At 39.9% G+C, this 121896-nt stretch overlaps 2 protein-coding genes across 9 annotated transcripts; both read right to left on the bottom strand.

The window, feature by feature from the left end:
- Window positions 1-308: 308 nt before the first annotated feature.
- On the bottom strand, window positions 309-67257 carry LOC128542770 (arf-GAP with coiled-coil, ANK repeat and PH domain-containing protein 2-like). Of its 8 annotated transcripts, XM_053512778.1 has the most exons (24): window positions 66865-67257; window positions 49633-49690; window positions 39463-39582; window positions 39248-39301; window positions 38394-38452; window positions 38114-38297; window positions 37558-37602; window positions 37324-37419; window positions 33858-33932; window positions 27024-27136; window positions 26257-26308; window positions 26066-26166; window positions 25288-25393; window positions 21231-21433; window positions 20617-20686; window positions 18827-18921; window positions 18486-18682; window positions 16512-16607; window positions 16225-16302; window positions 15763-15977; window positions 6820-6929; window positions 6588-6698; window positions 6357-6421; window positions 309-1965 (listed from the first exon to the last, which is right to left on the bottom strand). In XM_053512778.1, the coding sequence occupies exons 1-24, from the start codon at window positions 66915-66917 to the stop codon at window positions 1886-1888; spliced, it is 2436 nt and encodes an 811-aa protein (XP_053368753.1). In that variant the 5' UTR covers window positions 66918-67257; the 3' UTR covers window positions 309-1885. The 8 variants fall into 8 exon arrangements, with proteins under 8 accessions (XP_053368753.1, XP_053368752.1, XP_053368756.1 ...); XM_053512777.1 differs by lacking the exon at window positions 309-1965 and having other exon boundaries at window positions 3005-6421; window positions 15763-15974; XM_053512781.1 differs by lacking the exons at window positions 309-1965; window positions 66865-67257 and adding an exon at window positions 65846-66005 and having other exon boundaries at window positions 3005-6421.
- A 9149-nt stretch (window positions 67258-76406) lies between these two features.
- Window positions 76407-78592, bottom strand: nppc (natriuretic peptide C). Its single transcript, XM_053513499.1, has 3 exons — window positions 78414-78592; window positions 77496-77776; window positions 76407-76812 (listed from the first exon to the last, which is right to left on the bottom strand). Coding segments are annotated over exons 1-3 (375 nt in total). The 5' UTR covers window positions 78507-78592; the 3' UTR covers window positions 76407-76811.
- Between the last annotated feature and the right edge of the window lie 43304 nt (window positions 78593-121896).

Genomic DNA, 121896 nt, shown 5'->3' with positions numbered 1-121896 from the left:
AAACATTTTTGCAGACAGGAACAGCATCCTGATATTGTCTTGTTTGTTTGTGTATCATTCAGTTTTTGAGACATTAAACATAAACAGCTCCCTCTCAGCTCTGCCCCGAACAAGACTTGCATTTTTACAAATCTCAGTTGTTGGGACCTTGCTAGTCACTCAAATACCTAAAAAGCAATGCATTATTATGGACAGGAGAATAAAATGCTTAATATAAAAATCTAACAGAAATCATACAGCTTCTTCCATAATTGAACCCCAGCATCTGCAGAATTCTAATCATTACAATAATAAAAACCACAGAGCAGTTCATTTAAAGTACCGCCATTTCATTCTCAAACACAAAAAGCCCATGTATGTACAGAATTTACATGAGAGAAAAGCATGATGCACAGTTAAAACATTTGCACACATCCACACTCTACAATTCACTTTAATTCTAAAGTTGACCTAATCCACATAAAAAAAGAAATAAAAAGGAACAAAATAAAAGACCAAAGAAAGCAAAAGAGGGTAAAAAAAATAAAATAAAATGAAGCACAGCAAAAAGAACAAAAAAAAAAGAAAAACAAGAATGAGAAAGCAATAAAAAAAAGTTGCCCTTAAATATACTTTAAATAAATAGGGAGTTATTGAGCCACAATACTACACACTTCATGTGGATGTGACCATCAGCTCACCTGCTGGTTACAGATTAACTGTACCATTTATATGCAAACACTCAGCATCTCAGTCTGTAGGTCTTGATAAGAAGAGAATCTCAGCTGATGCACATTTAATCAAAAATATAATGCCTCTACCCCTTAATAATAAGGTATAATAAATGATATAAATCAGATATTACAAAGAAAGAAAAATATTGATTGAGGGTAAAAAAAGACTTGGATAAAATGTTACAGGAAAATGTATTTAAAAAAAGGAAAAGAAAAAAAGATCATATAAAATGATATAAAAGTGCAGTGAACAAAAAAAAAACAGCAAGAGATGCATCTCATCATTTAGTCATTTAGATGCATCTCATTTGCGATAAATGTATCTAATTATATTCAGAACACTGCTGATAAATTCCTTTAGTTCAGACTCCTGAGCCTAAAATATCAATCATTTACATTCAAAATTTGCCTCATGTTTTACCATGCAGAAAGCAACAATTCCCAAGCTTAAAAATTCATGGCAGAAATGTTATATATATATATAAATAAAAGTGCTAAAAGAGCTCCATGCTAATTATTTAAATGTATAATAACTAAAAAGAAACCAAACAAACAAAAACTATTTAGAACCTGTTGGTATGGTGACAAATGACCAATAAATCATTTAAAGTAACTGGACTGAAACTGAACACTGTGATATGATTGACAGGGGGGTACGTGGAGGGGTAGAGGAAGACATACAACACCACACAAAAAAAATAGAAAAATATAATCCAATATATGGCTTTAACATTGATATGAACATTATATAACCCATACAGAACAAACTGAAGCCCATACATGCTGAGTGATTCTCCCAAAAATGACACCAAACTTTAAACGTGATGAGGAGAAAAAAGAGAAAGACAAAGAAGAAAAAGAAGAAGACAACAGGACATATGAGGGAGTTGAGATGTAGAGTAAAATAAAGCAGAGCTCATTCAGTAATAATGTAAAAGACATAAAAATATAACCTGTATGACTCGCATCTGACCATTACATCATTCGTTATACCACCCACTTTCCTGTAACAATTTCTCGTGTGTTGCTGTAAAGTATTTCTGTATTTTGAGAAATGTAAAATACTTTAAACTGTTTCAAATTTTTTAGAAACCAAAATAAAATAAAATCACATTAAATAATTACCAACATTTTGCCGTATTATAAACACAACGAGCAAAGAACTCTCAATATCAGAAGCGATGAAGTTTATCTGGATCGTCCGATGCCATCTGAGAAAAATCCTGGAAAATGTCCTGGTATGTTTCGTCACCTGAAGAACAGAAAGCAAAAAACATATTAATGAACAAATAAATGCAAAAAGAGGGGACATGGGCTGAAATAAAGCAAAAGCTGGAAAAATGAGGAGGAAGATGGAAAAATGGAGAACAAGAAGTCATACTGTACCTGTGTTCTTAGAACTCATCAGGAGAGAGCGATAAAAAGAGCAAGAAAGAAAATAGGAAATAGAAGAAGTGTGTAGAAAAACAGAAAAGTTTATTGCATCTCATCTTAATATTAAAAGATTTGTTTGCGTCTCTAGTTTACAAAATAAGTGCAAGAGGAAACACTAGTAAAGAAATCTCACATAAAGTATGGGGTTAGCATCAATTTCACAAAATAAATGTGGATTTTAATAAATGCATGCACAAATACCAGTAGAATTTATATATAAAGAAAAAGAAGTATCACAGGCATGTAACGGTATGCGTATTTGTACTGTTTGGTAGAGGACTTTTATTTTAGTGGATGTTGTGATCTGAATAAATAGATTCAACTTTAAATAAGTATAAGATGATTTTCTCCACTATTTTTATTATTTTTAATTAATCGAACAGACAGCACACAACTGAGGACTGCTATACCAATATTCAAATATAAAATATAAAATATAAACAGATTTTAAAAGTTTATTTAGTCGTGATTCATAGAATTGCTTTATTTTAGAATTTGGTGCATTTAAAAAAGTTGAAAATAGGAAGCCTTCAAGATTTCTTAGCAACATGCTAAGGCACTAACTAGTGTGATTGATGTTTAGTTTTTTCTCTCAAACAGTTTATAATACATACGAGGGGTAGCATAGTGGTTAAGGCATTGGACTACGGTTTGGAAGATCCCAGGTTCAAACCCCACAACCACCAAGTTGCCACTGTTGGGCCCTTGAGCAAGGCCCTTAACCCTCAACTGCTCAGATGTGTAATGAAAAAAAAAAAAAAAAAAAAAAGTAAGTCGCTCTGGATAAAAGCGTCTGCCAAATGCCTATATGTAAATATAAGTTTTGGTACTGAATATATTACATAAAGGCCTACATAATATACATTCAACTGTTTTAAATATTCCTAAAAATAAACTAAATAATTTAGTTTTATATATACATTAATATTTCACGACAAAGTTTTCAAAGCTCACTTGGCATAAAAAAATAAATAAATAAATATATAAAATAATTAGGTTTCACAATCATTGCAGATATAATTAAACACTGTGTGGTGTGTCTTTCGTACTGATCAAACTGGAAAAGTAACAAAATAATAAAACTGCAGATTTACAGCTAAAATTCTACACACCAAATTTGAACGTACAGTATATAAAATACATATAAATCAAGATCTATAAATAGTTGCAGCTCTAAGTAAATCAACTTAGGAATGTTTTGACCAATATTACTGACTGTATTCATCAACTCGGTTTCCGATGTGTTTTCTCTTTACAGACTTTACAGCAACATAACAATCAGTCTAACTTCTTAACTAAATAAAGACAAGATATTTTGTCAGTTTATAATGAATTGAGGGCTATATAGCGCCATGTGAAAGGGGCTGTAAAACAAACTAGCATTGCGTCACATACTTATGCGCTGCACTAACACACTGAGGACTAAGTAGGAGTGGGTGATTAGACAAAAATACAATATTACAATAACGTTTTACAATATATAATGTGCCTGCAAACTGCCAGCAATACATCAGTGTTGCATTTACACAAACACTAGAGTGGAGTTCATAAGTCTCAGAGCACTACTGGAAACACGTCTGTTTTACATTCTTTTCAAATTTAATACTCAATTTTCATTACATATTATAATTTGCAATTACAAGCGTTCTTTGTAATTGTCCCCTTTGGTAATGCCAGTGTGCGCTTGAGCTGACACAGACTCCATTTTAGATCAAATTCATTCAACTTGTCTGAACACCTGCTTCAATGGTGGAGAGTTTTAGTTAAACTGAACAACTATTTTAATTATTAGAATTTGTTCTAAATTAAAGTGTGTTAGTTAAAGATTAAATTTTAAATGGGAACTAGTGTGTGTATACAAAACACTAAAAAAAAATACATTTCTTTTTTTTTCTTTTTCCATTTTTTGTATTGGACAAGCTAATTAGATTTTCTCCCTGTTGTGACTGCAAAGTGACCACCCCTGTCCTCATTATATTAAAAAAAAATTGTCATAGCTTTATCTCTTTATCTAGTGTCACAAAACTGACACTAGAGCCACCTTCACTGGGCTGTGTAAGTGAGCGAATATCCAGCACATAGTAACATCACGGATACAGTTTCAGTCCCCTTGTTATTATAAAGACAAATAAATGGCTAAAGAGGTGAAGATTAGAACAACGCGTTTTAGTATCTTCCATGTTTTTTCTGGTATTTTTCAAAGTTTCAAATTGAACTATTTTTCATTCACTTGAACTAGCCATAGAGCTATTTCTGGGAAAAGAAAAGAGTTACATTTGTACTAACTATACCTTTACTTTGAAAGATAACTCGATTTAGCTTAGCGAACTTGCAGAAGCTTCATACGAGTGAAGTTGGAATGCACTTTTGCTGTGAAAATGGCCCTGATTACTTGCATTGTACTCGCATTCAGTGTGACAAACTTTAAGACCTATTGTAATGCCAAATAACTAAATATAATTCAGTTCAAGTTTATTTATATAGCGCTTTTAACAATGGTCATTGTCTCAAAGCAGCTTCACAAAAATAAAAGAATTTGAATTTGTGTTCAATTGTATAATGTAGTTAATGCATATGCATCTTAATTTATATTTAAGGAAATCCCAAGATAACTTAAGATAAAATAAGGACAAAGAGATAAAATTTAAAAAGATTTTATCCTTTAACTCAACACTGGTAGGGAGCTTTGTTTATTACAAGTACTGTAGCTTATCTGATTCCTTGCAAACCTACTGTACACTCATCTCCTTATTATAATTTTGGAAAAATCAGTATAAACATGTAACAGTGTTCATGTCGATGATGGCGACTGCTGAAGGAACCAGCCCTCAGTGTCACCGGATGCCAGTGTCTGGAGTAGTTGCAAGCGCAGCAAACAGGTGGGCGTCTGTGCTAGGCTAAAGCAAACCAGCTCTCCCATCCATCCTGCTCTCTATGGCTACGTTTACACTGCAGGTCTCGATGCCCAATTCTGATTCGTTGCCTATATCTGATTTTTTGACGGTCTGTTTACACGTTCTTTCAACTATGACTCATATCCGATACATGTGTTTACACATGCCATGTCATCTGAAACATCGCGCAAACTTAAAGGAGGTTCTTGCGCTACACACTAGCCAAGATAGACGAAGGTGAAGTATGCGATATATGCAAAGTTTGCGAAACATCACCACGGTTTTAAAACGAGGAGGAGAAAAAGAACGGCATAATTGCAGCCTGTGCATATGCTTCATTCACCAAATACTGACTTCTTATTAGTCAGGGGAATTATATAAGGGGAATTGGGGGGCTGGATGCTTTTCCTTTTCCATGTCACCTGCGATGTTAATTCCACACGCGCTTCCACCAAACATTATGTCATTAAACTGCGAAGAAGTTGTAGTTTTAATGACACACAGAACACAATGACTCAGGAAATCCGATCTGTCTGTTTACACGACAATTACATTAGCACATATCTGATTTATATCTTATTTATTTCCACATATGAAGGAGGCCTGAAACCGATTTAAAAATATCGGAATGCATGCGTTTTTTTCCTGTTTACATGGACATAGAACATACCCGATATGTGTCACATATGAGCAAAAAAACGGAATTGGGTCACATTTAACTGACAGTGTAAACGTAGCCTATAAAACAAACTGAACTATATCCAAGTTCAGTGCAGCGAACTACTTAGTGTGAGTCTAGGGACTGCTCTGTCTTTGTTTTTACCAGGATGTGACTTAGTGACAAATTTATGAAAGACAGTTTTGCACCTAAAGAAACACAGGTCTGTTTGGTAAGGCTTGAGGTGGTGGCTTGTGTTTTTATATTAACTCAGAACGGTGCTAACTTTACGTCTAGTTACTGATTATCACTGATGGAGTTTGTTAATGCAATAAGTACAATGGATTTATTCATGTCTCCAAGTATAACTGGTGGCTTTCGCAATGAGTGTCTGTGAGTTGGAAGCAGGCACATTTGTTTGGCTTATGATATCAAACATTAACGTGTTTTCCAGAAAGGATTACAGCATTTGTAATATAAACCTGTGATTTAAAGCTGCACTACTGTGAGGACTGCTGAAAATTAATTACGAACTCAGAATGTCACTTGGGTGAAATGTATATTAACACTGTTAAGAGTCTCCAAGCTGTAAGAAAATAAATTCTTCAATACACTTCCTGTATTGAATCTCAGTGGGACTGTTAGAGGAATATTGACCTGTGAGCCCTGTGTATGGTCCCTCTGACTCTCGCATCTCTTCATTCATCTTGGCCAGTCTCAGTCTGAGGAGAAAAGTCAACACAGAGTCAGTAATCTATAATAATCCAATAGTAATACAAAAATATAAAAACTAAATGATAAATCAAAAAATTAAGTAAGAATAATTTTTTTAAAGGAAATTGAAGCCTAAACAAAATAATAAAAAAAAAAACGATGCAAGTGTCTCACAGCGTTACAATGTCTGCATTAGCTGCCTCCACTGCAATGGAGAGTGGTGTTTTGTCTTCAATATCTGTTGCATTCTGATTGGCTCCACGCTTCAGGAATAAACACACTTGGCTAAAGCAGAAGAGAAAAAAAGCTTTAAAATCACATTTAACCTTACATTATATTTACTACTGGACTGTACTGCCAAGTCTGTAAATGACTGTCTAAGTACTGTACGTGTTTGTCAACTGACCCAGTGTGTCCAAGTATGGTGGCGTGGTGTAGAGGTCCTCTGCCCTGACTGTCGCACTGATTCACACTGGCTGAATTCTGGAGCAGAAACTCACATGTGACCAGAGAGCCCTGAAAAAATGATCGGACGAGCACACACTCAGTACATTCCATGATCCTGTATTTCATCTCTCTTTCCATTGTCATGTGAGCTGAGTTGTACCAGAGTTTTCCTGCTTCCTGTTCTGGTACCTCATGCTTCTCAGAGATTGGTCTTACTATGATCACAGACTGTTCTTTTATGTGTTTCTATTATACTTACAGTAATTTCATTTTTATTTTTTTCAATAACCTACAAGAACAACATTATTGCCAATTACCAAATGAATGTTGCATTTCTGATCTGCAAGTCAATTAAACATCTGGGGTTATTTGCATAATCATGGTTCTCCGAATAGCATGAGAATAGTGGCTCACGCTGGGAATGCTATCGACGTGTCCACTGAAAATGCAAAAATTACACATTTATTCCTGACTACATATGAGCAAAGCAAGTGGTCTTGTGAGACACTCACTCATGCCACTCTGTGGTTATGCAAATGTCCCAAAGTTATATTTCATATCATTAGTGTCATGACTCACAATAGGAAATGCTAAATTCCAGATTGTTAGATGACCAGGGCTTTAATGAACACTACCGAGGTATAACCACAAGAAAGCACCACATGAGCTAGAGGATGCGCTATAACATCAAACTGGTAAAATATGGCAAAGGTAAGGGGTGAGGCCAACAAACTACAGCACAAATCTAATAGTGTGTGCAGACAATCTCCCTGGTGGCTGCTAGGATTTAAAGCTATAGGCCATAGGTGTTACAAGGGTTTTTTTTGACCAGGATACAAACGCTGGAAGTTTAGCTTGTAATTTTTTGATCTATTCAGATGTCCAAAACCTGGATTAGACACAGCGAATGTAACCACTGATGCTTATTTGATGAGAATGAAGGGGGGTAGAATGATGCAAGGTTATTCAGAGTACATACACCTTAGATATAAAGGCCAGGTTAGGTTATAAAAAGTTGCACTCCTTTTCTCAGGAGATAACTAAGTTGTGTTTAAAATAATAGCATTTCAACATCAGTAACCAGATCAATAATTGTTTTTGGGAGAAATGTTTCTTCATGGTAAATATTTTACTTGTAGTTGCAGTGAAGTAATAAAAAATAGAAAACCAACAGACCCAACAGTCATGACTTACATGAACCTGATTGTGTAATTGAATCATTAATTGAAAAGGGGCGTGTTTAAAATAATAGCAGTGTGTAGTTCAATGAGATGAGAGGTAAATGTGAAAAACAGGTGTCACGCAAGTGCCTCTTATTTAAGGATAAATGCAGAAAAGGTTGTCCTGTCCATTTCTCTCAGAAACTCAGAGTAAAATAGGTTGTTCCAGACATTATTCAGAACATTTACATTTACAGTACATTTAGGCATTTGGCAGCTCTTATCCAGAGCGACTTACAAAAAGCTTTAATGTTTACATCATTGGATACATACTTACACTGGGTTAACAAGGTTAATAACTAAGTGGCTTTAGTCCAACACAAATGTGTAGAGGTTGTGTTTTTTTTTTGGGGGGGGGGGGGGGGGTTAGTCCAAGTACTGGAGAAACAGAGTCGTCGTTTAAAGATAGTCAAAGTCTTTGCTGTACGGACATCTAGAGAAGGTTCATTCCACCACCTAGGTGCCAGAACAGAAAAGAGCCTGGATGAATGCCGCCCTCGATCCCTGAGAGATGGTGGGATGAGGCGAACAGTGCTGGAGGATCGGAGGGAACGTGGTGCAGTGCGTGGTGTAATTACATTTACATTTAGGCATTTGGCAGACGCTCTTATCCAGAGCGACTTACATTTTTATCTCATTATACTTCTGAGCAGATGAGGGTTTAGGGCCTTGCTCAAGGGCCCACCAGTGGCAACTTGGTGGTTGTGGGGTTCGAACCTGGGATCTTCCGAACCATAGTCCAATGCCTTAACCACTGAGCTACACCTGTCCCCCGGTGTAGTTATTAGCGCAGAGAGGTAAGTGGGTGCTGGGCCATTTTTAGCTTTGTAGGCAAGCATCAGTGTTTTGAATTTGATGCGGGCAGCTACAGGAAGCCAGTGCAGGGAGCGGAGGAGTGGGGTGGTGTGGGAGAACTTGGGAAGGTTAAAAATGAGACGTGCTGCTGCATTCTGGATCAGTTACAGAGGACGAATCGTGGACAGAGGCAGGCCTGCCAGGAGTGAGTTGCAGTAGTCCAGTCTTAAAATAACAAGGGACTGAACAAGCACCTGAGTAGCCTGTAAAGATAGAAATGGGCGAATTCTTTTAATATTGTAAAGAAGAAATCGACAAGAGCGAGTAAGGTTAGCGATGTGTGGTGAAAATGACAAATGATTGTCCACGGTTACCCCAAGATTGCGGGCGGTGGCTAAGGAAGTGATTTGGTTGTTGTCCAGGGATATCACAAGGTCTTGACCTGGGGATGAGTCACAAGGGATAAACAACAGTTCGGTTTTACTGAGATTGAGCTTCAGCTGATGAGCAGACATCCAGGATGAGATGTCTGCCAGACATGCTGAGATCCGGGTGGAAACCTAAGTGTCAGAAAGAGGAAAGGAGAGAACGAGTTGGGTGTCATCTGAATAACAATGGTTTGAAAATCCATACGATGATATGACCTTACCAAGCGACGGGGTATAGAGAGAGAACAGAAGAGGACCAAGTACTGAGCCCTGCGGGACACCAGTAGAGAGTCTACATGGGGCAGATGTAGATCCCCTCCATGTTACCTCATATGACCTATCTTCTAGGTAAGAAGCAAACCATTGCCACGCTGTTCCACAAATTCCAAGGCTTGTAAGAATAGATAATAGAATCTTGTGGTTCACCGTGTCAAATGCAGCTGACAGGTCCAGGAGGATGAGGACAGATGACAATTTAGCAGATCTAGCAGCATGGAGCTTCTCAGTGACTGACAGAAAGGCAGTCTCTGTGGAATGTGCCACTTTGAATCCAGATTGGTTGGGATCATTAAGGTTGTTCTTTATGAGATAAAGAGACATTTGGTTATACACAGCTCTTTCAAGAATTTTGGAAATAAAAGAGAGCAGTGATACCGGGCGATAGTTATTAACTTCTGATGGGTCCAGGCAGGGTTTCTTGAGGATGGGAATAACCCTCGCCTTCTTAAAAGCAGCAGGAACATGACCAAATGAGATGGAATGGTTAATGATGGCTGTGGTGAAGGGAAGGAGGTCTCGTGAAATGGCCTGGAGCATTGTGGAAGGGATTGGGTCTAATGAACAGGTGGTGGGGTTAGATGACGAGATTATCTGTTGAATCTCATCAGATGACAGGTTGGAGAATTCTGCTAAGGGAGGGAAGGGAAGGTCCTGAGGTTCTGCCGTACGAGTTTGGTTGAGAGCGAAGGACTGGCAGATTGCTGCAATCTTTCCATCGTAGAATGTGGCAAAATCGTCAGCAGGAGGAGTTGGTGGGTTGAGTAGTGAGGAAAAGATGTTGTGGAGTTTGCCAGGATCATGTGCAGAGGCTTCTAACTTTTGTCTGAAGAAGGTAGTTTTGGCAGAAGTCACGTCACATGAGAATTTGGAGAGAAGAGTCTGGTAAGAGATGAGATCTGCATCAAGTTGCGATTTCTTCCATTTTCTCTCTGCAATTCTCTCCTGTTGTTGCGCAGTACATTAGATAGCCAAGGAGCAGGACAAGACGTCTTCCTTGGTTTGGATGACAGCGGGCAAAGGAGATCTTACCAGTGGAGAAGAATCCAATTTAGAAAACTAAAGCACACTAGAACAACAGCGTACTTTGATTCAAAGGTTGATTAGAGATGAAAAAACATATAAAGTGCAGGAAATGAATAAAATGGAGACCAATACCAGAAAGATGTGAAAGAAAACAGAAAACTACCATCCGAATGGATCGAAGAATAATAAAATTGGCAAAGACTCAGCCAATGATCAGTTCCCGCATTTAAAGTTACCTGTAAGTACTGTTACTATTAGCAGACAGCTATGTGAAGCCAAGCAATTAGCAAGAAGCCCCCCGCAAAGTCCCATTGTTGAAAAAAAGACATGTGTCACAGGTAAAGAGAAACGGCACAATATTTTGTGGACTGATCAAAGCAAGATTGTCCTTTTTGGGTCTAGAGGCCACAGACTGTTTGTCAGGCGACCCCCAAACACTGAATTCAAGCCACAATACACCATGAAGACAGTAAAGCACGGAGGCACACGCATCATGATATGGGGGATGCTTCTCGTACTATGGTGTTGGGCCTATTTATTACATTTTAGGGATTATGAATCAATTTGAGTACATCAGAATACTTAAAGAGGTCACGTTGCCTTATGCCGAAGAAGAAATGCCCTTGAAATGGGTGTTTTAACAAAACAACGACCCCAAACACACCAGTGAGCGAGCAGCATCTTGGTTCCAGACCAACAAGATTAACGTTATGGAGTGGCCAGCCCAATCCCCAGACCCTAATTCAATAGAAAACTTGTGTTCTGACATTAAAAATGCTGTTTCTGATGCAAAACCAAGAAATGCAGAGGAATTGTGGCATGTAGTACAACTGTCTTGGGCTGGAATACCTGTTCAAAAGGTGCCAGAGGTTGGTTGACTCCAAATCAAAATTCAAATTTTATTTGTCACATACACAGTCATACACAGTACGAAATGTAGTGAAATGCTTATATGACTGCCATTAACCCTAAAAGAGAATTAAAGTTTACAAATAAGAAATAAATATGAATAAAAGAAATACGATAGAAAAATTAAATAGAAAAATTTAATTAAACTAGGAAAAATAGAACTAAAAAGAAAAATAGAAATATGCTATGAAAAATAGAACTAAAAATAAAAATAGAAATATGATGTACATAAAAATAGAAATATACTGTACAAATTGAAATATACTGTACTGAGAAATATACTGTACAAATTGAAATATACTGTACTGGGTGTGCAAATATGCATAGAACAAAGTGTCTTTGTGCAAAGGTTATTAAAGTGTCTTTGTGCACTGGTCCAGGATGTAAACGTAAACATGTAGTGTAGTTGTGAAGGTAGGTGTGCAAAGTTATTAAAGTGTCTTTGTGCAATGGTCCAGGATGTAAACGTAAACATGTAGTGTAGTTGTGAAGGTAGGTGTGCAAAGTTATTAAAGTGTCTTTGTGCAATGGTCCAGGATGTAAACGTACAACATGTAGTGTAGATATGAAGGAAGGTGTGCGGGTAATTGTCCATAGTGTCCATGGATGTAAAAAGATTGATTGATTTGATCAATTATGAAAAGATTGTTTTAGTTCTGCACAGTGGTGTGGTTGTGGTTAAGAGACCTTATTGCCTGCGGGAAGAAGCTCCTCCTCAGTCTCTCTGTGTTGGCCTTCAGGGAGCGAAATCGCTTCGTTGTTGGGGTGGCTGAGGTCCTTCATGATCTTCCTGGCCTTGGTCAAGCACCGCTTGCTGTAGATCGAGTGCAGGTCAGGGAGCTCGATGCGGATGATGCGCTCAGCTGATCGCACCACCCTCTGTAGAGCTCGTCTGTCCTGCATGGTGCTGTTCCCGAACCAGGTCGTGATATTTCCCGTCAGGATGCTCTCTATGGTGCAGGAGTAGAAATTCCTGAGCACCTTGGAGAACAGTCTAAAGTCTCTCAAGCGTCTGAGGTGGTAGAGACGCTGCCGGGCTATTTTTACCACGGTGTTGATGTGACAGGACCATGCCAGGTCCTGCATGATGTGAACACCGAGGTATCTGAAGCTGTCCACTCTCTCCACTGGACTCCTGTTGATGACGGGGGTCTGGTAGTTCCTCACCTGCTTTGTACTGAAGTCCACTATCAGCTCCTTTGTCTTACTGACGTTCAGGAGGAGATTGTTCCTCTGGCACCAGTTCTCCAGATTTCCAACCTCCTCCAGGTAGGCCGTCTCATCGTTGTTCGTGATCAGGCCCACCACAACATGTCGTCAGCAAACTTGATGATGGTGGTGGAGTTGGTAGTGGCCACGCAGTCGTGGATGTACAGAGAGTACAGCAGGGGGCTCAGAACACAACCCTGGGGGGCTCCAGTGCTGAGAGTGAGGAAGCCTGAGACATGTCCGCCCATCCTTACTGCCTGTGGTCTGCCAGTCAGAAAATTGGAGATCCACTGACACATTGGTGAGCTGAGTCCCAGGTGCTCCAGCTTGGTGGTAAGTGTGGAGAAAATTATGGTATTAAATGCAGAACTGTAGTCGATGAGGAGCATTTTCACATAATTTCCCCCCCTGAGTGTCCAGGTGAGTGAGAGATGTATGGAGGAGATGAGAGATTGCATCGTCCGTGGAACGGTTTGAACGATAAGCGAACTGTAGTGGGTCCAGTGTGTCTGGTAGTGAAGAGATGATGAAGTCTCTGACCAGGTGTTCAAAGCACTTCATCACTACTGAGGTGAGGGCTACAGGGCGATAGTCATTAAGGGAAGCAGGATGAGGTTTCTTTGGGACAGGAACAATGATGGACTCTTTGAAGCATGTGGGGATCACCGACTAATATAAAGAGATGTTGAATATCTCAGTGAACACAGGTGCTAGCTGGTCTGCGCAGGCTCTGAGAATACGGCCTGAGATGCCGTCTGGTCCTGCTGCCTTCCTGGTGTTCACTCTCTTAAAGGCTCTCCTCACGTCATGCTCGGTGATGATGAACGCGCTTCCGGTGCTGGCAGTGACTTTCTGTCTGTTAGCGCCGCTAGCATTAGCATCGCTAGCGTCTTTAGCTGCAGCCTCGAAGCGAGCATAGAAATTGTTCAGCTCGTCTGCTAGAGACACGTCTGTTCATCATACCGGATGTTGGTGCTTTATAATCCGTTATTGTTCTTAATCCCTGCCACAGGCTCCTAGAGTCACTCTGTTGGAGTTGTGATTTTAGTTTCCTTCCGTAGCGCTGCTTCGGCTGCTTTCCGACGCGAGTCCCTTGTTGTAGGCAGCGGTGCGAGATCTCAGAGCGTCGCGGATGGTTTTATCCACCCACGGCTTCTGGTTGGGAAACGTTTTAATAGTCTTTTTTTCCACGGTATCATCCGCTAGTTTCCCAATGTATCCCACAACCGCTTCCGTAAACACGCTGACGTCATACTGTTTCTGAACATGTCCCAGTCTGCGTCATCGAGTGCGTCCGTGCAGCGCGCGACCTCCCTCTGAACCGGAACTTCCTGTTTCAGCCTTTGTTTGTATTTTGGCATAAGGAAGATGGCAGCGTGGTCTGATTTACCAAATGGTGGACGAGATTGTGCCTTGTAGTCGTCCTTGACAGTTGTATAGCAGTGGTCCAGTGTCCTTTCGCCCCTGGTGGGGCAAGTGATATGCTGATAAAAGTTCGGCGCTGCGCGTTTGAGGTTGGCACTGTTAAAGTCCCCTGCCACAATAAGCGCAGCGTCTCGGTGTTGTGTTTGGTGCTGTGTGAGTGCCTCATGCAGTTCGCATAAGGCAGTGTCCGTGTCCGCTTGTGGTGGAATATAAACGGCGCTGATTATGACGATGTAAACTCCCGAGGTAGATAAAAAGGACGACACATGATGGACAGTAGTTCCAGATTTGGTGTGCAGGAGCGTGTGAGAAGAACAACGCTCGCGCTGTTGCACCAGCTGCTGTTCACCATTAACACACGCCGCCTCCCCTTGACTTCCCCGAGTCCCGCGTCCTGTCCATGCTGTGAACCGAGAAGAACTCGGCCGACTGGATGGCGTGGTCGGGCACCGCTGGGTTCAGCCATGTCTCGGTGAAGCAGAGGAGATTGCAGTCCCGAATGTCTCTCTGGAACTTTATCCTGGCCCTGAGGTCATCAAGCTTGTTTTCCAGTGACTGGACGTTGGCGAGCAGGATGCTAGGCAGAGGTGTGCGGTGTGCACGGGCTCTCAGCCTGTTCCTGACGCCGGCTCGTTTTCCTCGGGGCCGCCGCTTCGTGGCGTGTCCATTGTTGGATCTCACTCGGCCAGCTCGGATCCGGAGTTAAAAACGTCGAATTGTGAGTACATTGTACACCAATAGAAACAAGAGTGTCTCTATCATAACTAATGTACTCCATGGTGGTAATTTTGCCGGTTTTAAAACGCTGTAAATTAACTTAAAGAACAAAAACAAAGAAAAGGTGGTCGGAGCAGTCGTGACAGTAGGAGCTGTTTGTTTTGTTTAAACAAAATTTGGTAAATTCATCAAATGAATGATGACACTGCTATTTTTTTTAACAGACTAATATTTGTTTTTTTTTCACTTTGTATAAACTAATTATACATTTAGCACATTTTTCTTCATATTGTGATTCAGAATAGAACGTGCAGGGTGTCCAATGAATTGTGTGATTTCAATTAAAAGTTATTAAATGGATATGGAGCTTTACTCACTTTTTTCAACACACTGCTATTATTTTTAAAACAACTGTACAAACAAAATGGAATGAAAGGGCAAGGTTTTTTTATCATCTCTCTTCTTAGCTGAGGAGGGAGTAAGCAGTAATGCCGTCTTCAATGTCACCAGTCTTAAATCCACCTTTTCAATTGATTCAAAGGGGGGTGTGGGCGTGTGAATAGAAAACACATGAAGTGGCACCGCCCTCTTGTGGTATGGACATGCAGCACATTGGGTGGCTCACGTTATACATACACTGTGCATTAAAAGTGTCATCTATGCCAGAAAAGAGAGGTCAAACCCCTCTGGAGAATAAGCAACTGAATTGTTTTGCAATGCCACTGAGAAAATTTGGGAGAACTGCCTACTGAAGCTTCATTACTTTTACAGGTGGCCTTTTGTGGCAGGAAAAAATGCTATTAAAGAGCTTAGCATTCACTATGAGACTTGAACTCATAGTGCATATATGTGCAGTAAAATATAGTGTGTTTATTTGATTGTTGATCAATGACTTACTCCATGTACTGCCATTATTAGTGGCGATCTCTTCTCTTCCTCAGTGTTGATGAAGTTGACCTTTGCCCCATGTGCAAGAGCTTCAGCCATGTCAGGAAGACTGCGTGTAAATGAGGCCCAATACAGTTGTAAACTGGGACAGAACTGCTTTGGTTCGGAGAAAACCAGCTTCTCCTTACTGCTACATGTGGAGGCCTGAGACTCATCTACTTCTGCTGAACACACAAGAAAGAAACGTCACACACACACAAAAAAAACCTTCAACACCAACCCCTAAAAAAAAAAAAAAAAAAAAAAAACGGGTTTTAAATACTATTTTATTTAATGATACAGTGAGCTGTTATAGAAATTTTGCACTAACATAAACCTGTCGGTTGCATATGCTTTATTGTTATGGAAAGTTAACACAATTTGACTAATCAGAATCCATAATCAATCATAAATAAAATATGTGCATCAGACCTGCATGATTCTGGCTGGTGTTTAGGCCCGAAGGGCTTCCTTCAGCTTTGGTAGTGCTGCCAGTGTCAGCACTTTTCACTAATGAACACAAACACACACACCTTATTTACACATAATCCAAACCTTTGGCTTTAACACAAGTCTATGAACAATGAACCCCAAAAAAGGAACACCATAGCAACAGAATGGTTTTAAAGAAGCAAATGAAGAATCAGGATGTAAGAAAGCAGACAGAGAGGTGCTAGATGATGAAGCTCAGCTCATAGTAGGAGTTGTTCTGTACTTACTACTGCGCTTGCCAGATGCATCAAAGTACGAGAAGAGAGAATCTAATTCAGCAGGACAGAAGAGAGATTCACTGGAACCTTCAAGGCCACTCACAGCTACGCAAAGAGTCGAGTCACAGGGCAAAGGTCAGAAGTGGGGAAGTTAGTCAAGAAGCAGAAAAGAATGTGTCAAATAGGCGCGGTTAAACAAAAGCTGCAGAAAGGAAAAGCAAAAGGGGATGTGAAGTTATGGCGAATAGCATCACAATGGCTATGATCACATTACAAGCCACTCATTACGATCAATTTTTTTTTTGGTCAGATCATGTCATTATGGTTCACATTCATAATTCAGAGTTTTATTTGATTCTAAGATGGTGGAATGGTGTCTATTCTCTGAAATGCCACGCATGTGCACACACCATACTGTATAGGTTAAAACCTCATAAAATTGGGCAAGCACTTATTCATTGAAACAATGAAGGTGATTTTAAGGAAATATGCTTGGGGTTTTGCTCTGGAGAATGGCAAGCAGTTAGTTGGTTGAATTCCTTGACATCCTTAAGATGAAAGAAAGCCAGACATCTCACTGCTTTCCCAGCTATTGCTAGTGTTGCTATAAAATCCCCATGCTGCCAGTGCTGACTAAGGTTAGCGAGTGTCCCCCACAAGTTCTAATCTGCCCGTTCTCATCCAAGTTGCATGACTGTGGATAAGATTACGGTAAAATAAATAAATAATAAAAAATAAAAAAAATTATTATTATTTTAGTCACTTTACGTCACGACTTCATCGAGTCACTTCAGACTGAAATGTGAACATAGCCAATGATCATTCTTATTGCTAATTATGATTCTCATTCACCCCATGTTTGAAGTTACATTCTCTTTAGCCTGATCATGTTGCTGCTGCTGTTTTCAGTACAAGATACATAATCTAAAACCAAACCAGCTGATTTTAATCAGAGATTGTCAGTACTGATTAAAAAAATAAGTGTTTGCTATTTAAAAATTAACCATACTGCCTTAAGGTACAAGAGCCTTTGATAAGATAATTACCATTAATTACGTTTAATTGGTGTGATTAATATTTTTCAGCTGCCAACAACTCTTTTAATTCTAACTGATGCAGTGTGTAGCTTCTCATTTCTCACACAACACTGTCAGAAGACCTTTTCCATAGTCATGGAAACACAGGGATAAATTACTGGCCTACATTAAGCATAAGATAAGCAAGATAACAGCTAAAGATATTGCTCAAATGACTGGAACTAGCTTAAGAACTGCTCAATGCATTTTTTTTTTTACCTATAAGGATAGTGGTGAACTATCAACTTTATGGAAGAAATGTGGTCAGAAAAACTGATCGACACAAGTTGTAATGTAAAAATTTATAAAAATTAATAAAAGAGAAGGGAATAGAAATAAAAAAAAGAAGCTATGTTTTGTAGTTAAAATAAGAAGATTTCCACACAATGTGATGGAAGTTCACTGAAACATCAATCTTTAAACCCAAAAAACGTTGGAGCCAAAGAAAACATTTAGGAGCCGAAATTTTAACCATTGTAAAATGTAACTAAATGAAATCATGTAGTCATGCTGATTTAAACTAGTGCCGTTGGGGACAAGAAACTTTGCAAGCTGTACTTTGTTAGTATTATCTGATAATGAGGATTACTGAATAGAAAACTGTCCTTTGGTATGATGAGACCAAATTTTTTATTTTTGGTTCTAACAGCCATGTCTTTGTTAGATGCTGCAAGAATGAACAGGTGGTTCCTGAATGTGGTTTCCACTGTAAAGCATGGAGAAAGAGGTGTAATGGTGTGGGGTTGCTTTTTTTTTTTCTTTTGCATTTTGCAGATTTTTTACAATTGTATGTTGAATTATAAAGGTAAATGTAAAACTATGGTATTTGACATAATACCATACATTGCACAGCTAACTAATAAAATATAATATTTCTTGGCAATGTCCAATATAGTGTCCCACTGACCTAGAGCTCTGGAAGCTGGTTGCGTTTTCTGTAATTGTGTATGTTGTGTTTCTTGTGGTTGTGGTTCACAGGGGTCACTAAGTCGTTTCTGCTCTACACTTAAAGCCATGATCTTCAACTTCAACTCCTCATCTGATGGCATTCTGATGAATCGCCGATCAACATACTTGGCTCTGATGTACGACTCCACATCTTGCCTAAGAGACAAACAGAAATTAAAGAAACATATCTCAGACTAAAGACAAGAATTCTAGATGTACTAACAGTACAGAAGTGTCAAAACCATCTTAAACAGGCATCATTACATCGATGGAACTTCATTTACAATTCACAACATGTACCTTGAGTCTCCTGGTTGTGGTTTCCGTGCCCCAAGCTCTTCACGGCGAGCTTCATAAATCTGATTTATGACATGGTTTCCAAGCTCACACATCAACTGGAAAACATTTACATACAGGTTAGACACACATCAATTTATAGAAGACATATTGTACTTTGTTGGATTTGTAGTTAAAAATCACTGCATCAATTTACAGTTTGCAGTGAGTGTTTTTTTCTGCAGCAGTGAACGAACGAACTAAATGAAAGCTAATGAAATTAAAATAACTGTTTATTTTTAATAATTGTTTAATTATTATTATTAAATATAATGTCCACCAGTTGCATAGAAGTACATTGTAATGACTGGCAGGCCAAAAAACTTCTAACAGTCTAATCCACATCTCAGACGACCCAGTAAACCCAGGGATCGTCACTGTAATCGCCATGGTTACTAAAACATGTTTCTGCAAAAAAAATAAAAAAAGTTTTTATGCTGTAATTTCGCTTTACTATTTGCTATAAATATTTGTTTTTCCCAGTGACAGTGTGTATGTGGGAAAAAGTGACACAGACAAAGTGCGAGTTTAAGTGATACAGGACAATACCAGTCAAAAGTCTGGACACACATTCTTATTCAATCAGTTATCTTTATTTTTATTTTTGTATGGTATACTAATTATACGGTAAACATTATACGGTATATTGATACTGAAGACACTGAAATTATGACAGAACAAATAAAAAAAAATATGCAGTCATCAAAAATGTGTTGAACAACCGAGATAGTGTTTATTTCGATTGTTCATGGCCATCTTTGGCTTTGATGCCAGTTTTTCACACTCCTGGCATTCTCTTAGTAAACCCCATGAGGTAGTCACCAGAAATGTTTTTACAACAATATTGATGAAGTTCCCAGAGGTGTTGAGTACTTGGCTGTTGTTCCTTCACTCTATGTTATAACTCATCCCAAACCGTCTCAATTTGATTTAGTTCAGGCGATCATGGAGACCAGGTCATCTGATGCAGCACGCCCTCTCTCATTCTTGGACAAATAGCTCTTACATGACCTAGAGATGTCTTTGGGATCCTTGTCCCTTAAGAAAACAAATGAGGTCCCACTAAGTGCAAACCACAAGGTTGCAAATTTTGACCAAGTCATCAACAGTGTCACCAGCAAATCAACCTCACACCATCTCCTCTATGCTTCATGGTAGGAACCACACATTCAGCTACCACCTGTTCATCCTCTCTACGTCTTACAAAAAGACATGGCTGTTAGGACCAAAAATTTCATACAAAAGGACAGTTTTCCATTGATCTAATGTCCATTTCATATGTTAATTGCCCCAAACATGTCTTTTCTGCTTGTTGTCTGAAGTAATGATTTCTTTGTCATAATTTGACCCGGAGGGTCAGACTTACGCAGTCTCCTCTGAACAGCAAATGTTAAAATAAGTCTGCTGATTAAACTCCAAGAAGCATTTACTGTATTTACTGTATTTAGAGCATTTACATATGCATGCTCTTATATGAAGTGCAATAAATTAGTGGTTTCTGAGGCTGATTATTCCAACAAACTTACTATAAACTGATAAATAATTATCACTTTTTTTGTTGACTGCATAATTCCATACAAGCCCTTTCGTTGTTTGGATGTTTTTAGTATTAATGTACAATATTGAAAAAAAAATAATAATAAAGAAAAAAAAAACTGAGAAGGTGTGTTTACCAAATTTTTACTGGTAGTACTGTATGTCAGCACTGCCTGTATAACGCCTGTTGAACCATGTCTCACTCTCTCTCTTCTTACCTTCAGCAGTTCTGGCTCCCAGGTGTCCAGAGTCAGCGATCTCACCTTGGAGAAATGAACTCCTAAGCTCCTAATGAGAGAGAAAAAAAAATGCTTAACATCGGAAAGTAGTTTAATGTTCCTAAAGTACAGGGGTTATTTGTTCTTAATGATTTAAAACTGCTGATATAGATCCAAATTCCTGTTTGCTGTGTACCACAGGCTTATATTTATGCACTTGTTCTAAATACTAGTAGTATCTCATTCACAGGAAATTTCATGGTACCAAGAAACCACATGGAATCATTGATACTCCAAAGTTTTCTGTAGGGATGTGCTTCATTCAAATTTTGTGGAAGAAGTCTCCACATACTATCCTGTCATCCAGCACGATACTGTATAATGGCAGGACACAGAGATGAAGATTATATAGTTTAAGACAAATTCATCTTTTTACATTTAATAATAATAAAAATAAAAAAAAACAAGAAAATGTTGAATTGTGTGTTTATGGTGTTTTGTGGGGTTAAAAAAATGATTAGATAAATGTCAAGACAGAGGAGTGAGTTGCATAAAAACAATATGGAAAATATTAGACTGTGTGTGTGTGTGTGTGTGTGTGTGTGCTTCTGTACCTGTGGATGCCAGAACACTGAATGCACAGTGTGATCCCCAGGTTAATGCTGGCCCATTTGGGCTCAGGCTGGCCACAATCGCAACATGTGTTGTTTCCTGCAATGGCCATGACCTTCTGTAAAGCACCTTCTCCTTTTAGACTTTTCTCCCTGGGGTCTGACTCCAAACTTCCTGTGGACGGCGATGACTTCCTTTCCAATTTCTGTCAAACACATTGTATTGTGACTACACAAATCCTGTATGGCAGCGAGATTTTCATTGGGTCACAGTAACTATATTTTTATTTATTTTCGGATTTCCTGAAATATACATCGAAAATTTCTTCATTGTCCATTATAAAAGTTTTCCTAGCCTTTGTTTTTTTGGCTCAGCAGAAAAAAAGTAAGTGATCAACTTATTAATGCTAATCATGTTCTTTAAAAACTCTAATAAACAGGTTTAATCAAACATTTGGCTCTGAGGCACATGTAGCGCCTTCCTGATGGAAGTAGGGGAAATAGTCCATGATTTTGGCGTGAGGTAACTTTGATAATGCCTCAAAGCACTTTGCAGACAGTGTTTCAATAAAATGTCGTTCATGGTGGGTAGCTGAATGGTTTTCGGATGGTTTTCACCTTCCTCTGAAGGGCTTTACAGTCCGAAGCAGTGCAGTTGCTCTTTCACGCAAAGCCGCCGTTTGTTTGTGAGAATGCTCTTAAACGGTCCAGTGGTGAAAGATCACTATTATCCTAGAGGATAGATGGAACTTAAGTCAGGTACTTGTGTTGTGCCTTTGTAATTATGAAGAGTTCAGAGACCAGGTGAGGTCCTCTGAGATGTTGACTCCAAGAAATTTAAAGCTGGGTACACACTTAATGACAGCTCTATTGATATGAATAGCAGCATAAGTGTGATTGCCAGCACATTGGAATTCCACAATGACCTCCTTTGACTTCTTATTGTTGAGTTCCTGACACCATGCTATTACTGTAGGTGCCATGATACTAGGAAGCGCTGGTAGATGTGGGTTTATCATTAGCTTGGCCCAAAGTCCTCTGCATTTTCCTCGTCCTTCTTTACAGCCTCTAAGGCTCGCAGTGTTCACACGCCACCATCTTGTCTAAACTCTTAAGCCACAAGAATAAATGGTACGATGGAGGAATGAGGTCCAACACATATCATTTTGTATGAGATATCACACCCTCTCATGTCCTGGCTGAAAACACCTTTAATTAGGCCGTACAAGGCAGGCAAACCTATGGTAAACCATAGTTTAGACTCAAAAAATGTAATAGCCGCTCTTTCCCAAGCTGTGAGGCAGAGCAGCAATGTGTTGAACCTCGTTCCTTTTCCTCAGGGAACAGACGTTATAGCCATAACCATTTGTTCCTTTACAGTCGATTCAATCGGTAAAACACATTGTATGAGATATATGATAGTTACTGTAGTTCATTATGGACCCCTCAGAGAGGACAAAATGTGCAACCGTGGGGTTGTTATATCAAGACCAACCAAATATCGCCCATAGACATCCCTTTAAACAACGGCCATGATGCTGCCATAGCCATCATTGAATGTGCTTTCACCCTGAGGCAACAGGAAAACCTTGATGCTATGAGTTAATGAGATAGCTTCCACAATCCAGTGAGAAAAACGCGGTTTGGACTGCGCCTTACCCCCTACTGGACTGGCAAAAGCAAACAAACAATTGATTACATAAGCGCATATTATTTTTACTACAGGCCCAGTTGGCACAGCCTCTCAGTATTGGGCAATATCAGTTCTATTGGAGGAAAAGCATACAACAGAGCTGGGGTCCATGGGTGTAATAGTGCCCCACCCGGTGAGAGAGGCATCCGTTGATACTACAGTACCTTGTAAAACGACACCCTGCTTATCAGATAACCCTGACTCAACTATCTGGGTTCCCACTAGGACGGAAAACCCGACAGACAAGTGGGTGACGTCAGCCTCCTGTTAAGGTGGCGTAGCGGCACGGAACACGCAGGCAATAAGAGCAAATTCAGCATTGAAATGCTTGCATGTTCAACAGCCTGAGAGACCACAGCAAACAGACGCTGCCATCCCCATTAAGTGCAAAAACACTCAAACTGAAACCGAAACAGAGCAAAGCCGTGCTGAAACGCGACTATTCTGTTCTCCGAAAGATGCACTCGGCTGGTAAACAGGGCTAATAGTGGAAAAAATTCCTGAGCCTGAACTTTTTTCCTTGCCCCGGAGGTGAGTAGGGGTGAGGGTACTATGTATGCGACGCACTTTTACCACATAACTTGTTGGCCCTGGGCCAAATATATAAACAACCTATACAGATGTTATATGTATTAAAATTACAGTACGAATGTAGAATTTAAATTAAATTAAATCTTATTAGGATCGAAATTAAGCAAAGTAAACGTAACACAGTGATAACACTTTAGATTTATACACCCTAGATCATCATTATTGTCAAGTGGCTCTTTTTAGACATTTTCATATTTACATTATGCCCCCAGTATTATTCAAGAAAATACAGCATTTTCTTCTCAATATGTTCAGTGCCTAGATTGACATTATTAGCCCATCTTAGTACAATCACTGGAAGTAAATGCTACAGCCATACCAAGACAGTGGCAATAATAGTACTCCAAAGTACACAGGAATTGATTAACTAATTGATTATCCTCCGCTAATTTCTTACATAAAGTGACGAGTGGGTGGGTGATATTAAATGACAGATCAAGCTCAGCAATGAAGGAGCACAAGCGAATTTTTAAATCAGTCACACGATCAGTTATTAAGGGGGGGAATATTATGGCGTTATATTCCTGCCACAATACTTCTCGATTCTGTGCGCGCTCAACCCTGCCTGCATGCGCGTGCAACATTTATTTTCTGTGCGCGCTTGACTCTGCCTGTACGCTCGCTCAACTTTGTCCAGTGTTACAAAACTGCCCCAAAACTAGCCAATCACAGACATCCACACACTACTTCTGATTGGCTGTTCCTTCTCTATCACCTGCGCATCTCAGATCTAGAGAAATGACAGATCAATATCTGAGAACCTGTTAAAAAAAAATAAAGTCCCCCCACAGCCACAGTACGCCGGAAATCCAGCGTGGTGCTGGAACGATATCACCCCCGTGGTTAAGAAACACATGTCCAGACCTGAAAACAAAAACTGCTGACTTTGAGTCAGCAAACTTTTCTGCATGTTGTTTGAGAAACCCAGAGTCTGAATGCAAGACTGAACTAGCACTGCCTGTCTCTCCGCCCGCTCTCTGTAGCTTGCTATTAGCGGCCATTAGTCTAGATGGGCCAGTATGTGAACGCTTTTCTCCTAAATTGGAGACAGCGCCACCTCGATACACTTCGTGTATATGCGAAGAGATAGTAACCAAGCAAACAGCAGCACTGGTTACTCATAGGCCATGCCCTCAAATGCAAACCTCAGAAATTTTCTGTGCCCTGAAAAGATGTGTAAATGGTAAGCATCCGCGAGATTGATTGCAGTTAAGCAATTTACCCCAATACCAGACCAATTTCGAGCACATCATCCTGAAAAGCAGGCCCTTCAAAGCTATGCTGTTGGCTGAGAAACTCACGGCCCTCCAGACCCACCATGTAATCCATTTGGTCTGCTCAGATGAGAACAGGGACTTTCTCAGTCTGTAGGCTGTAGTCAGACTGTAGTCGCTAACACCAACAAAAACAGATAAACTGATTTTAATTCAAGTCCCAACAAATGAAGCTGTACAGTTAACCAACAGCAGCTAGCAAACTCAATGGAAAAAATGTTCCCTGTAAGGGGAACAGCGGAAAAAGTGTCAACAGTAGTTTATATGTATAGGCGGAGCTGCGCCTACATCACCACAGGTTTGCCTGCCTTTATGGCGTGAATAAACACATCTTAGCCAGGACACGAGAGGGCACTATGTCCCATACGATATGATGTGTGGTGTACCAAGTGAATCGACTGAAAGGGGAAAAGAACACATTTTCTTTGTAGTTGCTACCAGTTTCATAAGAATGTACATGATCTAATCATGTTAAACAGATGATTCTGTAAAATAAAGTCACCTCTGAGTCATCTGATCTGTCTCTGAAGGCCGTAGCAATGCTGTTCTGCATTGCTCTGATCCATGCCTGCTTAAGCTTTTCAGAATCAGCCTGCATCATACAGTTCCTGTACACATGCACACACAATTACTCATAATATTCATATTTTGCACCTACTTGATCAATTTAGTAAGCTTAATAATTAATAAGTCTTGCTCTTGGGGTTTAGTGCAGATTGTTATTGTCTTGTTTACAACTTAAAATGCTGCTGTCTTGGAGGTATTAACCCCAATGTTTTTTAAATACCTAGTTTACTCACTCACTCATCGTCTATAGCGTTTTATCCTGTATTCAGGGTTGCGGGGATCTGGAGACTTTTCCAGGAGGCTTAGAGCACGAAACAGGGTATACCCTGGACAGGGTGCCAATCCATCGCAAGGCGCACACACACATACACACTCAATCACACACTATGGGCAATTTGGAAACGCCAATTAGCCTAACCTGCATATCTTTGAACTGTGGGAGGAAACCCAGCAAGCACGGGGAGAACATGCAAACTCCATGCACACAGAGACAGGAATCGAGCCTGGCCGGGAATCGAACCCGGACTCTGGAAGTGCAAGGCGACAGTGCTAACCACTACACCACCGTGCCGTGCTGCCTTATCAAGTTTAATATGAGTTAATTATTTTATGTTTTATTATTATAAAACAACAATAATAAACAATTTTTTTTTTTAAGGTGTCCAACTTTTTCCCAATATTTCAGTACATAATTACTGTTGAGCCAAACTCACTTTGTGGGCGAAACCACCTCAAAGCAGAAGCGGCGTTCAATGTCCTCGCAGTGTTTAACTGTGCACAACCTCAGATCTTCCACCACCACTGTTGGGTTATCCTAGATTAAAATATAAATAAATAAATAATTAACACTAACACCATTATCTGTGTTTTATAAAGAAAAAAAAACAAAAACTTTGTGACTAACCTTAAACTTCTTCTGATACACTAGCTGATTGTTCTGGATTGAGAACCAGCGTCTACAAGAAGAAAAAAAACACAGATCAATCGTTCAATTCACACTATTTGTTACAACGAACATCTTTAGACTAGGAGGGAAACCAGTATGCTTAGTAAAAAAAAATAAAAAATTAAAAAGCATGAGGAGAATATGCAAACTCCACTCCAACTTCGAAGGCGTGAGGTGACGGTGATAAAATTTGTGAATACTGAAATACTATTAGATTGTTAAGTAGAATAATTAGGTTTAATAGGAGTGTTTGTTCAAGATGGAAAAAAAAATATTTTAATTTGCTAATTATTCTGTAATATTGTCAACGAACAGAAACCTATTTTTCTTTGCGCTGTAGCCAAAGAAATATTGTAGCTAACAATTAATCTATGATGTTGTAATTCCTTTTATTTTATTTTATTGTTCATCATGAACCCATTTCCAGACAGGATTAAGCTTAACTGGATACAATTCCTGAAGAAATGAAAAACCCAATTAAATTTAAATGAAGCAATTTTGGGGCCAAAAAGTTTTGAAAAGGGAAATCTATGGGCAAATGAATGGTCATGCACCTGTTCCTCTGCAAAACCTGTTTGGGGGCTAAAAAAAAGTGCAAAAAGTCCCTTTTAATTAAAGGGATTGATGGGATAACTTTGTATTTTAGTATTTTGTTTCTGACTGGTCATGCTCGTTCTCTTGATAAACAACACCAATTTAAACAGAGCTATTGTGCATGTTCCAACCTGTTCCATGTTTTGAAAGCGTTACTGGCCCTCTTGAACAGATAACCCTCCATAATGATCCCATTCTCAGCATCTACATTGTACTCCAGCTTGGTGTCATCATTCCAATAATCCTGAGGAAATTAAAATAATAATAGCAATAAAAAAAAAAAACTTTTACAATCCTTTACAAAATCCACCAAAAAGTCATTAAAAATTGTCCATAATTTTTGAAAAAGTGAAAATCTAATTATATGATAACAGAAAACCACTTCTTATATAAAATCCAAATCAGGAAACATGTTCGTCTACATTAAAACAACATCATCAATAATGCTGTGCTCACGTCAAGCAAAAACTAACAAATCTAAATGGCAAAAATGAAATTAGCAGTAGGTCACTGAAACCATTGTGCTTGTGGTGTGGTGCTGTACTCAGTGTGCTGTAAATGAATTCCTCTGGAGGAGGAAAGAGAATTACAGAAAGCAGATTTAATGGTGGTGATTATGTTACAGAGAAAAGACATAAGGTGAGAAGAGCTGCTGTCTACTTAAATTACATTTAGAGGACATTATACTGTATGTTATCTTTTTCAGTCCAGTCCGAGTCACCTATCAGGATGTGTTATTAAACTATACTGTAGGTCCTAAAATGTGTGTTTAATATAGACCTTTAAATAAAAGCAAAGTGTAATCAAGGCAATAACAGGAGAAGCCTAAAAAAAACTAGAATGTTACTAGGATGACAAAGTATTCCTGAGGTGAGAGAATGCTAGCCTATATGTTCAGTTTTATCATGATAATTAGGATTTACAACACCTACTCTACATCTACAGAGATGTTTTCGGGCATGTAGGACATAGGCTTAGTACATTTTATGCATTCACTTACACACTAAAAATATTGTATATAATTGTAAATATTGGTATCTGGTGCACTGCTACACGATGAGCTACTTCCAAGATTTGCTCTCATCAACGAATATCCGTGGATCCAAGTTGCGTTCGTATCGGTGGTAATTCGTAAATGTTTGTTAGTCTGGGACTCATTCTCTGGTATTCATTCATTACCCTGTCCAATCAGACTAATCAGCTTGATATCTGGGTAAAAAAGATGCAATAGTCCAAGACACCATACACATTCATAATATACTTAAGTGCTACAAATGCAATGGAAATGATTTTGAAACTGACAAGAGTGATTCACGAGTCAAATGATGTGGAGGAAATGACAGAGTCAGACATAATACACAGAGAGAGGAAGAGGAACTACAGAGTAAGGACTGTGAACTAAATCAACAACAGCTATATGTAAATGCCTCTGATGTCAATGTTAAGTCGGTTCTTTTGTTTCTTTTAACATAACAGAATATCTACAACAAAGTTACACATTACACAAACAAAGCATCCATAAGCCAATTCAAGCCAAGCATCACCTAGATTCCACCAATGTGTGAAACTTTTAGTTGTCAATTTCAAATTATTCATGCAAGCATGAAGCGGATTGGTGTTAGAAATTTTTCATGGCTAATGAAATACACAGAAAAGAAAATATGAAAAATCTTTTACTCACAGGACTGGACCACTCATAAACCACATCTAATAGAGAAGGCATGCAAGCTTTTAACCTCGAGGAGGAGGTTCTGTTTTCCCTCCACACTCACAGGTTTTGTGTCTGCAGTTAGTAGACTGAGGCCTGATTTAGAAAGCTACAAGTGTGAGACATTATAAGTAAAACTAACATGGCATCATCTTCACTTACAGTCATGTGCAAAAGATAACACCTCTCTTTATTGTGTTTTAGTTTAAAACATAAAACCATCTGATCAAAGTGGGCATCAGTATTAGGCAAATACAACCTCAGTCAAACACCACAACTTTTTTCACCATGCCATTGTTTATTTAACAAAAATAAGGGGGTGGGGGGGACATGTGGGTCATACTAAGTACCCCTTACTGCCTCCACAGGATTGCAGCCAGGTGCTGCTAATCATCAGCCCTTGATTAACCGAACATCAGCAGATGTGCAGACTCCAAATTGTTTGGAAACGGTTTTTTTTTTAATTTTTTTTTATAAGAGTTCAACATTCTACAGTCAAAGATTTTCAGGCAAAGGTTTTTTTTTTGGCTTTAATTTTGTTAAACAAATAATGGCAAAATGAAAAAAAAAAACTGATATTTTGTTTATCTGAGGTTGTATTTGCCTAATACTGAGATCTGCTATGATCAGATAATTTATGTTTTTTTACACAGACAAAAAAAAAAAAAAAAACATGGTTAAAATAGGAGGTACTAACTTTTGAACATGTACTGTATGTATACCACAGAGCACTTGAAATGTAGTATTTGATTGGCTAGAAGGTGTGCATCAGGTCTGTGTAACTGTTTGGCTACTCTGGCTATAACAAACAATTAGTTAAAATTAAATGAGCTTGTTTAAAGGGAGCCCGGTTAAGTTTAACTTAACCGGGCTAGTGCAACTCTAAAATTAAAAAAAACAACCCATACTGTGCTTCTATGTAGAATTTATTTATTTATTTGTATAACTGCTTTCTTACACAACACATAATACATGACCATACAAGTCTGAATGTAGAGAAAGTAATGATCCCATGACCACAAGTTACTAATGTCCCTGTGTTTAAGTGATAAAAACAAAGACAGAGAGAAAGAGAGCAATGATGCCTACCAAGCATTGCAGTGACGATCATACTGTGTATGGGTGAGTAAGCATCATCACTAGCTTTAGCAAGCAGGCTAGAATAACCAGGAAGAGCCCTGCTGCATTAGATTTGTATCCTGTGTGTGTATGTGTGTTGACCTTTTAAATGTAATAATGTAGAGAGTAAGGAGATTTGACAATAGAATGAAGAAAAAGGAGACAGACTCACCTGCTGAGCCGCCTTGGATAAAGTGCAAAGAGAAAGGAGAGGAGAAACATTAAAAATGCTGACACACACATGCAGTAGGTCTCCCCTACCACCTCCCTCTCGCTCTCCCTATACCACTAGTCCATCTCTCTCCTGATCATTCTCTTTTTTTTCTTACTCAATCTATTTCCTCTCTCCTGATCCCTTTTTTCTTTCCAAATCCCATCATTCCCCTTTCCTTTTCCCATTCCCTCTCTCATCCTCAGTCTCTCTCCTTTCCCCTCTTAATCCTTTTATTCCCCCTCTTTCTCCCCTACTCTTCTCTCCCCATTCCTCCATTCCCTCTCTTCCTCTCCCTATTCCCCTCTCTTACCAATTCTTATTTTCTCTTTTTATTCTTTCCCTTCCCCCTTTCAGCCTATCCCTTTATTCCCCCTCTTCATCTCCCTATCTTGCTTTTCTAGGCATGTTTCTCTTCGTATCACTCTAAACCTTCTCTCTCTCTCTGTCCCCCATACCAGCCACCATACAGCAGGCCTGTCTCACCCTCTCAATTCAATACCTATAATGCGAAACAAGTACTCACTAGCTTTAGCATGAGGATATTATGACATTACACAGAGGTGATAATATTCACATTTCACAGACGCCTACATGATGATCCAATGTACACACAGTCCAGGGAATCATAAGAATTCGGATTAAATTCATGTATATAGTATACATGCTATACATAGTATACTTTAGGGCGTTTATAAAAAAAAACTTCAATGCCAGTGGTGGCCATCATTTTATTTTGCTTTCGCAAATAATGCAAAGCTACACAAAATCTGTCCACCCCCATCAATGCAGTCAATAAGAGCAGTGCCAATTAGCATAGTAAAACATTTAATTAAATTGCAAAATTGTACACTTAAAAGTAGAGGTGACATCTGCTTCTCACAGCAGCTATAAACCAACACACAGGTCTAATTTTTCACCAGGGTCATAGTTCCAACACAAACAAAACAGAAAAGCTAATTCCGAGGAAGCATGGAATTTCCTTTCTTATCAATAAAGTAGTGCTGTTGCATTAAATATCATACTATTGTATGGAGTGCCAAAGATACAACACCTGTGCTGATATTCAGTACAACAGCAAACAAGTGCGATATTGCTTTTAAACTGTTTCACAAACACCATTTATCATCAAGAGTTAACGACCGACAGTTAGACTAATTAAGAGTGACAAAAGTAATTTTTAAATTCTTACCCAAACTATGTAGCCAAAAATTGAGTAGGAGTAACAATGGAGGTAGTGGACAGACCTGTAAATCTCAACAAGTTGCTATTTATATTTCTGCTTATTCTGCTTTAAAATATTACCTAACTTTTTGGTTCTGAGGGGGAATTCCTAATTCTGTAAAATGGAAAAGTAGTACGCTATGTGAGGTGCACAATCCCTTGTCCCACATAAGGTGCCGTTTAAGAAGTGCCACTGATCAGGAGTTTGGGATGGATTTGGGGTTGAGTTATGTGTTAGGAGCTTGTTAGCTAAGAACAAAACACAGATGTGTTTGAAAATGTTTAAGATGACAATATTAGCAAATGTGTTGTCTTACTGAAATTGCTTTAGTGACTTGAGTTTTAAATGTGGGTTTTAGATGGCAGCTGCTCTTCCCCTTTTTGCAAAGGTTTCTTTACCAAGAACACAATTTTTTAACAAGTGATTTCTTTTATTTGTAACTACAATTTTGGCATTACGGCAACGCCAATGTAGCGCTGTATCATAATGCACCAGGAAAGCCAAGAAGAGTGTCCTTTTGGCCTACTTAATAGTTGCACCCTGGTATTTTGTGGCTGTTCAACAGGTGAATGTTGTTTCCGCTGCATCTAAGCTCAGAAAGTTTTTGTAAAAAGGTTTTCCAAATTAACATTAAATATTAGTGCAATTATTTACACTTATAGAATCAGCCATTACTTTCCAAAAAGAGTTCACAGGGAAGAGAATCATAAATGCAGGTGAACCAGTTCAGGCATCATCTGATAGGAAGATGAAAAGTAATTATTTATCTTACGAATGTGGTTTGTGTGAATTTGGCTACGTTGACACTGCAGACAATATTGACCCATATCCATTTACTGACCAAAGCAAATATTTTCGTTTGGCTGTTCATATTATGATTTTAATATGACCCGGAACTGACATTAGTCAAACAGATCAGGCTCGTAATCTGACCTGCATGTCAAGGGAAAAACACGATAGGGGAAGGGATAGCTCAGTGGCTCTGGACTGGACTGGTATTGGACTTTGGATCAAAAGGTCATCAAAAACATATCACCGTTTGGCCAATGTATGATGACTTCAATAAAAGTTACTCTGGATAAGGGCATCGGCCAAATGCATTAAACATAAATGTAAATGATGTGTTCAAGTTCACCTTAAAAAAGGCAAGTTTTCCACAGCGTTAGTTTAATTTGGAGTAATGGTAGTTGTTTAAGTACCTGAGCTCAAACTGAAGCAGGAGGACACGCACAGACCCATAAGAACTACATAATACTTACCTATTGTTAGATCTCAAATAAAACTAAAGAATTTTTTGCTGCCTCATTTTTGTTAGTTAACATTAGCTACTGATGCAGCTTTGCTTTTAGGCTGAAATGTAACGTTGAATTCATCCAAATATCTCAAAGTTTATTCAACAATTTTGTTAGTTTTTATTGGCTTTCTTGCATGACATAAGCTTTACAAGGCTAATGTTTACTCTTCAGCTGATTACATGAATTTATATAAATCAATATCAAATTGTGTAACTAATATTTCTCTGTACTTAGAGAAAAGGGGCAGAAATCCTTCTTCACTACTCCACTAAAATCCTCCTTCATCATCATATCCATCAAACTATGATCTATTGTGTCATATTGATGTAGTCACGTAAATTCTGTTTAGACTCTTTATACCAAGGTCACACTGCAAAATCAGATCTGTATCTAACTTAGTAACACATATGGACGTGGTGCTAATCAGAATTGAAAATATTAGATTCCTGGTGGTTTGGGCTGGTCACGCTAGCATAGCGCGTAGCCTATGTAGCGTAGCAAAGTGCAAAACCACAATAAGTTGGAACACAATTAGTGTTGGAAAGCAGAGAAATCATTATATCAGTAGATGCTGGTTTAGCAACTGTGTGTTTGTGTTTGTCTGCACCAGTATAGCGGGACTGTTTACTTACAGACAAAAACACATTTAAACACTAGAGTTTTCTGGATAAAAGACACGATACCATTTACATTTCTCAGCCAATTTCAAGTGTAAATTTATTATGAGGTATAAAAACACTTTCTTTTTGTATTCAGCTGTTTATATTCACTTGTCTTTGTTATTACTTGTCCATGAATACCTGAAAGTTTTTTTGTGTGTAAAGCAAATATTCACCATCTGTTTTTGCAAAACGAAAAGTTACTCAGAGTGAACACTAGTGTTATACATAGTTATGCTTCTGTTATTTTAGACTTTGGGAGAATGTTGGCTCCATTTACTAGCTTCTGGTTTCACTTTGTAGAAAAAATCACCACTGACGACTTTTGTGGTCACAGAAAATCAAACAACATTTTTCTCTTATTTTGTTTAAGGAAATACAAATCACACTTAAAAAGAAAAGCATAATACACTGTAGGTATGATTTCTACTTAGTGTCAAAGTTTTGAGACAAGTTTAATAACTAGAACCACATACTTAATTTAAAAGTATAGGGGGGGAAAACACTATTTCCATCAATCAACCAACATAGAAAAAAAACCCCCCTCCAAAATCAGTCTACAGATGAGCCACAGACGGTAGAACAGGATCTTTAGCCATTTAACAAAACACATTTTGTTATTTGTTGTTAGGTTTTAATGTTAGTTTGGTTGATGACAGATGACCAAGTGAACAATGTGAACAAGTGACAGTCCAAGTAAAAGAAAGTGAAAAATTATAGAAGTCTTTTTTTGTTTAGTTTTTTTTACCTTTTGCCGAATAGTGGAGTGCTTAGTTACCATGTCCCTCTTATCCTTTGCTTCATCAATCATCAACTGCTCCAACTAAAACACACATGCCAAAAAAAAATAAAATCTCAGGGTTAAAAATATGTGTGTGAGTGAGTGAGTGTAAGAGAGAGAGAGAATAACCTTTCAAAGTAAGTTAGCCATATAGATTTTTCTCTTTTCTTCCATGTTTTGGCAAGGCAAGTCGACTTGTTCAGGAGAACTATTTAGTGAAATGAATCCTACATACAGAATCCCATGCTTGGGAAAGGCAAGGCCTATGCATGGGTATAAAGCAGTATAAAGTATAACAGAATAAAGTGAAACAAAGTATATAAATACACACATTTATACATTATGTAGGCCACACGATCTACATGGTCGTCCTTTGAAAAGTGTGTTCATTTACACACACACACACACACACACACGGGCGCACACACACACACATGGGCGCACACACACGGGCGCACACACACGGGCGCGCACACGCGCGCACACACACGCGCGCACACACGCGCACACACACACACAATACACCCACCTGTGGACAGCTTCTCCATGCCAGTCTACAAAGTTCCTGTACATTCTTCAGCTTCATGATGGTTCTCACTCTAACCCACAGAGCTCCTATAAAACACGCTCCTGATCGACACAACAGGTCTAACGTTTACTCCATCAGACTCTAAATTAGATTCAACTTACACTAACCTTTCCTTCTTTTTTTCCCCTGCCTCACCTTCTTCACCACTCACACACTCTCTGGGAATACCCAGACTGGGAATAACCAGTCATTCCTTCAACCTCTACTTCCTCTTTCCAGTGTCAGTTTCCTGTACATGGAATTCAAGCAAAAATAAAGCGAAGAAATACTAATGGACAAAATATCCCCATCCTCCATACTTGCAAAGACATGAACAAACTCAAACCTGGGTCTATAAGTTCAACAACAAGTCACACAGATGTAGAAAATATATCTAATCTTACAGACAGATTTATATGGACACACCCCACTGAGGGACAAGGGAAGCAAAAATACTCCAAAGTTAGACAAAAGCTAATTTAAATTTGTAAAGGATTCTAAAATAAGTACAAACAAAACACATAAAGATACAGGCCAAACTTGCTTTGTCAACCTTAAAGCTGCATACGCCATGTTTTTTTCCCCCACAGACATTTCAACAACATGTCTGACATGATAGTCATCATGATAATTGGAATTCCCAATACCTTTTTTCCCTTAATATCATGGGAAAATCCAAGCAACTCCACCCAGACCACAGAAATACTAACTGTAGACCTCCACACAAGTTCTTCCTAAAAAGTAATTTCCGAACAATAGAAGCTTCTACGAACAATCTGTAAAATCTTGGAAACTCCTAGATTTAAAACAAAACAACAAATTTGATTTGGAAACTTAATCCAACGCCACAACAACAACAACAAATCTGTGAATATGTGAATAATTTAGTGATAAAACATGAACAATCATGGCCGATCAAGTTGAAAACCAGGCAATTCTGGTGACTGGCTGATTGCCCTGTGCATTTATATAATAAATGTAAAATAAATTAAATAATAATTATAAAATAAATTAATAATAATAATCACCAACTGACTTGACACATATGTATGGTTAGATAAAACTTACTCAGCTAAATAAGCCAAGGTGTATGTTAACCTTTAGCCTCCTCTGTACATTAAATATTACCAATATTACCATATATGTCTCAAACACTGTAATCATATTTTTGTATATAAAAACAATCAAAGCTTTTAGAAAAGTCATGTAAATGAAGTACAATATGAAACATATATACAATAAACCTCTATTAACCTTAATTTATGATTCCTCTGGGCACCGGCTGCGTTAATTTCTTTTAACTGAAAGTGGCTCTCTTTTCTTCTTGCTACAATGTCCTTGCTAACTTTCTTAGGATCCACCCATAGTCCTATGTCATTACTAAATCTTTCACAAAACTGAAAAAAACACCTAAATATTTTAAACTGTCTTCACTTGGCTTCCCCCTCCACCCCAACACAAGTTTTGAATGGCTCCAGAACATACGCAAAATTCACTTGTATGCTGAAAATGCTTTGTATACCAGCAATTCTTGCAAAATTTTAGTTCTTAAAATGTAAATTCTCAAGGCAGGTGTATGCCAAGGTACCATTGTATGATGTGATGGAGGTTATGAGAAACATTCAATTAGCTATATCAGAAACTCAGGGAAAAATGCAAAATTATGCTGAATGACACCAAAAGGCAATTTAGCATCGACCAACCCACATACTGGCTAGATCATTCAGATCCTGTAACGAAATACTGAAATTTAATCTGGAAAAAAAAAATTAGGAATGGAACCCATCTGATTTTATTTAAATAAATTATTTGGACTGCGCTCCAAGATGCTTAGGAACTTTTACTCCTGCACCACAGAGAGCATCCTGACAGGAAACATCACAACCTGGTTTGCTATGTCCCTGGCTTGGTACCCCTAAGCCAGGGATATAGCACAGTAGTGGCCAAGATAAATCATAAGTTAACCTTAATCAAGGAGGTCTATTTACTTTAAATTTTACTTCACTTTCACGTCTTTTCTAAATAATTTGTGTTATTTAAAATAAAAATATGATTATGGTATTGGAAATTGGTAATACTGGTAATATTTCGGGTGGCTGGAACGAATTATCTGTATTGACATTATTTCCTGGGGCAAAATGCGCTTCACAATACAAATTTTCAAAAGAACTCGCCTCCATACTGGATTAAATTTATATGTCAAGGTACCAATGCACACGGAACAATGATCGAAATAATATATTTTTTAGTACTAGCTATTAAAAGTATTTTTGTGTGAAAATAAAAAAGCAAGTCCTTGCATCTGATTCAATATTATCAATATGATGTTAATATTTTTCAAACTTATATTTCAAATAAAACATTTGGCTTTCCATAGCTTGATATGATATTCATGGCAATGAATTTTTAGGTAAAAAAATTATTACAATTATATTAAGTCATAAAATTATACATAATTAGGGGCATAGCCAATTTGTGTAACTAGCTATCTGCTATGCATCACTTTATGCTAATTGGATATCTGGAATTATTGTAGTGTAACTTGAACTCCACAAGAAGTGCAGGTGTTGACACAGGATGACGTATAGGGTATGGATGACTGAGTTCAATCAAATGCAAGATAACTTCTGCATATAAATTAAATGTCAGCAACCTTAGCATTTTACCTAAGCTAAACCTAGTTCATGTTCTAACCAACACCGAGGCTCTGTTTGTTCTGGCCATTTGCCCATTTATGGGTTTTATGTTGAGTCAGCTCTGGCCAAGATAGTGATGACCGGAGCACAAAACCACTTTAAAACCACTCAAAAAACCTATGGGTGAAGTCATAGAGGGTTTGTCTAAATAACAGGCGCTTGGCTTTACCTGCCCCCCGAGTTGCTTCATTAGTGGGTGAAGTTCACTGAACAGGTCATAACCTTGGTGGAAGAAGGTCAGATGGGCATACATGAAGGACAGCATCTAAATAATCAGTAAAAAAAACAACAAAAAAACAAAACATATATTATATATAGAAAAGAATGTGTAAGAAAGAGAAAATTAGGTTGTCAATGAGAATTTACATTTTGTAATATCATTATTAAAAGTAAATATACTTGCCGATTTGAGAATTTCTGATTGTCTCTTAGACTGCAAAAGATTAATCTATAGACAGAAAAATAAAACAGTTACTGTTACCACCCTAATGGTGGGTTCAGTATTTCCCCAAGTATTTAATTCCTCTTAGGGCATGGCAGCTATAAACAGTTGTCCCCTTACCATCCTCTCTTTTTTCTCTCTTAAAGTTAATAAAAAATTGAGCATGCGCACACAAGCATGGTCACAATGTAATAATAAACTGACTATTGACTATACAAGTGACACAGGCGCACTGAGAGGAGGCATTGGAGACGATTACCCACAATCCCACAGAGCGAGAAAAAGAAGAACCATTGGCTTGGTTGTAAACATGTGACAAATCGCATGCGTACTTGTATATCAAGACCTCGCTCGTTTATTAAGTAAACATTTATTTAAAAATGTTGCTCTTCTTGCAAAACACTCGCAGACCAAGTTACTTACAATCTAAGGGTTCACTGTACCATATCTAGTGACCCTAACAACTTTGAATCTTAACCTTGTTCTGCCTCCTGGTATGCTACAGGTCTGTGTTTACCTGGAGGACATAATCCAGAACAATATGTCGGAAGCATTTGCGTGTAGCATTAAGGATGCCGTTAGCTTCTTCCACCTCATGTTGTTTATTTCTGGGAGCCTGAGCATTCTTGATCAATGCTGTCTCCTTTTCCTCACTCACTTTATCAAACTGCTTCTTTGACTCTTTGAACCTGCGCAGGTCCCTAAAAAATATACACACACAAATGTAAATACATCAGTCATTAGTGGTACTAATACTGTTGGTGTAGTGTACAGATAGTAACAGTTGCAGTACTTACTCTTTCACAAACATCTGAAGTTGTGATTTAATCGAGCGCTGAGCCTGGTCAAATAAAATCTGTTATCAGGGGAACAGAACAGGCGTCAGTTCTCATTTCTAACAAATATTTATAAGATGTATTCATCCTGTTTATAGGATGTAATGAAAGTCTTAATAACCTGGGTTTATGTAATTATTCTCACTGCAGAACAAAAGCTCCATTTGGTTCTAATGCAAGGAATAGTACTCAAAATGAGTGCAAAAAAAAAGAGCACAGGTTGTCCCCTACTCACAAACAAGTTCCATTCCTGGAGCACGTTTGTAAGTCAGAAATGTTCTTAAGTCTGACAAACTGAGTTTTATACACAGGTCTTATACACACGCCTTTGACACAAATATACAACATACAACATAGTCAATCCACTTAACTAAACCTGTCCCCTTTCCCAGCACTGCCATCATGTGGCCAAAAACCATAACAAGTAAGCAATCCTCCCTATTTTGCTTACTAAGATTACAAAAGGTCAATGGAATTGTTCTTAACAAAAAAACAATAAACCTGTGTGTGTGTGTGTGTGTGTGTGTGTGTGTGTGTGTGAGAGAGAGAGCAGAAGTGTGTATTTAACCACCACAATGCATAGTCATCTAAAGATCATGTGCTTGGTTTCATGCAATGTGAGCCTTAACCAGAGTGACGTGATTTTACTGCAGATCTAAACTCTGACTCATTTCACTGACCAATACACACATACGCACACACACAGACACGCATGCACCCACATCTAGATCAAGAAAATATTCATAGTAGGGCAGAAGCAGAAATGAGAAGTCTTAAAGACACACAGACACACAGCCCAGCTCTGGTTCTCTTACTGTGTGATAGTTGGTCATCTCCTGCAAACTCTCAGCAAACTTCATCAGACTCGACTGTGGAAACAAAACAAAATGTCAAAACTGAACTCTGGTCTTAATAACACTTATAATTCCAGTGCTGGTAAAGTGTGGATAAACAGATAAGTGGTTATGCATTGTTCTGTAATAAATAGAATTGTTGGCAAAATTATAATCCAGAATTAAACACTCCTCACCTCAATGACCTCATCTTCAGCCGACTGCTGTGCTAACTCACGGATACCGTTCACAAACTGCTTGTTGGCCGAGACATAGGCCTTTCCAGCATCGATCATCCCAATGCACAGCTTCACCAACTGAAAAATAAATAAATATGATTGTAATTAATTAGTAGGTTAGAAAAGTTGCACACAATGTGTGAAAAATCTGGTCGTTAGATGAGACCAAAAGTCTTAGAATACGTAACGTAAGACGATCTATTGCTACTGTGAACAAATACAACTGAAGCCAATGACAAAAGTTGTACAAATGTGAGAAATTTCTGACAAAAAATTTACAAAAATAAAAAACACGAAGGACAGCGACTAATACTGTACAATCACTGTATTACCTCAAGCTTAGCTTAAAGAACATTTCCCAGTAATTTTTCTGTACAACCTGATTCACAGATGATCAATGACATAAGCCGTACAGTGATTTTTCTTCTAAACAACATTTATCACTGGAGAAACTTAATCATACAGCACTCTCCACAATTATTGGCACACCTGGTTAAAATGTGTTCTTAGGTTTCTAATAAATAAATTTTTATTTCAAAAACATGATCTTACATAACAAATGCTGAAAATCCAACCTTTAACTGAAGTGAATTTAAAATGACAAAAAAAAAAAAAAAAGTTTGTGCTGTGGGCCTGTTACTCTTTTAAAGTTCCTGGGAACCTTGATAGAGTACATGGCATCATGAACTGAATATAATGGCCTCTGTCAGAAAGCTGAAGAATATCCTGGGTTCTCTCTTATGCACTCTCCCCTTCAGTTCACCCCGCAGGTTTTCAATTGGATTATGACACAAAACGTGGCAAAATCTACACAAAAATGGTTCCATAGACACCAAATCAAGCTCCTCCCATTGCCATCTCGGTCTACAGACCTCAACTCAATTGAAAACCTGAGGGGTGAGCTGAAGACGAGTGTGCGTAAGAGAAGACCCATGATGGTCTAGAACGACTGCGCAGAGAGGAATAGTCAAAAATCCCGCTATCTTTGTATTCTCCAATCTTGTGAAAGAAGGAGATGAAGTTAGCCAATAATTGTGGCATACCTCCTTTTTAAAAAAAATTTGTTGGTCTTTTTACTTTTCTTTTTTTGCATTTAGATAACACATAACACATAACATCCATTTCATGGATCTATACTCAGCAAAAAAAGAAACGTCCTCTGACTTTCAACTGTTTTTACTTTCAGTAAACTTAATGTATAAATATTTGTATGAACACTAAAAGAGTCAACACCATAAGATTTAAACTAAAAATGTTTCACAATGTGTTCCTGATTGAAGGGAGGCTCAAAATCAAAAGTACCAGTCAGTGGTACAGTCATCTGGTGTGGCCACCAGCTGCTTGAAGTACTGCAGTGCATCTCCTCCTCATGGACTGCCTATTGCGAACAGTCTGAGCACTGATGGACGGATTGTGTGTTCCTGGTGTGACTCGGGCAGTTGTTGTGGCCATCCTGTACCTGTCACGCAGGTGTGATATTCGGATGTACCGATCCTGTGCAGGTGTTGTTACACGTGGTCTTCCACTGCGAGGATGATCAGCTGTCCTTCCTGTCTCCCTGTAGCGCTGTCTTAGGCGTCTCACAGTGCGGACATGGCAATTTATTGCCCTAGCCGCATCAGCAGTCCTCATGCCTCCCTGCAGCATCATTCACGCAGATAAGCAGGGACCCTGGGCATCTTTCTTTTGGTGTTTTTCGCAGTCGGTAGACAAGTCTTTTTAGTGTTCTGCGTTTTTAGAACGGTGACCTTAAATGCCCACTTTCCGTAAGCTGTTAAGGTTCTTAACGACCATTCCACCGGTGCATGTTAATTAATTGATTATGGTTAATTGAACATGCAAAAACATAGTTTAAACCCTTTACAATAAAGATCTGTAAAGTTATTTGTATTTTTACAACATTATTGTGTCAGGTAGCTCCTATTTAAGTGATTTCTTGATTGAAACAGGTGTGGCAGTAATCAGGCCTGGGGGTGACTACAGAAATTGAACTCAGGCGTTATAAACCACAGTTAAGTTATTTTTTAACAAGGGGGGCAATCACTTTTTCACACAGGGCCATGTAGATTTGGAGTTTTTTTTCTTCCTTAATAACGAAAACCTTCATTTAAAAACTGCATTTTGTGTTCAATTATGTTATCTTTGACTAATAGCTAACGGTTTTTGATGATCAGAAACATTTAAGTGTGACAAACATGCAAAAGAATAAGAAATAGGGAGGGGCAAATAGTTTTTCACACCACTGTGTATGTGTGTGTTTCACACACACACACATACACTCGTATACATACATATTGAAAAAGACACAGTGTTATGTGTTATCTAGCCAAATACCCAGATATTTATATTGAGTAGTCTGATCCAATAGTGTCTCATCAAGGGAGCAGATACTTGGAAAGCTTGATGGAACATGACCTTTTTTTCCCGAACCACATGACTTCAGTATTGGATGCATAAGGACACGTCTTAACCTGGGGTGCCAATAATTGTGTATAACGGGAGAATCTGACATTGAGAAAACACACCATCTCCACAGGGTCTGTTACAGAACTTGGCAGAGATCCCACAGTGTGTGTCGAGGAACAATCTTCTGAAAATATCACACGTGATTTGGGTAGCGTTGTGGCCCAGCAGTAATATGTGAAGTGTTATGTGATATGTGAAATTGTTTTAAAGATTCCCTTAGTAAGTAAATTTTATTAGTTCAAATTTGAGATCTTTTAAAGCAACAGCTCAGTTTTTCAGTCAATACACTTATGCTAAGAGGCTTCCTAATCCTGCTGTTCTGTTTTTGTAAACAGGGCTGAAAAATGTATTCAAATGTCCATGAGCACGGTTGCTCCCCCCTCTCCCCCCCACCCCCATTCTCTTTGCTCAACCCATTTATAAGCCTGATGTTAGTAAAGAATCTAAATGAATTAAATTATGATTTCAGGAGAAATTATAATTTACAATAATTTATGGCTAGCATAAATTAGTGCACTTGTTTGATATTTGGGGAAACACAGAATGAACCCAGCAGATCTTTACAGACTTACACATTTGCCAGCCAAGCTGCAGGTCTTTTTTCTTTTTGCAGGTTATTATTTCTTTCCGTTTGATATCATGAGCAGGCGTCACTATAGCTGGGCACATGATCGTATTGTGACAGAATAATAATTGATGTTGTGATAAATTATTTCATGCGGGTTATGTTAACATTGTGGGCATCACAATTTTTACAATATTTTGTAAAATAACTACAGAAGAACCTCTGGAAGCACATTTTATATAATCCTCCAGTGATTAACTTGACTGTAAAATGTTAAAAAGTTCTACCAAATTTTTATCTTCTTAAATTATTATAGGTATTGTACAAACACATATATACATACATACATACACACACACATACACACACACAGTATATATACAGTGGTGGCCAAAAGTTTTAAGAATGACACAAATATTAGTTTTCACAAAGTTTGCTGCCAAACTGCTTTTAGATCTTTGTTTCAGTTGTTTCTGTGATGTACTGAAATATAAATACAAGCACTTCATTTGTTTTAAAGGGTTTTATCGACAATTACATGACATTTATGCAGAGTCAGTATTTGCAGTGTTGGCCCTTCTTTTTCAGGACCTCTGCAATTTGACTGGGCATGCTCTCAATCAACTTCTGGGTCAAATCCTGACTGATAGCAACCCATTCTTTCATAATCACTTCTTGGAGTTTGTCAGAATTAGTGGGTTTTTGTTTGTCCACCCGCCTCTTGAGGATTGACCACAAGTTCTCAATGGGATTAAGATCTGGGAAGTTTCCAGGCCATGGACCCAAAATTTCAACGTTTTGGACCCCGAGCCACTTAGTTATCACTTTTGCCTTATGGCACAGTGCTCCATTGTGCTGGAAAATGCATTGTTCTTCACCAAACTGTTGTTGGATTCTTGGAAGATGTTGCTGATGGAGGGTGTTTTGGTACCATTCTTTATTCATGGCTGTGTTTTTGGGCAAAATTGTGAGTGAGCCCACTTCCTTGGATGAGAAGCAACCCCACACATGAATGGTCTCAGGATGCTTTATTGTTGGCATGAGACAGGACTGATGGTAGCGCTCACCTTTTCTTCTCCGGGCAAGCCTTTTTCCAGATGCCCCAAACAATCGGAAAGAGGCTTCATTGGAGAATATGACTTTGCCCCAGTCCTCAGCAGTCCATTCACCATACTTTCTGCAAAAGATCAATTTGTCCCTAATGTTTTTTTTGGAAAGAAGTGGCTTCTTTGCAGCCCTTCTTGACACCAGGCCATCTTCCAAAAGTCTTCGCCTCACTGTGCGTGCAGATGCGCTCACACCTGCCTGCTGCCATTCCTGAGCAAGCTCTGCACTAGTGGCACTCCGATCCCGCAGCTAAATCCTCTTTAGGAGACAATCCTGGCGCTTGCTGGACTTTCTTGGGCGCCTTGAAGCCTTATTAACAAGAATTTAACTTCTTTCCTTGAAGTTCTTGATGATCCTATAAATTGTTGATTTAGGTGCAATCTTAGTAGCCACAATATCCTTGCCTGTGAAGTCATTTTTATGTAACGCAGTGATGGCTGCATGCGTTTCTTTGCAGGTCACCGTGGTTAACAATGAAAGAACAATGATTTCAAGCATCACCCTCCTTTTAACATGTCAAGTCTGCCATTCTAACCCAATCAGCCTGACATAATGATCTCCAGCCTTGTGCTCGTCAACATTCTCACCTGAGTTAACAAGACGATTACTGAAATTTCAGCAGGTCCTTTAATGACAGCAATGAAATGCAGTGGAATGGTTTTTTTTTAGGATTAAGTTAATTTTCATGGCAAAGAAGGACTATGCAATTCATCTGATTACTCTTCATAACATTCTGGAGTATATGCAAATTGCTATTATAAAAACTTAGGCAGCAACTTTTCCAATTTCCAATATTTATGTAATTCTCAAACTTTTGGCCACGACTGAAATATATATCTCAGTCGTGGCCAAAAGTTTGGACACACCTTCTCATTCAATGTGTTTTCTTTATTTTCATGACCATTTACATTGGTAGATTCTCACTGAAGGCATCAACACCATGAATGAACACATGTGGAGTTATATACTTAACAAAAAAAAAGGTGAAATAACTGAAAACATGTTTTATATTTTAGTTTCTTCAAAATAGCCACCCTTTGCTCTGATTACTGCTTGGCATACTCTTGGCATTCTCTTGAGAGCTTCAAGAGGTAGTCACCTAAAATTGTTTTCACTTCACAGATGTGCCTTATCAGGGTTAATTAGTGGAATTTCTTGCTTTATCAATGGGGTTGGGACCATCAGTGGTGTTGTGCAGAAGTCAGGTTACTACACACCTGCCAGCCCTATTGGACAACTGTTAAAATTCATATTATGGCAATAACCAATCAGCTAACTAAAGAAAAACGGGTGGCCATCATTACTTTAAGAAATAAAGGCCAGTCAGTTCGGAAAATTGCAAAAACTTTAATTGTGTCCCCAAGTGGAGTCGCAAAAACCATCAAGCGCTACAACGAAACTGGCACACATGAGGACCGACCCAGGAAAGGAAGACCAAGAGTAATCTCTGCTTCTGAAGACAAGTTCATCTGAGTTACCAGCCTCAGAAATCACAAGTTATCAGCAGCTCAGATCAGAGACCAGATAAATGCCACACAGAGTTCAAGCAGGAGACCCATCTCTAGAACAACTGTTAAGAGGAGACTGCGCAAATCAGGCCTTCATGGTCAAATATCTGCCAGGAAACCACTGCTAAGGAGAGGCAACAAGCAGAAGAGATTTTTTGGGCCAAGAAACACAAGGAATGGACATTAGACCAGTGAAAATCTGTGCTTTGGTCTGATGAGTCCAAATTTGGGATCTTTGGTTCCAACCGCCGTGGCTTTGTGAGACACAGAAAAGGAGAACGGATGGATTCCACATGCCTGGTTCCCACTGTGAAGTATGAGTGAAGGCAAAAGGGCCAACAAGTGCTAAACACCTCTGGGAACTCCTTCAAGACTGTTGGTAAACCATTTCAGGTGACTACCTCTTAAAGCTGATCGAGAGAATGCCAAGAGTGTGCCAAGCAGTAATCAGAGCAAAGGGTGGCTATTTTGAAGAAACTAAAATATAAAACATGTTTTCAGTTATTTCACCTTTTTTTGTTAAGTACATAACTCCACGTGTTCATTCATAGTTTTGATGCCTTCAGTGAGAATCTACCAATGTAAATGGTCATGAAAATAAAGAAAACACATTGAATGAGAAGGTGTGACCAAATATTTGGCCTGTACTGTATATATTTGTACAATATTTTGTATAAAAAAAAATTATACAGCACTACTGTTTTTGACCATGCTTCAGGCAGCAGCATAACTGTATATTGTAGAAATGTCTTGAAATATCTCAAAGATGTTTTTCATGTCAATCAGCCCTAGTTGTCACTGTTCAAAAGCATTTGGGCGGATTAGTGCGTGTTGGGAATTTACAGAGAGGCTAATTTCAGAAGCATGACCCTCCTCTTCCTTCTCCTCCTGTTCTTTGAGATCTAAGGGAAAATCCTTCTTTGGCATGAAGAGGAAGTGAGAATGTGAGTCACTCAAATAAACTGCTCTGAACACAGCAGTGCTCAATCACTGACTTTCATTTCTGTTTTACAAGGTCTCTTGCTGAAATGCTCTCTTCACTTCCTCTTGGTCTGAATCCCTTTAGCCATCAACATTTGGATAAGTCTGTTAGATGATAATTTGGTCAATAACATGAGATTTATATACATTGACTAGTCGACCACCAAAAGGTCAACACTGACGGACACATAACATAAACGTGATGTTAATGTAAAATATCATACCCAGCATGCTTACTGTACACTTCTGTCTCATGTTCATGTGTCAGAGATCTAAACCATAATTAGTTGTTTCCTTAGATCATAGTTTGAGGGGAAGATGGCGGCGGTGAGGTCGGCTGCCGTCACGACTGCTCCGACCTATTTTACTAGGTTTTCGTCTTTTAAGTTATCTTTCAGTAACTTTAAACCGGCTAATTCATCACCATGGAGTACATTAGTTATGATAGGAGACACTCTTGAGCTGGCCGAGTGAGATCCTGAAAGACAACAAAGGACGCGACGCGAAGTGGCGGCCCCGAGGGAAACAAGCCGGCGTCAGGAACAGGCTGAGAGCCAGTGCACACCGCACACCTCTGCCTAGCATCCTGCTCGCCAACGTCCAGTCACTGGAGAACAAGCTCGATGACCTCAGGGCCAGGATAAAGTTCCAGAGAGACATTCGGGACTGCAACCTCCTCTGCTTCACCGAGACATGGCTGAACCCAGCGGTGCCGGACCACGCCATCCAGCCGGCCGAGTTCTTCTCGGTTCACTGCATGGACAGGACACGGGACTCGGGGAAGTGGAAGGGGAGGCGGCGTGTGTTTAATGGTGAACAGCAGCTGGTGCAACAGCGCGAGCGTTGTTCCTCTCACACACTCCTGCACACCAAATCTGGAACTACTGTCCATCATGTGTCGTCCTTTTTATCTACCTCGGGAGTTCACATCGGTCATAATCAGCGGCGTTTATATTCCACCACAAGCAGACACGGACACTGCCTTATGCGAGCTGCATGAGGCACTCACACAGCACCAAACACAGCATCTGGACGCTGCGCTTATTGTGGCGGGGGACTTTAACAGTGCCGACCTCAAACGCGCAGCACCAAACTTCTATCAGCACATCACCTGCCCCACCAGGGGCGAAAGGACACTGGACCACTGCTATACAACGGTCAAGGACGGCTACAAGGCACAATCCCGCCCCCTGTTTGGTAAATCCGACCAGGCCACCATCTTCCTCATGCCAAAATACAAAAAAAGGCTGAAACAGGAAGTTCCGGTTCAGAGGGAGGTCGCGCGCTGGACGGACCAATCGGTGGCCGCGTTACAGCACTCGATGACGCAGACTGGGACATGTTCAGAAACAGCTCCGATGACGTCAGCGTGTTTACAGAAGCGGTTGTGGAATTCATCGGGAAACTAGCGGATGATACCATGGAGAAAAAGACTATTAGAATGTTTCCCAACCAGAAGCCGTGGGTGGATAAAAGCATCCGCGACGCTCTAAGGTCTCGCACCGCTGCCTACAACATGAGACTTGCGTCGGGGGCCATGGAACCGTACAAGGCTGCGTCATACAACGTCCGGAAGGCGGTAAAAGAGGCGAAGCAGCGGTACGGGAGGAAGCTAGAGTCACAACTCCAACAGAGTGACACTAGGAGCCTGTGGCAGGGATTAAGGACAATTATGGACTATAAAGCACCAACAACCGGTATGACGAACGCGGACGCAACTCTGGCAGACGAGCTGAACACTTTCTATGCTCGCTTCGAGGCTGCAGCTAAAGACGCTAGCAATGCTAATGCTAGCGGCGCTAACGGCTACAGACAGGAAGACACTGCCAGCACCGGAAACGCGTTTATCATCACCGAGCATGACGTGAGGAGAGCCTTTAAGCATACCGCCCAAACCGTTCTACTGATGATGCCATCTCTCACCTCCTCCACACATCACTCACTCACCTGGACACTAGGAAAGGAAATTGTGAAAATGTGAAAATGCTCTTCATCGACTACAGCTCTGCATTTAATACCATAATTGCCTCCACACTTACCACCAAGCTGGAGCACCTGGGACTCAGCTCATCTATGTGGCCAGTGGATCTCCAACTTTCTAACTGGCAGACCACAGGCAGTAAGGATGGGCGGTCATGTCTAAGCCTCCCTCACTCTCAGCACTGGAGCCCCCCAGGGCTGTGTTCTGAGCCCCCTGCTGTACTCTTTGTACACATTTGACTGCGTGGCCACTATCAACTCCACCGCCATCATCAAGTTTGCTGACGACACTGTCGTGGTGGGCCTGATCACCAACAACGATGAGTCGGCCTACCTAGAGGAGACTGAAAATCTGGAGAAATGGTGCCAGAGAAACAATCTCACCCTGAACGTCAGCAAAGACAAAGGAGCTGATTGTGGATTTTGTACAAAGCAGGAGAGGAACTACCAGACCCCAGTCATCAACAGCAGCCCAGTGGAGAGAGTGGACAGCTTTCGATACCTCGGTGTTTACATCATGCAGGACCTGTCATGGTCCTGTCACATCAACACCGTGGTGAAAAAGGCCCGGCAGCGTCTCTACCACCTTAGACGCTTGAGAGACTTTAGACTGCGCTCCAAGGTGCTCAGGAATTTCTACTCCTGCACCATAGAAAGCGTCCTGACGAGAAACATCACAACCTGGTTCGGGAACAGCACCATGCAGGACAGACGAGCTCTACAGAGGGTGGTGCGTTCAGCTGAACGAATCATTCGCACCAAGCTCCCTGACCTGCACTCGATCTACAGCAAACGGTGCTGGACTAAGGCCAGGAAGATGGTGAAGGACCTCAGCCATCCCAACAATGGACTGTTCTCTCTGTTGCGGTCTGGGAAGCGATTCCGCTCCCTGAAGACCAATACAGAGAGATTGAGGAGGAGCTTCTTCCCGCAGGCCATAAGGTCTCTCAACCACCCAATACAGGACTAATATCATCTCTTTTACATCCAACAATGGGCAATCATGGACACTATGGACACATTCATGCAAACTTTTTGCACTATATACTTATACTTTCATTATGGACCACTGCACAAATCACTTTAATAATAAGACACTTTAAGAAGTCACTTTATGCATATTTGCACACCTCAGCCAGTTTTACATTACTTATTTTCTTCTTTTATATTTCTATATCATATATTTTTTTTCTTATTTGTACAGTATATTTTTATTTTATTTTACTTAGCACATTATATTTTATTTTTACTAGTTAATTTCTTTTTTCTGCAATATTTTTTTTACTGCAATATATCTTTATTTTTACTTGTACAGTATATTTTACCATTTAACTTTATTTTCTACCGTATTACCTTTTATTTATATTTATTTCCTATGTTTAAGCTTTTAGTAGTCGAAAAAGCATTTCACTGCATATCGTTCTATGTATGACTGTGTACGTGACAAATAAAATTTGAATTTGATTTGATATGAAGTAAGTTTATCAGTGTAAAATGCACAGACTATGATCCTGAACTCACCTTGTCTAATTTGGATTCCAGCTCACACACATCTCCCTCCACCTCCTCAATGGTGGCCCTGCAACAGCAAAAAATAAGGTACATTTTAAAACAGCAATAACCCATCAGTTTTGTCTGAATACTTTTCTCCTAGTGAACCCCTAAACTGTTCTATCAACTATGCAAGCGATAACAATAACAGTGTCCTGTGCCATTAGAATGACAACAACGACTAATTTCCTACAAGAATAATGAAAACAGCACCAAGCTTGAGAATCACTAACCACTAATCAAAAACATTTTAATAAAATGTGTCACGTTATGTTATAAAATGGCAAGATACAGTGAGGTCAATAAGTATTTGATCACCCTGTGATTTCGCAAGTTCTCTTAGGCTGCTTTCACACCTATAGTTCGATTGCTTTAGTTTGCACCAGTCAGAAAAATGTTACAATGTAATAAACAGACGTGGGTAAGGTTTGTTTTTACATATGCAGAATTCTAAACGAACCAAAATAGACTGCGAAGGCCATCGGCACCGGAAACTCGCCCACTACATTGTACGTGCAAATCAATATTTTCAGATAATTAATTTCGAACACGATTCGTGGCTGCGACTCCAAACCAGCTTCCTGGTTTATTAATCTCGCCGACGGCACATTGCGCGCCACTTCAGGGAGAAGAGACGTGCCCTCCTCCTGAATGATCATTTTGTTATTAGCCGGCGATCTTCCTGCAGATCCGGCATTGTTCAACTGTCCGAGGATAGTCTTTCTCCCGTAGCTGCTTACTGAACAGCGTGTAAATGCAGCTGTTTTTCTGTGTCGTGGACAGTTGCTTTTGGATATGCTCATCCGACCATATATCCATGAGGCACTTAATTTCTTTGGCACTCCACGTTTCTCCGCGGTTTGATTTCATCGCAAGTCGATAACTTGAAAAATTTAATGAAGTCAACAGGAAGTAAAAAGAATTTTACCCACAACCCCGTCCATATCTCTTATACCCAAAGTGCATTAAACTATACCATTTCTTCAGATTTGATGTAGTTGCTTTCACACCAAACGAACCGTACCAAAGTAGAGCAGATAAAGCGGTCTGAGACCACCCCTTCAGGCAGGTCTTGGATCGATTGATTTGGTGCGCACCAAAGTACAGAGATTGCATTCACATCAACGCAAACGAACCGAACCAAGGGACAAAACACATTTGGTGCGCACCAAATGCTGTAGGTGTTAAAGCACCTTTACTTAGAAATCATGAAGGGGTCTACAATTTTCAGCAGTGCATTTTCACTGTGAGAGACAGAATCTAAAAAGAAAAATCTGGAAATCACATGGTATGACTTTATAACAATTTATTTGTGAATTACTGTGTCAAATAAGTATTTGATCCCTTCCTTATCAGCCAGATTTCTGACCTTCAAAGACCAGTTATTTTGCTTTTAAATAGTCCAGCTACACTGCTCATGATTCTTAATTAGTAGCACCTGTTTGAGGTCGTTAGCTGTCATAGAAACACCTGTGCACCCCACAATCAGCCAAAGTCTAAGTAGCAACATGGGCAAAACCAAAGAGCTGTCAAAAGACACTAAAGACAAAATTGTAGACCTTCACAAAGCTGGAAAGGGCTACAGGACAATTGCCAAGCAGCTTGGTGAACAAAGAACAACTGTTGGAGCAATTGTCAAAAAATGGAGGGGGCTAATTATGACTGGCAATGTCCCATGGACTGGAGCCCCACAGAAGATCTCTCCTTGTGGGGTATCAATGATGCTAAGAATGGTAAAAAATTAGCCAAGAACTACACGGGAGGAGCTGGTCAATGCCGTAAAGAGAACTGGGACCATCGTTTCCAATGCTACTATCAGTAATACACTAAGACATCATGGTTTAAAATCTTGCATTACACGTAAGATTCCCCTGCTTAAGTCAGCCCATGTCCAAGCTCGTCTAAAGTTTGCCAGGGACCATCTGAATAATCCAGAGGAGTCATGGGAGAAAATACAGATTTCTGACCCTTAAAAACCTGTTATTTTGCTTTTAAATAGTCCAGCTACACTCTGCTCATGATTCTAAATTAGTAGCATCTGTTTGAGGTTGTGTGGTCAGATGAGACCAAAGTAGAACTTTTTGGTCTTAACCTAATTCGCTGTGTTTGGAGGAAGAAGAATGATGATCATCCCAATAATACCATACCTATGAATGCAGTGAAGCATGGGGTAGAAGCAACATGCTCTGGGGGTGTTTTTCTGCACAGATGTCATAAGTATATTACAATAGACTGCAATCAAAATAAAACGCAAATATAGAATTGAGCATGCTTTTGAGGCAGGAAACATTTTAAGCTGTGTAGGCTTTGTGGGTCTAAGTATAACACACTCTTTGTACTGGAGTTTATGACAGATAAAGATATGGTGAAAAATATAACATATTGTAACTTTTAAATATAACACCGTCCATTCACGCTAGCATAGGCAGCCCAAATTATAAACACTGCACATTAAACTACTTTAACAGTATTACTCAACAAAAATATAAAAGCAACACCTTTGTTTCTGCTCTGATTTTTCATGAGATGGACCAGATACACAATATTACCATTTCTCTCAAACATTGTTCACAAATCAGTCTAAATGTGTGATAGTGAGCACTTCTGCTTTGCTGAGATAATCCATCCCATCTCACAGGTGTGCCACATCAAGATGCTGATCTGACATCATGAGTAGTGCACAGGTGTACCTTATACTGCCCACAATAAAAGGCCGCCCTGGAATGTGCAGTTTTTTGCTTTATTGGGGGTCTGGGGACTCAGAACCGGTCAGTATCTGGTGTGACCACCATTTGCCTCATGCAGTGCAACACATTATCTTCGCATAGAGGTTATCAGATTGTCAATTGTGGCCTTTGGAATGTTGGTCCACTCATCTTCAATGGCGGTGCGAAGTTGTTGGATATTAGTGGAAACTGGTACACACTGTCGTATACGCCGGTCAAGCACATCCCAAACATGCTCAACGGGTGACATGTCCGGTGAGTATGCTGGCCATGCTGGAACTGGGACATTTTCAGCTTCCAAGAACTGTGTACAGATCCTTGCAACATGGGGCCGTGCATTATCTTGCTGAAACATGAGGTGATGTTCATGGATGTATGGCACAACAATGGGCCTCAGGATCTCATCACGGTATCTCTTTGCATTCAAAATGCCATCAATAAAATGTACCTGTGTTCTTCGTCCATAACAGATGCCTGCCCATACCATAACCCTAATGGTATTACCATAACCCATCACCACCATGGGCCACTCGATCCACAACATTGACATCAGCAAAGCGCTCACCCACACGACGCCACACAGGCTGTCTGCCATCTGCCCTGAACAATGTATTCCGTGAAGAGAACACCTCTCCAACGTGCCAGACGCCATCGAATGTGAGCATTTGCCCACTCAAGTCTGTTACGGCGACGAGCTGGAGTCAGGTCAAGACCCCGATGAGGACGACGAGCATGCAGCTGAGCTTCCCTGAGACGGTTTCTGACAGTTTGTGCAGAAATTGTTTGGTTATGCAAACCAATTGTTTCAGCAGCTGTCTGAGTGGCTGGTCTCAGACGATCTTGGAGGTGAACCTGCTAGATGTGGAGGTCCTGGGCTGGTGTGGTTACACGTGGTCTGCAGTTGTGAGGCCGGTTGGATGTACTGCCATATTCTCTGAAACGCCTTTGGAGACGGCTTATGGTGGAGAGATGAACATTCAATGCACGAGCAACAGATCTGGTTGACATTCCTGCTGTCAGCATGCCAGTTGCACGCTCCCTCAATGCTTGTGGCATCTGTGGCATTTTGCTGTGAGACAAAACTGCACATTCCAGGGTGGCCTTTTATTGTGGGCAGTATAAGGTACCCCTGTGCACTACTCATGATGTCAGATCAGCATCTTGATGTGGCACACCTGTGAGGTGGGATGGATTATCTCAGCAAAGCAGAAGTGCTCACTATCACACATTTAGACTGATTTGTGAACAATGTTTGAAAGAAACGGTAATATTGTGAATCTGGAATGAATTTTAGATCTTTAAGTCCATCTCATGAAAAATCGGAGCAGAAACAAAGGTGTTGCGTTTATATTTTTGTTGAGTGTAGATCAACATCCAAATAAATAGATGAGTAATGAAATTAAAAAAAAAAGTGCAGCAATGCGACTGATGGCCGTTACCTCAACTAATGCGTCTACTTATCTACTACTTATTAAAACAAGGTCTCACACACCAATCAAGGTAATGAAGAGCTCATACTGGATGCTAATGAGGATGTAAAGCGGAGCATGTTAATAAACAGAGCCACTGATCAAGCGTAATTAAATGTGAAGCAACATTTAACACTTAAACTTATTTTTGTCTCTTTCTCTATAAATGTTTACTTAACCATCTCCTTACTGAAAACCTTAATATCAATAATTGCAAACTGTGAAGGTTATGACAGAAATTCTCTCTTATCACATATTACACCAGAACAACTGTACATTTGCAGCTGCACTACTGAAGGCTGCTGTACCAGAAAAGTTATCAACAATTTCTGACCAATCACAATTCAGAATTCAACAGTGCTGTGGAGTAAAATGAAAAGAGGTGCATGTAAGAAAATAAGTTTACAAGCTGGATGGTGTTCTCATTTGCTGCTCGTTTTCCCCCCACCATCTCTCTCCCTCATGCGCACATACACACACACACATGCACGCATACACACACACACACAAGCACGCATACACGCACGCATGCAAACACACAAACGCAAACACACGCTAATTCTTCATAAATTCCTCTACTCTCAGCACAATTTTCCCACCTTTTAAAATCCTCTGAAAATGAGAACAGAAATGTTATTGTAGTGCGGAACTGTGTTTGTCCTTATCCATGGTCATGAACTTGTTTATTTCTAATATGACTTCATTATAATCATCATGTCTGCTACGGGTAATATAATGATTTCTAAACCTGTCTTCCAAGTCATGATTGTAGTCTGTGCTGACTCATTTTTAGCTTTTCTTCAGGAAGCTGTGATTCAGAAAATTAACTGTGTGAAGAAGAGGACACTCGCTACCATATACATTTTCTTTATGCACCGCAAAACAAAAGCGAGCACAGTTTGGTAACAGACAGGAATACTAGTAATGAACCAGGTTCTGACCCAAAACTGAAATCCATGGTTCTGCAGCTTACAATTCAGCCCTCAATGCAGACGACCTGATCCACTTTGCGGTGGTATCTTTTTTGTTTTTAGATATAATCAGAGAAACTGAACCCGGCAACGGACTTGCACCCTGTACATGGTATATCCCACCTAGTGCCCCTAGCTCCCTGGGTCATGGAAATTGTGTCACTGACAGTAATACTAGCAGTTTTTAAAATAAATACATTAAAATCTCACCCAAAAGTTTCTCACACATCAGGAAATGCATTAAATGAGACAGGCTAGTTTTAAAGCCGCTTACAGTGAACATGCAGAGGACCGAGAGAGAGCAATGGACCATTTTTTCTGGATAGGAGAAGCATACTTTTTCTCTCTCGCTCACTCTCTCATGCTCGCTCTTAGGTCACTCGCAGAAATATTAACCAAACATCTGTGAGCTATGAGGAAAAGGGCAGATGGTGTTTTTTCTGAGAGTGTGTTGTGCTGTTTGAAACAATTTTGAAGGACTGTGTTTGTGTCTGCACAAGAGAGAGAGAGAAATTAATTTGCTAACAGCTTTTTCTTACTATTTTATTAACCAAACATTTGTATTTTATTCAATGTTCCCTCACCTCTCCAGAACAGATGGGGTTTGTGTTTCCTGCTTTCTCAGTACCATGACAAACTCCCAATCCAATCGAGAGCCCATGGGATGCACCAGACAAACAAGTCAGATCCACAGAGGTACCACCCCTTACTTTCTGTACGCCAAGGGTCTGCTGCCATCGTCCTGGGGCCAGGCACCACAGCACACTCTGCAGAGGCCCTGCAGAGACTTGCAGGGGGGCCAGAGCTGCCCCGGTTCAATAAGAGAAGGTGTTTTTTTTGTTGCTGCTGCTGTTGTTTTTCCGAGGGGGGGGGTGACCTGTGTATTTGGGAATCACTACTTAGTGAAAAACTCGAATTGTTCTGCACACACACAAATACATCTGCTAAAACCCCTTTTCTCATGTACAAATTGTATTTTCACTTGCTCACACTCTCCCACTTCCTCACTCCTTTTGCCAGATCACATTGACAAAATCCCACATACACAGTGCTGAAAACCCACACACTCACTTAATAAAGGTCAAATTATAACTAGAACTCAGACTGTAACTCAATTATATACAGTATGCACATACCATGTTTTACTTAAAAATATTTTATCAACCTCTCAAGACAAATTTTCCCAGTCCAAGATGATACAAAGCATCCCAACTGCTCACCCAATCTGGCCCCAAGACTAAAAAAAGGTAGATTATAATTATGGCTTTGTTTTTTGGTCTTTCGGCTGCTCCCGGCAAGGGATCACCACAGTGGAATATCCAGTCCACACAACAACTTGGCACAGGGTTTACGCCGGATGCCCTTCTGTCAACCTGTAGTTTCTGAATAGCTGGTTTACCAATAGACTAGTTTTGGGTGCTCCAATGTATGAAAACAGATATCATTGAAAAAGCAAGTTCTGACCAATGTACAGACAAAACCATTTTATTTATATAGATCAGCACACTTGGAACACAGAATTTGACTGGACAAGCTAAAAGTTATAGTAGAATCGAATATGTAGTTGCTATAATGCAATTGTAACAGAAACAGACGACTGTTACAAAGCACCGACACTTAACAGACCTTCCCTAAATGCCTCCTAAATGAAACTTTATATCAGGGCTCCAGACAAACATAAATCTTTAAAAGTCTTTGGTTCCTAAACTCAAAATATTTAGGAGCGTTTCCATAATGTAACTGTACATGGGAGTCACCTCCCCATATGATACCATCACGATACTTGAGTGCTGATTCGATTAAAATTGCACTTCTATACGCATCATGAATTTATAAATATCATGATTTGATAACATTTTAAACCTTTAAAAATATTTGAGTAATTAAATGTATTAAGATTTAATGTAATAACATTAGTTTTCTCACTTAAAAGCCAAGGGCAGTGATTTAAGCAATACAATAATCAGCACTCACATTGTTTTAAAACTGGTGTAAGGGTGTGTAATAAATATGTTTTGAGACTAATTCGAGTGTTGGAGAAAAAGGCAGATTGGATGCTTTTAACACATATGATTTTTAATCAACATAATAAAAAAATAATCACCAACCCCATATAAATGCACTAATTTTAATCAATAATTTGTTAATATTGCATGAGCAATATTTATCAGCAGAATATTAATCTCTTAAGTAATGACAGAATCCATCTTGTAAATTACTTAAATCACGTTTAGAACATAAGCACCATTGGATTCCTGTTGCTGCTACTGAGGTTATAAAATACTGAATATATAACAAAAAAATTATACAATAAAAAAAAAAAAAAAAAAAAAAAACCCACATCACTAAAAAGTACATGACTTGTGAATAAATAGATTCTGTCATTCCCAAAGAGATTACCATCATGCAGATTAATAGCTTATTAAACTGCCACTTCTATTCTATCCTAGCAGTAGTACCAATCGTTGACCCCCTGAGTTTTTAGAAACAGCTAAAAGGTTAAAGCAAAAAATAAGCTGATCAGCTTTAATGTAATCAGTGATGATATTATTTTAGGTTGAAGCCCACGTCCATGTCTGCCTGTCTCTGCCTAACGTATTAATATAAAGAAATACAATTTTTATATTTTATGCTTGTTTACGAAAGTTGTACTTCTTTTGTCGTCAGCCAAATACACTCCACGTTTAAAGTAAAATATTACATCCGGCACATAACATCACTTTACACTCAACATGCATAACGCTGTCGGTTTAGATATTTTACACGCCCTCACCTCCGGCTGCTGGGGATACGTTTGCTCCAACGACCTGTGTTTTATCTGATAGTGGCGCTTTACATTACTTCTTTAATTAGCACTACAGTTTCAGAACATCTGGGACAAACTGGTTTTAAACCTCCCTAGGGCTGCAACTAACGATTATTTTGATAATCGATTAGTTGGGCGATTATGTTTTCGATTAATCGATTAATCGGATAAAACCTAACTGCTTCTTTCATTAGATATTTCGCTTAAAACTATTTTAAAAAAAAAACATAAATCAGGGTATTATTTATGTATAAAAATAAACTTTAAAAAATGCCACATATAGAGTTAATAATGTTTAATTTGGACATTTTAAACCTTAAATGAAATGTAGTATATAATATATACAGTATATATATAGTTAAAAAAATACACTGATATATTCAGTTGATAAGATATAAACAGCTAAAATAATGTAATTTTGTATAATAAAATGATGTATGCATAAGTAAAACCACAGTAAATTACAAGTTAACTTTGTAGTGGACTATAAAAAAACTGTAGAAATGCAAAAAGCTAATAGTCACAAATATACTGTTATTTGCATTCGCTGAAAATCACAACAATTACTAAATGTAATATTCTACTGTTATTTGCACCGTGTAAATTAAGCTGATCTAAAATAGCGCCATGTAACTAATCACTGTTGCTCATGAGGTGATTGCGCAATGTGATGCTAGCGAGTAGCACGTGAACAGATCTAGCGCGCGACTGTCCCGAAGTTAGCAAACAGTTTAAACTAAAAGCACTTAAACTATACAACTTTTACACGATGGAGATACAGTTTTTACTGACTCTGCTGACGTTTCGCTATCCGTAACACCAACATGTTTTCTCTTTAAGTGTTTGTGCATGACATGCTAAGCTCGGTGCATGAAAGCTCGGTCTTGCATAGCGTGCAGGTTACCGTCTTCTTAGAGGCGTTTAATGTAAATCGCTCCCATACCTTGGAGGACTCGGGGCGCGCGCTTTTTCCTGCCGGCGCTTCTGTAACCTCCATCGTGCGAGCGGCTGTGTGTATTTGTGCATCTTGGGGTCGCGCTTCTCAGTAACGTGCGCAGCCCAACTAATCGATAACGGCATTCGTTGACAACGAATTTCATTATCGATAATTATCGATTTTATCGATTAGTTGTTGCAGCCCTAAACCTCCCGCAGGAAAATTAAACATACAATGATCTGTCCACTCATCTGTAAACGGTTCAGTTTTCAAAAGTTACATACATTTTTTTTTTAAATAAGCCATGCTGTGTCGCAAGTTTTATTACTGCATTACAGTTGTTTCTGTGTCTCCCGCATACTTCGTGTATGTATGGTAAACTATTGCATTAATTGGCTCTATTGAGTGCTATGTATAGGCACGTCCACTTTGAGGGCAAAAGCACTGTTTTCCCCAAAAAGCAGTGGCTGCTCTGAAGCAATCTGGCACAAAACTACTCTTAACGTCCCTTCTACTTAACATTTTTATTTAATTTATGACAGTTTTATCCTCGGGAAAAATACCAATAGAAAAAAAAAAATAAAAGTTTCATTAAATTCTTTCCTGCCAGTTTTGCGTGGCAAAATCGGCTGGACAGACATACAGATCTACAGACAGACACCTCTTTCTGAACATGACCAAGACCAAGAAGTTGGTTTATTGAGCTCAGAAAGACCAAGACTACACCAAACAGAGTCTTCAGGATGCTACACAAACTGTTACCCATTATGGAGAACACCTCACATCTCCAAATACTACTGGATTACCAGCAGAGCACGTTCAGTAAGAGAATGCTTCAGCTCTGTTGTGACAAAGAACAATACAGGAAGTATTTTCTGCCAACTGCAATTAAACTTTGTGTCAGATGAGGGACCTCCTTCTCCAACTCACAATAAATATTCTCATATATATTCTTTTTTCATTGCACTAATATTATCATGTTCTTTTATTAATTTTATTCGGTCTTTTATTAATTATTTCAACTTGCTAGTTAATTCTCTCTTATTACCATTTCAACTAGCTAGTGGATCTTTATGTCCTTATGTACAGTTGCTTAAGTTCCCGCTTGTGCATACAATCATCGTGCACGTGTGTATAAAAACAGTATAGTCTTATTATTTTTGCAACATTTTTACCTCCTAACCTTAAATTGTATGCACCTTAAATTGTAAACAATATATCTATTGAGTTTTTTTTTTTTTTTTTCATTGCAATTTTTCTTTGTTGTATAATCTGTAAACTGGCTGCTGTAAGAATTTCCCTTTGGGATTAATAAAGTATTCTATCTATCCATAAACAGAGTCATGTTCTCTATCAGTCTGAGGCAGTAATGTTCCTATAATTGGTTACAACATTCTTTTGAAAAGGTCACATGATGACCAACTCAAGCATAAATAAACGGCAAACATTTATGTTCATCTTTTAATAGGAAATAAGATGCGGAAACATGCATGACGAAAATAAATACTTATAGATGCCTACTAACAATCTGCTGCTGTAGAGCAGCACTGTAAAGATGCCCCAGAGCCAAGGCATGTACTATATGTTGTAAAGAACATTTAATTGGATGAACACAATAGTATAGAACAAAGCAAAATGAAGCTTTCCAGGAAGCAACTAACTATAATAAAACTTTTGTTTTGCAAGGGACAGAAATTAAAAGCTCTGAAGCACTGATTTGGATTTTCATTTTAAAAAAGCAAAGCAGAATACAAAGAAAAGACAAGTCCATGCAGCTGCCACCATTAATGAGAAACCAACTAAGTGTTTGGAAAGACCAGTTCATCAGAGAGTGGTGTGTGTGTGTGTATGTGTGTGTTTATCCTCTTTCATTTAAAAATGTTAAAAAGTTGATGTATTGATGTTTTTTGAGAATTGGTTATATTGATGGCAGCCCAAGTATATTTAACTCACCTCCATTGCCATGAAGTGCTTTGTACTTTAAGCGCATAGTCAAATCTCACATCAATCCCTCACATACTCCCTGCTTTACTTCTTCTGCTCCAGTTTGCCTACAGTCCAAATAGATCTACTGATGATGCAACAGCAATTGCACTTCACACTGCCCTCTCACTCCTGGACCAGAGGAACACATACGTGCGGATGCTGTTCATCGATTATAGCTCCGCTTTCAACACCATCATACCATCCAGACTGGTCATGAAACTCTGCGACCTGAGCATCAGCTTCTCCCTGTGCAGCTGGATCCTGGACTTCCAGACAGACAGACCTCAGGTGGTTCAGATCGGCAACATCACCTCATCCTTACGAACACTTAGCACCCTCAGGGTAGTGTGCTTAGCCCCCTACTGTACACCCTGTTCACCCACGACTGTACAGCAACATATAGCTCCAACACCATCATCAAATTTGTAGATGACACCACCATCATCGGCTGCATCTCTGATGGAGATGAGGTGGCATACAGAGCAGAGGTGAGAGCTCTGACATCATAGTGCCTCGACAACAACCTGCTGTTCAATGTCAGCAAGACTAAGGAGCTCATCGTGGACTACAGGAGACTGCAGGGAGGAAGCCACACCCCCATCCACCTTGAGGGAGCAGAGGTGGAGAGAGTCAGCTGCTTCAGATTCCTGGGCATCAATATCAGCGAGGATCTGAGTTGGTCACACCACATTGGTGTGATCACTAAAGCGGCAAGACAGCAGCTCTTCTTCCTGCGGCGCCTGAGGAGGATCGGCATGGACCCCAGATTACTAACAAACTTACATTGATGCACCATCGAGAGTATTCTGTCTGGCTGTATCACCACCTGGTATGGCAGCTGTAATGCTTTAGATCGCAAAGCTCTGCAGAGGGTGGTGAGATCAGCACAGCGCATCAGCAGGACTGAATTGCCAGCCATGCAGGACCTCAGGATATCAGTGTTTCATATCGGTCGATATCGGTAATTATTGATATTTTTATGACCCATTTAAAATAAGGACCAGGAGAAAAATATATTACATTTAAACATTTTTATTTTAAACTTAACCTTCCTCTGATCATAGTCCCCTCAGTTATTAAGATAGAAATGTCAAAAACCATGGAAAACTCAAATAATTAAAATGTAAACATAAGTCTAAAGTCACAATGAACACTTAACAATTATCTCTTAACATTTAAGGTGCAAAATGAAAGAAAATATAAGATATGCTTAATAAAGTGTAATAAAATAGTGCAAAGTGCATTTTCTCCTTTTGAAGGGAAATCCGGCAGACCCGCATGAGACAACGACATGGCGCAACCAAACGTGATACAGTTACATGATTGATGTTAGTGTATCACTGCCTACGTTGCTAGGTTACGAGAGAACGAGTGCCTTTGTTAATGCAACTGTCACGGGCAACCGGAAGCGGACCAGAAGACTAGCAGTTAGTCCTTGTAGCGTGGACGGTAAATTCAAACGTGGAAAAAGCGTGAACAGGCAGGATAACCACGCGAGTCATTGTAAGAGAACTCTCACGCCAAGAGCAAGAGTTTACACAATTATACCCGCTGTTGCGGGAGAGAGGTTGATTTTACGGCAGCTGTTTACTGGAGTGTAGTCCGGTGCGTGCAATGCTTTGTGGGTAATGCAGTCCAATGTGCGTGAACGCGGAAATGTGAGATAAGATTTTCTTTTAGCAGTTTTTGGTTTGATTTAAGTACAGAATCCACCCGGAAGTTTGTAATATCGCCTGACAACGCAGAAAATAAAAGAATGGACATGCATCGACTCGTTTGTCTTTCTCATCACTGCATGGGCATGAATTAACGGGCTGTTGGGCTGCCGCGAGAAACGACAAAATAAAGCGGAGAAGCTAACACCACGTTCTAGCAAAACACACTCAATCAGGAATTGGACCCAAAATCACATAAGATCCGGCGAAGCGTCTGAAACTGCATGGGCAGACTCAATGACTGAGCGATGTGAAGCGCCATCTTGTCTCCTTTTACACTTCCTGAATCGCGACCGTACTACTTCAGGGTGGTAGTGCCGGTCGCGGAGCAAGAGCGCATGACAGCAACCAAACTAGCTTTGCGACCTCTGTTATCTTCCGACAGAGAATAGAAATTATCAAACGTTTTATCGAACACATTTTTTATTGATATCGATCACGTGTATCGCGATACATATCACTATCATTTTATCGCCCTAATCAAGACCGGCACCAGCAGATACAGAGACAGTTTCTATCCACAAGCCATCAGGCTTCTGAACTGCGGACATTCTGCACACACCAATATACACTTACCACAACTACTGAACTCTTAACAATGTCACTTTAAACAATGCCACTTTAAATATATATTCAAAATACTTCATTGCATCTTGCACTGTTATATGTAAATACTAAATTAGCTTTAGCTTACTTGCACATACATATACCTTTGAAATTATGTTTTTTTGTTTGTTTGTTTTTTTCCTCTTCTTATATTTTTATATTTATATGTTTATGTAAAGTTGGGGAACACGGGTCGAAGAATTTCATTACAGTAATGATGCCGCATTGTTATCTGTATATGACAATAAAACTTGAAACTTGAAACCCTTAAATAAAAATCTGTCTGGGAGATTGATCAATTAGTAGCGGACAGTTCACACCGCTCCTGTACCCATTTATTTTGCCACCACAAAAGTGGTACACTGAGAGGCAGTCTGTCATGAAAAAAAAGTCACAAATACTCTGCAAAGAAACACCATTTCGCATGGTAATCAATTCTTCCTTAAACAAACTAACAAAAAAAAAAAAACTCCGAAAGATTAAAACCCTTAAAACTCAAGTGGCACAGATCCATGCCAGCAACACAGCACTGGTCAAGGACCAATTTACAAAAATGCTTACAAATTCATTGTTGGTTAAAATTATATAAATTTCAGATAATCACTACATGGATACATGGCTTTATATTGCACAAACCTGACCCATATATGTGTTTACACACACACACACACAACACTCTTGAGTACTGTGTGTGTGTTAGTTAATTTTTTTTACTTTGTCTTACTCTTTACATATGAGTAGGTGGGGGGAGGGTTAGTAGGTTAAATCTCAAAAATGTGAAATGAAATATCAAATAAATCAAAATATTGTGTTGAAGGTCATATGTACTTTGTTGGCAGGTAATGCCGGTCCATTCTCCTGGCTATATTTATACAATATAGTATATTTCAGACCTGTGGGACACACTGTATTGTATTAATTTTAGATAATATAAAATTAATTATTTGACATTCTAGGTTAATTTTTTGTCTAAATGTTTATAGCGTTATCAAGTTTGGGCTATACCACTCAGTCCTATTGTTATATAATTAGCAGTCCTGTTTTGCCTTGTGTGTTAATATGAGTGAAAGTAAATGTTTTGTCCAACCGTTACCTCTGAATGTCACAAAACACTAACAAAGACTAATTACACAAATATATAAACAAAAACTTCGGCATATGAACAATAATTTTTTATTCTCTTTATTGTGGATTGTCACTACAGATAAACTGTTATTAGAAAAACAACAATTGAAATAATGTACAGAATTTATCTATAATCTTTTGCTCTTAATTCAAAACAGTTCAAAATTTGGTTTGTTTCGTTGTATCTAACTGTAGTTAAGTAAACGTGTGTAATAAATGTACAGTACACAATATAAGCTATGCAATAACAGGGTGTGCTGCATTGGTCTCGAGTCATGATGTTTATTGATAAAATTCAGGGGCAGGGGGTGTAAACTCAAGCCTCTTTCCAGTGTTTCCTGCAAAAAAAACTTTTTAAAACATCTGGTGCTTGTTGTCCTGCTGTGCACAAATGAGGAACGAGAAGAGGGGAACAAGGGAGAGGGTAAAGAGGGAGGAGGTCATTATTTCATAAAGCTTGGAAAGCCTCAGCTAAGGGCGGACCAACACTTCCTCTGTGTGAAATACAGGAAAGACACAGTGGCTATATCCCAAACCCCACACCACTACACTCTTTAGGAAACAAAAAGAAAAGGGGGGGAAATTGTTGGCCACATTCCAAACAGAAGACTACCGTGTTTTCAAACTTGTTTGTTATTTAACAAAAAGGCATAATGATGTTACCAAAGCCCATGCTAGTTTACCAAATAAAATTTTAAAATCAGCACAGAATAGCAGCAGAGTAAATGTAACATCACAAAAACCACAGGACAGGCTTCAGGCCTACCTCACAACACATGCTCAGCTTCGACTAGTTCAGTTCTCAGAGTAGCAAGCTAACTGTACTAGCTATGTACACTCACTAAAGACATCAACTTTCTTCTAAGTGTCGTCTTGTTACACATTTAAAACAGATTGTATATGACAGGATAAGATGAAACTACAGTATTAAGTTTTCCTTTCCTTTTTGTGCCAAACAGTAAATGGAACTTATTGTAGGCAAAAAGTAAAGTTGTAAGCGGGGAACATTCTATGGGATTTATCTCAGGACTCATTTGAGATGAGTGTTTAGAAAGAGATACAAACAAGAAAGAGAGACAGACAAAAGGTTAGCAGAAAGAAACATTAGCTATGATTACATAGACAATTTTTCTTCAATCCAAATCCAAACATGAATCACTAAGAAGACGCGTGTTTACATGTACAACGAATTTAATTAGATTATAATTTTTTTACATGCACAAAGTGGTTCTGCATGCTGTGAAGCAGAAGAGGAAGTACTTTTCCTCCAACTCTGTGGTTAGGTAACACACTAGAAATGGGCATCACCAGTCACCAAACGACATAATTTTATCTTGATACCTAGGTGCGATTCTGTACGTATCACAGTTTTATGGGTCATATTTAGTGTGTAATACGGTACTTACCGTTTTAGGACTCTTATTTACTATTATGTCCTTATTTATTACTTTTTCCTTTCCACTGGATAACAACTCTGAGCAACTGTAACCAAGAATAAACAATTTTCCTCTGGGATTAATAAAGTTCTTTAAATCTTGAATCTTATAAATATCCCGATTCGATAAAACAGTTTTATTATGATTTAAATACCTTGAACCTTTTAAAAAAAAAAGTTGAGTCGTAAAAGTTTTATAACTTAGCTTTGTCCAACAGCTTCATAACGGTGTTGAGGAATTAATGATTCTGAAAAGTAGACCCTTCCTTATATTCTTACAAAAAAAAAAAACAATTTAAAATCACATGGGTAGCATTTAAACAATAAAAATTAACTTAGACTATAAGGTTTAACATTTAACTAACATTTAACTGTAGGGTTAAAAAGAAACAGCAACGTTTTACCACCTCAATGTAGTTGTTAGTCTCTCTGCATCGAGGGGTCGCCACAGCGGACAATTCGATTCACACACACATCTTGGCACAAGTCATTCACGCCAGATGCCTTTCCTGACCTCAAATACCTCAAAAATCTTAAAACTCAACTTGACCACACGGGCTGCTAGCGTGGCAAAGCATGTGCTTTTCAAGATTAATTTGTGCTTGAAGTATTTTAAGACTGGTCCAAACATATGTAATGAGTAAATTTTAAGACAGACCCCCCCCCCCCCCCTCCCCCCCCCAGATTACAAGATTTCAGGCTCATCTCTGATTGGGTCGGTATTTTACTGTTTATGAAAACGTGAGCCAATAAGTGCCCTTTCCTAAGCAAGACACCTAGTAGATGAAAGTAAACTGTGGTTGGAGAGAGTTGTTCCCACCGAGGAATGAAAGTAAAACATTACCAGAAACTAAAGTCATCTAAGATATACTTTCACAGAGAGAATAGATTTATTCCACCAAGAGAGAAACAAACAGATCAAGTTGATCAAGGACTTATCCTTCAAAGAAGTCTTTTACATGATGCATTTTATTCTGATTGGCCTATTATTTTAATCATTACAGGAACATTGGGGTCCATGTAAACGCCCCCACTGCCAGGCAGAAATGCATAAAGGCAGAAGGGGTAACAGAACGACAATGAAGCGGAAAGACAACGTCATTTTTAGTCGAATCTCATGACAAGTAGACTGCCAGATAAAAATAAATAAATTAACGTCATGTTTATACAATACTCCGCTCACACTAGCCTCTGCCTTTTCCTTTCAGGATTATTTCCGTTTTAATCAAAGTCCATTTTCATGGTAATGACGTCACAGATAACTTATTGGCGGTTAATCGGTGCGCGTGACAGTTCAGCTGGGTTTTGCTCTGGTTTCCCCAGTCAGGACTTCACATTCCTGGTTCAGAAATAGCAAAAAAAAAAAAAAAAAAAAAAAACATATATATATATATATACATACACACAACGCTGAAAACGTTCCTACCTGAATCTGGGAGAGTCTCTCAGACATTCCTCAAAATCCACTGTGATCCTCATGTTTGTCTTTTCAGGCGAAATATCTCAAAAAAAAAAAGTTTTACTCGTTTATATTTTTTTAGAAACCGAAGGTTAGCCCAGCTAGCCAGTCCAATCCCTACAGCCCTGCTTAGCCACCTCAGCAACAAACACAACACCAGCTAGCCTTTCTGCTGCTGGCTCACAGATTAAACTAACAATAAATACCAGGAACATATATAACTAGAAAAAACTCTTTGACCCAACTTATAAGCAGCGCTGAATGGAAAAGTAGTTTTTCCCCCCTTTTCTGACTCCGCTACCCCAAAGGAACTCAAATTGGTTCAGGTCACTACTGCCAAGTAGGTGGGCTAAACGTTAACTTTTCCCACCCGTATTCCGACAAATCCTGCCTCTGCTTAAGTGGTCGAGCCGCACGAGCAGATTGCTGGTTGGACAGTGAGCCCTAACAACTAGCCAGTCGTAGCACAGTAGGCGGGAGTTGAGTGGAAACGGTGGAAGAGGAGGGGGAGGCTGGGCGTGTGACGTGTGCTTCGTTCTGTAGTCAGTAATATTCCTGTAAACTACAACTTCAGATGAGCAACGCGGGAATCATGTGGACAAATCTCACAGAGGAATGATTTGGTAGTCACCCTTAGCTGACTAGTTAAATACTGTACATAAAAGATGATTTATAGTGAGATATAAATTAAGTTCAATAAGTAGTATGAAATGATTTCTTTTGGTGGTAGCTGGTCTAATGGAATAAATTGGTTTCATGGTACTTTCATTAGTGACATCCTAATGTCTAAGGTTTTGTAAGGGTGGAAAAAACTGCTTAAATGGAAGAAGTCAGAAGCGGGCCAAAGGAGGCCCAGGCTGGGCTGATGAATCACTTTACTTGGCTAACTGGATTAGACAGAAGCCACAGGATGGGTGGAAGAGCACATCCCAGTCAGGGCAGGGGTGGCCAAATGATTCCCCAGACTGGGTTGAAACGCTGGGCCAGGCAGAGGAAGCCCCTGGGTTAGTGAAAGAATTGCCTTGGAAAGCTTGAGGAGGCATGCAGGCGCAAAAGAAGCCCCAATTTAGGCAACATAAGCATCAGGGTATGCAGGTGTAACCCTAGGCAGAGCAATAGGAACTCTAGGATGGCAGAAGTAGTCCCATGATCAGCTGAATATGCCCAGTCTTCATTGAGGACTCCTGGGAGGAAACATGAGCAGCCAAGATTGTACAGAAGCGTGTGAAAAAGAATCACCAGTCAGTGCAGAGGAAACCCCAGTCCGGATGGAAGAAATCTGAGAACTAGATGACATAAACAATAAAAGTAATCGCAAGGTGGGTGGAAGAAACCCAAAAGGATGGAGCCCCAGAATGGGCAGAAGTATCCCCAGGGTGTTCACATAAAAATGCCATGTTGGATGGAAAAAGAACAATGCTGGTGCTTGTAGCAACTGGGCCCCAAGCTAGGCAAAAAAACCTGGCTTTGCAAGGAAAGTCTCAGGCTGAGGTGAAAAAGCCTTAGTCTGGGTGGAGGAAGCCCCAGACTGGGCAGAAGAATGTGGTGACAGACCACCTCATTTACTCTTTCAAAAATCTACAGTAGATATTTACATGAACTTAAATAATATGATTGAAAACAAACAAAAAAAACAACCTCATTTTCACCACCAGGTGACAGCATTACAGCACAGATAACTTGTTCTATTCCCCCTGCTAGAATGAAGCAAAACTACTTATTCATGTGATACAAATAGCTAAATAAAATGTAAGAGCTCACACTATTAATACTGTTAATGTTTAAAATAGATTTTAAAATATTTTTTTACATTTTATTTTACTGATTTTTAAGGTTTAGTCAAGCCCCTGTATAATTACTGTATTTAATCATTAGTTATGTGTAGGCTATTTAACTGTTTTTTTGTTTTATTATTTTAATTTTTAGCTTTGTGGGTCTCCTGTAGTTTTCTCTCACTGTCCAAAAACCTGTTACCAGCTTAGTGTCAGCTTAATTAAATACATCAAGACATGCAGTGTAGGCTGATTTATGTTTATTGTCTGTGGTGTGCGAGTATGTATTGTGCCCGAAGCTCCCAAAGATAAAGATCCCCTATTTATCCTTATTCTATCTCATTTAACTATGGATTTAATTAATGTCTTCAAACAGGTGGAAGTTTGGCAAATAACTATACTATGCTTATTTAAAGGAGGGTAGAAGGATGTATCGACTATGTGTTTGTAAGGAAAAGGGCATGAGACATACTTTGAGGATGTTGTCACAATTAGGGTGTAATGGCGGATGTTGATCGCCGTGGGCAGAGAGAGCAGGCATAACGGCAAAGGGGTATTTTAACAAAAAGAGTCTTTTAATAAGAGTTGTAACAGAAATCATAAATACACAAAACAAACAAAAGAACAAACAAACTCAAACCATACTTAACAGAATGGGGTTAAACATGGGCTCTCTGGCAGGACACAGACGAAGGGACACTACCAGGCACTCATACCTGTTACACTAGGTTTGAGATTGGTAGTGAAACACAGGCAGACAGACGACTAACATACGTCCTGTGGCGAGACACAGGCAGAAGGACGACTAACACTTAACAGGACACACAAACTACACGTGGAGCTGAAACTGGACACAACAAGACAAGACACACGTAGCGACTGGGGGGGGGGGGGACACACGTAGCGACTGGGGGGGGGGACACACGTAGCGACTGGGGGGGGGGACACGTAGCGACTAGGGCTAAAGACATGGCAATCAGCTAGGCATGGCTTTTAGCTAAACATGGTTAAGCGGTACTTAACCATGGCAGACAGCTACGCATTGACCTAGCTAAACATGTCTTCAGCCCCAACATGCACTAAGCTACATTTACATATTTGGCAGACGCTCTTATCCAGAACGACTTACATTTTTATCTCATTATACATCTGAGCAGTTGAGTGTTAAGGGCCTTGCTCAAGGGCCCAACAGTGGCAACTTGGTGGTTGTGGGGTTTGAACCTGGGATCTTCCGAACCGTAATCCAATGCCTTAACTACTGAGCTACCCCTGGCCCCGTTAGCTACACTTGCCTAATAGCTCAACACACACTAGGGAAGTTGGGCACAGAAACACAGATGGAGGATACCCAGTGGCTAGGCTAGGGGACACTCAAAGGCTAGGCTCACTGGGACACTAGGGAGGCAGGAAAAATAGCTAGAGACACAAAGGGACTATGGCTAGAAGCATGTTAGTTAGTTCAACATAGGTTTTAGCTAAACACACTCCTAGCCAAACACACACCTATCTACTTCCCTGATCTAGCAAAACACACATGAAAACAGGGGGACAATAACCACAGTACTTACATACACATATGACATGACTGCATCAGCTCCACAAACATAGACACACAGAACATATACATAAACATTGCCAATATGAGAGCCCAAGTCAACAGAACTTAAATCAAAATATAAACTAAAAGAACTAACCACAAAATGCCCACACAAATGACAGTAGTATAACTAATAATTCTCGACCCAGTTTCCCAGACTAAACCGCTATTTATAGTTAGATTAATGGCTACCTCGGCTCAGGTGTGCACTTGCATCACCTGACCGAGGTGCCTTCTGGGAAAACAAAGTCATCCGACAAAAACTACAACTAAAAAACAGCGACCTCTGGTGGTGGTCCCTTAAAGTACCGTCCCCCCCCCTTAAACCACTCCCCCGGAGCGCTATCGGTGGTCCCTGGGCACTTCCCAGGCTTGCTGGTGATGCTGCGGGGACCTCCCCGTGAGGCTCGCTGGTGATGCTGCGGGGACCTCCCCGTGAGGCTCGCTGGTGATGCTGCGGGGACCTCCCCGTGAGGCTCGCTGGTGATGCTGCGGGGACCTCCCCGTGAGGCTCGCTGCTGATGCTGCGGGGACCTCCCCGTGAGGCTCGCTGCTGATGCTGCGGGGACCTCCCCGTGAGGCTCGCTGCTGATGCTGCGGGGACCTCCCCGTGAGGCTCGCTGCTGATGCTGCGGGGACCTCCCCGTGAGGCTCGCTGCTGATGCTGCGGGGACCTCCCCGTGAGGCTCGCTGCTGATGCTGCGGGGACCTCCCCGTGAGGCTCGCTGCTGATGCTGCGGGGACCTCCCCGTGAGGCTCGCTGCTGATGCTGCGGGGACCTCCCCGTGAGGCTCGCTGCTGATGCTGCGGGGACCTCCCCGTGAGGCTCGCTGCTGATGCTGCGGGGACCTCCCCGTGAGGCTCGCTGCTGATGCTGCGGGGACCTCCCCGTGAGGCTCGCTGCTGATGCTGCGGGGACCTCCCCGTGAGGCTCGCTGCTGATGCTGCGGGGACCTCCCCGTGAGGCTCGCTGCTGATGCTGCGGGGACCTCCCCGTGAGGCTCGCTGGTGATGCTGCGGGGACCTCCCCGTGAGGCTCGCTGGTGATGCTGCGGGGACCTCCCCGTGAGGCTCGCTGGTGATGCTGCGGGGACCTCCCCGTGAGGCTCGCTGGTGATGCTGCGGGGACCTCCCCGTGAGGCTCGCTGCTGATGCTGCGGGGACCTCCCCGTGAGGCTCGCTGCTGATGCTGCGGGGACCTCCCCGTGAGGCTCGCTGCTGATGCTGCGGGGACCTCCCCGTGAGGCTCGCTGCTGATGCTGCGGGGACCTCCCCGTGAGGCTCGCTGCTGATGCTGCGGGGACCTCCCCGTGAGGCTCGCTGCTGATGCTGCGGGGACCTCCCCGTGAGGCTCGCTGCTGATGCTGCGGGGACCTCCCCGTGAGGCTCGCTGCTGATGCTGCGGGGACCTCCCCGTGAGGCTCGCTGCTGATGCTGCGGGGACCTCCCCGTGAGGCTCGCTGCTGATGCTGCGGGGACCTCCCCGTGAGGCTCGCTGCTGATGCTGCGGGGACCTCCCCGTGAGGCTCGCTGCTGATGCTGCGGGGACCTCCCCGAGAGGCTCGCTGCTGATGCTGCGGGGACCTCCCCGTGAGGCTCGCTGCTGATGCTGCGGGGACCTCCCCGTGAGGCTCGCTGCTGATGCTGCGGGGACCTCCCGTGAGGCTCGCTGGTGATGCTGCGGGGACCTCCCCGTGAGGCTCGCTGGTGATGCTGCGGGGACCTCCCCGTGAGGCTCGCTGGTGATGCTGCGGGGACCTCCCCGTGAGGCTCGCTGGTGATGCTGCGGGGACAGACGACTAACACACGTCCTGTGGCGAGACACAGGCAGACGGACGACTAACACACGTCCTGTGGCGAGACACAGGCAGACGGACGACTAACACACGTCCTGTGGCGAGACACAGGCAGACGGACGACTAACACGCGTCCTGTGGCGAGACACAGGCAGACGGACGACTAACACATAACAGGACACACAAACTAGACGTAGAGCTGAAACTGAACACACAAAAAGACTAGGGAGTACACGTGGCGACTAGGGGGGGGGGACACACGTGGCGACTAGGGGGGGGGGACACACGTGGCGACCGGGGGGGGGACACACGTGGCGACCGGGGGGGGGACACACGTGGCGACCGGGGGGGGGACACACGTGGCGACCGGGGGGGACGACACACGTGGCGACCGGGGGGGGGGACACACGTGGCGACCGGGGGGGGGGACACACGTGGCGACCGGGGGGGGGGGACACACGTGGCGACCGGGGGGGGGGGGACACACGTGGCGACCGGGGGGGGGGACACACGTGGCGACCGGGGGGGGGGGACACACGTGGCGACCGGGGGGGGGGACACACGTGGCGACCGGGGGGGGGGGACACACGTGGCGACCGGGGGGGGGGGGCACACGTGGCGACCGGGGGGGGGGGCACACGTGGCGACCGGGGGGGGGACACACGTGGCGACTGGGGGGGGGACACACGTGGCGACTGGGGGGGGGACACACGTGGCGACTAGGGGGGACACACGTGGCGACTAGGGGGGACACACGTGGCGACTAGGGGGGACACACGTGGCGACTAGGGGGGACACACGTGGCGACTAGGGGGGACACACGTGGCGACTAGGGGGGACACACGTGGCGACTAGGGGGGACACACGTGGCGACTAGGGGGGGACACGTGGCGACTAGGGGGGGGGACACACGTGGCGACTAGGGGGGGGACACACGTGGCGACTAGGGGGGGGACACACGTGGCGACTAGGGGGGGGGACACGTGGCGACTAGGGGGGGGGACACGTGGCGACTTGGGGGGGGACACGTAGCGACTAGGGGGGGGACACGTGGCGACTAGGGGGGGACACGTGGCGACTGGGGGGGGACACGTGGCGACTGGGGGGACACACGTGGCGACTAGGGGGGGACACACGTGGCGACTAGGGGGGGACACACGTGGCGACTAGGGGGGGGACACACGTAGCGACTAGGGGGGGACACGTAGCGACTAGGGGGGGACACGTAGCGACTAGGGGGACACACGTAGCGACTAGGGGGGGACACGTAGCGACTAGAGACAAAGAGAGACGGGACTAGGGCTAGAGACATGGCAATCACCTAGGCATGGCTTTTAGCTAAACATGGTTAAGCGGTACTTAACCATGGCAGTCAGCTACACATTCACCTAGCTAAACTTGTCTTCAGTCCCAACATGCACTAAGCTACACTTACCGAATAGCTCAACACACACTAGGGAAATGGGGCACAGAAACACAGACGGAGGATACCCAGTGGCTAAGCTAGGGGACACTCCAAAGCTAGGCTAGGGGACACTCCAAGTCTAGGCTAGGGGACACGCCAAGGCTAGGCTCACTGGGACACTAGGGAGGCAGGAAACACAGAATAGCTAGAGACACAAACGGGCTATGGCTAGAAGCATGTTAGTTAGTTCAACATAGGTTTTAGCTAAACACACTCCTAGCCAAACACACACCTATCTACTTACCTGATCTAGCTAAACACACATGAAAACAGGGGGACAAGAACCACAGTACTTACATACACATATGACATGACTGCATCAGCTCCACAAACATAGACACACAGAACATATACATAAACATTGCCAATATGAGAGCCCAAGTCAACAGAACTTAAATCAAAATATAAACTTAAAGAACTAACCACAAAATGCCCACACAAATGCCCCAGTTTCCCAGACTAAACCGCTATTTATAGTTAGATTAATAGCTACCTCGGCTCAGGTGTGCACTCGCATCACCTGACTGAGGTGCCTTCTGGGAAACTGAGTCAGCCAACAAAAACTACAACTAAAAAACAGCGACCTCTGGTGGTGGTCCCTTACAGATGTTTATTTTTTTTTCTTTTGAAATATATTTTTCTGTCTGTGTTTTCTAATAGTTTAAACTGTCTGTGTGGATACCCCAATGTAATAACTACTATATATCAGATCTGGTAAAATGTAGATACAGTCTGAGCTGTGGAACTATCGGCACCATGTTTCACATATCCAAGCATCTCCATTAGTAATCTTTTTCCTTTTTTACCAACTTTTTTTTTGTTGGTTTTTAAGGAATTTTTCCTTACAAAGCATGCCTGTCAATGTAAGTAATAAGCACAGTTTCCCTTGAGACCGTAGCATATTTTGGATTGTAATAAACATTAATTTCTTGCTCACATTTCGTCAGTTTGGTTCTTAGCTGTTAACTGGTTGGAAAAATATGATTATGAATAAATGAATGAATAAAAAAATAAATAAATAAGATTGATTTTTTTCTCTTCCAGCATGAACCCAGGTGTTGCCACATATACTACAGCAATTTATCATCTTTCCCAATTAGGGAATATTTTCTTTTTATTTATTAAAGAAAACACCTTCTATGTTTACTTTTATTAATTATGTTTAATGTTACGGCATGTCATTGAAAGATTACATTAATTTCTATTTTCACTACAATATAGCAGCTATAAATAATTGATCCCTTACCAGTCTCACTCTTTTCTCTCCTGAAATCAATCAGAAATAAAGTTCCTAATGTTACTAAGAAATCACAAATCATACAAACACTTACTGTACAAAGCACTGGGACTGGTGACACCTTCCATAAATCTTAAATAAGCATCTCCTTACTGAAAACTGCCCCACATTAACAGTTAGACACTTTTATAAAACTCTGTTCATGTGAAGCATCTGTTATATCAATCGATATAAATTAACTGTTACTACAGAAATTATCCAAGTGTAGAATTGCGTTAATCTAAACCTGAGATTTGTTATAGAAAATAAATCAACAACTTCTGGCCAATTGGAAGCCAGAATTCAACAGCGCAGTGATGTAACATAAGATACCTGAGAATGAGTGTAAAGGCACCCCAGAACTTTGCACCAGGATGCTAATGTACTTTCTAGAACACCAGTAATCTGCTCTTCCTGCTCCTGAGGTTTTTTAGTGGTAAGCCTCTTGTGGTGACTCCTCTGAGCTCATGCTGATGTTTTCTTCTCTTTATGGTTGCCTTTGGCCCAGCTGGAGAGGCTACATCCTGGAGAGCTCTTTTAATTCATTCTGCAGATGGAATAATGGGGCTACCAGGTATAACAAGGCTAGGCAAGCTGAATTTAGCCAAGTCTGTCAGAATTTTTTTTTAAGTCTATAAATGGAACTGGATTCTTTTCTCATATACTGTATGTTCTAAACCATACCTTTTTGTCATTGAGCATCAACATATAACAAAAACAAAATGTACAGGTGGAACTTTTGTCCCAGCATCTATTAAGCTATAATTAACTACCGTGACTAGTTAACCGCCATGCATTCTGTAGATGGGTTACTTTTGAATAATTCCTTGTGGATGTGGCAGATCACAAATAACCTCACCACATTAACAAGCTGTATTTTATTATCAACCATTCTTATGGATTACCTAGCACAAATTTTATGTTATATCTACCTCTTTACATTTTTTTTATTTTATTACAGTAGAATCAGAATCAGAATAAAGAATGGCTGGAGAGGAAATATTTGTTTCGAGCTGGTATAGTGTAAACCACGTAACTTGTTTCAAATAACATTAAATGATGAGGAAATTGATAAAGTGAGTGTCATTCTTCAATAATTTTGCAGTCAAAAATGCAATCATTGTTAAATTACTGTGGTAGAAGAGGAATAAAACATTTTCAGGATTTGCAGATATAGGAAAATAATCACCTTCAGGATGGAAACACTAACTTCACTTGAGTCATTATTTTATCCCTAAAATATTTTATAAAAAAAACTTTAGATAGTAATTTGGTAATTTTTGACTTTTGGATGTCCTAAATCATTTACCCGTGAGCTTTGAGCCACCCGTGAGCTAGTCAGTTAATTAGATAGAGACTTGTATTATATATTTTAGCCTAACATGATAGATATATAGTGTAGGAGGACCCACAATATACTGTAGTATCTTCAAAAAAAAAAAAACATATGATGGCAATGTGGTGAAATGAATGATACAATCTGTTTCCTCCAGACTGTAATATTATATAATATAATATAAAAAAAATAAATATTACATAATCTTTCAGGCTAATGAGTTATGCATGATTTTTTAATCATTTTTAAATCATGTACAACTATTCAAGACAAAACAAAAGTTACAAACATAATTGGCCTGCAGTGTGCATTCATTTGAAAATGTTACATAAATAAAATTCATTTATAAATATCTCTTTTTTATAAACATATAAATAGTTTTTTTTTAAACATAAATACATTTTATGCAGAAATGAAGTACATTAATGTACAGCAGCAGCGACAATATACAGCTTCGCGCAATGTTTTACACCGTTCTCCGTCATCTTGTGATGTCACTGATGATTTGTGGAATTTTTATTTGATGTTTTTTGATGATTTCTTTTTTCCTCATAGCAGTCAATCTTGGCAGTTTTCCGTACCGACAATCCGGGTCTTTTCAATTTATTTTTTAAGGCTTTCCTTAAAAGAAGAAAGTCAACATTGTCCCAAGCCTTATGCTCCTGGTGATACTCTAAAGAGAGAGAGAGAAAAAACAGACAAGAATGATTATTGTTAAGGCATGTAGATTTTCTGTAAAGCATGCTGTCAGTCACATTTTGCCCACATGATGTGTCTTGTGTGAGTCGTTATACAAATCTGTGTTTAAACATGCAGCAAGCAAAAAAAAACAAGACCATATGATGATGTAATAATTGTTCACCTTACACTCTTACAGGTTTAGTGTTTAAGTAAGTGGAAGGTTTTGGGTCTGCTATATGTATTACAGATTACAAGGTTAGTTTTTAACTTGTTTTTGTGGGTGAAATAACATGAATTCATTAAGTTTTTAGCTTGTTTTGCTTAAATAGGTCTGTAAACTTTCATCTCTGGACATTAAAAGTGTGATGCTGTCTAGACATGTCAGATGATTTGGCATCACCATCATTTATAGAAAACTAAGAATGTAAAGACTTTTGTAAATGTGAACACTTAACAAAAACCCAATGAATGATATAAACCTATAAAATAAACATTTCTAAAAGTAAACATGCCAAATGTTTATTGATTTTTTCATTAGCTGTCAGACATTTAAAAATAAATTTGCCTATAAAACTGAAATACAAACTTCTTAATGCATTTTTACTTTAAACTCAGTATGTTTCCTAAGACCAAACTAAACACTATTTTGTATTCAATGACAAAATTCTGACATACCAGGAGAGATTATTTGTGGATGGGTAATATGCTGGTTGGCAGCCCATGCCGCTGATGGTGCCTATTCTGTCCATCTTGTGTCCAAAGCAGCCGCTCCTGGTGGTGCTTCCTCCTTTTTTTGTTCCCGCCTTGTGTCTCCGTGAGCCATTCTGGTCATTTACGAAGCGTGCCCACATGCCCTTGGCACGAGTGTCTGTGCGGAGTTCCCTCAGCAGTCGCATCCTACGTTCACCTGAAGCCAGAAAATCTGCCAGCTCTTCTCCTAGCAGAGCTTCCAGAGCCTGAAACACAAACATGCACATGCCAATGTTTTTTTCTTTTTTATAACTTTTTTTTTTTAACAGAATACAGGTCTGAATAGTGTTGAAGCAGGTAATGATGAGTCTGCAGATGATTTCATGTTCATAATTAAAACCAAACTGAGAAGCACTGCAGACTCCTCCAGTAGAGTGACAAATGTAAAGCCTTGAAAATTATGCAGAAAGAATTATTTGAATTGTATAACTACCATGCTGTATTGGTCGCTGCACTGTACAGACTGCATGTTAGAATAAATTCTACGCTAAGGATTAAAAAAGTGCTGACTTAAATGTTTCGAGCATCGTCTGCACCGATCCAGAGCATCTTTCAGCAGTGTGGGTTCCTCGCTACTTTAGATTTATGTCATTTCAAGGACGTCACATGAACTAGGTACTACATAATTAAAGCAAAAGATGAGTTAAACTGTAATAATGAAAAATGTGCACTGAAGGATTTTTGATGTGTATCATGTAGATAAATTGAAGATCTGAAAAATTTATTACTGTTTGGATAAAATCTGTTTGCCAGAATATTGAAACATCCACGATGTCTCTTGTTTATTTTCTACTTTTTCCACTAACTGGAACTAAAAAAGAGGTCCTAACCCCAAAGTCTCACCTTCTGCTGGCTTGGTGTTGTTGGTCTCGCCTCCATTCTGACCATTACAAGACTCATGATTAGTCCACAAGCTACCAGCTGCATTACATTCATCCTGACTTTCAATAATAGAGCAATTCTCAGATTGAAAAAAAATAAATGTAAGAAAAGATCTTTTTCAGTTCCTCAAAGAGCTCCAGCTCTACTCTAAATCCTTGTGCTGCTCTCCTCACAGTTTTATAGTCTAATGAGGGTGATGTCATTGCAACCTGCGTAATGCTCTCCCTCTCCTCCCTCCCTACTTCCTTCCCTCCATCTTTCCCTCCCTCTTATGTTCCTCCCTCACAACCATCATATCAATCACTCCCGCTGACCAATTTCCTTCTCTTTGACTGATCAAAGAGACTTGAGACATAGCACGTATCCAGTGTTTCAATAAAATATGTTCAGGAGAAAAGAAACTGAGAATTGATTTCTGAACTCCTAAATCGGAGAATAAAATAATTGCAATTTCTTTATTAATTTTTATTGATGCACTATAAATTTTAACATAAAATGTTTAACATTATAAGGAAAACTTTTAATACACATACATGATTTTATATTTTAATTCTGGAAAGGTTGCTCATTGTGGAATTTCAAGCACATCCAACACTTAATAAAACTTAAAATACAAAACATTTGTGCTTTATATATATATATATATATATATATATATATATATATATATATATATATATATAAAGCATATATATATATACAGTATATATAAACTGGTTGACTTTGTATGATTTAATAAGTTATACTATTGTTTATGGTTTTCCTAGTTTCTCCTAGTTTTCCTATTAGAAAAAGGCTAATCCTAAAAACACATTATTAGTAATATTGTGTTATTTATTATTTATTTAGTTTTTAACTATGATAGGAATCATTTGGAAGAGTGAAAATCTCACATTTTCAACCTCCATCACAAATAGATAGTAAGACAAGTGTGTGTGTGTGTGTGTGTGTGTGTGTGTAAGTGGGGGTTATCATGTGGTACACATTCTAACTACTAGGGGGCACTGTGGATACACATCATGTCTGATAGTTCAGGTGTTCATCTCAGGTGTTAACTGACCATATGTGCAGGAACAAGGGAACCAACAATGATGACTTTAGGGATCTTACACAGAACCTAGTCATTCAGAGTCAGAATAATAAAAAAAGAGTTGGAATGGTTAGGCATTAAAACAGCACTTTCCATGCTCATACATACTAGATGAAATCTTTCAGGCAAACCAGTTGATATAGCTCTCCGATAAGCCTTGACACTTTCACCTTCTAAACAACGCATTTGACCAGTAATTGTTCCTCTTTGCCTGTCTATTTCTGAAGCCAGATTAGGATTTTTTTTTTTTACGTTTCCATAGAAGCGTTTTAAATTTTAGTTAAAAGCGTAAGTGGAAATATCTTTATCGGCTTTATCTTGTATACAAGGTCGCAGGGGCCTGGAGCCTTACCCAGGAGACTTAGGGCACAAGGCAGGATGCACCCTGGATAGGCTGCCAGTTTTTCACAGGGCACACACACATACTGTACACACACTCACATGCTCAATCACACAGTACAGGCAATTTGGAAACACCAATTGGTCTAATCTGCATGTCGTTGGACTGTGGAGGAATCCAACCAAGCATGGGGAGAACATGCAAACTCCATGCACACAGAGACGGGAATCGAACCTGGCTAGGAATCAAACCGAGACCCTGAAGGTGCAAGGCAACAGTGCTAACCACTAAGTCACTGTGTTGCTTTAGGAGCTGGATTGGTAAAATTAAATTCACTTAACCAAGTGGTCTCTCAGAATCAGCCCAGAACAAGGAAGAAATCTTCTCTGCATGTAACATCAGGTCTTATACTGTACGTTAAAAATGTTTAACATTCCTGTATTTAGAATATCATCACATGCCATAACGTTAGAGACCATCAATCTAAACATATGCAGTAATTTATACCTTTAAATAAAATGTACTTTGAACATATTTGAACTTTAAACAGCTGAGCACTGAGAACAGAACTATTTGATGACACTGGACTTTGCGTGAAGATCGGTTAAAATTTTGAACCTGAGACAAATGCTTTTGATTTGGATGTTGTTTTTTTTATTAGTTAATTTGGAGTGAAACCTTATGTTTCACTTCTGAATCAATACTTTTCTTTTTTTTCTTCCTCATGCTATCACTAGCACTGGTTTGGTTCATTTGGGAGCCATGATGCACTTACAAAAAAAAAATAAAAAATCAACGGATGGAAATGATAGTATATGGCACATACTGTATATAATACGTACTAAAATAAGATGATGCAGCGAAGAAGTACCAAATTGAAATTAAAACTGTTAAAGTAGGAGGCTGGTGATGCTGTAAACTGAAGTTTCTCTATTGTTTAGAATGTTTCTCATGATCTTCAACAATCTTTGTGACTAAAAATGTTTTGTGTAAAAACAAAACTTTTTTCTTTGATCTAATTTGCTGGCGGTGACTCACTAAGAAAAACACAATCAAAGTTTAAGTTTGCTATGTTTTTATTCAAACTCAGCCAGCATATTATTAATACTAAATTACATACTTAAATTACCCCAAACACAACTGCAGGCTGATTTATCCATTATGACAAAACTGTGGCATTGTGACAAACAAGCTGCCTAAAGAAATCTTTCCAAATACAATTGATCATAGATTTTATTGTTCAACAATTAAAAGACTTTTAAGCAGAATAAGACAAACAGAATCAAAAGCAAGAAAGTGAGATTTGAAACAGATTTTCGGTCATTAAAATGATGATTATGATAATAATGTTGATGAAGATCAGATCTAATAGACCCAGAGATTGTGATAAAAGTGTGTCAAATGCCCCAACCTTACAATGTCAATCAACAGTGGTTGCAAAGTCCACTTGAGCTTTTGCTTGGATCAAAAGCCTAAGATAAAAGGACAACAGCAGCGCTCCTACAGTGTGCAGCTGCATGTTCTCTCGAACAGAAGAGTAAAGAAAAAGAAAAAAATGAAACTGAAGAGGAGCTTAAAAAAGAACTTCTGGGGACAAGAATGAAACATTTGCTGCTGCCACTCCAGTTATCAGCTTGGTCTCAGAGAGTAATTCAAGGGTTAAAGGCAGAAACTTTGATCAGCAAGAAAGTTACATGAATCATCTCCAAACTTCTCCCCAAAATCCTCTTGATACTGTAGATAGACCGGTAACTAACACTTTAGCTCGAAGGTGTGAATGCATGTTTGATGAAGCGACATTCCATCAATGATGTATTTACACATTATACACCAGTGGGACTTCGGATCCACCACCACTCCACACACCACGGGATGAAGTGCTTCCTTAAGATATATGATTGTTTTTCTTTTCCACTTTGAGAAACATTCTTACAACAAACCATAATTTGGCAATGCCAACTTTAATTAAAGAATCATCAACATTGGCTTCACACCAAACACTGCACAAATTTGGCCACCTTTTACTGTATGTAAGTTTATGATGTAACATTTTATCATAATTTGTTTCATTTTGGTTCCATCTGGTTCTCTTTCAAACAGAGCTGTACTGATGGAGGGACTCTGACATGCATTGCTCTTTCAGTATGGAGAAAAAAAATAGCTGGTATATTTAAGCCTGGGGTCTCGAGGGCTTTATGGAAATAAAGGAACATGGGGGTAAATGAACTCCAGCTGATGATTTCACACACCAAGATGAAGATGGCACAAATTACAGAGGCCAAATATATCTAAAATAAATAAATAAATAAATAAAAAACAGCGAACAGCACTTGGCACATGAGAGGGTTGAATTATCTGTTAATAGGTTTTGTGAAAAACTCTTGTTAATTCACAGTACCGAGGAGATGTTTGGGGTTAATATAGAGCACGTTCTCCTGCACACAATTAAACCTGACAGGTTGAAATGTGGTGTTGATCAGCATGGGCATATGTGGGGCAAAAAACGTAATGATCACCAGGCAGCAGGAGCTTTGGCTCATTCTGAATACATTGCCTGTGCTGAGCTGTCAGCCAGCCTCTTCAGCCATTCTCCAGCGTTTTGCATCTAAAATGAGCACGACCGCATCAGCACACACAGACAAAGCGACTAGTTTCTGTATCACGGTGATCGAGAGGTCATACTCATCGTTTATAAAAGCAGATGTGTGGTAGATGTGAAGAGCATAGGTTTTTTCCATAACGTATGACGGTACCTCTTCATAAAATGATTACGGAGCGCGCTGAAATGGCATGCACCCTCGGAAAAACCCATTACCTTCAGATAGAATAAGATTCTCCGCAATACTTTTGACAGATTTATTTTTAAAGAGAATAATCATTCAGGTCATGTACTGTATTATGTTATATGAGAGGAACACACTTCTGCTTGTACATATGTAAGAATCGTCACGTCTCCAGCTGAATGATAGTGCTGAGTAGCGTTTAGCCGTGAATTACATAAGAGGAAAAGGAGAACATTGTGTTATCTGATTTCTAAATTGATCTGTCATGTACATTAAATATTATCTAATCTAAAATAATTTCTAAATTATATTAATAGAAAAATGATGTCTCAGATGTCCAACAAAGTTTAAAGAAATTAATGTATGTGCTTTGGTGCTACACAATTGGTGCTACCCAAATGTACAGTGAATGAGCAGGTAAAGAGAGGGTTTGTCAAAGAAGCAATCAAGATGTCTAGTGTAATGTTCAAAATGATGAGACTACGCAGACGCCAATCTCAGGGTAACTAAGCAGTGAAACCAAAAATGTCTAATAGAACATTATAGAAGGTTGTTTTCTTTTATTGTCAGCCATGCCTGTTTGGTAATTTCTTTGAACTGTTGTTTGTTATTTGATGGTACTTATATTAATTTGTTTTTGATAGGGCTTCCCGAGACAAATTGGTTGTAGACGACCGGCCAGATTAAAGGAATCTAATTCAATCTAAAATGGTCAGTGTCTGTTCGATGGTAATCCCCGAACACAAAGAGGGTTGGCAGGATATACTGTATATAATCAGGTACCACTTGAATTGAATTAAACAAATACTTAAGACCCTTGCATTGGTTAATAACAGAAGTAATTAATATGGTTCAGTTGGCGAAAAATTTTTTATTTTTTATTTTAAACAATGTAATGTGTGGCTTCTTATTATTTTAAACAACCTTGTCAGAAGACCTACATATCCAGTGGTCGTGACAGGGTTGTTACTTTGTTTTAGAAGAGACAAATTATTGCACTGCATCAAGAAAAGAAATCAGCAAAAGAGATTGCTGAAACTACTGAAATTGGTTTAAGAACTGTAAAACACATTATTAAAACCTGGAAGGATAATGATGATCTTTGAGGAAGAAATGTGGTCGGAAAAACATCCTGAATGAGCGTGATGGGAGTTCACTTTAATGCTTAGTGAAATCAGATCATTAAAAAACAACAGTAGAACTCACATCTATGTTTAACAGTGAATGCAAGAGCATTTCCATACACAATGCAAAGAGAACCCAAGGGATTGGGAATAAACAGCTATCGAGCCTTACAATACCTACTTGTCAGTGAGGGTAATTTAAAAAATACTTTAGTTTGCTAAGGAGTGATGTGTGCATCATGCCTCATCTCTATAGTGCAAGCATGTGGGCCAGTGTTATGATCTGGGGTTCTTTTGTTGGTCAGATCTACTCAATGAATATGAAAATTACCAGATTTTTCCCCATATTACAGAAGTGCTCCACATATTCTACAATTTGATGAAAGAGTTGAAGAATTCATCAGGCTCAAATTCTGAAAGTGTGATATTACATGTCCGATGACATAATATGCTCTGGTCCCATCCCAATAAGATGTGGCGACATAACTTACAGCAGGTTATGGTCGCTGAACCGCTGGATGTCCACGTGGTGCTCTGAAAACAACGTGGGCTTCATTGATAATTGAAAGACCTTTAAGGGCAAAACTAGCCTGTTAGGGCGGGACGGTGTCCATCCCACACGGGAAGGTGCTGCTCTCATTTCTTGCAGTATAGCTCATAGTCTCAGAAGAGGCCTAGTTAATCGGTGACAATCCAGAGCCCAGGCCAGGGAGCAGACAGACAGGCTAAACCAACCGTCTGCTAGCTGCATAGAGTCGTCACTCAGGGTTCATCATATTGAGACTGTGTCTGTTCCCTGAGCTAAAAACTAATTTAGAAAGACTCAAAAAGTCTGTTTTAGTAATTTAATTAAAATAAAGACCACAAACTCAGATCATACTGAATGCGCAGCCGGCACCTCTGATCTGAAGGTAGGACTGTTAAATATTAGATCTCTCGCATCTAAAGCAGTTATAGTTAATGAAATTATCACAGATCAGGAGTTTGATATACTCTGTTTAACAGAAACCTGGATTAAACAGGACGAGTATGTAGCTCTAAATGAAGCTAGTCCTCCTGGATACAGCTACATACACCAGCCTCGGTTAACTGGTAGAGGAGGAGGCGTCGCAGTTATTCACAATGATAATTTGACTATTGTACAAAAACACAGACACAAATTTAATTCATTTGAAATTCTTTATAGTAACATAAGTGTATTTAACTATATTAAGTCAGCTCAGTCGATCCCGCTAATTGTCATTTACAGACCTCCAGGGCCGTACTCGGAATTTCTTAGTGAATTTGCAGATTTTCTTTCAAACCAAGTCGTTTCTGTAGACAAAGCGTTAATTGCTGGAGATTTTAATATTCATTTTGAAAATCCAGAAGACCTTCTAAAAACTGCATTTGGACTCGGTACGAGTAAATCAGTGTGTAGTAGGACCCACTCATAAAGCAGGTCACACTTTAGATTTAATAATATTATTCGGATTAAGTATAAGAAATTTATTCACAATTCCACTATCTGAAGTTATCTCAGATCACTATCTTGTGTGTCACAGTAATAATGTACGCACAGCGCCGTGCTACCGTATGAAACGTACATTCACATCAACTACCAAACAGAGTTTTATCAGTAATCTCCCAAAGTTCCCAACTTCGATTAGATCATCGTCTGACCCCACAGAACTCGATCAGGCGACTGAATATTTAGAGTCGACATTTCGCTATACTTTAGATAATGTAGCTCCAGTTAAAAGAAAAATTATTAGAGATAAGAAACTTGCTCCCTGGTATAACGATCACACGTGCACTTTAAAACAGACCGCTCGAAAATTAGAACGTAAATGGCGTCAAACTAAATTGCTAGTATTTCAAAAAGCATGGAAGCTCTTAGTGTAGCTAGATCAACATATCTCTCCACTCTTATAGAAAATAACAAAAATAATCCTAGATTTTTATTTAATGCTGCAGCCAAATTAACCAGAAATAAGACCACAGCAGAAATCTTCACAACAACATCATGCAATAGTGAGGACAACGTGAACTTTTTTAATAATAAAATTGTAAATATTAGGCATAAAATTGAGGTTTTGAAACCGAACAATGTAATTGATGCAGATGTTAAACTAGCCATGTCAGATCAGAACCTAGAATACTTTACTCCCCTTGAAGAGAATGAACTAATTTCACTCATCTCTTCTGCAAATTCATCCACCTGCATATTAGATCCTGTACCGACACATTTTCTTAAACCTGCTTTCTTCCTATTACCATCTCAGGGAGTTTTTCCTTGCCACTGTCGCCCTCGGCTTGCTCACTAGGGACAAACTGATCATTTTGATTCATACAAATTTACATTTCATACAAACTTAAATAATTCTTTTGATTGTGTAAAGCTGCTTTGCGGCAATGAAAATTGCTAAAAGCGCTATACAAATAAAATTGAATTGAATTGAATTGAAAGAGTCCAGACTTTTAAAATCTTTGGGATGTGTTTTAAGGCTTTAAGCGGTGGTCTGACTCTCGCATCATCTATACAAAATCTTCGAGAGCAATTAATGCAATTCTGCATGAAGATAAATATCAAACTATATAAAATATTGAAATATGAAATAATACTTAATTAAAACTATGTAATAATGCATATGACATTAGGTAATCAATTGAAAACAACAATAACAGTCATTTGTTATTTTAAGACACGAATACACAACACTTGCAAGGACACAGTTTTATCAAGTGTATTTGCAAAACCCATCAAGCACCATAATGAAAACCGTCTCAGAAAAGAAAGACCAAAACTGACCTCTGACCTGGCAGAGTTTTAAAATTACTGTATTAGCCTTCAAAATAAAAAAAAAGCAAATGATATTAGATTGTAATGAAGGCTTTACAGAGCAGAAGTAGCAGACACATCTCAATATCAACTGTTTCAAGAAGATTATTGCATATTTTGCATTGGAGAACAATTTCAAATGAATTTATTTTCTAGGCTGCTTATCCTGTACTGGAGCCAATCAAAGGAGACTTTGGGAATGAGACGGGGTGCACCGTAGACAGGGTGCCGATCCATCACAGGGTACACATATACCCAGAGGAAACCTTTTCCTGTAGGAAACATTTCAATTCAAACAGAATATCCTCAACCCTTGAGGTACGAGGCCACAGTGCTAATTACTCAATGTTTTATTTTCATTACTTGAACATTTACCAAGTGAGTACAACATTTGCCTGCCATGTTTGTGAGTGCATCATAACAGATCTTGTCTCCTCTTACTTTCATAAAATTTAAGAATAATGTACTTTTTTTCCCCAGTGACATCATAAAGAATATTTAAGAGAATTTTCTTCTTGTCTTTTTTAAGACCTTGACCATGAACTCAATTTTTTTATGACTAATTTTTAATATGCCTCCTGTCTTTTATGTGGTGGAGTGCACTGTAGGCTGACATGTTGGGGGTGCTGAGTGGTGCACAGAGACGGCCGGAGAGGTGTTGTGTGTTCCGGAGAGGTCCTTGCTGTGCTAAGTGCTTCACCACAGATCCAATGTCTCTGTTCTTCTTTTTGGGGTTAGTTCAAGACAAACTACAAGTCTGTTACAGTCCTATAAATAACTAGTTTATTAGGCCTGGGATTTTAATGCATTTTACATGACACTGCTCTGAAAGCTTTCCCATGTGGAGCTGTTCAGCATGCCGATGCCATCTCCCTCTCTCCCTCTCTCTCTCTGAGTGTGTGTGTGTGTGTGTGTGTGTGTGTGTGTGTGTGTGTGTGTGTGTGTGTATATAACATGAAACACATGGGACAACAAGACCACTGTGATTTTCCTCTATCCACTATTCACACCATCTCTCCACCTCTCCTTCAGTAAAGAACACATCTCCCTCCTGTACAGACCAAACGACTGCCAATTATCTGCCTGTTTAATTGGTCAGAAAGTCTTGATAAATGTTCTATCATGGCAGTTCTGACAGCAGTACAATTGCAATCTGCAATCACATATTTATATAACTGCACTTGTTCTAATGGGTTTCTATAATGACAGCTCATTCACAATAAATAGACCTGAACGAAATGGTTATGAATGGAATGACTTGCTTTACTTACTGTAAATATCACCAAGATGAGAAATTAAAGGAAACAGCAGTTGGTTGATGGGAACAGTGGTTATTAATAATGTGAGCAGAAGATCTGGGCAGATCAGCGAAGAACAGTCACTTGTGTCGGCTGAAAAAGTCACTTGATAGGTTCTTTTTAAATAAAAGTTCATGAATAAGTGAAAAAGCCATGACATGTAGCAACAAAATTAGAATCTCTGTAACACTGCTGATGTGTTTTTGTCTGAGTGGTTTCTGGCCACCTTACTGAGGATCACTGTAAGGGGATTAAAGTCCTGGCACTGCCAAGCTGGCACAATCTGGCTCCTTATCTGCTCCAGCTGACCCTGCACTTTCACCCCAGCTTCCTACTGTAACAAGCTGGCAATGTGAATGAAAGTATTTTACTGGAGCATAATATATTGTATGTGTGACAAATAAGAGCTTCTTCTTGCGCAAGGCAAAAAAGAGGAGCTGGGAAAGATCTACTGTTTATAGCTTAATGAGATCAGGAACTAATTTGTTACAGTTTTTTTTTAGAAAATTATTTATAAAAAATATTCTCCAGTAGCACTGTGGTGTAGTCATTAGCACTGTGGGCTCACACCTCCAGGGTCAAGGGTTCATGTGCTTGGTGGGTTTCCTCCAGGTAAACTGGTTTCCTCCCAGTTCAAAGATATGCAGATTAGGCTAATTGGCATGTCCAATTTTTTTTATGCTTGTGTGTGTGCATGTGTGGTTGTGTACCCTGCGATGAATTGGCACCCCATCCAGGGTGTACTTCGTGCCCCGAGTTTCCTGTGAAAGGCTTCAGACTTCTGTTACCCTGTAAAGGATGAGTATGTAAATGGAAATGTTTCATTTGTATCAAATTGTCTCAAGTCACGCTGTGACTGTGACTTCACGCTTTACACCCTGATGTGAAGCTTCAGTGTTGAATGTGTTACTGGTGTTATTAACATTAGTGTTTGTTTAAATGAGACATCACTTCAGTCTGAGAGGCATGTCATGAAACAGTAATAAAACACACTCTTAGGTCATCCTCTATTCCAGGATGAATATGGACTTTGCTCTGGATGGTATGGAGCCTAGTCTGGATATAATTTGGTAGTGGTCTGGATGCAGAACTTTATACTAACGGTAATGACACATGTTCTTCATGAGTCTCTCACAGGACAAAAAGCTAAAACTTCTAAGATCTAAACTTAATGTCATGCTTTACTGCTCTCACAGAGTAAGACAAAGTAGTCCCGATGTATGTCTTTCAAAAATACAGCAGCATACATATATCCTATCAGCAGGCACTGGATATTTCATGCACTAGTGATTGATGACATTTGCATACCTACAGTAGCAGTGGAACAAAGACTACATAGCTCTAGTGGCAGTAGCAGTGATGTCGCTCTGCTAGGCTCTGCTGTCTGTGTCTGGGTGGCACATGTCCCTGCAAAACTTAACACAAAACATATTTGAGGAGTTGAGTCATCTTGTGAAAAGAAGTGCAATAAGATGTTTGCGGGTTTTGCAAAAAAGGTCTCGGATTCACTCACAGGGATGGAGTGGCACATGACGTCAATCAGCAAATCACACAAATAGATATTTAATCTATCCGGTATTTAAGGAACATTTTGTCTGAGAATAAATTGTTTACAGTGTACTGTTTATTTCAAATGTAGTTGATTAAAAGCCATCTGAATATTTTACAATATTCAGAACAATAAAACTCAGGACAGCTCAGTGGCTTAGTGGTTAGCACTGTCGCCTGGATTGGCATTCTGTACAGGGGGTACCCTGCCTCTTACCCCATGACCCCATGTCTCCTGGGATCGGCTCCAGACCCATGTGTCTCTGTATACAGGATAAAACGGTAAAGATAATCTATATTATAATAAAGTAAGTGAGTGAGAAAACAAAACTCATAGTAATTAAAGTAAATAAAAGAACTGGATATGGATAGAGAGGATGGTAAGCCTCAAGTTCTTATATGGTTGTTTTCCAAAGCAGGTAAATCATTTTTGTTTACCTGGGATTGGTCATTGCTGGATCACTGCCATAAATAACAAACAAAAATATATATTTAAAAAAGCAATCACTGGACACAGTGGCCTAGGGGTTAGTATTGTAGCATTGTCGCCTCCTGGGTCCGGGTTCGATTCCTGCCTCGGAGTCTGTGTGCATGCAGTTTGCAGGTTCTCCCTGCTTGGTGGGTTTCCTCCCATAGTCCAAAGACATGCAAATTAGGCTAAGTGGAGTTCCCAAATTGCTTGGAATGAGTGCATGTGTGTACTTTGCAATTGATTGGCACAGCATTTAGAATTTAGAGTGTAACCTGGATCATGTTCCAAGTCTCATGGGGTACAGTAGGCTCCAGGCCCCTGTGACCCTGTATACAGGATAAAGTGGTATGATTGTGTTAGGTCCCACAGAAAATTGATTGTTTACCTTCCGTAAAAAAAAGATCCACTGATTAAACCTACAGCTTTACATTCTACTTAGAGTTCTTCCTTATTATTACTTGGTGGTAAAGATATGCTAAAATTTTTTTAAATATTTTCCACCACAAAGCTAGATTTTTTTGTATAAGCTCAATATTTTGTCAGTATTTATTTTCAATCCTGGAGAAATATTGTTAATATTTGAACTCAAACAGCAAACAAATACACTCCACCTCACCTCCCACTTCAGTGCTCCAAGCTCTATCCCAAACTCATGGACACGCTTTTCCAATGCCACCAAAGCTGTGCTGAGAGATATGGCAGAGTCAGAATCTACTGTATTTAGGAATTTAGGGAGTATTGACACCGCTAAATTCCCATGGCAAATAAAAAAGTCACCAAAAATTCCACCAGAGATAAGCAGTAACTAGAAACTAAAACAGTTATCGCACTATTAAAAGTTGATATAAAGACACAAGCCACCACAGTGAGTCTTACCACACAGAACTGCATTTCTTTCAGCACAAAACAAGACTAGCCTGTCTAGCTGAATGGTGGCATCCCAACCTTTGTCATTAAGACCACCTCTCAGTGGACACAAGGTCACAGTAGTCTCGAATAATCCACTGAAGTCTGTAGCCAGGTTTATTTGTCAGAGAATCCAGAAACAGGATGGATGGGAGAGCTAAACTTTTAGCCTAGCATGGACCCCTACTTGCTTGCTGCACTTCCGCTTTGTCCCACACCTCTGGTCCCCTGCATCGGTGACGACTAATGTCTGGAGGACTGCTACCTAGCATAGCATTTCAAATTGTACATTAACGCATATAATTCCGCAGTGTTTAAGGTCTTCGTGTAAGTAAAACAAACAAATAACAAGATCTAACATTAGACCCAACAGGAACATGGCACCCATTGTTAGCTAATGATACTATGTTGTAAGTTACAACAAGCTGTCAGTACTTTGAAGCTAACAAATTTGGATTATCTAAGCTAGCACAAACTTCACCAAATGGGATACAAATCTACTGTTTATGAACTTTATTATTACCTGTCAAGGAGGAACAAAGAAACCTCATCACCACTTTTTATGCCTTTGAGCGCATGTAGGTCTTTCTACTGTTGAAATGCAAACTGTGGAAAAAGACTGATTCAATCATCATCTATACTGCATTATCCTGTACACAGGGTTACGGGGAGGCCTATAGCCCATCCCAGGAGACTTAGGGCACGAGGCAAGGTACACACACTTAATTCACACACTACGGGCAATTTGAGAATGCCAATCAGCCTAATCTTCAGGTTTTTGGACTGTGGGAGGTAACTGGAGTACCCAGAGAAAACCCACCAAGCATGGGAAGAACATGCAAAGTCCATGCACACAGACACAGGACAAAAAAATAGCCCCCGGAACCAGAAGGTGAAGGTGACCAACGTGCCACTGTGAATTACAGGTTTTTTAACAGGTAAAAGCTCTATTTGTTGTTCACATTTGTATTTATGGTGTTTGCCAGATGGCCTTACTCATCATATATCCCGATTTAGATTGTTAGCTAGTGTAATTGGGTATCATCATTGCAGTAGTAAAAGCCGCCATCAAGTTTAAAAATTACAAATGACACAGCTCAGCATCTGGATGTAAAATGAGAATTATAGTGGACCTGAACCACAATGTTGTGGTATGCCATGTAGACTGTATGGATTTTTTAGAGTGCTAAACTGGTGACAATGATCTTACATGTTAGCAACATGTTAGCTCCTATGCCTCAAAAACCATAAACACTGAACTTGTCTAGAAATGAAGCTGATCAACAGAGTTTTGTTTTTAACAAGTGTGTGTGTCTGTGTGTTTGTGTGCGTGCGTGCGTGCATGTGTGTGTGTGTGTGTGTGAAAAAGAGAGAGAATGTGTGGACATGAAGTCACACAGATGGAATGATGTCACCCTTAATGACAAGTCTGAAATCCACAGCACCATGCATTGCCTTTGAAGTGAAATTTTCATTCCTGTGATGGGTTTATTCATTTATTCAAAGAATTATTATTAGAGAGACAATACAGTCATTTTTTCTCACACCTATTTTTCCTTTTTTCTTTCTTTATATACTGTATATTTCACTTTGGCAACAGGCAGTGCTCTTTGTTTTGCATAAGCAAAATAGACATTTATTTTAACGTTCCTCCGTTGTTTTTTAGTTTATAGATTCAATAATTTTTTTATTTTACTAACCATTCCTATGTTTTTATTTACTGTTTCTATCTCATTCAGTACTTTTTTTATTTCTTTATGGAGACACACAGATTGCAGAATTACACAAAATCAACACTCAAGTACTTGCCCAAAAATGTAGTTTAGTACAAGAATGCTTATAATAACATAAATGTGAAGGTCCGGAAATGTCCAAAATTTCCAATAATTCCAAAATCTGTAACAAAAATGAGAGTATAAATTATTGGTAAATAAATATACAGTTCATTGGCTGTGTTCAGATTCTCCACAACTTTATAAAACCATTGTAGGTATTACTAAGGTTTCATGATAAAAGAAATCAAAATATAAATCAATCACTTTGTGATCAATCACTAACCAATCTGCACTTTTATAATGCCTCACAGTCATTTCTGTAAATAAGGATTAATGGAATTGTTTTATCCTGATCCCCAATGTGGACATATAAATACATATACTGTAGCTGTTTCTATAGAAATAGAGATATAGATGCATTTGACTTTGGACATTCATTTATTTCTCAATACAATTGGACTGGACTAATAAACACACACACACACACACACACACACGCACACACTTATTCAGATGAACACCATCCATCGATTTCTTACACCATTGTTATTTTGCACAATATTTACTGCTGCAATTTGCACAAGAACTTTTTCTTGCTGCTACTACAACACAAAATGTTTACTGCATTTACCATCTTGTGGACAATTTATTTGCAATTTTCATTTCAGCTTTGTGTTGTGTTTGTTACTGTTTGCACATTTGTACAATTGCACTTTATGTTGTCTTTTTGTCTTATAATATAGCTCATAGCGAGTTTTCTCAAATTATGGTGTTATTTTTTTGTCTTAGCTAGTTAGCTAATTAGGTGTCTCAGCTAGTTTTGTTAATTTATGTTGTATGTAGCACCTTGGTCCTGGAGGAACGTTGTTTTTATTTATTTTTTCTATGTACTGAACTGCATATGGTTGAAATGACAATTAAAGTCTACTTGACTTGATTTAAAACCATAATAGTCATATTCATAACCTTCAAAATTACTCAGCATAATTTACATTTGAATTCATTTATCGAACAAAGTGAGCATTGTACAGTATCTGCTGAAATGTAATGTAACTTAATATTCAAGTTATATCACCTTCATAACTCCACTTACACAGCTCATAACTTTTAAAGGAAATACAACAACATAAAGCATTTTAAAGCTCCCACAGGAAATTGAGCTCAGTTTTACAAACCGTAAAACTGAGCTCAATTTGAGGAGCACAGCCTAGTTGCAGGGCACACAGTTCAGTTGGCGCTGAATCATAAATAATTAAGAGCATAAGCAGATCAAAATACAGTATATCTATCAAAAAGTTATAATCCAGAGCTGAGGAACTCACATTTAGCAATGGTTGCAATTTAACTTAAATAATTTTTTACTATTTAACTCGTTAACTTGTTGGATGTTCTAATATTTATATTTGTGTGTACAGTATTTGTGTTCTTGCGGGACCAGGAAATATTGTCCATTTCACACATTTTAACTAAATAAAATAAAATAAAATGTTTTGAAAAATGTTGACCTACATTACTTCTGCTACAAAAAGTATTAAACGTATACTTAATATAAAATATAGCCAGTTAAAAGAGCACATAGCCTAATTTAACAAGTTGATTACATTTGTCAAAGATTCCTTAGTCTATTAATTATTATAAATTGACTCTTTGCTTTCATGACTTTCTTTTCTTTTGACGGTTTCTATTAGAGATTTTCCTGATACTACCATAACACTGAAGGGCTTTAAAACAAGGTATATGAATACCATAAGGAACCATTAGGAACAAAAGGTTACATTAAGCTACCAATACAGGAAACATGTATTTGAGATGAAAAAATATATGTGAATTTATCATACACAGTATCAAGAACAAACACAGTCCTGTTTATTTATGATTTTCTGTTTTAGTTTTTGAATTAGCTCTTGTGTATCACTGGCCCTATTGGTTTATTAAAGTAAATTCTCTGAAACAACATTTTACTAAGTAAGAAACTAACCAGGAAATATAGTCAATTTTACTAACTTTTTTTGCTTATACAATTATTTCTTCTCACTGAAGCCACTGAACTGGGAGGCTAGGGCACCAGTATTACGGCAGTGATTTGAGAAGGATATTATTATAAATTATTTAATTGATCCAATTTAGGAAAAATAGGCCTAATGAGGAGAATGTATTTTTGTAGGCGTTATAGGTGCCAGGTTCAAATAAATACAGTAATCATCAATATTTATAAAAAAAAAAAATCATGCAACCTTAATTAAAGCTCAGTACATGTTGCCAATATATTTTCATTGTATCTTCGTCTTACCTACAGTATTTGAGAACTGGGGTGTTTCTGAGGAATCGAGACCTGGTGTAACGTTTGCAGTGACATCAGTGATGGCGATGCTCTGGAGTTTGGGGAGTCGCAGGTTTTCATTTAGTTTGATTTAAGTGGCAATAAACAGGCTGCAGCAGACCGTAGAAGCTCTCACAGTTTGTATACATTTGAAAAAACCGCACTGCAAACACATCGTACCTGAGCGTCCATGTTGGCCTGAAGTCCTCGACGTTTATAAAACATTTACAAATCCGAATCGTCTGTGTGTTTTTTTCCCTCCGTAACGGTTTTGATGTTCTGCATGGGTTCGTGCGCACACTGTGGTTCTGTACACGCAAAACTCTGTCTGTAAGCACAATAAGAAACAGATACAGGCTCGACGGGGTTTTTTTTAACTGCATTTTCTTTTATTTCCACTTTAAACACTTTAAAATAATCATTTATGAATACAGATGTTCATACAGTGACATGTTTACATAAGGGAAGTACACATGAAAATGTATTTTATCATTTCTAAGTACATTTATCACTTGCTTTAAAATGGGAACCTTCCTAATGGCTTTCATGACTTTCTTTTCTTTTGACGGTTTTATCAGAGATTTTCCTGATACTGCCAAAACACTAAAGGGCTTTAAACAAGGTATATAATTACCATAAGGAACCATTAGGAACAAAAGGTTACATTAAGCTACCAATACAGAATATTGAACCCATCAGGCACCATTAGTAACATGAATAAAGCAAATATATGTCTCAATGTTTCATAAGTTTAAACTTTTTGAAAATGCAATATTTGTTGTTATTTAAGACTTACTGTGTGTATGGACTTGCACGTTGTGTGTGTGTGTGTGTGTGTGTGTGTGTGTGTGTGTGTGTGTGTGTGTGTGTGTGTAGGAACTGCTTATTGAGTATTTGATTTGCTGCTTTAACCCAACTTAATGAGCCAAGTTTCAAACCCAATATCTCCACAAAAAAAATTCATTCAACAAGATTTGTACATGCTATAAATTATGATAATAACCTTATTATTTCTGTGATGGGGTGATACCCACCAGATGATGTTTAGATAACTAATCAATGATAATATTATCCAAGTATTTTTTTATTTCCTTTCCACTTTTCACTTTACGCTATGCTTGTGAATCATTCTTTACATCAATCAGTGCTGCTTCCTTGTTTACTGCCAACCACGCAGTGGTAGGGGTCAAACCCCCAAACTGCCAAACAGTAACACAGAGACTCAATCTCATGAACCACCACTACCCACTTCCCAACTTTACATGTGTACTGTACAATGATGAGCCATGCTTCAAGTCATCAGGAGGAACTCCAGCACAAAAAGGAAACATTATGAGTAAACAGATTTAACAAAATATATTTTTTTAATAAAAATTATTCTCTTCCTGAAAGCCAAGTGGTGAAAAAAGCATTAAGCATTTCACAAAATAAATTCTATAATAAAGAATTAAATAAGATCTAGACACTCAAAGACTGAAGCCCTTAACATGGCCTGACACATGGTTTACAAGTATGCGCAAGTACGCGAACACAGACTCTTCAAGCTACGCAGGGCCGGTTACACGCATCATTGCACTTGTGTGTCCTCTGAATAATCCTAAGCATGAGCTGCAGCCTCAGCATCGCCACTAAGGGCACTATAGCATGAAACAACATGAAAAAGCTGACCTCTTTTTTTTAGGTTAACCTTTATTTGGAAATGTGGAAAACTTAAGTCCTTTTTGATGGTATTCAGTCTGACATTAAAGTTTTCTATGCCCATATAGGCATTGCGAGAGGAAGCAGGACCAACCAATGAAAAAGTTGATCCATGAGAATAGTGTAGAATGGAAAATAAAAGAGAAAAAGAATTAAAAACTATTTTAGAATGGCAGCATTTTTTTTACTTGGATAGTATTAGATTTGATTCATCATTGAACAATGATGTCATTGAGCATCATTTAGGATTGGATTGGATTAAATGCAGATGTCTTTGTGAAATATTGCCAATTAACATACACTCTCTGTGCTACATTTTGCCAATGTAACTTTATATATTGGGTCGACATTGACCAGACGTATGTGTGATTTTGTCCAAACATCGTCTGGTGGACATTTTCGATTAAATGTCAACGTCTCGGCGGCATGTTGCGGATGCTTGTCAGACATTAGAAATAGGAGCCAGACATGCCCTCTGAGGCTGACATCGGCGATACATATGTGTGCGGTTTGGGACCATATCCCCATGTGTCTTATTTATTTATTCATTCCTTCTATGCAACCCTTTATTGTTTGGAAACAAAAAATGATGCTGTAAAACCTGTTTATGAAAAAACCTAAGGAGCCAAACCTGAATCTTATTAAGAAATTGAATTGGCATCATTAAAAAAGTGCCTAAATTCTAAATTACAAATTAGCACTAAAACAGAGAATGCTATCTACAGTACCTAAACCAGCACTTTCACATGGTGTAATTCTGGAAGTTTCTTTTGGTTTGGTGTTCTGTCAGTAACTAAATGGAGCTAAATGATGGTTTTAGCTGCATCGACCAAGCCATGCTGTGGATATTAAAAGTCTACACAAACCAGTTAAAATGGCAGGTTTAATGGTGTAAAAAAAAAAAAAAAAAAACTTGTTAGATATTTTTTTAGTAACCAAACAAAACTTAAGTAAAAACTAAGAAAAACTTTTTATAAAAATAGAATAAAAAAAAAATCTAATAACCTGGCAAAATCCACACCATTGGAATGGAGCATGTGACTGTCCTCCATACCAATCACATTCAGTTTAAAAAACAAAAGATCATACACCTGTCTTCAATTAAGTGATTATGGTTAACTGTCAAAAATGATCAGCTATTACTGTAGTTTTTATCCTGCTCTTTTCACTAAAGTCCTGAAGCCATGGTCCACAAAGAGCCTACAAAGCAAATACAGGGTATCATCAATAAAAGGTATAGATTAGGAGTTGTAAACAGTCCTTTCCAAAAACACTGTGAAGACCATCTTTAACAAATAAAATAGAAGAAATATATATATAGGCTATATATATATATATATATATATATATATATATTAATATATATATATATATATATTAATTCTCTATATTTAGAGAAAATAAAGCATCCTTTTGAAATTAACAAGAATAGGGTGTCCCTGCAAAATTAGTAAAAGGACAAGAATGTGCTTATCAGGGAAGCTGCCAAGAGACCTACAGAAACACTAACGGAGTAATCAGGGGCAAGAACTGCCACAACCTTCATGTGACAAGAATCTCTTATGTTCTTTTTCCATTAAAAAAATATCCTAACTCATGTGGCAAAATGTGTTATGAGACCCAAGTGAAACTTAAATCTAAAATTGAGGGTCTAAATATAAATAATGTGTTCAATGCAGAAACAAGAGGGCTTATCACTCAAAGAGCACCAAACCCATGGTGGTAGCAGCCTCATAGCAAGCCTCAGCCAAACTTCTTATAGACCCAGGTCTAAATTTAAAGCATGAGGAATTACTTGATGAGAGCTGCACATCCCAGATCTTTTGAAATCAAGCTGCCAATCAAGATGTGCAAAGTTGGTAAATGCTTACACAAAAAGACTGAATGCTGTATTACTATCAACATTGTGCTTCATCAAAGTATTAACTAACATTTACGTACACTAATGCCTCCAAATAACTAACCCACTTTGAACTGATCTTGGAAGCTGCATTTGTTTAGAAAGCTTAAATGGATTTTACCCAAGTGTTCTGAGGGCAGAAAGGAACATGATTAGTCAATCGTGTGGACCAGTGAAATCAAATATTAGATGCAAGATCAAACAGTAGGCGAGATTTGGATCGGGACTGAATTGTTTTTTCCAAAGAAAACAGTCTCAAACTTATGTATTTCAGATAAAAAGTAACGTGTTATTGTAATCTCGGGGTGGCCAGCCCTAGTCCTTTAGAGTTACAGCTGTGCATGTTTCCACTTATCCCTGCACTACTCAGTGCTGATTACCTGGATCAGGTGTGTTCAGTCAATAGGAAGCTGGAAGATACAGTACCAACACACTTTGTTTTCTTACTGTATATAGTATCTTTTTGGTTCTGAGTACAGTTACAGATTGCTGGAGCACCACACAAGTATAAAACTCATGATCTCTGGATGATAATTGCAAGCCTGTTACTGCTGCACAACTCAGAAACTTTATATAGCTATTGTTTACTATAATAATAATAATAATAATAATAATAATAAAATAATAAAATCAGAAAGAGTTTTATTGCCAAGTACGTTTGCACGTACCAGTTATTTGTTTTAGTGACAGAGCTTCCAGAACAGAAAACAAATGACAAGACAAAACAGCACGACACAAAAAAAAAAGTTTGACATCAAATGGAGTTGGGTGTGAGATTCTTTTAAATAAGTTATATAAATATCTGAAATCTGTGGTATCACAGTATATTGCACTGTGGTACTGTACACAATATTGCACATATATTTATTGACAGTTGATGTTTAACTGTTCATAAGGTAGATTGCCTGGGGAAAAAAACTGTTTTTGTGCCTGACTGTCCTAGTGTTTGGTGCTCTATAGCGTCGACCCGAAGGCAAAAGTTTATATAAAAGGTGACCTGGGTGTGAGGGGTCCAAAGTGATATACCGAGCCCTTTTTCTTACTCTGGATGTATACAGTTCTTGCGGCGTGGGCAGGGCAGTGCCAATAATTCTTTCAGCAGTCCGATCCGTCCTTTGTAGTCTTCTGATGTCTGTTTTCGTAGCTGAGCCAAACCAGACAGTTATTGAAGTGCACAGGACGGATTTAATGACGGCTGAGTAGAACTGTGTAAGCAGCTCTTGTGGCAGGTTGAATTTCTTCAGCTGGCGAAGGAAATACAACCTCTGGTTGGAAATACAACCTCTGGTTGAATTAAGCATGTTCACTAATTTGCAAGCTGACGTTGTTTAGTTTCTTACCTAGCAAGCCAAATTTACTGATATAACAGTTAGTAACTTAGCTTACATAAAATTGTCATTGAAAATGATCTCTCCTAATTCCCTGTAACCATGACATCATCTCTTGGCTTGAAAAGATGTCTGATTCGGTAAACTTCGGTAAACAATGCATAAGTTTATGAACACCTCACTGCAGATTGCTACAGTCCACAAAATTACCTCTGACTTGTTCTCAAAATTTACGTTAGTCTCTTGCTAGTTCAGCAAAGATGAGGTGCCACTGATCTCACAGTGAAGTGTCTCAGTCAGGAGTACCACAGCAATTTGAACAAGTGTATTAATATAAACTTTAAATTTGTTATATTATTGGACCAATCAGAATTCAGACTTGTACACCACAATAGTGTAAACATTTATACTTTTTTTGAAGAGTTTATTACAGACTGCGAAATTTGTGTCTGTATTTAATCTTTTAAACCTCAGTTTTTACAGGAGGAAAGACCGAAGCATCTGGAGGTTAACCATAATTTCAGTTTGGCCAGTTTAATGGGCCGCGGTTCACCTCCGCCATCTCTCGTTCACTGCACAAAAGTGTTGAGGCATTTTCACGGAAAAGCACTTTGCAGCGATGATGAACAAATTTCCATTGGGTTTCCTCAAGACCTTGGTTCTGTTCTTGAGGAACCCTGATGGAAATCAGGTAAAATGATTAGTGAGTGATTAATGGCGGCCCTTGACTCGTTATTTGCAGGTGTTACTTTAGATCAGTTATTAAAGTTATAAAAGGGTTCAGGCAAATCCTGGATGCTGTAGTCGTTAAACAGGTCTGTTGCTGTTTCTGCAAGTTGCCATGAGATCTTCTTTTCCATGAAGAGAACTTTACCACGCGTCCTCTCTCAGTGTCTTACAACTAATTGTTCCTGATCAGACAAAAGAGTCAAATTTGTGTCCCTTTATGCCTATAAAAAGTTATGCTCTGGGTGTGGGTTGGTTTTCCATTTTTTTTTTTCTATTTTAACTATTAATGGTATAATTTGTAAGAAAAATAGCAGGATGGTATAATGCAGCTCGAAGTAAATTAGAGTTACTGTTACTGGCTGAAGTCGTTTATTTTCTTATAACAAGAAGTATCAATAATATTTTATTCTTTAGATACCAATACTAAATACTAGCCAATAAGTACATTTGTTATTAATTGGTGGAACATTTGATCTGTTCATAGTTAGACATAATGGTACAGAACATCATATCCACAAACAATTAATTTCTGTACTGATGGGAAACCTAAAGTTATAGTTTTACCTGTAACTGTTACCGTAAATGTCCCTGTGAATGAAGAACCATAATAAAATAAAACAATGATTTGCACTGTGAAAACAAAGTATGAATGTAATTTTTTGTGCTTTATTCAGTGTAGCTAAAAGTATAATTTAGTGTGTGATCTATATTCTTTTTCAATCATTTCAGTCAAGAAAAAAAATAAGATGAAAAAATAAGATTATAAAAATAGGAAAATATTACTCTGTGTGGTTGTTTAAGCATCATCATCAGGTACAGTAAACAGAATTATTTAGTTATTTATGTGAAAATATAACCCATATTTTTTTAGTTATTGGATATTCCCACTCAGGTTTTTTTTTAATTCACTTCACCCAAAAAAAAAAAAAAAACATGTCTTCCTCATTAATGGCCTGTATCTTGGATGACTTCACGTAGCTGGTCCTTTCTGTCATTTTTGGGGTTCATATGTTCCATGAGTCACATACGATCCTGACAATAGCTTTAACATCTCAAGGTCCCATTGCCGCATTTTTAGTAGGCGAGCAAGCAGGGAAAAAATGGGTTGCCATCCCATATGTTTTGCCAACACTGTAAATACTGCAAGAACGGAAGAGGAACCTTTGGGTGACCGGGTGAGTGGATAGCTATAAACCCTCGAGCCGTCCATTTTACAGGACATAGAGACGGACCTCTACTAACTTTTCCAAATTATTGCCATCATTTGTCATCACATTAGTTGCTGGCTGCACTCCGGGGAAGCTGCAGTTGATTTTTTAGACCACCGAAACCAGGATCAGGGTCGAACCCCGGACCAGTTGGCACTGACAGACCCAAAGTAGTTCAACCGCAGCGGGACTAAAAATAGGGTCTCTTAGCTCACAGGAAAAATTAGCCTTGCACTATGCGTCTTTTTAGCGACCTCGTCTTTGGCTCTCTTGAGAAAGCATTGGCCTCTGAATACATCAGTCAAGATTGCTTAGCGTTGAACCATGGTTACTAGGGCTGGGGTTCAGATTGTTTTTTTTTTTTAAACCTAGGCCTCATTTGCTAGTCATAACTCTGCAATATCATTTTAGTCCTGTTCTTTCTCAATAACGATGCTCATTGTAGTGCAAACACTGTTTTTATTTGTTGCTTTGGAGACAGCGCCATCAAAATGTGCTTTCCAATTATCATATACCAAGCTAAGAACCATCAGGAACATAGAAGAGGAAAAGCCAGCTTAATCATACATATTTATACCAACACATTTCAGGACATAAGAAGGCATTTGAGGAGACAAGGCACATCTTTTTGGCCCTCGGGCAATGTATGTCCTCATTAAAGTGTAGTTGAAGAGCCAACATAAACAAGGACGTTGTGTAAAAGGTGTGCCATGGGCTAGACTCACACACACACACACACACACACACACACATACACACTTGGAAGACTGTTTTTGGCAAACATATTTTAATACTAATGTCAATCATTTATGTAATTTATTTAAACATTTCTGTTTATAGAAGAGTGTTTTTTTTTAAACTAATCTCTTAGGTCAAATCAGTCGAATGTTTATGAGCAAGTTGTTAAAAGTGATTAAAGTTTAAATCTGAAATTATGAGCTTGTAATTAGACCAAAAATCCATCAACACACGGTTTATTCTTCCGCTCATATGACTACTCTGAATTAAAACAGTGTTAGTTTCTGACAGTGTTTAAATAAAAAACACACATTTAGAAGCATATTGTGCATACTTAAAGTCTAAGTTTAATGCAATTATTAGTTTAAATAATAAGTAACAGAACAATGGGGGCCAAAACCTTTGTTAGGCAGGAAAAAAAATTACAGTAACACCTAGTTATCCAGCTACAAATGTGCTTAAGTGCTTAAATATTATAAATATTTTATCATACATCTTCTTTTTAATTATACCAATTTTCTGAAAGTTAAAAAGCACCAAGCATCTGTGAAAGTTGACATGTCTTTGAATTGTTTTGTTTTTATGTGCAAAAACATGCTTCAGGTATTCTGGCAGAAAATGAGAACACCAAATCAATGGATCTTTTATAGCAGTAAACTCAAGTGAATACAAGTAAAACATATGAATGTATTAATTATATTTTAAATTAATCATTATAAAATCATATTCAATTGGGTTGTACTGAATTATTGTACTTGGGGTTTTTGACTATTAGGAGGGTACAACCCTAATCCCCCACAGAATAATGCTATGGGATTATTTGCTGTCTTTATTGGTTGGAGAAATAGAAGAAGTATTTTTCAGTGATAACTCATAGCTGTGCGCTCTTACTTCAAAATGCTTAGTTTTATACATAAAATAGACCAAACTGTACATAAAATGCCTATAATATGTCTGCCACCCAGATGCCATTGGCCTTTTGCCACCATCTTGCAGGTCATGTTCCCTCAAGTCAGCACCACTTCTGCAATTTACGATTATTATTTGCATATTTTTCACACCTTGAGATCTTCAATCTAATTTCAATTATTAAAGGAAAAAAGCTGTCCAAACCTACCTGGCCCTATGTGAATAAGTAATTGACCCCCCATTCCTAAGACTTTTTGACTCCAGCAACCCCCAGTGAGAGTCATTATCCACAAATTACTCCAACAGCACAACAACAACTCATCAAGAAGCTCATAAAAGAATTCAGAACAACATCTAAAAAGCTTCAGGCCTCAATCGCCTCAGTTAAAGTTAACAATAAGAAAGACAAACCATGGAAGAGTTCCGAGGCGAAAGTCACTTCTGACCAAAAAAGAAAAAAAAAACACTTTCAATAAAAAAATCACACTTGACAAAAAATATCTTTGGTATCCCTAAGACTTTTAGGGAAATATTCTGTGGATTAATAAGATAAATGTTAAATGAACTTTTTGGAAAGTGTGTGTCCTGTACATCTGGTGTAAAACTAATTCAGTGTTAGTCATTTAAAAAAAATAAAAAACTCATACCAACAATCCAGTAGTCAAACAAAGTGCTAGTAATATGATGGTTTAGGGCTGATGTGTAGCTTCAGGGCCATAATTGATGGAACCATGAATTCTGTGATCTACCAGAAAATCCTAAAGGAGAATTGTCACGGGGCGCTAGAGGGCGTGATGGATCCAAGCGCAGAGTTAGACCTGTGGTTAGTGGTAGTGCTTGTGTAGCAGACTGAGCCGGCCGAGTGGATCAAAGAGAAAGTGCCGGTTAAGCTCTGTGCTGTGGCGTGAGCAGAGTCTCGCTGGAATGCGGAAGCGCGCGTGAGCGCTCTGAGTGCAGCGTGGACCTGTGAGGAATGCTAAAGCGCCGCGAGTCGGCGAGAGCGCCTTGTGTGTCCTGTGCAGGAATGCGGAAGTGCAAAGAGCCGGTGAGGAAACTTGGTGTGCAGTGCGATTCGCGCAGTGTTGCAGAGACGTGGAGAACCGGCGGGCGAATGAAGGCGCCGCACAGGTTGGTGGCTGGTTTTGCTAAGCTTTTTCGTGGTCGAAGGTGAGCAAGGTTCAGAGCCAGAGAGACAAGAGAAGGTCCGTGATCCGAATTCGTGGTCGTTGAGGCAAATCCAAGGGTCGATAACAAAACTCCGTGAGCGTGGAATCCAAACGTGAGGCAGTGGCGTGGTCGAGAAGAAACGAAGCGTGGTCGGTAACAGGTAGTCGAGACATGAAACTAACGCTGGAAAATTGGGCTACGAAAGGCACACAATAATCTGGCAACGTGACTGTGGCAGAGCGTGGTTTAAATAGGTAAGGAGGATGATTGGAGACAATGCACAGGTGTGTTGAGAGTGGAAGGTGAGGTGGCAAGAAGCAAGGGGTGGTTGGGAACGTGGAGCAGGAGTGCTCATATGATCATGGCAGAGCTGTAGCTTGACGGGTCGTGACAGTACCCCCCCCCCCCAAGAACGCCACCTGGCGTTCTAGTAGGCGCCTCAGGGTGAAGTCTATGAAAGTCAGCGATTAGGGAGCGGTCCAGGATGAATTTGGCTGGTACCCAACTCCGCTCCTCAGGGCCATAGCCCTCCCAGTCCACCAGGTACTGGAGACCACGACTGCGGCGGCGAGACCTGAGGAGTCTACGGACTGTGAAGGCTTCACCTCCGTCTATGAGTCGAGGGGGGGGAGGGGGTTGGATGGGTGGAGATAGTGGACAGGGGACCAGTCGGCGGATCTGGGAAACGTGAAATGTAGGATTGATTCTGCGCATAGAGTGGTAGAGCTAGTCGGACGGAGCATGGATTTATGATCCGGGTGATGGTGAAGCGCTGTTTAAGATCCCTGAAGGCTATGTCTGCCTGGTGGTTCCATTTGAATGAGATCTTGGACGACGTGAGGGTCGTAAGTGGGGCCGCGACCATGCTGTAGCTCCGGATGAAACGGCGATAAAAATTGGCGAACCCTAAGAAGCGTTGGAGTTCGCGTCTTGATGACGGTACTGGCCAGTCGGTGACTGCCCTCACCTTGGTGGGGTCCATCTGGATGCCCTCAGGGGAGATGCAATATCCCAAAAAGGATGTTGACGAGCAATGAAACTCGCATTTCTCTGCCTTGACGTAAAGTTTATTCTCAAGTAGCCGTTGCAAGACCTGGCGAACGTGGGATCTGTGTTCCTTGACTGAGCGTGAGAAAATCAAGATATCGTCCAGTTAGGCAAAGACAAAGACATTGAGAAAATCCCTGAGGACATCATTTATGAGAGTCTGAAACACTGCCGGCGCATTGGTTAAGCCAAAAGGAACCACTAGATACTCATAATGGCCGGTGGGTGTGTTGAAGGCAGTCTTCCACTCATCACCCTCCCGTATCCTGACAAGGTGGTAGGCGTGACGAAGTCGATGGAGATGTGGGACCAAGGGCGGTGGGGAATGGGGAGCGGTCTAAGGAAGCCCTCTGGAGGGCGGTTGGTGACCTTGTTCCTGACACAGGTGTCACAGGACGCCACAAAGTTCTTGACATCCTCCTTCATCGTGGACCACCAGAAGCGTTGTTGAAGGAGGAAGAGAGTGCGTGCTGCCCCAGGATGGCATGCCAGTCTGGAACTGTGAGCCCAGTCTAACACCTGTGGTCGTACAGAGACTGGAACAAAGAGTTTGTCAGGTGGGACGGTGCTTGGGCCTGGTTCCTGTTTGAGGGTCTGCTGGACAAGCTGCTCCACAGTAAGCCGGGTTATTGCCACAAGACATTGGGGAGGAAGGATAGTCTCCGTTGTGGATGCGTCCTGAGAGGTGGAGAATTGGCGAGAGAGGGCGTCAGGTTTAGCGTTCTTGGAACCAGGGCGATACGACAGCGTGAAGCGGAAATGAGAAAAGAATAACGACCACCGTGCCTGGCGTGAGTTGAGTCTTTTTGCCGTTCTTAGGTATTCTAGGTTTTTATGGTCAGTCCACACAAGAAAGGGGTGGTCGGCCCCTTCCAGCCAATGCCTCCATTCTTCTAGGGCCAATTTGACCGCCAATAGTTCACGGTCCCCAATGTTGTAGTTGCGTTCAGGGGGTGTGAGTCTGCGGGAGAAGAAGGAACATGGGTGAAGTTTGTTGTCTTCTGTGGACCTCTGGGACAGGATGGCCCCCACCCCAGTTTCGGACGCGTCTACTTCCACGACAAACTGGAGAGAGGGGTCGGGAAAGATGAGGATAGGTGCAGTGGTGTGAGCAGAGTCTCGCTGGAATGCGGAAGCGCGCGTGAGCGCTCTGTGTGCAGCGTGGACCTGTGAGGAATGCTAAAGCGCTGCGAGTCGGCGAGAGCGCCTTGTGTGTCCTGTGCAGGAATGCGGAAGTGCAAAGAGCCGGTGAAGAAACTTGGTGTGCAGTGCGATTCGCGCAGTGTTGCAGAGACGTGGAGAACCGGCGGGCGAATGAAGGCGCCGCACAGGTTGGTGGCTGGTTTTGCTAAGCTTTTTCGTGGTCGAAAGTGAGCAAGGTTCAGAGCCAGAGAGACAAGAGAAGGTCCGTGATCCGAATTCGTGGTCGTTGAGGCAAATCCAAGGGTCGATAACAAAACTCCGTGAGCGTGGAATCCAAACGTGAGGCAGTGGCGTGGTCGAGAAGAAACGAAGCGTGGTCGGTAACAGGTAGTCGAGACATGAAACTAACGCTGGAAAATTGGGCTACGAAAGGCACACAATAATCTGGCAACGTGACTGTGGCAGAGCGTGGTTTAAATAGGTAAGGAGGATGATTGGAGACAAAGCAAGGGGTGGTTGGGAACGTGGAGCAGGAGTGCTCATATGATCATGGCAGAGCTGTAGCTTGACGGGTCGTGACAAGAATGTCCTGTTGCCCTGTCAGTTTGTGACTTCAAGCTTCCGAATTGTTATAATTCTTTAATTCATTTTGGTGTGTTTCATAACATTGTTTTGCTGCATAACCCAAGTGTGCTTAGAATACTGGGCCAAAATTCCTCCACAGCGATGTGAAAGACTCACTGCCACTTATCGCAAATGCTTGATTCCCTGTTTAGGGGTCAAATACTTTTTTCATAGTACTGTAATTAGTAATATGGCAGTATTCCAGTGACACTCAAAAGGTTCATGCATCATGCATTTGTTTAAAATGTTGGGAATCAGGCTAGAAGCCTTAATTAAGTTGTTAATATATGTCACCTGGACATAAAAATCTTGCTCTTGCACACATTGTTTCATACAGCCATGCTAATCTTGTGCACTGACACACTTTACAAGTCAGGGCCCGGTTTCTCGAAAGCTTCTTATCGCTAAGTGGTTCTTAAGTTGTACCTTAACCTCTCTCTTAACGTTATGGCGCATTTCCCGAAACGTTCTTACGCTAAGTATCTCTTAGCTAAGTCACACGTTCGTAAGGTTGGTCAGAACCAACCTTAACTCATTCTTAGCGTAGTTTCAGCTCAAGACGCTAGTCGCCGCCACTGAGCAGCAGTCTTTATAAATCAGCGGCGTATGGAAACACATTATGGCACGTTATCAAAGTCATATTAATGATGGAATATACTTTAGACCTGTTTATGAATTTTAGTTTATTTAATATCAGAACTAATAGAGTGACTTTTAATCAGCCTATTTTATAATGTGACTAATGCATTAAAATTGGCAATCACTTTTTATATTGAACAGGTGGCAAATAATTTGGCAGCGATACAGCGTGTTGTTGTGCTAAACTGAAGACGGCGCCGTCCGCGGAGCTGTGTGGTTCATGTACATTTTTTCTTTAGGGAAAATTTCTGCCATTTTCATATTTTGCCTGAGGTGGATATTAAAAAAAAAAACGTTCGCCTTCCAAGGAAACAGATTATGGAGCTTCTTGACCTGCACTTGCCAGGCCAATGCGTCGTAATTAGGCTCTACGTCCCGATGTCCAGCTGCTTGCTGCTTTTTGTTTAAAATGTTTCATTGATCATTATCCATCATTCATGACTGGATGGACTTTTCTTTTGACACGTTTTATTTTATGATGAAATTTGATTTAGGTAAATGAGAAAATAAACATGGGAGTTTCAAACCCCGCATCCTTTCATTTTTCTGAGTGATTGTAATGCTTTATACTCCTATCTCACCTATGCGGCTTGACTCGCTGTGAGATGCGGTGTTATACCCCTATCTCACCTGCGCGGTCTTGCGCTGTGGCCGTAAGTAGGGTTCATCATGATTCACAACATGATTAATTTTTTGGCGGCCCTCGCGGAAGCTTCTTGACCTTGCAGAACTTCGCGGTATGTTAAAGGAACGTCGCGGGCAATCGCGGCAGCTCACGGTGCCTAAGATCGCATCTCACCGTGAGTCAAGCCGCATACAGTAGGTGAGATAGGGGTATTAGGCACCGTGAGCCGCCTCTAGTGACCGCCCGACGTTCCGCGAAGATCTGCAAGGTCCGCGAGCTTTTGCATGTTAAACATGTTTAATTTTTTGCGTGGTAAGATGGAAACGTTATCATGGCACCAAAACTCGCGCTGAATCATGATAAACTGCACTTACAGCCACCGCGCGAAACCGTGTAGGTGAGATAGTGGTATTAACCTCCACTCTGTCATCTCATCGTATTCATTCCATAGTGCGCTATAAAACCCCACCAACTGACATGCTTCACATTGTTTCTGAAGCTGGTGAAGAGTGTTGTCAGCTGTTTGTCAATCAACTATGATTGTATACTCGGTACGTTTCACCGCCACAGGTTACATGAAAATATAAGCGACAGTTTGGTGATTTAATTTATATATTTGTCTATTATCGCATGCTATTGATAAGTTAACCCATGTCGAAATAAACGCTATTAAAATAATTTAGTGCACTGTTTAATTTGCATAGAAAGTGCCGTCTTTCTTAACGCTGTCATGCAAAAGGAGTCAAAAATCGATTCCTGAGCCACCGATGTCAGCTAATTCAGTACCTTCACTGTAGACAGCGCCTTGTAACGTCGGACGTAAGAGGCAGCGACTTAAGAAGACTCCTAAGAGACAGTTCGAGAAATACACTTAGAAAAGTTATCACTTAACGTAAGATATATCTTAAGAGTCTTCTTAGCGCGCGAATAGTGTGCATTATCGAGAAACCGGGCCCAGTATGAGTTTAAGAGACATGGCTATAACAGTGTAACTGCTCATATTTATTAACATGCCATTACCAACTGGATTAAAACAGCTGTTTAAGGGCAATGTTTTCTGTTGGAGATACACTCTGGGTCTTGTCTCTCTTACGGCTTCTCTAGGCTTCTTTGCTGCTCTACAAGGACAATGCCTTACTGTTTCACAGATTCCTGGCATTCATGCTTGCCTCCATTTTTACTTTCAAGCTTCTGTTTTGTTCTTTTGAGTGTTTGCCTCATCAGGGTGCCTCCAGGCTTCCCCTTCCTTCAGTGTTCTCTTTGCTTTAATTGCTAAATCTTTGTGTCATCCTGTGGTTTCTGTTTAGAAGCCGAGTAGGCCACAGGACAGGTTTGGTCAGGGAAGCTCTGCAAAACCCGTGTCGTGGTTTTTTCATTCTTTTTTTTTTTAAGAATGATCTCCAGGTTTCAAATAAATTGGCAAAACACTGGTGTTCATCTTGTGGGATCTGTTTATAAAGTCATTTGAGGATTTGGTCATCTGAACAGGAAAGAGATGGTTTAGGCTGAGCTCATCGTTGTGTTCTGTTGTTGTTAAAAAGCTTTTTGTTTTAAAATTGCTTGACAACAAAACAATCAGTAACTACTAATATAAAACATATTATTCACTGGGGGTTACAATTACAATACAATATAATTTCAATAAGGCATTTTCAAAAGGTTTCTTTCTTTGCTTTTTTTGCCTTCTTGCATTTTCCTTTATCTATATCACAATACCCATCTAGTGCTTTCAGATTTAAAAAGAAAATGTAATTTCAATGTTCAGAAGTGCCATTTTGGTATGAAAAGCAATCTGGATACAAAAAAAAAAAATGATATGCTACAAAACCTCCTTTTTTTTTTTTAAATGACAGTTAAATGTCTGACTGGAACACAGTTCTGACATTAGAGAGTAATTGCCATAAGACTAAATAAACATATCCTAAAGAAAACTCAATACATTTTTAAATCAATTAACTTTATGTAGAGTCCCATTAAAAAAAGCTCTTACTATAAAAACATAGCATAGTAGAATAAGTGCATTAATATAAACATGATTTTTATATTAATATTTGTATATAAAATTTACTTGTTACTTACTTGTTACATTACTTGTATATTAATATAAACATGATTCATATAAGCATCAATATCTATTAAATGTGACATTTGCTGTTTTTTATTCATTTGAATTGGTCACTAACAAACAAAATGCACAATAATCTTATTTATTAAAAAACAAAACATATTAAATGCCATAGGCCATAAAAAGACCGTAATAACCCTGCCTACGTGCAATTTGTCTTGGGCACCCGTAATTCTGTTGCTGGTTCACAATAATGCTAAACAAGATCTATTTGTTCCTTTTGCTTTGCTTTATTTTAGTGTATTTGTGTTTTTTTTTTTTACCAATTTTTATTGGTTTCACGTGGTTAATACGTTTATTACTTATGAATGAGTACACACTGTTATTTTTATTTGATGATTGTGAGTGGAAATTCTGTGGTTATGAGTGAGTCAGGAAAATCAATTAAAGCATCAGAACAAGCGTTTCGTTTTTCCAGACATTTGTGGTTTTCAGTTTGAACCATCCTGAATGGAGATTTTCTACAATCATAAATGAATGCTTCGGATTGTAATGAGGTATTTTATGAGCTAATCCTGATATTCTTTCCAAAAGCAAGCAAAATAGTTAACTACATAAAAAGTCTAGAGCTTTTTTACATTCACTTATCAGTTTTAACAAAGGTTGAAAACATATTTTATGTCCTAATACAAATTGTTATAAATGTATAAGCACTTGTCCCACAATGCTGTTAAATTGTACAAATCTATAGATTTTTTTCATTTATACCCAGAATTTTTATTCCTTTAATGCTGATTTGACCATATCTATTGTTAAAACCTATATACAAATAAATTGGGACTAAAGTGAGTTTTATTAAAATTTTGCTACTCAGTTGTTAAGAAGGTGTTGCTTAATTTGGTATAACCTTCGCTTTGACAGTAGTGCATTTTTAATTTTCTACTGTATAACAACAGCTCAGACAGCAGTGCAGCTGCAAATTTATATGAATGCATTAGTTATAGTATTATTATTATCATAATTTCTATAGTAACAACTCGGTTACCAGAACTTGTACAGCAGACATTGAAAATGAATTTTTAAAGTTGCTGGTCTGGTAAAGTTTTCTGGAAAAGGTTTAGGTAAAGCTAAGCGGTAAAGCTGTAACTGTTTCTGACATCTTTGGGACTGTGGAGTTTACACAGTACTCTGTTTTTGGTAAAATTATGTGTGTTTTTTTTTTTTTGCCTTATTCACTTCAAGATGAAAATTAACAACTGTTGTTTATCTGTATGAGATTTTCAACTTGCTGTTGAAGTTAAATAATCAAGTGCAAGCTAATGGAACAAACAGTGAAAAATAAACTCCACTTAATCACACAATTTCAAGACTCATTATTTTACTATCACAGCAACAAATTTAATATGGAAACTAATCTTTTATTTGATCGCATTAATCAAGTAATTATTCTTCATGTAATTTATTTTCTGATAGATATTATAGAGAAAACCAAAATCATAACAATCTCCTTTTTTGTCTAAAACTTGGCATATACAGAACTTTTAAAAACAAATTAAAAGGTAAAAAGTTTGCTCTGCTTAGGATCACCAGAGGTTTCCTCTTGTCAAGACCGTTGCTATAGTGACAGATTTCCACTTCATCTCATTGGTTTAGAGTAAGAACCTTTCTGTAAACCTGATTTACAGTTCTGCTCAAAAGTTTGCATACCTTAAAAGTAATTGTTAAACACTGCCATTTACATAAAAATATGACTAATGAAAATATGGAATATTTTTCTTATTGAAGGATAGTGGTCATGTGAAGTCATTAATTATCACATTGTTTTTGACAGCTTTTTAAAACCTGAAATCATTCAAACTACCCTGATCAAAAGTTCATATATCCTTGAATGTTTAGGCAAATTATAAACACATTTTCTGTCTGCGTGAAAATACTGGCAGACAAGTTGCATTCTACAGTACAAAAGCTGCGCATTGGGAGGCTCTTGAGATTCCAACATAACAATGATCCTACAGCAAAAAAGCAAAAAAGGTGAAGGCTCTAGAGTAACAATCACAATCTCTTGATATTAATATCATTGAGCCACTTTGGGGGGATCGTAAACATGCAGTTCATGCAGGACAACCAAAAAACCTTCAGGAACTGGAGGCATTTTGCCAAGACGAATGGGCAGCTATACCACCTGAGAATCAAGGACCTTATGCACAATTATTGCATGCCATCATTGATGCTACAAGGGGCAATACATGATGTTAAAAACTAAAAGTATGCAAACTTTTAAACAGGAATTATATCCTTAATTTCTTTAACGTCATGTTTTGTTTGATAATTGTGCCATTCTGTTATGCCTTACTTGAGTCCTACTGTATAAGAAATAAAATTAATGTGTTTTGACTTCTCACTCATGTTCTCTTAAAGAAATGGTAGGCATATTGCACATTCTCCCAAGGTATGCAAACTGTTGAGCACTGTATTTGTCAGATTTTGTGACTCTAGTTGTTGACTTTTTACTTTCACTCTATCCCCTCTGTCGGATTTCTGTGCATTTTAAATGTCAACCATATGCAACAGGAGGCTAGGGAGTTTTACATAGACGCAGGTTGAATTTCTAACCACCAGTCAGGAGTGACCTGAGCTACAGGAAACTGCCAAATTCAACTTCCAGTTAAAACTTGACTTAAGATAAGAATAGACGTTCTACTGGGAGTCACCAGATTTAACTTAAACACAAAGAGCTGGGTGTTCACTTAGCTATCTAACAAAGGGCAGGGTAATAGTGGCTGACATCCTGAACACACACACACACACACACACACACACACACACACACTAACATGTGGAATTCCTGTAGTAGACCCTTTTCATTAATGGAAAGTTCCCTGTGTGCTGAATAGGGCTTCATGGCTGCTTAAGTGGATTTTCTAAGCTTGACATTCAGATTATTAAAATATTCTCTTTTCATTAAAGTCTAGCCCACTGTATTAAACACTTTGTGTATAAAAAAATGTAAGTTGCACTCTAATGTCATACCATAAAAACATAATTTAAACCATAAATATGAGTAAAGAATACTTAACGCAGTGAGGCAGATAGTGTTTATTTGTTTACAAAGTAAGGGAGAATACAGTGGAGGTGTTGTTGAGGGGAAATGCTCGATGTGAAGTGGCTGGGCATGAACAGCAGTGCAATCAGGGGAACACCACAGGAGTGAGCTGCGGTGAGGAGCCTAAGGTGGGGAGACAGCAGCTGTGTGCTTCTCAGAGCTAGTTGTAGTCATCCGCCTGCTCTGCTGACAGGAGAAAATAGACCTTCGGGGTTTCTCCTGTCGGAACGGAAATAAGAACCAAGCTCCAGAACCCTTTTGGACATTTCTCTTGCTGAAATGTCTGTAAGAACAATGTCATCAATGTCATCATCTTGGGATTTTAGCAGCCCCCTGAAGTTGTTGATATTGGACAAGTTCAGTGGTGGCAAGCTGCAGGCCCAGGGCCAGTGTGGTGGTTTACTCCTGGATCCTGGTTTCCATTAGCTGCCATTACATGTTCATTAGGGTTTACCTAAGAACCAGATATGTTTTTAAAGATTGGCAGTGTCTCAGCTGTACAGACATCTAGAGGAAGTTCATTTCACCACCGACGTAGGTCACAGAACAAAAAACAGTCTAGATGCATGTATTTTTTAGTCCCTGAGAGATTGTGGGATCAGTTGAGCAGTGCTGGAGGATCAGAGGGAACATGGTTCAGTCAGGGGTGTGATAAGTGATTTGAGATAAGTGGGCACCGGGCCATTGGCCATGGGTACTGGGCTTTGTAGGCAAGCATCAGTATTTTTTTTAATCTGATGCATGCAGCTAAAGTAAGCCAGTGGATGGAGTGAAGTAGTGGCATGGAGTGGGAGAACTTAGGAAGGGTGAAAATTGGCCTCTGATTAGGCTTGTGTAACTATGCTTGTATTACTCGACCTCAGTGCAGCTTTTGACACCATTGATCACGCTATTCTTCTTCACAGATTAGAAAATGTAGTAGGAATTAAGGGTACAGCCCTCTCCTGGCTCAGGTCCTATCTGACCCATCGTTATCAGTATGTAGACTTAAATGGTGATTATTCTGCATGTTCTTTAGTGGAGTTTGGTGTTCCGCAGGGTTCAGTTTTAGGTCCACTGCTTTTTTTCCCTTTACATGCTTCCTCTGGGCAACATAATCCGTAAGCATGGTATTAGTTTTCATTGCTATGCTAACGATACACAGTTATATGTCTTAGCAAAACCTTATGAGAAAAAACAGCTTACTAAAATTGAGCAATGTGTGCAGGACATAAGAAATTGGATGCTAATTAACTTCCTTCTGCTTAATCCAGATAAGACAGAAGTTCTAGTCATAGGACCGCATACAGCTAGGAGTAAAATTTTAGATCACACCGTAACTTTAGATGGCCTTTCTGTTCCATCAAATGCAACAGTGAAAGACCTTGGTGTGATTATTAATTCCAGCCTTTTATTTTTATGCTCATGTAGATAATATTACCAGGATAGCATTCTTTCACCTCAGAAATATTGCCAGGATAAAAAATTTATTGTCGCTAAACGACGCAGAAAAACTAGTTCATTCTTTTATCACCTCTAGGTTGGACTATTGTAATGCCTTACTGTCTGGTTGTTCAGCTAGATGCATAAATAAGCTTCAGCTAGTCCAGAATGCAGCAGAGAGAGTCCTCACTAGAACCAGAACATATGAGCACATCACCCCTATCTTATCTTCACTGCATTGGTTCCCTGTGAAATTTCGCATTGATTTTAAAATACTACTCTTGACATATAAAGAATTAAATGGTCTCGCGCTGTACCTGAGTGAACTGCTAGTGTCTTACGATCCGCCACGCCTACTTCGATCTAAGGATGTAGGCTGCTTTTCAGTACCGCGTATTATGAAAAATACCGCTGGGGGCAGAGCTTTTTCTTACAAAGCCCCAAAATTATGGAATAGTCTTCCAAATAGTGTTTGGGACTCAGACACAGTCTCAGTGTTTAAGTCCAGGTTAAAAACCTATTTATTTAGCCAAGCATTTTTATAAATAGATTTGCCATAGGTAAAGGAGCAGATCTGGGAGACTCATGGACGTAGAGTATTATTGTGAACTGGTATGTTTGGATGCTGTCTTCCTCACTTTCATTGATCACTTAGGTTTGCTGACGGTGAGGTGATTGTTTGCTTTACATCTCAGGAAGCCCTCATGTTTGTGTTTCCTTCTGGCTCTCCCTTTTAGTTATGCTGTCATAGTTAGTCCTGCCGGAGTCTCTGCTTGCACTCTACAGTTAATATACATTCACATTATACATTGTGTTCAAGTTCAAGTAGGCTTTATTGTCATTACAACCATATACAGTTAGTACACAGTGAAACGAAACAACTTTCCTCCAGGACCAAGGTGCTACATGCAACATAAATTTACAACATAAATTAACAGAGACACTAAACTAGCTAACCAAGAGGCCTAGTTAACTGGCTAGCAGAGACAGGACAGAGAGACCTAACATAAATTACAACATAAATTAACAAAAACTAACTAGCTAAGTATAACATTTTTACAGACAACATAAAGTGCACGTGCAAATGTGCAAACAAGAGCAACAACAAAGTGATAGTGCGCAACCACGACATAACAGAACATAAAATGGTGTTGAGGTAGTGGGTAAACATAAACATTCCTTAAAACAGCAGCAAGAATTGAGGAATTAGTGCAAAAAGTAGTCCAGTAATGATCATTGTGCAAAAGATAAACAGTGAAGCATTTACAGGTTGGTGTGTACGATAAATTGGTGGTGTAGGTCAGTGTGTCTGCACTTGTGTTGATTAGTCAGTCCAGTCCCAATATTTTGAGGTAGTTGTGTGTGTGTGTGTGTGTGTGTGTGTTTGTGTTTATCAGTCCAGTCCCTTTTTGTTGAGGAGACGGATGGCTTGTGGAAAAAAACTGTTGCACAGTCTGAATGTGTGTGCCCGAATGCTTCGGTACCTTTTTCCAGATGGCAGGAGTACTTGAACTTGAACTTGATTGTGGGACTGTGACCATACGTAACTGCCATCTCTCCTCTTCTTCTCTTTCCCCCCCTCTTTCTCTTTCCTCTCTCCTCCTGTCTCCCCCTTTCACTCTTTCTCTCTCTCTGTCGAGCTACACATGTCGTTCCTGAGCTGCCAGACTCCCTTTGCCCTCCGGACCTGTCTGACCCATCCTGGTGCCCCGCTTCTGGCTGAAGATCTCGTCACATGGATGCCCCGTGTGTCTCTTTGGGATGCGTCTGGTGTCTGGGGATGATTCTCTCTACCTAGAAAATGGTTCTGGCCTTGACTGGTGTTGGCAACTGTTTCTCTGGGGACTTGACAGTTTCGAACAAGTCTACCTGGGTCTTCAATAACTACCTGAACTTCATATTAACATCAATTAACATCAGCTATTATAGCTGAACTGCCTCCCACCCTACACACTGTATAAATGCAGATCATTTACTGCTTTCTGTTTCACCCAAATGAGGATGGGTTTCCTGTTGAGTCTGGTTCCTCTCAAGGTTTCTTCCTATTTCTTTCTATCTCAGTTAGTTTTTACTTGCCACTGTCGCCCTCGGCTTGCTCACCAGGGACAAACTGACAATTTTGAATCATACAAATTCACATTTCATACAAACTTAAATAATTCTTTTGATTGTGTAAAGCTGCTTTGCGGCAATGAAAATTGCTAAAAGCGCTATACAAATAAAATTAAATTAAAATGAATTGAAAACAAGTCATGCATCTGCATTCTGGATCAGCTACAGAGGTCAAATGGAGCACAGAGACAAACCTGACAGGATTGAGTTGCAGTTTTACATTTTGAAAAACTGGCACCTTAGTGGCATCTGTGTAGGCAAATGAACAAATCTTCCCAAAGTTATAAAGAAGATTTTTTTTCTTTTTTGGATTTTTTTTCCGATTTTCTCCCTAATTTAGACATGTCCAATTTCTCCCCATGACTAGGTGGCTCCCACATTAAGGCTACTACTACCACTCAGTTGGGAGGGCCTAAGACTATCACGTGTTTCCTCCAAACCATGTGACGCCAGCCGACCTCATCTTTTCAAACTGAAAAGTAACTTTTAGTTATGCTGTCATAGTTAGTCCTGCCGGGAGTCTCTGCTTGCACTCTACAGATAATATACACTCACATTATACATTGTGTTCAAGTTCAAGTTCAAGTAGGCTTTATTGTCATTACAACCATATACAGTTAGTACACAGTGAAACGAAACAACGCTTGCTCACACACGGTTGGAGCGGTGCAACACACTCGGAGGACAGCGCTATCCACTCCTTCCGCTTACGTAAGCTCACAAACGGCCCTGATTGGCTGTAAAGCCGTGTGGAAGCACGAAGTACCTCTCATCCCTTTCCTCTGAGAGAGCTCGGCCAATCAGCTCTCTCTAGACCTCCGGCTGCGAGAGGTTACAGCATAAGGTGAGCACTTTACCACTGCGCCACTCGGAGGCCCATGAAGAAGAAATTGACAAGATCATGTAAGGTTAGCAATGTAAGAGGAAAAAGCAAGTTGATTTTCCAAGGTTGTGTGCAATGATCCAATTGTCATGACCCGCCAAGTCACAGCCCTGTCATGAATCACCTGCACACTCCAGTTTCCTGATCCATCCCACTGCTTTCTTTTCACCGCCTCATTCTCCACTCTGCACACCTGTACTCAATCTATAATCACCTCTTCTCCCTACTTTACTTGTACTCAAACTACACTTCCTCGCCAGGTTATTGTGCACTCACCATGTGCAATATTCCAGCGTTCTGTCTCGTCTTGCCTTCTCGTTTCCGACCTCGCTTCGTTTCAATGACCACGTCTTCGCCTCAAGTCACGGATCATTCGCCATCTGGGATTCTCCCGGTACTGACCTTTGGAACCATTTCTCGACCACGAGCCTGATTATGGACCTTTCCCCTGCCCTCCGGCTTCAACCTTTGCCAGTTTCTCGACCACGAGTAATTCCCATGCGTTTGCGTCATCTGCGAGCCAGCCCGAGCTCAAGTCACACACGGCGGCTCTCTACACGGAGCTCATTCACCTTGCGCCGGCGCTCCGCTTCCGCATTCCATGCGAGCTCAAGTCACACACGCCGGCTCTCTACACGTCTGCCTTGTGCACAGATTTAAGCCTGTCTTGCCATAAAAAGTCTAAAAGTACCACTTCTTGCTCCTCATCTGCACTTGGGTCTACCACGGCAACTACGAACCGTGACAGTATAATCTGGCCAAATATGGACCCAGCAGAGATTACTCACCTGGAGGGGGCATTAAAAAGTCAAGAAACTCTCCTGGATACTCACCAGCAGGAAATTCACACAGAGACCCTGACGTTACTCCCAACCAAATGCAGCAAATGCACCCATCCTCAGCATCCCCTTGTTTGCCCCCCCCCCCCCCCCTCTTGTGGATGCCTTTAATCGTGAGCCATGTCTCCCGATGCCACCCACCTATACTGGGGATCCCCCCACCTGTCGCTCTTTTCTCTCTCAGTGCTCTCTCGTGTTTGAGCTGCAGGCCTCCTCATTCCCCACAGTACGGTCAAAAGTCGCTTACAGTACATAATCACCCTCCTCTCCGGGAAGGCAAGGGAATGGGAAAAATCACTATGGGATGCACAGGTTCCCTGCTGTTTGACCTTTAAAGCTTTCGCTGATGAAATGAGAGTTTTCGACCATTCATTTACGGGACACCAGGCAAACTTTGACAGATCACTTACCGCACTTCCCCCGTTACGCTATGCTTCTCTGGCAACCACACAGAAACCATCACTTTCCATCATTTTGGGCTTCCATGGTTAAGGATACATAACCCCCACATTGATTGGGTAAGAATGAGCATTCTCGATTGGCACTTAACTTGCCACTCTTTGTGTCTACGTTTCGCGGCCATAACCCAGACCCGTTCCATGCCACAGGAGGAGATCCCCAGTTTATCCAAGGTCCCGGTAGATTACCTAGTTCTGCAGCAGGTCTTCAGCAAGTCACGAGCTGTCTTACTACCACCTCACCGACCCTAGAACTGTGTTATTGATCTCCTCCCAGGCACCACCCCACCCAAAGGATGACTCTACTCCCTCTCTCGCCATGAAAGAGAGGCCATGGAACAATATATTACCGAATCGCTAGCGGCAGGGATCATCCCTCCCTTGTCCTCCCCTGCTGGTGCGGGATTTTTTTTGTGGAAAAGAAAGACAAGTCCCTCAGACCCTACATCGATGACAGAGGATTGAACGAAATCACTATTAAAAACCGCTATCCATTTCCCTTAATGTCTACTGCCTTTGAGCTGCTCCAGGATGCCCGCATTTTCACCAAGCTAGACCTGAGAAATGCTTACCACCTGGTTAGGATAAGGGAAGGTGATGAGTGGAAGACCGCCTTTAACACCCCTACTGGTCACTATGAATACCTAGTGGTTCCATTCGATTTAACCAACGCACCCACAGTTTTCCAGGCACTCATTAATGATGTCCTCAGAGACTTCCTCAACATCTTTGTGTTTGCATATTTTGACGATATCTTGGTCTTTTCTTGTTCCTTAAGGGAACACAAGATCCATGTACACCAGGTCCTACAACGGTTATTGGAAAACAATCTTTATGTCAAGGCTGAAAAATGCGAGTTTCACGTTGACTCCACCTCCTTCCTGGGATTCTCTATCTCACCTGCGGACGTTCAAATGGACCCGACCAAGGTCAAGGCAGTCACAGACTGGCAAGTGCCATCTTGTAGAAGAGAGCTTCAACGATTTCTGGGGTTTGACAACTTTTATCGCCGTTTTATTAGGAGTTACAGCACGGTGGCGGCCGCGCTCACAACACTCACCTCCACTAAGACCCCACTTAAATGGAATCCCCTGGCGGAGAAAGCCCTAGCTGAACTTAAGCACTGTTTTACAACGGCACCCATCCTTACCTTCCCTGACCCCTCCCTTCAATTCGTTGTCACTCCTGAGACGGGAGTCGGGGCCGTTCATTCTCAGAGGTCACCCAAGGATAACAAGCTTCACCCCTGCTCCTTCTTTTCCTGTCGACTCACGGTCCTGGAGCGCAACTATGACATCGGAGACCATAAATTACTGGCAGTCAAGCTTTCCCTTCAGGAATGGAGAAACTGGCTGGAGGGGGCAGACTGGACTGACCACAAGTACCTCGAATACTTAAGATCAGCCAAAAGACTTAACTCACGCCAAGCACGCTGGTCATTGTGCTTTTCAATCATCCACTTCACGCTGTCCTATCGCCCAGGGGAAAGAATGTCAAGCCCGGTGGCCTCTCCCGGCAGTTTTCCACTCCTCAGGACGACCCTCATTAGTGACCACGCTTCCACCTCACTGTCTTGTGGCCACTACACGATTGGAAGTGGAGAACGCAGTCCTTCAGTCCCGTGAACAAGAGCCGGGCCCAAGCAATGTCCCACCTGGGCTACTTTTCGTACCAGCACGTCTATGCCCCCAAGTTTTGGATTGAGCAACTATTTCTCGACCACGATCCTGGATTATGGACCTTTCCTCTGCCCTCCGGCCTCGACCTCTGCCAGTTTCTCGACCACGAGTAATTCCCATGCGTTTGCGTCAAGTTACACACACCGGCGATGTCTGCCAGACATGCTGAGATCTGAGCAGAAACATGTCTATTAGAGGAAATGTGAGAATGAGTTGGGTGTTGGTACACATTCCAATGGTATAAAAAGTCATGTGAGGATATCACCTTAACAAGTGATAAAGAAGAGGACCACCCAATGAAGATGCATGGAGCAAGCCATTGCCATGTTGTGCCACAAATTCCAAGGCTTGCAAGGATGGACTAAGAAGATTTGCGGTTTACCATGTCAAATGCTACTGGGAGATCCAGTAGGGTGAGGACAGGTTTAGGCGATCTAGCATTATGGAGTTTATATTCTTAATGATGGACAGAAGGACTCTGTGTAATATGCAACATTACATCCAGATTGGTTAGGATAATTGAGGTTTTTCTGTGAAAAAAATAAATGGACATTTGATAGTATACAGTGTGTATAAGTTTACAGAGGGAAGTGATACTGGCCGATAGTTTGCTGATGTCTGCTGCATCCAGGCTGGGTTTCTTAAGAATAG

The sequence above is a fragment of the Clarias gariepinus genome, chromosome 15 (genome assembly GCF_024256425.1).
Source record: "Clarias gariepinus isolate MV-2021 ecotype Netherlands chromosome 15, CGAR_prim_01v2, whole genome shotgun sequence".
Classification (NCBI taxonomy): domain Eukaryota; kingdom Metazoa; phylum Chordata; class Actinopteri; order Siluriformes; family Clariidae; genus Clarias; species Clarias gariepinus.
This window is presented reverse-complemented; position numbering and strand designations above follow the sequence as displayed.

Excerpts from the sequence above, each read along its gene's own strand:
- nppc (XM_053513499.1), bottom strand. The coding sequence starts at position 78,506 with ATGAATGTAATGCAGCTGGTAGCTTGTGGACTAATCATGAGTCTTGTA. Across the intron at positions 77,777-78,413 it reads CAACACCAAGCCAGCAGAAG|GCTCTGGAAGCTCTGCTAGG; the intron begins GTGAGACTTTGG and ends TTTGTGTTTCAG.
- LOC128542770 (XM_053512776.1), bottom strand. The coding sequence starts at position 66,917 with ATGAGGATCACAGTGGATTTTGAGGAATGTCTGAGAGACTCTCCCAGA. Across the intron at positions 37,420-37,557 it reads AATCAGAAATTCTCAAATCG|ATGCTGTCCTTCATGTATGC; the intron begins GCAAGTATATTT and ends CTGATTATTTAG. Across the intron at positions 16,303-16,511 it reads TGCATCTGGCAAGCGCAGTA|TGAAAAGTGCTGACACTGGC; the intron begins GTAAGTACAGAA and ends TGTGTTCATTAG.